General features: G+C 42.8%; 3 protein-coding genes and 1 non-coding gene across 9 annotated transcripts; 2 read left to right on the top strand and 2 right to left on the bottom strand.

Annotated features, from left to right (window-relative positions):
- Window positions 1–44931: 44931 nt before the first annotated feature.
- BTG4 (BTG anti-proliferation factor 4) lies at window positions 44932–60027 on the bottom strand. Its single transcript, XM_044929764.1, has 5 exons — window positions 59883–60027; window positions 59244–59442; window positions 58454–58591; window positions 48964–49162; window positions 44932–45432 (listed from the first exon to the last, which is right to left on the bottom strand). Exons 2-5 carry the CDS (start codon window positions 59414–59416, stop codon window positions 45253–45255), a joined length of 690 nt encoding a protein of 229 aa, XP_044785699.1. The 5' UTR covers window positions 59417–59442; window positions 59883–60027; the 3' UTR covers window positions 44932–45252.
- Window positions 60028–71158: 11131 nt separating this feature from the next.
- Window positions 71159–115904, top strand: HOATZ (HOATZ cilia and flagella associated protein). Of its 3 annotated transcripts, none has more exons than XM_006045580.3 (7): window positions 71159–71475; window positions 75866–76339; window positions 76811–76849; window positions 77350–77420; window positions 110275–110334; window positions 111337–111389; window positions 115724–115904. In XM_006045580.3, exons 2-7 carry the CDS (start codon window positions 76114–76116, stop codon window positions 115779–115781), a joined length of 507 nt encoding a protein of 168 aa, XP_006045642.1. In that variant the 5' UTR covers window positions 71159–71475; window positions 75866–76113; the 3' UTR covers window positions 115782–115904. The 3 variants fall into 3 exon arrangements, with proteins under 3 accessions (XP_006045642.1, XP_006045641.1, XP_044785698.1); XM_006045579.3 differs by having other exon boundaries at window positions 71160–71475; window positions 115721–115904; XM_044929763.1 differs by lacking the exon at window positions 71159–71475 and having other exon boundaries at window positions 75816–76339; window positions 115721–115904.
- Window positions 98295–98365, bottom strand: TRNAE-CUC. Its single transcript has one exon. It is a non-coding gene; the product is annotated as a tRNA-Glu (tRNA).
- Window positions 115905–119396: 3492 nt separating the features above from the next.
- LAYN (layilin) lies at window positions 119397–142996 on the top strand. Of its 4 annotated transcripts, none has more exons than XM_025266908.3 (8): window positions 119397–119864; window positions 123803–124100; window positions 133787–133944; window positions 135289–135390; window positions 138504–138536; window positions 139346–139429; window positions 140419–140521; window positions 142373–142996. In XM_025266908.3, the coding sequence occupies exons 1-8, from the start codon at window positions 119477–119479 to the stop codon at window positions 142734–142736; spliced, it is 1530 nt and encodes a 509-aa protein (XP_025122693.2). In that variant the 5' UTR covers window positions 119397–119476; the 3' UTR covers window positions 142737–142996. The 4 variants fall into 4 exon arrangements, with proteins under 4 accessions (XP_025122693.2, XP_006045646.3, XP_025122695.2 ...); XM_025266909.2 differs by lacking the exon at window positions 119397–119864 and adding an exon at window positions 120507–120788; XM_006045584.4 differs by lacking the exon at window positions 135289–135390 and having other exon boundaries at window positions 119399–119864.
- The last annotated feature ends 1183 nt before the right edge of the window (window positions 142997–144179 follow it).

The raw sequence follows: 144179 nt of genomic DNA, 5'->3' as shown, positions 1-144179 counted from the left end.
AAAAGGTAACTAAGTCAGGAAAAGTGAAGTGCAGTGAAAGTCGCTCAGTTGTGTCCGACTCTGCGACCTCATGGACTCGTCCATGGGATTTTCCAGGCCAGAATACTGGAGTGGGTAGCCTTTCCCTTCTCCAGGGGATCTTCCCAACCCAGGGACCAAATCCAGGTCCCCACCTTGCAGACGGATTCTTTTGGTTAATTAGCTTAACTGTAGTAATCATTTCACTATATGTGTGTATCAAATCATTTTGTACATCTTAATTACATACAATTTTATTTAAATATATATATAAATAAAAGAGAAATATGTAAGTAAATAAAAATTAAAATTTTAAGCAAATATAAAGATCACCCGATGATTGGTAGGGATAGTCAAGTTTAAGAAGAATTGTAAAGCACTGTACAGACATTAATCTTAATTTCCACCAAAATAATTAAAGTAGTGATGCTAATTTACATATACATATGCACACACACTCTCCCTTGCGACTGCATTTCTTCCACTTTCACCACTCCCCACTCCCCATCTCACACACATACACACACACACACACACACACAGTTTCCTGTGAGCTCATAGTGCCACCTTCTGGAAAGAAAAGGGCAGGAGGACTGTGCCATTCAGCAGAGAACAAAGCAGATGACAGAGGAATGTACTGGGCAAGGGTCCCTCACAGGCCTACAGAACCCCTGAGAGAAGTGACTTTGGAAGATGTCATCTTGCTCTGTTCACTTTGGCAACCACTAGCCCCATGAAGCCACTAAGCACTTGAACTTTTCCAGGTTGAGTGTGCAGTAAATATAAAATGGATTTCAAAGACTTAATACTAAAAAAAAAAATCAGAAATAACATATTATTTTTATACTGATTAAGTGCTGAAGTAACAGTTTAGATACATTAAGTAAAACATATTATGATTCAATTTATCTGTTACTTTTTCTTCATAATGTGGCTACTAGAAAACTGTAGAGTACTTGATTCCCATTGCATTTCTATTGCACAACATTGATGTAAGCTATGTTGCTTCAGAATACATGTTCCTAGGAATCTTAATTTCTTCCACCTTCAATATATCTGCAAAAGAGCCTTTGCTTCTGCACCCCAGTAATTCTCCTTCCAGCCCCAGCTCCACAAGCAGCATCCAACTATCCTTTGGAGTTTGCAACTCTTTCTGTTAGATACCAGGAGCCCAGGAGCCCCAGAAGAGAGTATGGAACACAGTTAAGACACAAGAAATATCTGTGGAATGAATAATGAATAATAAATAAGGGAGCAAGGAAGGCACTCCACCACACAGGGACACCTTGCCCTAGAAAACAGATCCCTTTTTAGAAGCAATCAAGCCAAAAGTCATTCAGGGGAAAATTTGCTGAATTATATCAGATACACAATTTACTATTTTCAGAACCAAGGCCTGCTTACAAATCCATGCAACAAGTTCTCTGAAGGCTCTCCCAGTGCAGCACTATTCAACCTTGAGATCAGGGATCTTATTTAACAATTTAAGTTCCGAGGACAAGTCGGGTGGCCTCGAAGCCCTGGAGCTTCAGTTAGTTCCCTGTCCCTGAAAAGCCACACCTCATCTTACAACTGACTTTCATTAGCACTTTATGACTTCCTAAGCATTTCCTCACCTGTTAGTTTGATGATTTTCACAACTGTAAGGAAGAAAGCCACAGAGTACTATTTATTTCCACGTTTTTTATAAGTCTTAAGTCAACTGATTATCTGATTTCCAAGGGTAATTAACTACAAGGCCAGGACTGGCCCTTTCTCTCCACCATATGTTGTGTGCTTTATCCATCACATCTCTTGGTTATTCCAAGGGCTCACCTGCTGTTTTATAGGTTTCAAGTGCTTCATGGATGCATATTCCTTAAGCACATGGTTTGACAGGTTGTGTAAATTTGTTCAAATTTTCCATCTTTCTGACCGCAGTCTTCTCATCTGTAAATTGGGAGGATAGAATGAAATGATCTGTAATGTTAAAATGGTATGTATCTCTGAAACTGAGCAGAAGCCGTGGGTTTCATTTCCTTGTCCTCTTGCAGGATTTTGCACATGGAGAGTGCTTAAATGAGGTTGACTGGCTTTGCCTTACTAAGGGAAGGAGCTGAAATGTTCCTCCCCAGCATAGAGCCCAGTTCTACACACACACACACACACACACATACACACACACGAGGCTGCTTTAGGAAGGAAAATTGGAGAGAAGAAAAAGAGGGTGGAAATATTTCAGTTGTCTGGGCCAAAGCCTCCCAGAGGACCGGTATCTCAGATTTCCTTTCATGAAATATTCAGTGAGCACTTCCCCCAGCTCCTGTGAGTGGCAGAGGCGACCCTCCGGGGCACTTCTCTCTGCCTCCCCGGTCCAGGCAGGTCTCTCTACGCCTCTCCTGTCCTGGGGAGGCTCTGTTACTGTGTCTTTGCCTTGCGCTCCCCCCTCTCTCCCTGTGTCCCCAGGGGTCTTCCTTGGTGTGTGTCCTCCCCCACCTCCATGTCTGCCTCCCTCCGTGCCACCATCTCCCTTGCCCAGAAGGTGAAGATTCTCCCCTTGCGGAGCATCCCAAGGACATGGACCTGCGTGCTTCTCTTTGGCGCCGCCCTCCAGAACTCCGTGTGCCTGAGCGGGGAGAATCCTCCTGACTGTGGGGACCAGATGCCTTGTGCAGAAGAGCCGGACCCACCAGGGTGCCCAGAGGGTAGGGGCTGGGGCTGCATCTGCGCCAAAGGAGTTGGGGCTAAAGTTGAGGAGCGTGATGAAAAATAGCCCTGAAGGAAGATGATGACTTCAAGAGACCCCTGGGCTGGGCGGGGGTCAGAAGCCCTTTAGTGGGGGAAGAGAGCCCCTGGGGGGAATCAGCAGGGGATCCCAGCCCTAGAAGCTTGGTCTCAGTCCTGACTCCTGTTTGCCCATCACTCCACAGGTGGACTCTGTCCTGATTCCCCACCTGCCCTCTGCCCCCCCGGAACGTTCTTTTCTGGAGTGAGTCCCCACAATGCCTCCTTCTGCCACCTCTGCCCTCGGGGATTCTTCAACCCCTGGCCTGGCCAGGATGCCTGCTTCCCCTGTGGCTCAGAGGCCACCCAGCCGGAGGAGGGCAAGGACACGTGTGTATGCCCGGGGCCTGGCCGAGTGTTCCAGGTATGTCCTCTGGCAGGGAGCCCAGGAACAGGCTGCATTGTCGTGACTGTTTTGTTCTTGAGTCACATGCAGCTCAGGAGTAACCCGATCAGGGTTGTTAGTTCAGGTTTCCAAGTGACAGGGTTGCCAGGTTAAATAGAGGATGTTCAGCAACACTTGAATTTCAAATAAATTATGGATACATTTTTAGTGTGTCTCAAACATTGAATGGCACACACTTATGCGAAATTCAAGTTTGAGAGCTCTATATTTTTATTTGCTAAATCTGACAACCCTACTTGGAGAAAAGGGCAGACTTTTTGTTGCTCAAATTTGCCCTATAAGCCAACAAATGCGCGTGTGAATTCTTCCTTTTCTAAACTTTCCATGTCTTATTGACTGAAATGATAACATCACTTGGACCCTAAGAAGCTTGTATCAGTAAACTTGCCTCTAATCCAACCCCCCTCCACCCTGGTGATCCCTTACTTCCCCTCCCCCTGCCGTTATTCTCTGGTCTATCTCACACAGGGTCACAGCCAAAGGGTCCTGTGTGGTCCCTTGGTTTCACAGCAACCAAGTACCACCAGCCAACCTGAAATTGCATCCCTTCCCACCCAACCCCCAGCCCAGTGACGGGAAGTGCCCCTGCCTCCCAGGCTACCAAGATGTTGGAGAGCCAAGGGGCTGTGTCCAGCGGGAATACAAGACTTGCAAGCATGGGGCCACCCGGAACCAGGAGGGGCTCTGTCTGACCAAGGATCAGTGGAATGACCACTGTGCCCATGAGGTAGGAGGCATCCATATAGGGCACCTCCCCTATTCCTGGACCTCTGCCCACCTGTCCACCTGCCCAAGCTCCTAGCCACTGGAGGCTTATTCCTCTAGTCCTCCCTCTGGGAAGCCAGAGACCTGTGCTCTGCACTCTGAAGCTGGAGAGAGTTGGGTGCAACTTCCCCCAGGGACATATCACCAAGAAGCTTAAGCCTTTCTGCAGGTTTGTGCCACTCCAGAGGACGCACGTGGCTATGACCGGGGCCTGGGGCTCTGTCTGTGCTGGGGACCTCACTCAAATGAGATGTGCGGTCCCCTGTGCCCCAAGAGACAGAGACAGGTCCTGCAGCTCAGCTGCCCCGAGGGCAACCCGCAGATTTCCATCACTGAAGACACCGGAAGCAAGGTACAACGTCCGGGTCTCATGTGGCTGATGACTGCAGACTCAGCCCGGCAGGCCCTGCCTCTTTCCTAGAAGGGGGTGGGTGACATGCTTGTGCACTGGGTCTAGGGTCTTGCCCATTGAGCCACATCCCTTACCCAGCCTCTGGTGCCAGAGAAAAGTCCCAATTGTTGATTTAATTTCATCCTAGAAGACGGCTTGGAAAAATCATTGGGAAAGTGTTATGGAAATCTTCCCACATGGAAGCAAGGGACCGTATTCAGAGTCATGACTCGAGGTTACCCCTGCCGCCCCCAGGGCTCAGAGTCTTATTTCCACTGCAGCCTCCCCTCCAACCCTCTCAGGACACTCGGACAAGGCTTGAGAAAGGACCTGTACTCTCCCAGCCTCCCTGCCAGGTGAGGGGGTTACTTGTCGGGTCTTAAGGGAAGAGCTGACATCGCACCTCCTTGTCTCCAGGGGTTTTTCCTTCCAAACGGGCCTTCTTCACCACGTGCTGTGGGCCACCCCTGCCACTTGGACCAAAGGCAGAATCTTGTCCCTCTGTACATGGTCAGGGTGGACGGTAAGAGAGCAGGATAGAAGGAGGCCCCAGGGAGGCCCACGTCGGCAAGTCTCACCCTTTCTACAGCATGAGCGTGGCCCTTGCATGTGGCAGCTGGGGGGCAGTGGGCAACTCCTACCCCAGAGAGGGCTCCCCAAGAAGTGCATGTGGATCCTGACATGCTTCCCCTGGTTTTATAGAAAGTCGACTCCTGCCTCGTGCGAGTCAAGGATGGACAGCTTCTGCTGTATCCACACACCAGGGCCAGCTCTCTCCCCAGCCCTGCAGGTTCAGGAAGATGCCCATCTTGTTCCAGGGATCGGCTTCCTAGGCCTGACCAGACCTGGCAGGGAACTACTGCGCTCTCTCAGCCAGCCCCTCGGAGACCTGGGGATCCTGGGCCAGGAGGCAGGTGAGCATCAAGGCTGATGCATGTTGCCTCTCCTTCCCCTCCTCCACCCCCCTCCAGGCCCCTGAATGATGACTGCCCTTCCTCACATTCTGAATCTTGCCCAGGAAAGTCAGGGGATGCACACCTGAGCTCTCCATCCCTAAGCCTCAACTCCTCGCACCCTGGGAATCTGTCATCCCCAGAAGCAGGCATCCGAAACCCCACGGTCTGCCTCCAAACCAGGGATACACTGGCCTTCCTGGTGACCCGTGAGCATTACCCTGAGTACGACCTGTGAGTGTCAGAGGGCCCGGCTCCACTCCCACCGGAAATGCTTCTTGTGTCTCCAGCCAGGAGACAACATGCCCCCTTCTTCCTCTACCCCAGGGGCCACTTCTACAACACGCTGGGGCAGTTTGACTGGGGGCGCTTTCGGGCCCTGGCTGAGGAGTCCCAGCTCCAAGATCAAAGCCCCCACCTCTTTCTGCAGCAGTTCCAGGAGCCTGGGGTCTATGTCTTTCGTCTGAACAGCAACTGGCATCGGAAGATGGTTTGTCTGTGATGGTTTGCCTTGTTTAAGACATTACCTGACATTTCCCCTCTCTCTCTTTCAAAAATACTGCCTCATAACTACCAATGGCAACCCACTCCAGTATTCTTGCCTGGAGAAGCCCATGGACAGAGGAGCTTGGTGGGCTTCCAGTCCATGGGGTTGCAAGAGTCAGACACAACTCAGCAACTAAACTGCTACTGCTAACCACCCCTAGACAGCACTCCAGGGAAGGAGGTGCCCCAAATGCCCGTACAAAGTCTCATGGTCTCATGGCCCTAACTGATAATTCTGGGGATGCCAAGATTCATCCCATGGCAACCCAACCTGTGTGTATAAGGAGGGGACGATTGTGAGGATGCTGAAAAGACAGTGTGTCTCAAAGGACATCAGAATGTCTAGCCATATCCCAGGCCAGTCTATGCAGGGTTGTATCTACATGACTTCTGCAAGATGCCACCACTGAGCCAGAACTGGCTACACACAAGATTTAGTATCTCAACCTATCAGTTCAGCTTCCAAGAGGTTGTGCTGATGTAGCCCCAGAACATGCAGACTGCTCCCCCAGACAGCTATCTGATATGAATTCATTTCCCAGGGAAAATGCAAGTATGCACAAAGATCTGGGCTATTTGGTGAATGTCCACAGGCTTGGGTTCCCACTCTGTCCCCCGGCCAGGCTCCAGCAGACAGTGGGACAAGGACTAAACAGATTTCTTTCCACCCAGTACGTCCGCACCCTCCCACCAGGTGGCCAGTGCTTTGGGGAAGGGCCCTTTGTCCCCACAACTCCCAGGTACCTCATCCAAACTGGTATCGCCAAGATCCCCAGGCCCCTGAAGAGGTCCAACTGGCCAGGAGTCCTAGGGGAGATTGTCCTGCTACTGGGGCTCTGCCTGCTTCTGTTGGTGAGTAAAGCTGGACAGATGCTCTTAACCGCTATGTGGGAATCCCTCTCTAATGCTGTGGAAATGGGTCTTCCACTTCCCATCTGCAGTAGGCATTATCCTAGTTGCTAAGATACCGAAGCGATAAAGGTCCAGCCTCTAGCCTCAAAGTTCAATAAGGAGAACATAGACAAGGAGACAAATAAGTGCCAGGGAGTGTTGTACAGCTCTGGTGAGGGTGTACCAAGGGGCCCTGGCTGCACAAAGGAGAGGCATGACCATTCCCCCTGGGTGGTAAAGACAGACTTTCCTAAGGAGGTGATCCCTGAAAGAGGCTTGAAACATGTTTGGATCCTTGATGGACAAAGGGGTTGGTGAGTTGGGGGTAGGAGAGTAATGAGCTTGGGAGGCGAGGTGGGGGTGAGGAAGGCAGCGTTATGAGTCAGGCAAAGTGGCATGAAACAACATTCGCCTGCTCAGGGAACCACACTTGGTCCCTGGGACTGCAGCTTCAGGTACAAGGACAGGGATGAGGCTGAAGCCGGGAGGGAGACCAGACTGTGGGTGATCTCATGCACTTTACCCTCTAGGCAGTGGGGATCAATTAAGAATTTTGAGCAAGGGAGAAAACCTGGTAACACTTTTATGCTTACTCTAGCAATATGGTGGAAGATAGAGATGGATTACGGAGAGAGGTGGATTAGAGAGAGAGACAGGCTGTTAGAATGGTCCAACAAGAGAAGATGGGGTGCTCCCTAAGCACACTGAGCAGGATCCTCCTCCTCTAAGAGTCCGAGGAAAGGACGCTTCTCCCTTCCCTTCACATCACCCATGATGCACCCTATAGATTCAGTGTCACAGCCTGAGCTGGGCCCGGAAGGCTGCTCCCCAGCCCATCTTCAGGAAGCATCAGCAGGGCTACAACCTGGATGCCTACACTTCACCAAGAACCAGGATAACATCAGTGAGGCGAGGCCAACCACGCCAAGACTCTGATGACCCCAGGGTTGAGGGAGGTCACGGTAAGTGAAAGGCTTGAGCTGGAAGCCCAGAGATGCCCCCACATTCAACTGGCCAGCTCCTGCTTCCTTTGTTCACGGTTCCATTCCCCTCCACTCATTCATTCATTCAACGAATAATGCAATGTTTACTGGGTAGCCAGTGTATGCCAGACACTGCCAGGTTCTAAGGGTGTACAGTGTAGAAGGGCACAGAGACACCTAAGCACAACTTGCCAAAAGAAATGTACAGTAACCACGTATAACACTTCGCTGGGAAATGACCAGTCCCTCTACAGATGGTGCTATGAGTCATGCAGAGGTGTTCCACCTTCTACTCTGGCTACTCCAAGCATGGGCCTCAAAAAGAAGCAGTTTGCCTTTCTCAACTTCAGGGTGATTATGAATTATGTGGGGAACTCCTGCTATCATAGGTCTGGGACTGCTGCTGCTGCTGCTAAGTCGCTTCAGTCGTGTCCGACTCTGTGCGACCCCATAGACGGCAGCCCACCAGGCTCCCCCATCCCTGGGATTCTCCAGGCAAGAATACAGGAGTGGGTTGCCATTGCCTTCTTCAATAGGTCTGGGACGGGGGCCTGTAATTCTATGTTTTTAGCAAGCTCTTCAGCAAAGTGCTCTCCGAATACCATAATTTTAGCAGTTAAGACCGTGAGGCAGGAGGCAGATACGCTGGGACTCTGTAGGGAAGGTGCTAATTGCATTTCAGGGGGAATAATCCTGCTCCCTGTCCCCTCCCATCCCCTGCCCATAGGTGGGAGCTGGGAGGCCAAGGACCAGGTGGATCTGGAGGGGTTTGACACAGAAACCTTCTTCAGGATCTTGCTCAGGCAGTCTCTGTCAGTGACGACCAAACTCAGCCAGACCAAAGAGGAGGTGAGTGGGGAAGCTGGGCAAGCCAGTGAATTTGTCTCTGGGAGAGTTGGTGATGGGACAGAGAGCCTAAAGAAATCCTTAGTGTATCCATAATGAACCGGGGGAGGGGTGGGGGCGGGGAATTATTCAGGGAGGAGAAATAGAAGATTTCAGACTAAATTTAGGGCTGAGCCCTAGGCCCTCACATCACCGGTAGGAATCTAACCAGGCCACTTCTTGAGTGTCTTAAGAGTCCCACTCGTGATCCAGGTAGCCCACCCGGGTGAGCTAATGCAGACCAGTAGGGGACAGGTATGGGAGCAAAATGATCACACTAGAGTCCAAGTTCCTAAGCTGGACCAAGGGTTCCCTAGGGGAAGGTGCGAATTGTGTCTTGCCCGGGGCGGGTCTTCACCACATCTCCCAGTGGAAGGGCACTTGGTCCCCTGCAGCCTCGCCACAACCTGGCAACAGGGGGCACTGCGACCACAGCCGGGAAAGCGGCTTGGCGCCTCGGAACGAATTCTGCGCTCTCTCGCACAGCTCAAACTCCTCTGCCTCCAACTGGGAAGCGAAGCGCGGTCTCTCCAGCAGCTGTGGGATCCTGAGCATCGCATCGCAGCCTCCGCGGGCCAGCTTCTGGGGAGCCCCCAGAGAGAACAACAGCAGGTCGGACCGTGTTCACGCTTCCCACCTCGTCCCTGTGCCCACATGCAACTCCCCCTCCTCACTGAGGCTAGAAGCCCCTCAACACCTGTTTCCCATCTCCCGGGCCCCCCGGGGTTTTAGCCCCTCCCGCTGAGCCCCCGGAGCCTCTGCTGCACGCCCACTCGCAGTGCTCCGCAGCGCTCAGGAGGAGCGCTCAGGGGGGAACCCCTGAGCCGCGGTCCCTGAGGCTGTGGTGCCTGCAGCCTTAAGCAGGCAAGGTGGTCTCTGACCCCAGGCTGCAGAGGCAGCCGCCAGGGCCGCAGAGGAGGAGGCCAGGCGGAGGGAGCGCCTGGCAGGCGAGTACGCAGCAAGCGTCGGTCACCAACTGGTGCTCCTTCGCCAAGACCTCCGTGCAAGGCAGGAACAGTGGGGCTCCTTCTGCTCGGCGCTGATGGCCGCTCGGCGGCTGCTGAAGGCACATTCAGGCTCCAGGCCCGCAAAGTCCTCCCAGGCTGGGCAGAACCCAGAAGGGTGTGTACCTGGTAACTCTGAGTCAGGTTGCGTAGGATCAGGGCTAGGGAGGGGCCGCGTGGCTTCGTGGGGTCCCAGGGCTGGCCACGCCAAAGTGTCCTTCTTCCATCCCTAGTTGTCCCTCCTTCTGATTTGGTCCTCCCCCACCCCCACCCCCACAGGGAAGTCCCCCAGCTGGACGCTCTTCTGGGCAGCCTGTCCCAGGTCGTGAAGCAGGAGGGCCACCGCCTGAAAGCCTGGGGCATCCTAGGCACAGGCACTGGAGCGGAGCTGCTGCGGCCAGGTGAGCCCTGCTGGACTCAGCCAGGACCACCCCCTACCCCAAAGAAACCTGGCCCTGTATCAGGTGGGAGGAAGGCTAAACCGAGAGGAAATCCCCAAGGTTGGGAGGGGCTTCCTGTGCAGCGTCCTGGGCAAACGGCTGTGTTACAGAAGAGGGAACCTCCGCAAGGGGAACAGCAGAAGAGGAGACAAACAAAACCGCCACAGAGCATAGCTTTACATATAAGGTAGCACTTCCTGAAAGCAAAAGCCTGACTATTGAATGCAAAAGGTCAGGTTTGGAAAATGCTGGACTTGCCAGGAAAGAAAGGTGGGGGGTAGGATCCTACAATTTGATGATGTCAGGCTCACATCCCAAATGTGAAGCCCTGACCTGGACTCGGAAAAAAAAAAAAAAAAAATGTCCTTCCCAAGCACCCTCCTACCAGGGTTGGTTTGGTTAGGGGGTCTCACCAGCTCCTTCCAGTCCACCCACCCAAGGGAGCCCCTGACCTCTCAGATGTGGCCTCAGACCCAGGGCTAAGCCGGTGTTTGCATTCCTGCAGCCTCAGCAAGCTCTCTGGGGGGTGCCAAAAACATCGGTGTGCATCCTGTCACCAAGATGATGGTCCCTGGCCCGGACTGTGTGATGATCCCAGCCAGTGGCCAGGCAGCGCCCATACCCCAAGGCTACTTCATCCACCCTGACACGGGGCGGGTGCTGCCCGAGGCTGGAAATCTGGGTTACGATGTGCAGGAAGCAACCCTGGTGCCCACCACTGACTGCAGTTCTGGTGAGACTCCTACCACTCTGTAACTCCACCCAGTGTGGGCTATCCGGAATGAACCCGCCCAGGGGCACAGCATGGGAAGCAGGGCTCTGGCCTTGGGCAGTGGGGCTTGGGGACACAGAGCAGTAAACACCTTCTCCCCCTCCCTCCCTTTAACATCCTTGCTACAAAGGTGCCGTGCTGGAGAGAGCAGTCAGATGAAAGAAACTCATGCCAGAGGCTCTCTGCCCCTGCCTTGCTGGGCTCGGGAGGGATGCAGACAGGCCGGCATGTGTTAACACCTCCCTGTCTCCCTGTCCAGGTGGCGTCCGAACCTCAGAAGCTGCCATCCTCCCCTACGTGCCCTACCCAACCTGTCTTGCCACAGGCTCCCTGCCAGCCACCTGCCTGCCTGTCCTGCAGCCGAGAAGGACGTCACAGTCAGGGGCTCTCATGACAGACCCCATAACGGGCATCGAGGTGCCCGTGCTGGCTGTGACTCTGCACCCGCAAACAAGGCAGTGGCTCACTCTTGGGGGGACATACCGCAATCCGCTCACCCAGACCCTGGCCCCTTTGGAGCTGGGGGGCCCCATGGAGGATCCGGTCACAGGAGGCATCTCGCCGATCCTGGGAGTCGGGTTGGATGAAAACACAGGTCTGCTGGCAGCCCTCGTGCCTTCCTTCTGCCCTTCCTCCCTCTGGTCTGGCTTCCCAAGCCCCTCCCCTCAGTAGCCCAGACCCTCCACATTTTGGTCCAGTCTGCAGCCTCCACCCCAAGCCCGCCCATATTTCCACCCTTCATGCTCTGGCCACCTTTCCTGTCCTTTCCGGTTTCCCTCACCCTCATCTTCAGCACAGTGCACCCGGCCCCGCCCAGGGTGGGAGGCAGAGACGAGAACTGAGCTGCTTCTGCAGTAAAGGCATATGGATGTTTTTCCATCAAGAAAGACATTCCTTCTCCCCGCTGCCCTCCCTCACCCCAGACTCTGCCCCACCCCTGACCTCCACCCCCATCCTGTCACTCACTGTCCTGGCCCCCCAGTTCTCTCTTTTGCCTCATCCACCCCCATCCCTTCCCGCATCCCCCTCTCTCTGGTTCCTACCTCCAGGTCAGGTGCTTGCACTGGGAGGACTGCGAGATGCCTCGGGGAACCTCCTGCTGCCTGGTGACAGCTTTGTGGAGCCACTGAGCAGGAAGCCAGTCCGGCTCCAGGGGGCTTCCCTACAGGAGGGCTGGACTGTGCCCCATACAGGAGGGCCCCAGAACCTGCTGGATGCCAATGTGCTGGCAGCCCAGAGGCGAGTGATTGCAGTGCTCCGGAGCTCCCAGGAGAGGCCAGGGCCGAGGGGACAGGGGCTCCTGGAGGCTGCCATCAAGGACATGAGACAGGCGCTGGCCCTGAGCCTGTACCACCTCCTGCAGCAGGCCCGGCGGCTGCAGAGACAGCGGGAGGCAGCAGAGAGCCTGGAGGCCAGCGGTGGCAGGATAGGTACGGCTCCCCGGCCTCAGAAGCCCAGAACCAGAACAACCTGGTGCTTTACTGCCCCTCAGCCCGTAAGCTCAGGGACAGGCCTGAAGCCCCACTGGCCAGTCACACATGGGATGGAGGGAAGAGAAAGAATTCAGTGACTTCATGCCGCGAGCTCATGAATGCTTGGCTTTCAATCTCAGTCTTTTAACCTCTGGCCAATTCCACTGAGTCTTACACTTGATGTTAGTAAAGTGGATATTCTCTGGTAATTTCATAGGACCCCCAAGCACCATAACATGTGATGATGCCCACTTTACATTGCAGTATCTGAAGCTGAGGGAGCTAAAAGACTCACCCACCAGGGTCCTGTAGCTAGTTCAGTTCAGTTCAGTTCAGTCGCTCAGTCGTGTCCGGCTCTTTGCGACCCCATGAATAGCAGCACGCCAGGCCTCCCTGTCCATCACCAACTCCCGGAGTTCACTCAGACTCACGTCCATCGAGTCAGTGATGCCATCCAGCCATCTCATCCTCTGTCATCCCCTTCTCCTCCTGCCACCAATCCCTCCCAGCATCAGAGTCTTTGCCAATGAGTCAACTCTTCGCATGAGGTGGCCAAAGTACTGGAGTTTCAGCTTTAGCATCATTCCTTCCAAAGAAATCCCGGGGCTGATCTCCTTCAGAATGGACTGGATCTCCTTGCAGTCCAAGGGACTCTCAAGAGTCTTCTCCAACACCACAGTTCAAAAGCATCAATTCTTTGGCGCTCAGCCTTCTTCACAGTCCAACTCTCACATCCATACATGACCACTGGAAAAACCATAGCCTTGACTAGACAGACCTTTGTTGGCAAAGTAATGTCTCTGCTTTTGAATATGCTATCTAGGTTGGTCATAACTTTCCTTCCAAGGAGTAAGCATCTTTTAATTTCATGGCTGCAGTCACCATCTGCAGTGATTTTGGAGCCCAAAAAAATAAAGTCTGACACTGTTTTCACTGTTTCCCCATCTATTTCCCATGAAGTGATGGGACCGTAGCTAGTTAGCTGGGCCTAAAGCCTGAGTCTCCAGAGTCCCCAGTCTCCTTGTCAACAGCCTTCAACTTCCTGTGAATAAACTCAGGAAAGGAGCCCACCCAACTCCTCTACCTCCCCTACAGCACCAGCACAAGGAAAGGCAGGGAAAGGAAGTAGCAGTGGCATCTTCCTGGAGCTTATCTCACACACTCCTTCTAGAAACTTCTGCCCAGGATGTGTCAGAAAAGAACCAGGCTTTGGGATCAGAACTGAATTGAGCTTGAAGACCTGCCCCACCGTTTATAACCTCTTTTACCTTGGGCAAGTTACTAAACCTCCCTCTGCCTCTGTTTACAGCATCTTTAAAATGAGGATTAAAATAGTACATCCTTTAGAGATTTAGTTGTAGTACCAAATAAAATACATTTTATATGGAGTTCTGAGCTTAGATTTTGGCACATGTAGGTGTTTCAAGAAAGTCTGTCCCCTGTCTTCCACCTTTTCAGCCTAGCCTAGAAATTGCTCTCAGCTCCTCCCAAAGACCTCCTGCCTTATTTTTAAGTACTCAGTCCTTCCTTGATGAATTCAAAATGCTAAGGTGGGCAAACAGAGGCAGTCTTAGCAGGGATGGACAGAGACACAGTCCCTCGAACCTCGGTGTGGCCCTCTGCCCTCACCTCCTGCCCCTGTGTCCCCCGCCTTGTTTTAGGGGTGATGCGCTATCCGGGGACAGCACTGTGGGTCCCTGCCCTGTATGGGATGGAGATCCCAGACCCTGAGGGCTCAGGGCTCATGGTGCCCATCCTGGGCATGGAGAGTGATGGGGATACTGGACATGCCACACCCGTGGCAGGTTCGATGGAAGATGCAGATGGCAAAGGTAGGAGGGAACCTAGGGGTCTCTGAAAGCCCTGGAGGGATGTGACTGAACACCCTGTAAATCTTGGGAGGGGTGCCTGCAGCCCACTCACTCATGAGCCAAGGAATGGGGTCATTCTGATGCTACCACCAGGGCTGCTGAGACCCAAAGTAGAGGAGCTCAGAGATTCTAGAACCCTGGGACCACAGATCACTTACCCCCCACTGTAAGATGAGCACTTCAGAAACCCCATTCTCCCATCACCCTCAGGGTCCCGGGGCTTCCAGAAAACCCTCTAATCCAGCTCAGAGCCCCTCGAAGGATCAGCATGTTTCTTGGGGCTCCTTTAGCTCCCTCACAGCCATATTTCCTTCTTCCCACTACTACCCCTGCCTTCTTTCCCCATCTCTGGTTCCAGAAACCAGGGGTGGGCTTGGCATCCCACAGGTCTGGTCCCAATTGCAATTGGGGCACAAGCCATAGACCCCTTGACTGGGGAACCCGGTCCCGTCATTGGCGTTCAAACGGACCCTTCCACTGGGGTTGTGGTGCCCGTTGTCCAGGTGCTGGAGGCCTTACCCCGGGGAGTGAGAGACCCTGGTCTGGTATGTAGGAGGCATTTACCCTATTTCTTCGTTCACTCAGCAAATACACATCAAGAACCTCCTGTGTCCCAGGCACTGTGTTAGGTGCTGAGAAGCAGGCAGCTAGAGGGGGCACTGGGCAGCCATAGGTGCCAGCCATGGTCATGGTTTATAAGGGTGTGAAGGGAGCACAGAGGAAGGACATCTAAATCACAGGTGAGAGTTCTAGGAAGGCTCCCCAAAGGGGCAGCCCTGCTGAAACCTGAAGAAGGACTCAGAGAAAGGCCTCAGGGACCAGCAAGGGCAAAGGCGGCAGGTGTGAGACCATGAGTGTTCCAGGAGAATGAGGAAGGCAGAGGGGCAAAGGCAGCAGGTGAGGCCAATGGGGAAGGCAGGAAAGGAAGCATAAGCAGCCTTGGGTGCTTGGCTAAAGCCAAGAAATGTGATTTATCATGAAAGCCATTGAAAGATTTGAAGTTGATATGATCAGAGTCCAAGTGAAATGATCAGACATGCATGTTTTCAAGGCCGTTAAATTTGGAAATTTGGGGACAACACAAAAAGAAAACAAATTACTCAGAAACCTACTATTAATACATTTTTAAAGTATCCAAATAAAGATGAAAGAGCTTCCTGCTCCCAGTTCCTCTCACTCCATCTGCCATCAACAACTCCCTCCCCTCAGTTTGCTCCTCTATCCAGACACTACACACTTCTCCTCCCGTCTCTCCCTCCAAATGCAGCCACTGTTAACAGGTTGGCACACCTCCTTCCAGACATTTTTATGCTTGATATGTGTATATATGGGGCTTCCCAGGTGGCATTAGTAGTAAAGAACCCGCCTGCCAATGCAGGAGATATAACAGATGTGGGTTCAGTCCCTGGGTTGGGAAGATCCCCTGGAAGAGGGCATGACAACCCACTCCAGTATTCTTGCCTGGAGATTCCCATGACAGAGGAGCCTGGCGGGCTATAGTCCATATGGTCACAAAGAGTCAGACACGACTGAGGTGACTTAGCATGCTCGCACATGTGTATGTATAGTCAGCATTCTAGAAAGTTCCCTCTGGCAGCAGTGCAGAGAACAGATGGGAGCAGGGCCAGACTAGAGCAGGAGGTCCCTGCAGTAATTCAGCCTTTGGCAGGTTCTCCACTGAAATGAAAATGATTTAGGGTCCTCCCATGCATTCTCAACCTAGTTACACTTTCAGAAACAAAGATGGACAAGTCATAAAAGATTCTGGTTAGAAGCCAAGAAATTTAATGCTAGCCCTGACTCCTAGGGTCACAGACGAGCATGAAGGGGCAATACAAGCATCCGAGAACAGTTTCCCGCTGCCTCCTGCCCATCCCTGGCTCCCCAGGAGACAGGTGGGCAGGGGACAGTGACCCGGGAGAGTCTAGGTGTTAGAAATAGGGAGGGAAGGCCTGGGAGCTTGCAGAAGGTTCATGGTGATTATTTTTCCATCTCCCACCGAGGCAACTGCCTCACCAAGCTTAGTCATGGATGCCCAGAGGAGGGGGGAAGGCCAAGGCTTAAGAGGCTTTGAGGGGTCTGAAGCCAGACCCAGGCTGGGAGGAGAGAAAGTGTCCGGGCCCTCAACAAGCTGAACGTTGTAGCTGGACACCCTGGAGAAGGAGCTGAGAGCGCGGGAGCAGTACTGGCTCTGCCAGGAGCAGGAAGAGGTTCGGCTGGCGGAACAGCTGGGCGCCGCAAGCCAGGGGCTGCTCTCCACGCCCGGTGAAAAGCCGGGGCTGCGGGTGAGCCCAGAGGCCCCTACTCCCGGCCCCAGACCATAAAGGTTTCTCCTAGAATCGGGGAGCCCTTTCCTCCAGCCAACTGCAGAAATGGAATCCATCTCAGGGCAGAAAATGTCCCCAGCTCCAAGCCCAGACTTTGAGGATTTTGGTGGCTCAGACGGTAAAGCGTCTGCCCTCAGTGCGGGAGACCGGGGTTGGATCCCTAGATCGGGAAGATCCCCTGGAGAAGGGAGTGGCAACCCACTCCAGTATTCTTGGCTGGAGAATCCCATGGATGGAGGAGCCTGGCGGGCTGCAGTCCATGGGGTTGCAAAGAGTCGGACAGACTGAGCGACTTCACTTTCACTTTTCTTTCCTAAGTGTCTCAGCAGGATGGGGGGTGGGGGGAGGAGCTGGCCCAGCCCCCAACTCCTGACTTCCCCTCCTGGACCCATTGCTCTGTGCCCCTCATCTCCCCTCTCTCAGCTGAGGGCCGCTGAGGAGGCCTGCGCAGCCTTGGAGGCCCGCTGCCTGCAGGAGACCCAGAGGAGAGCAGGAGCCCTGAGCGGCCAGAGAGGCCAGAGAGAGCGGGACCTGCTCGCTCAAGGTGGGGCGCTGATCCTTGGAGCAAAGCCTCCCGGGAGGGGTGCCACCAACCCCAGGTCCCCAGCCGGGGTCCCTCCGGCCCTCTCCACGTGCTTTTGGGCCTCCCAGGTATCCAGCCAGTCCCTGGCTCTGATCCGGCAGGTTCCTTCCCTGGGCTCCAATAAACCACCGTGTCTTTCCTTCTCCTCCCTCCCTCCAGAGGTAGGCGCTGCCACATGGCTCTTCTCTCTGCCCCTTGCAGCAGACAGAGAGGAGTGGGAGCAGGAGGCGCAGGTGATGCTGGGCCTGCAGCAAGTCCTGCAGAGTTTAGGGCAGGCGGCAGATAAGCTCAGGCAAGCGGCAGGCCGGCTGTGGGCCCAGGAGGAGGAGATGCGGCTACAGTGCAGCAGGGATCAAAGCCCACAGGTCTGGAGCCGCTCCAGGAAGGTGAGACTCAGAGGCTGACCAGGGGATCGCGTGAGACAGCACGTTCACCTGTGACATCAGATGTGGCTCTTCAGCGGTGGGCTGGGAGGGGAGCAGGGAGAAAGAGAAAGACTCTCCCTTCTACTCAGAGCACTTCACTTCCTGTGTCCTAGGTGGTCCAGCATCTCTCTGATGAGCTTCAGAAGGTGGTGAGGGAGCGGCAGAGCGCCCTGGATAGGGCCCTTGGTCAGCTGCAGTACCAGCGGGAGCTGAGTCGCCTCCAACTCTTGCACATCCAGGTACTGACCTCTGGCCTTGGCCAAGGAGATGTGTGTGTCCAACTTTTGTTGGAGGCTCCCCAACAGAGAGAAGCTCCAGAGAAACCACATGGAGCCAAGCACAGGACTCGCTTCTGACTGTTTCATCCTAGATTGTTGCCTCGGGGACCCCTGTATGTTTGGAGAATTACCCTGGAGACAGGTTTTATGGAACCATCACCACTTCTCCCAGGGACCAGGCTGCTGCCTGCCCCCTGCTGATTCCCTTCCTGAAGAGCCTCACTGCAGCGTTAGTGGGAGATCAAGGCCACGGCCTAGGACTGGAGGACAGGGGACCAGAAACAGGTGAAGTGGATCATGGGGCCAGCATTTCCTTTCGCCGCCAGTCCTGATCATGTGTCATAAAGCGCTAACACTACACTTAGAGCTTCAAGCTCCGTAGGAGTGTGGCGATGGCAGGTTCTTTAAGACCTAAAAGAAACTCAATGTATTATTTATACATTGCTGTGAAACAAACTGCCCCAAAGTTGTGTGGCTTGAAACAATGAACATTATCTCACAGTTTTTCTGTAGGTCAAGAAGCTTAGCTAGTGGCCTCTGGTTCAGGGTCTCATACCAGCTCCATCAAGAGATCAGGCCAGGCTGCCATCATCTCCAGGTTTGACTGCACAGTCCGAGTTCACTCTCATGGCTGTTGGCAGAACTCAAGTCCTCACTGACTTGTGTCCAGAGACATCAGTTCCTTGCCACAAGGACTTCATAAGGCATTCACAACATGGCCACTGGTTTCCTTCAGAGCAAGTGAGAGAGGCACCCCCCCAAATTGAAACAACAGCCTTTTTGCATCCAGATCTCATCACTTTTGCCATATTCTATTCACTAGGAGTAAATCAGTAAATCCAACCCACACTCAAGGGGAGGAGATAACCCAAGGGCATGGATACACATAGGGGTGCATGGAGGCCACTGTAGAGCCCCCTGTCACACCCGATGCTCTTCTTGACTTTGGCCACAGTCCTCTGCCCTTACTCACAACAGCTACTTTCTTCTCCTCTGTTCAGATAAAGTTGACTTCATACGGGCCTCGCCACTCTTCTCTGCCCTGAGGAAAGTAGACATCAGGTCCCAAGCTCACAAGGATGAAGCTGAACTGCAAGGACTGGTGCATCACAAACCAGGTGACCTCCTTCCCCTGGGGGCCCTGGTTTAGAATTACCATGACACACTGCAGGTGTTCCGTGGCGTAACCCGCAGGACCAGAAGTACCAGAATCGCAACTTACCAATCATCCCTTTCTCCCCACCCCCATCCTAAGATCCAAGGGATTTTCCATATGAGGAATAATGAATAGAAATCAAAAGTCCCACGGTAATTAAAAACTTGTCCATTTCCCCAAAGAGAATTCCTAAAGGCCCTCTGTGAAGTGAAGTCACTCAGTCGTGTCTGACTCTTTGTGACCCCATGGACTGTAGCTTAGACCCTCTATTTACCCACTAAGCACTGAATCTAAATCTTGAGATTCTGTCCCAGTCATGTGTTACAAGCAGTTAATGGAAGAGTGTGAGATACAGGGAGATGGAGGAGACAGAGAGAAAGAAGACCTTGCCCCAGAAAGGGACTCCAGATTACTTTACTAAAACCACCCCCTTGAAACTGGAAAGGGAACATGGCTGGCCTGCCTGAACTGAAGACTCGAGTCTGTTTCAACTCACCTACATCCCAGGTAGGAGAGGATTAACGGGAAATGAGTGCATTTCAGCTGACCGTGATGCAGTCCACTAGTACGCACAGTTCCAAAAACATCTTCGAATCTGACTTCACGTCAGCAAACCATTGCCCACAGACCAACTCCAGCTTGCTATCTGTTTTCATGTGGTCCATAAGCTTAGAATGGTTTTATATTTTTAAAGGATTAGAAAGTGAAAGTCCAAGTCGGACATGGCTCAGTCATGTCCGACTCTTTGCAACCCCATGGAGTATACTGTCCATGAAATTCTCTAGGCCAGAATACTGGAGTGGATAGCCTTTCCCTTCTCCAGGGGATCTTCCCAACCCAGGGATCGAACCCAGGTCTCCCGCATTGCAGGCGGATTCTTTACCAGCTGAGCCACAAGGGAAGCCCAAGAATACTGGAGTGGGTAGCCTATCCCTTCTCCAGGGATTAGGGAAAATGTCAAAAGCATAACATTTCTACAGAGTGCTTTACAATATACCCTGTGGTATTCTAAATCTTTGGTTCTGTTAGCTCATTAAATCTTTACAATAACCCAGCCAAGTACATGGTGCTAGCCATTTCATAGATAAGGAAACTGAAGCTTCTGAATAGGTCAAGTAAACAGTCAAAAATCATATTGCTAATGAGGAGTTCAGCTGGAATTCAAGCCCAGAGAGTCTCACCCCCGAGTCTGTGTTCTTAACCTCTTCCCCACATGAAAAATTATCCAACATTCTAAAGGCAGTGCGGCAAGGGAGATGAAGGCAGCAATTTCAGTGAGTGCTCAGGAGGGCAGATCTCCGTGTCAGAGAAGCAAGGGAAGGTTTTGTAAGGGAATAAAACCACACTTCTACCGTGATGATCGGGAACACTAAATGTGAACCCCAATCTTGTCTCTTGGTTGTAAAAGCCTAAAATATTCACTTTTTGACCCTTTACAGAATTTGCTGTCCCCAGAACTTGATCATTCTCAGTATTAATTCTGCCTCCCCTTGGGGTAAACTAAGAAGAATACAGGCAGAGAGTGAGCCTTCCTTTGAGGGGTCCCACCACTGCTTCAACATTCATTGTCTTTATAATGAAGTCTATATTGACTTTATAATGTAGAAAGCAATTTGTATACATTGTCTTGTTTACACATGGTAACCCAAATTCTGATTCTATGAGACAGTGGAATATTTTTTTAACAGTGGAATTTTTTTATAGATTAGATAACTGATACTCAAAGTGGTTAAGTGACTTTCCCAGAGTCTTACCAAACCTGGACCAGAAATCAGGTCCTCTGACTGCTCATTCAGCATTCTTTCCTATACCATGCTACTCGTCTTTTTTTTTTTAATTGTCCTCTCAAAAATAAAAAGAAAATAGAAAATGTTTAAAGACCCAAGGCACAATAGAGACAATTTTGTGGGGAAGTGAGACTGTTAATACAACTCACATTTACTGAGTGCTTACTGGGTACCAGACACTGTTCTGAGTACATTACACTTTAATGCTCCAAACAACACTATGAAGTAGAAGAAAATGTGTTGCCATCTGTTCTGGACCCTCATTCTGTTGTTCTGGTGCCTTTGTTCCTAATGACTGGGACTCAAGTTTCTTTTCCATGAAGACTGGCAGAGGGCCTGAGCCACAATGTACATATAGGAGGCTTTAGCACCGGAGGATGGATGGATGGATAGATCCAAATACACCTTTTCCTAAGTTGAATTGCGTCGTTGTTGTTTAATTAATGTATTGTTACTGCACAGAATAGTCAGTGAAGTCTTACGGTTTTCTCTGCAGCCCTCAAAAGCTCTTTGCAAGATCTCCCCAAACCTCAGATAACGCAGAAGGAAGAGCTGATACCTGTGCCGTCCACAGACCTCTCTGCCAGGGAGTTCGTGGTTTACCAACATGGCCTCTCCATCCTACACCTCCTCAGCCCCCAGCTTCAGGTGAGTCTGGTTCTGGTCTCTGTGGAGCAGTCATCCATGGAGTTTAGAAGGGCAGGGTCACCAGGAAGCAGGCTTTGAGGTAGTGGATATTCCTTAGGCTGAGGCACCGGGGACAGAGAACATTCTAAGTCTCTTTTCTGAGTGAATCATTTTGCCAATTGAGAGCCTAATCTCTCAAATGATAGGATAATGGGAAGAAGAATACAGGCAGAGAACAGACTCTCCTCTGATTTGAGAGATCCCACCACTGCTTCAACATTCATTGTCTTTAACATGAAGTCTGTATGGACTTTATAATGTAGAAAGCAACTTTGTATACTTTGTTTTGTTTACACCTAGTAACCTGAATTCTGATTCTATGAGACAGTGGCATGTTTTTTTGACAATGGAATATTTTTATAGGTGAAATAACTGATACTCAAAGTGAATGACTTACATGACACAAAATGTTCTATTGCACATGCATACGAATGCTCAGTCACGTCCAACTCTTCTGAGACTCCGCAGACTGTAGCCCACCAGACTCCTCTGTCCATGGGATTTCGCAGGCAAAAGTACTGGAGTTGGCTGCGATTTCACTGTTGTATTAATCTGTCTGAATTAACTCATTTAATCTTCACAAAATCCAAATGGTGTAGATACTATTTTTTTTTTCTCATTTTAAAGTTGGGGGAAGAAGATACAGAATGGGTGAGGAAACTTTTCCAAGAACACACAACCAAAAGGGTTAGAAGGCAGGCATCCTGGCCCAAGAGCCTTCATGCCTGATTGCTACTGAACCTCTGTTTAGAAAAGTGGCAAATCGAATCTTGTAGTTAGCATACATTTCCATCACCAAGTTAATAAATACTCCTTCCACTTTCCTGTAGTCTATACTGAATCCCCTTATCCTGTTATAATTTAAATTGATACCCCAGTTCATTTACTTCCCATTATTGGTTGGTGCTATGTAACTGAGCTGCATGAGAATTTTTTAGCAGAGGGATAGGTTTCGTTTTTATTTGTTTTTATTCTTTTCAGGCTCCAAAAATCACCCTGCAGATTGCTTCTCGTCTTCCTGCCATGGGAGCCTCAGACAATGCTTTCCAAGGTTCCTTCTTCTATCAGGTATTTCAAATTCCCAATCCCAGGTGTGAGGTTTGTCAAATTCTAGGTCTAGTAAAGGCAGGAGCAAAAAAGAGCAAATGTTATAGAATATTTTTCTCTCTAAGTCCTCAGATGTTTTACTCCCTCTAGGTAATAAGTCATCTGGCTAAGGCATAATAAATGTCCCCATGTAAGAGCTTTCTCTAATTAGTGAAATGGCTATGTCCTGGCTCGTGCCCAGAGAATCACAATGGCTTTGTGCCCATTAATGAATCTGTCCATATCAAAGCCAGTGGTTCCAGACTGGTGTTTCCCGTAAGAGGCGTGGTTCCAAGCTCAGGAAATCCTGCACAGTCAGCATCTTTCTATGGAGAAGGATCTAAATTGTTCCTGTCCTGGTAGCTCCTCAAACATGTAGACTGGCAGTGCCGTGGTGGTCCGCTCAGCTGGTGTATATGGACCTTAAACACTATGACAGAAAACAGTGATTGTGAGAGGGGACTGCTAACCAAGATTAGGGGACAAGCAAGTGGCTTATACTTGGCTAGAAAGTTGTTCAGTTCAGTTCAGTTCAGTTCAGTCACTCAGTCGTGGCCGACTCTTTGCAACCTCATGAATCGCAGCACACCAGGCCTCCCTGTCCATCACCAACTCCCAGAGTTCACTCAGACTCACGTCCATCAAGTCAGTGATGCCATCCAGCCATCTCATCCTCCGTCGTCCCCTTCTCCTCCTGTCCCCAATCCCTCCCAGCATCAGAGTCTTTTCCAATGAGTCAACTCTTCGCATGAGGTGGCCAAAGTACTGGAGTTTCAGCTTTAGCATCATTCCTTCCAAAGAAATCCCGGGGCTGATCTTCAGAATGGACTGGTTGGATCTCCTTGCAGTCCAAGGGACTCTCAAGAGTCTTCTCCAACACCACAGTTCAAAAGCATCAATTCTTTGGCTCTCAGCTTACTTCACAGTCCAACTCTCACATCCATACATGATCACTGGAAAAACCATAGCCTTGACTAGACGGACCTTTGTTGGCAAAGTAATGTCTCTGCTTTTCAATATGCTATCTAGGTTGGTCATAACTTTCTTTCCAAGGAGTAAGCATCTTTTAATTTCATGGCAAGTTGTTAGGGAATTTAATAAGACCAAAAATTACCCATGTATGATATTCTCCAGGTATTATTTCACTTGATCCTCAAAGCATCTATGAAGTAAGCAATCTTGACTCCTATCTTACTGATGGAGGTGCAAACTCAGGAGTCATGGAGTGTTATGTGCCAGGAACTTGGCCATATGTCTCACATGCATTATCTCATTTATAATTTATAGCCACCTAACCCCAAGGATTGGGGAAGGGTACTCCTATTGTTTCCAATTTACGCATTAGGAAATTGAGTCCCAGAGAGGCCAAGTTACTTGCCCAAGATCACAATGTGCCAAGAGTCAAAACTCAAGTCCAGATGAATTTTACACCAAACTCATTTTTTAACCATGCCTCTGTGCTGACACCTGCAGCTAATTCCAGAAACTGATCTCAGACTGTCTGATTCCAAATTATCTAAGGTTTCTCCATGCCAACCTATCACCTCTTAAGAAAATTAACAAGGAGTTATTTCAAATCAATTAGGCAAGACAAGAGATTTGAGAACTTGATTACAAAAAAGGCATGAAAGACAAAGAAAACCTGAGAGCCCCATAAGACAATGCTTCTCAAACTGTGGTCCTTGGACCCTCGTCTATCAACCACCTGGGGAGTTTGGTAAGATGGAAATGGCGAATCCACCTAAAGCCCACAGAACCAGAAATGCTGGGATGGGTCCCCAAAATAGAATCACGCCCAAATGATCCTCATTCACACTAAGTCTGAGAACCACTGAGTAAGGAAACAGTAATTGGAGTTCATGGATTAAAAATAGATAAACAGAGATACATGAATAGGTTTTCTCTGAATTTGCAAGTTTGTTTTCTGTATTTCTGTAAGCCAGGCATAGCAAAAAAAGAAAAGATGGGAAATGATGGAGAAAATGACTTATTCAGACAGTTAAGCTAAAACAATTTTCCCTTGCCCTCTGAATCTTCCCTTCAATAAGTTTCCACTTAACCCAGGGAATCTCTAACTTTATGATTCCCAAAGTTGTTTCAGATCAGATAAAACTAGAAAAAGAGAGAGGCAGTGGAAATATTCCCTGAGGTTGACATACCCATGTTTGGGTATTTTCTCCACTCAGAGAGCTGAAAACACACTGTTTGTTGGGAGAGAGTGTTTGGCGTCGGTGGGGAGCTTTGTTCTGCTGTTGATCCAATGCCTGGCCCACATCGCTGCCGATGACCTCCACCAGGACTCCAACCCCACCTTTCTGAGGTCATTTTACAAGGTACTTATAACATGCAGAGGGATATTTGCTTCTCTTACTTTATGACTCATGCCCATTCCCCAAGATAGTAAATGCTATAAGCTTTGAAATATTTCGGATCTACTTAAGTCCCACCGGTGGCCCTTGGTTCCTACTGCCTGGCTAAGATTTTCCCAAACAAATTTCCCATGGCAGCATATGAAAAATGCATACAGCTCTCTAAGAATTCTGGAGAGAAGTCGCCTTCCTCTGAGAACAGCATCACACTTTTCCTGTGGATATTTCATTGTCAGTATTTGAACCTCACCAGAATTACAAGCGGGCGTGTTAAAGATGGTCCATCTCAAGCCCCATTTCTCTTTCAACTGTAATTTTAAAGCTTCACCTGCCATTTCCTAGCGGCCAGACTGATCTGCCGCTCTCACTTTTCCCTACCAGGGGCTGAAGGCCTATTTCAGGGAAGCATTCTCTATCACTCTGCGAATGTCGACAGTTTCCCAGGACAGTAAACTTGGCCAAAGCATAAGTGCTCTTCTGCTGGGAGAGCAGCCCATCTCTGAAAGAGGAAGAGACCTTCTCTCTAAACTCATTGTAAGAGAGCATGAGCCCCACTTGGAGCCAGAGTCGTCGGAGGAGGTAACTGACTTTAACTTGTGTGGCCCGTGGTTTTGTTTTTGTTCGTGTTTTTACTTCACACTTTCTATTTTATATTGGAGCATAGCTGATTGACAATGTTGTGGTAGTTTCGGGTGCACACAGAGTGACTTGGCCATACATATACATGAATCCATTCTCCCCCAAGCTCCCTGCCCATCCAGGCTGCCACGTAACATTGAGCAAAGTTCCCTGGGTAGCACATGGTTTTAAAACTGACTCCTTCACAGATTAAATGCCTCCGTGAATGACCTATGCAGGTGTTTCTTGCCTCCCTAGATGGCACATTGCCCTGACATTCAGGCTGCTTCTCAAACCACATATGACAGTATTTTTTAAACCCTGTGTTCTACAGGGCAGACGGGGGGGACCTGGCTCATGGGGATTGCAAATATGGCTCCACAGTTCATTCATGTCTCATTAACGTATTATCAATGAATAAGCAGAATTCTATCTATAAAACTTACTGTGACTTAGAGACTACATTTAGATGCCCAAGTGGTAGCTTGTTTACCCAAACTTACTGTATGCTCTTTTCTGTGCAAGTTTGACAATGGCATTCTTAATACTTATTAAGTACTTTTATAACAATATTATCTCAGCTTTTTAACTATTAAAATATAAAATTTAAATCTATGATCTTAAAAAGACTATCTTCTATTCTTCCATTAAAGGTCAATTCATTTCCTCTTCAGTCTATTCTCAGCACAGTAGTCATAATCATCCTTTGAAAATAAAAGTTGGGATTGCTCAAAGCCCTGCTGTGTTCCTCAGTTCACTTGGGTAAAAACCTTAGAAGTCAAGTCCCCTTTGTGTCTCTCTCTGTCACTTTCTACTCTTCCCCTCACTCACTCACCTCCAACCACATTTTCCTCCTTGCTGTTCTTCAGACACTCCAGGGACAGTAATCTTACGAGTTCTACCTGCAATGCTCATTCCTCTAAGGCAGTAGCTCCCAACAGGAGCAATTTTATTCCTGACAGGACATTTGGCAACCTCTGAAGACACTTTTGATGGTCTGACTCAGAGGAGGTGGTGCTACTGTTAACTAGTGGCTAGAGGCCACGGATGCCCCTAAACAGCCTACAGTGCACAGGACAGCCCCACAACAAAAAGTCATCCATCCCCAAATGTCAGTAGCACTGAGTTTAAGAAACCCTGGTCTATGCCTGACTCCCTTGTCTTCTTCATGTCTTTGTTCAAATGTCACTTCAATGACTGTCCTGACAAGCCCGTCTTACTCTGCCACCCTCTTTACCTTGTTCATCAGCCTCTCTTTGCTCTACTTTTCTTTATCCTATATCATGTCCTAACATAGTACAGAATTTACTTTTGCCTGCGTGTGTGCTCAGTCGCTCAGTCATGTCCAACTCTTTGCAACCCCACAAACTGCAGTCCGCCAGGCTCCTCTGTCCGTGGGATTCTCCAGGCAGGAATACTAGAGTAGGTTGTCATTTCCTCCTCCAGGAGATCTTCCCGACCCAGGGACTGAACCCGCATCTCCTTTGTCTCCTACGTTGGCAGGCATATTCTTTACCACTGCACCACCTGGCGAGCCCCTCAGGATTTACTTACATTTGCTTATTCCATTTTTCCCCTGCTAGATAGAATATAAGCTCCATGAGGGCAGAGTTGTTTGCTTTATCTGATGCAACCCACATTCCAGCCTCAGAGCAGACTTTTAATATGTTTACTGTGCTAAAGAATAGATTTATGTGGACACTGATGCTATGTCACAAAACTTTTCAATCTAGGAGGCAGATACTAGCAAACATTACACATTTGCCATGTATCAGGCGTTCTGTTGAAAGTTTTACATACATTATCTCATTTAACCTTCCCCATGCGACTTCACTTTCACTTTTCACTTTCCTGCTTTGGAGAAGGAAATGGCAACCCACTCCAGTGTTCTTGCCTGGAGAATCCCAGGGACGGGGGAGCCTGGTGGGCTGCCGTCTATGGGGTCACACAGAGTCGGACACGACTGAAGTGACATAGCAGCATGCTCTTATAGGGTAGATGTTACTTTTATTCTTAACTTACATATGAGAAATCTGAAGCTTAGAAGTACTAAAAGCCTCTTTTCCAAGACAGAGATAGTTGTGGAGCTTGTATTAATTAGTACTCTGCCAACCACCATTTATGAAGAGATCTCATTTTATTTTAAGAAAGCAGAACTGTATATAGTACTCTGAGGTACTGGCAAAGAAGATTCAAGAGTACTTAGAATAAATGAGAGCAAAGATCTTAAGTTTATTATAATTTATCTTTCATACTGTCTACAGTATATTAAGAAAAACAAAGATCTTCTCCTTTTTACCAACATGGAACACTTCCTAAAAAGCATCCTTGCTGCAGAGCAAAAACTCCCAAAAGAAGCAAGAGATCAGCTTGTGGATGAAGATAAGGTGAGATGTTCAGATGACCTACAGCACTGAGACCATACTTTGCTATATACTTTGCAACATTCTTGTTTTTTGTTTGGGACCATGTTTATCATTGAACATATCAGCAGAACACAAGATTGGAAATGAATGGTGGTATGAACAGGTAATATCATCAGTCACTTATTTAAAAACTTTATCAACAGATGGTGGATCTTAGGTCCCAGAGTTAATCCCTCTGCTTTCGGGCAGGTCAGGTATTAATCTTAAAGAACTGGAGCTGAGACTTGGACTTGCCCCAGTTCACCCAGCTGGAAGAGAACAGACAGTCACCAGATCTACTGCCTTCTCATTTGGGATTCTCCCATTGTTCCATAATGATACCTACTACTGTTTTGCTTTTAATCTGAAGCATTTAAAACATTGTTATATCTTTAAAAATCACCTAATACTTTGGTTCCAAGGAACAAACATTAATATTTTGTCACATATAATTCACAAAGAGAAAAATTCCCAAGCATTATTATACTCATTATTCTCATGCAGAACAATGACCTAAACATGTTGAAATGAAGATCAGCAACTACCTAGAGACGTAGCTGAGCACCAACTCTAATCCTGGGCTCCAGTCTATTGCAAAGTTATCACCAATATCTGGGGTGAAAGGTACATTTTTATTACATTATTTTATTACACTGTTTCAATATCATACAACTTTACAAGTGCACATATCATTAATGGACACTTCATGAAACCATCCAAATGAGCATTCCCATGTAAGCGTCCAGACCAAGAAATAGAACATTACAACTCCCAGCAGCACCCACGTCTCCCCTGCCAGTCACCCATCCCCTGACAGTGGCCACCATCCTGACTCCAAACGTCATAAATTGTTTTTGCTTATTCATGAATTTTACATCAATAGAATCATAAAATATGAATTCTTTGTTCTTCAAGTTTGTGAGATTTATCCATATTGTTGTAGGTAGTTGTAGTTTGTTGCTTCTCTTTGTTGTATTCTGTGGTACAGACATATCTTAATTTATTCACCATATAGTGATCTACAGGTGGGTATTTTCCACCTTGGGGTTATGTAAATAGTTCTGTGCACCTTTTGATGACTATACCTGGTCAGGTATTAACTTAGGACAAGTCCTGCCTCTGAGGATATGGATATGCTCAACGTTAGTACCTATCAACCGAAGTTCCAAAGTGATCACACATGGCCACCAGCCATGGATCAAAGTTCTAACTGCTCTCTATCCTTATAAGAACTAGCATTTCCCATCTTTTTTACTTTATCCATTCTCCTGGGTGTGTGTTTTTAATTTGCATTTTCCTAATGGCCAGTGGAATTGAGCATCTTTCATGTATTTATGCAGCATTTGAAAATGCTCTCTCTAAAGATGCCTATTCAAGTCTTTTGCTGATTTGTCATTGGATCAACTCTTTTTAATTGATTTGCAGGAATTTTTTATTTTGCAACTATTTTTCCTCATTCTGTAGACTGCTTTTTTATAGAAATAACTACATGTTTCTTTTACTGTTTTGTTTTTATATCTAGAAAAATAAAAAATAAAAGTCTGCATTTTAAAAGTTGTTAAATATGTCAGTATACCATCCAATGGAGTTGATAAGAGAACATGAATGTAAAAATCACGTAAATATATATTATAATTTGGGGTACATATATAACATAATGGGCTAGTTCTTGACACAGAAGAAAAACATGCTATTTTCACTGTGACTAAAAGATTAAATCATGTATATTATTATTATATTCACTTAAAGATATAGGCTAAACCTCTTTATAAAATGTAAAATTTGTATATATCATCAATTTTCAGGCTGACTAACTTACTTAAAATTGTTTGTTACCAAGTCACACAAAAGGAGATGGATGTATTTGTAAAATATTTGGTGATATGTACTGAGAATACATAAAATATAGCCTTTGTGGCATGTGCAAAATTCACTTTGGAGGCCCTGACTGGAAAATTTCAAAGAGATAAGCAGTTATCCAAAACTGAAGCTTCAGGGTAGATTTGAATACTAATTAGGAGATATACAACCATGACGAATTCAATGGAAGCCAAAAAAATTTTTATACAGACTCCAAACCTCAGATTACAAATCCGATGTCTGCAATTCAAGCTGTTTCTCACATGGATAAATTTCTCATTGTATTTCAAGATGAGTAGCAAAAGGGTTGTTTTGTTTGTTTTTTTTTTTTAATCTAAACTGTTACTGAGTCTCTGAAGCAATGTAAGGAAGGCAGACAAGTGCAGAATGAAGAGTCTAATTTAAACAAGCATTATATGGGTGGATTATTTAATTCAGTGACTATCTTATAGTCAATATTTTTAGTCCTACAGGTCTTTGTCCTAATTACAACATGTTCAGATATGGCTAAGGATTTAGCTCTAAATCTAACCAATCAAAACACTAATAGTAAATTACTTTAGAGAAAAATCAAATCACAGACAACATGACAAGAAAATTTATAATTAAGTTCTAAATCAAGCCATAAGGAACATCTGCTCAGAATCAACTCACTGTATGTAGCTTCTCCATTTCTTCCACCTTACACTATCATTGAGTTCTCATTATTGGTTGCTAGAGACTGGTCACTTAGGCTTCCTAAATGATTTTGTTTAAATCATTAGATTAATCATCAGGCAAAGTAAGTACAAAATTTGTGAGCCTTTGAAACTGTTTCATTAGTTACAATCTCAATTAAAATTCCGTGCTCCCTTCATAGATCAGATAGCGATAAAATGATAGTCACCCTTAATAACGGACTATGTGGCAACTTTCCTGTCTCTTTCATGAACTGGGGATTCTTATGTAAAGCATACTCCCCAAATCATTGCATAGTAACTTCATAAGATTAAAGACTTCCCCAATACTTTGAGAAGGTAAATCTTATTTTGATATGATAAATATTCAGTATGTGTCAAGAATGTCATCTACTCACATAAATTATGAAATGTATTTCCCAGAAAACACAGTAAACATTAATTAAGTCAGACATGTAAGACTATTTAGAATAGTTAGGCTAAAAGTCCAAGTCTTCAGAGAGGTGGCAAAGAAAAAAGTCGTGAAGAAATTAAAGATCTTTTTTCTATGTTCTTCATTCTTTGCTGAACAAAGCACCTACTAAAACATGATTCTATTAGCTTCCTGGCTGACTTCTTGGGTCCTCCATTTGATTCTATTAGTATACTAACAGCTGGGGGTTTTACTAAGCACATGCTTTTTAATGGAAATGCCACAGATTATAAGGCAGGGATCATGTTCTCCTTCCTGCTGCATTATGCGTTTATTGCTGAATAAAATCAATAGTACATTTTTGAAGTTTTGAGACTCTAATTATCTTTAAGGAATTAGTTTGTGTGCACGCACATACACACACATGCACAGCCCACTGATGAGAAAGAGAATAAGAAAACCTCAGTAGATGGAAAAGCCATATTTTACCAACTACCAACAAAAAGAATAGTCCCCCAAAAATACAATGCTTAAAATAATTCTTTTTAAAACAATTTTTATTTCAAAAGTGGTACACAGACTTCTGTTTCCAGAAGGATGAAACAGATAAACTTTTCCCTACTCCTCCCACCAAGAACAACTAAAGCCTCTGGACATTATTTATTAAAACAAACAAGCGGATTCTGAAATGTGTAGAGAAGAAAATAGACCAGCTAGGGACTTCATAACTCAAGGTAGGATATGGTGGTGAACTTCACAGTTTCCCTTTTCCCTTAATATTCCAGACTTGTAAATAAAGAAGTCAGCAACCCATAAATACTAATAAGCACAGACCAAAAACCCCCCCAAAAACCTGCTCTCTCCAGCCAAAAGACTACAGAAGGGACAGCTTAGCAACACAGAAAACTTTGAGACAGTAACTGCTTTACTCCAGTTAAATATCAGAAAAAAACTGACTCCACCCATGCCAGCAAAAGTTGAGTGGGGAGTCCAGACTTCCACTCTTGCTAGGCTGTAATGAAGTTCCCCAGTCTCCTTCTGGGATAGTGCCAGAGAAAACAAAGCAGATAACTAGGAGGTTTTTTCATCGCCTCAAGGCAGTAACAAGCCCCTCTATACCCTATGTTATCAGTGGTGACCACATGGGGAATCTACATCTACCAACATATGGCACCACCTCCCTGCTGGAGTAGCATTGGTGGAGGCCAACTGGAGGCCTGGAGACTCAGGACTTTTACCATTACACATTACTGATGGGATCACCCTCATTAAAGTATTAATGGATACCGCATGAGGAGCTGGAATTTATGAGAAACCCCTTCCTTGCATATTAGTGGAGACAAAATGGGGAACCTGGATCTCTGTCTCTCTAATCAGGCAGGAACAAGGCATCATCTTCTACCCATCCCCCACAGTGGGTGGAATGGTGTCAAAGGAAATCAGGTAAAACCAAGCTTAAATAAGCTCTCAAACCTTGTAATATCAAAAATGTACAGGTTTCAGTCAGAGAACCAGAAAGACATAAAACTGAGTGAAAAAAAGACAACAGATGCCAAGACCAAAAGGGCAAAATATTAGCATTATATTTCAAAGAGTTTAAAGGAGCCATCATAAAAATTCTTTAACAAGCAATTATGAACATTCTTGAAACAAATGAAAAAAAAAATGGAAGTCTCAGCAAGGAACTATAAAGTTAGCAAAAGAAATAGAAGATGGAGAGGAATCAAATGAAAATTTTAGAACTGAAAAATAAAAGCCAATGAAAACCTCAATGGATAGGTTCAACAGTAAAGTGAAAGGGATAGAGGAAAAAATGTGAATTTTTAGAAAAATAATAGAAATGACCAAATGTGAACAACAGAGAGAAAAAAACTGAACAAATGAATTTGTCAGTGCCTCAGGGACCTATGTTACCATAACAAATAATCTAGCATTCAAGTCATCAAAGTCTCACAAGGAGAAGAGAAAGAAGATAGACTATAAAAGTATTCAAAGAAATAATGGCTAAAACTCCTCAAATCTGGAAAGAGATAGAAATCTACAGATCCAAACAGCTGAGTGAATTCCAAACAAGATAAATCCAAATATATCCATACCAAGATGCACCATAATTAGACTTCTGAAAATTAAAAGCAGAGAAAGACTTGTGAAAGCAGCCAGAGAAAAATAATACCTTACCTATAGAGGGAAAAAAAATTTATATGACATTAGACTTCTCATTAAAACCATAAAAGCCAGGAAGAAGTGACACATTTTTCTAGCACTGAAATAAAAGAACTATCAACCCAGAGTTCAATACTTGGTGAACATATTCTTTAGGAAAGAAGAGAAAAAATCAATACATTCAAGGGTAAAGAAAAACCACCTTAAAAGAAAAGCTAAAGGAAATTCTCTAAAAATAAAGGAAACAAGAGAAAAGACCTTGGAACAGCAGGGAGAAAGAACACAGTAAGCAAAAATAAGGATAAAAGCAATCTTTCTTTCCTTCTCCTTTGAGTTTTCTAAAATTATATTTGACAACAGGATAATGAGAAATGAAGGGCGTTCAGATTTCTATGCTTCGTTTGAGTTGATAAAATAACAATGATAGACTATGACAAGTTATATACTTATAAATGCAATACCTAAAGCAGCAAACGAAAAAAGAAAGCAAGACGACAAATGAAAACAGAAAAAACAGAAAATAAAAATTAAACGGCAGACTTAAGAACTATTTATAATTACAATAATGTAAACAGTCACTCAGTCATGTCTCACTCTTTGGGACCCCATGGACTGTAGCCCTCCAGGCTCCTCTGTCCATGGGATTCTCCAGGCAAGAGTACTAGAGTGGGTTGCCATGTCCTCCTCCATGGGATCTTCCCCAACAGAGGGATCAAACCCAGGTCTCCAGCATTCCAGATGGATTATCTACTTTCTGAGCCACCAGAAAAGCCCCATACTACTGGAGTGTTGCCAGGCCCTCCTCCAGGGGATCTTCCCAACCAAGGGACGGAACCCAGGATTCCCACATTGCAGACAGATTCTTTACTGACTGAGTCACCAGGGATGCCCAAGAATATTGGAGTGGGTAGCCTATCCCTTCTCCAGGGGATCCTCCTGACCCAGGAATTGAACCAGGGTCTTCTGCATTGCAGGAGGATTCTTTACTAGCTAAGCTACCAAGGAAGCCCAAGATATTAAAGATGTGGCAAGAATACACAGAGTTCAGTTCAGTTCAGTCACTCAGTCATGTCTGACTCTTTGCCACCCCATGAATCGCAGCATGCCAGGCCTCCCTGTCCATCACCAACTCCCGGAGTTCACTCAGACTCACATCCATCGAGTCAGTGATGCCATCCAGCCATCTCATCCTCTGTCTTCCCCTTCTCCTCCTGCCCCTAATCCCTCCCAGCATCAGAGTCTTTTCCAATGAGTCAACTCTTCGCATGAGGTGGCCAAAGTACTGGAGTTTCAGCTTTAGCATCATTCCTTCCAAAGAAATCCCAGGGCTGATCTCCTTCAGAATGGACTGATTGGATCTCCTTGCAGTCCAAGGGACTCTCAAGAGTCTTTTCCAACACCGCAGTTCAAAAGCATCAATTCTTCGGCGCTCAGCCTTCTTCACAGTCCAACTCTCACACACATGACCAGAGGAAAAACCATAGCCTTGACCAGATGGACCTTTGTTGGCAAAGTAATGTCTCTGCTTTTGAATATGCTATCTAGGTTGGTCATAACTTTCCTTCCAAGGAGTAAGCGTCTTTTAATTTCATGACTGCAGTCACCATCTGCAGTGATTTTGGAGCCCCAAAAAATAAAGTCTGACACTATTTCCACTGTTTCCCCATCTATTTCCCATGAAGTGATGGGACCAGATGCCATGATCTTCGTTTTCTGAATGTTGAGCTTTAAGCCAACTTTTTCACTCTCCACTTTCACTTTCATCAAGAGGCTTTTTAGTTTCTCTTCACTTTCTGCCATAAAGGTGGTGTCATCTGCATATCTGAGGTTATTGATATTTCTCCCGGCAATCTTGGTTCCAGCTTGTGTTTCTTCCAGTCCAGTGTTTCTCATGATGTACTCTGCATATAAGTTAAATAAACAGGGTGACAATATACAGCCTTGACGTACTCCCTTTCCTATTTGGAACCAGTCTGTTGTTCCATGTCCAGTTCTAACTGTTGCTTCCTGACCTGCATACAGATTTCTCAAGAGGCAGGTCAGGTGGTCTGGTATTCCCATCTCTTTCAGAATTTTCCACAGTTTATTGTGATCCACACAGTCAAAGGCTTTGGCATAGTCAATAAAGCAGAAATAGATGTTTTTCTGGAACTCGCTTGCTTTTTCCATGATCCAGCAGATGTTGGCAATTTGATCTCTGGTTCCTCTGCCTTTTCTAAAACCAGCTTGAACATCTGGAAGTTCACGGTTCATGTATTGCTGAAGCCTGGCTTGGAGAATTTTGAGCATTACTTTACTAGCGTGTGAGATGAGTGCAATTGTGCGGTAATTTGAGCATTCTTTGGCATTGCCTTTCTTTGGGATTGGAATGAAAACTGACCTTTTCCAGTCCTGTGGCCACTGCTGAGTTTTCCAAATTTGCTGGCATATTGAGTGCAGCACTTTCACAGCATCATCTTTCAGGATTTGAAATAGCTCAATTGGAATGCCATCACCTCCACTAGCTTTGTTCATAGTGATGCTTTCTAAGGCCCACTTGACTTCACATTCCAGGATGTCTGGCTCTAGGTCAGTGATCATACAATCATGATTATCTGGGTCATGAAGATCTTTTTTGTAAAGTTCTTCTGTGTATTCTTGCCACCTCTTCTTAATATATTCTGCTTCTGTTAGGTCCATACCATTTCAGTCCTTTATTGAGCCCATCTTTGCATGACATGTTCCCTTGGTATCTCTGATTTTCTTGAAGAGATCTCTAGTCTTTCCCATTCTGTTGTTTTCCTCTATTTCTTTGCATTGATCTCTGAGGAAGGCTTTCTTATCTCTTCTTGCTATTCTTTGGAACTATGCATTCAGATGCTTATATCTTTCCTTTTCTCCTTTGCTTTTCACTTCTCTTCTTTTCACAGCTATTTGTAAGGCCTCCCAAAACAGCCATTTTGCTTTTTGCATTTCTTTTCCATGGGGATGGTCTTGATCCCTGTCTCCTGTACAATGTCACGAACCTCATTCCATAGTTCATCAGGCACTCTGTCTATCAGATCTAGGCCCTTAAATCTATTTCTCACTTCCACTGTATAATCATAAGGGATTTGATTTAGGTCATACCTGAATGGTCTAGTGGTTTTCCCTACTTTCTTCAAGAATAACCATACAAAAAAGATCTTAATGACCAGATAACCACAATGGAGTGATCACCTACCTAGAGCCAGACATCTTGGAGTATGAAGTCAAGTGAGACTTAGGAAATATCAATATGAACAAAGCTAGCAGAGATGGTGGAATTCCAGTTGAGCTATTTCAAATCCTAAAAGATGAAGCTAGAAAATGCTGCACTCAATATGCCAGCAAATTTGGAAAACTCAGCAGTGGCCACAGGACTGGAAAAGGTCTGTTTTCATTCCAATCCCAAACAAGGGCAATGCCAAAGAATGTTCAAACTATCACACAACTGTACTCATCTCACACACTAGCAAAGTAATGCTCAAAATTCTCCAAGCTAGGCTTCAAGAGTACATGAACTAAGAACTCCCAGATGTTCAACTGGATTTAGAAAAGGCAGAGGAACCACAGATCAAATTGCTGACATCTGCTAAATCGTAGAAAAAGCAAGAGAATTCCAGAAACACATCTGCTTCATTAACTACGCTAAAGCCTTTGACTGTGTGGATCACAACAAACTGAAAAATTCTTAAAGAGATGGGAATACCAGACCAGCTTACCTACCTCCTGTGAAACCTATAATGCAAGTCAAGAAGCAACAGTTAGAACAGGACATGGAAAAATGTCCTGTTGGACTAATTCCAAATTGGGAAAGGAGTAGATCAAGGCTGTATATCATCACCCTGCTTATTTAACTTATATGCAGAGTCAGTTCAGTTCAGTTCAATCATTCAGTCATGTTCAACTCTTTGTGACCCCATGGACTGAACCACACCAGGCTTCCTATCCATCACCAACTCCCAAGACTTGCTCAAACTCACGTCCATTCTTCACATCAGTTGACCAAAATATTGAAGCTTTAGCTTCATCATCAGTCCTTCCAATGAATATTCAGGACTGTTTTCCTTTAGGATTGACTGGTTTGATCTCCTTGCTGTCCATGGGACTCTCAAGAGTCTTCTCCAACACCATAGTTCAAAAGCATCAATTCTTTAGCACTCAGCTTTCTTTATGGTCCAAATCTCACACCCATACGTGACTACTGGAAAAACAATAGCTTTGACTAGATGGACCTTTGTCACTAACGTAAAGTCTCTTCTTTTTAATATGCTGTCTAGGTTGGTCATTGGAGAAGGCAATGGCACCCCACTCCAGTACTCTTGCCTGGAAAATCCCATGGATGGAGGAGCCTGGTAGGCTGCAGTCCATGGGGTCGAGAAGAGTCGGACATGACTGGGCTACTTCACTTTCAGGTTTCATTTTCATGCATTGGAGGAGGAAATGGCAACCCACTCCAGTGTTCTTGCCTGGAGAATCCCAGGGACAGTGGGGCTTGGTGGGCTGCCGTCTATGGGGTCGCACAGAGTCGGACACGACTGAAGCGACTTAGCAGCAGCAGTAGCAGTAGGTTGGTCATAGCTTTTCTCCCAAAGAGCAAGCATCTTTTAATTTCATGACTGCAGTCACCATCTGCAGTGACTTTGAAGCCCAAGAAAATAAAGTCTGTCACTGTTTCCATTGTTTCCCCATCTATTTGCCCTGAAGAGATGGGACTGGATGCCATGATCTTCATTTTTTAAATGTTGAGCTTTAAGCCAACTTTTTTACTCTCCTCTTTAATTTTCATCAAGAGGCTCTTACATCCTCTTCACTTTCTGCCATAAGGGTGGTGTCATCTGCATATCTGAGGATATTGATATTTCTCCCAGAAAGCTTGATTCCAGCTTGTGCTTCATCCAGTCTGGCATTTCACATGATCTACTCTGCATAGAAGTTAAATAAGCAAGGTGACAATATACAGCCTTGACCTACTCCTTTCCCAATTTAGAAACCAATCCATTGTTCCATGTCCTGTTCTAACTGTTGCTTCTTGACTTGCATACAGATTTCTCAGAAGGCAGGTATGGTGGTCTGGTATTCCCCTTTAAGAATATTCCAGTTTGTTGTGATCCACACAGTCAAAGGCTTTATTGTAGTCAATGAAGCTGAAGTACATATTTTTCTGGAATTTTCTTGCTTTTTCTATGATCCAACAGATGTTGGCAATTTGATCTCTGGTTCCTCTGCCTTTTCTAAATCCAGTTGAACATCTGGGAGTTCTTAGTTCATGTCCTCTTGAAGCCTAGCTTGGAGAATTTTGAGCATTACTTTGCTAGTGTGTGAGATGAGTGCAATTGTGTGATAGTTTGAACATTCTTTGGCATTGCCCTTGTTTGGGACTGGAATGAAAACAGACCTTTTCCAGTCCTGTGGCCACTGCTGAGTTTTCCAAATTTGCTGGCATATTGAGTGCAGCACTTTAATAGCATCATCTTTTAGGATTTGAAATAGCTCAGCTGGAATTCCATCACCTCCACTAGCTTTGTTTGTAGTGATGCTTGCTAAGGCCTGCTTGACTTCGCACTCCAAAATATCTGGCTCTAAGTAAGTGATCACTCCATTGTGGTTATCTGGGTCATTAAGATCTTTTTTGTATAGTTCTTCTGTGTATTCTTGCCCCTTCTTAATATCGTCTGCTTCTGTTAGGTCCATACCGTTTCTGTCCTTTATTGTGCCCATCTTTGCATGAAATATTTCCTTGGTATCTCTAATTTTCTTGAAGAGATCTCTAGTCTTGCCCATTCTATTGTTTTCCTCTTTCTTTGATCACTTAGAAAGGCTTTCTTATCTCTCCTTCCTTTTCTTTGGAACTCTGCATTCAGATGGATATATCTTTCCTTTTCTCCTTTGCCTTTTACTTCTCTTTTCTCACTATTTGTAAGGCCTCTTCAGACACCCATTTTGCCTTTTTGCATGTCTTCTTCTTGAAGATAGTTTTGTTCACCCCCTCCTGTACAGTGTTACAAACCTCCATCCATAGTTCTTCAGGCAATCTGTCAGATCTAATCCCTTGAATCTATTTGTCACTTTCACTATATAATCATAAGGGATTTGATTTAGGTCATATCTGAATAGTCTAGTGGTTTCCCCTACTTTCTTCAATATAAGTCTAAATTTTGCAATAAGGAGTTCATGATCTGAGCCACAGTCATCTCCCGGTCTTGTTTTTACTGACTGTATAGAGCTTCTCCATCTTTGGCTGCAAAGAATATATCAATCTGATTTTGGTATTGACTGTCTGGTGATGTCCATGTGTAGAGTCTTCTCTTGTATTGTTGGAAGAGGGTGTTTGCTGTGACCAGTGCGTTCTCTTGGCAAAACTGTTAGCCTTTGCCCTGCTTCATTTTGTACTCCAAGGCCAAACTTGTCTGTTACTCCAGGTATCTCTTGACTTCCTACTTTTGCATCCCAGTCCCCTATGGTGAAAAGGAAATCTTTTTTGGTGTTAGTTCTAGGTCTTGTAGGTCTTCATAGAACCATTCAACTTCAGTTTCTTCTGCATTAGTGGTTGGGGCATAGACTTGGATTACTGTGATATTGAATGGTTTGCCTTCTAAACAAACAGAAATCATTCTGAAAAACCTAGACAGCATATTAAAAGGCCAAGACATCACTTTGCCATCAAAGGTCCATATAATCAAAGCCATGGTTTTTCCAGTAGTCATGTATGGATGTGAGAGTTGGACCATAAAGAAGGCTGAGCACCAAAGAATTGATGCTTTTGAACTGTGGTGTTGGAGAAGACTCTTGAGGGTCCTTTGGACTGCAAGGAGATCAAACCAATCAATCCTAAAGGAAATCAACCCTGACTATTCATTGGAAGGACTGATGATGAAGCTGAAGCTCCAGTACTTTGGCCACCTGATGCAAACAGCTGACTCATTAGAAAAGACCCTGATGCTGGGAAAGATTGAAGGCAAAAGGAGAAGAGGGCAGGAGAGGAGGAGATGGTTGGATGGCATTACCTACCCGATGGACACGAATTTGAACCAACTCCAGGAAATAGGAAGGACAGAGAAGCCTGGTGTGCTGAAGTTCATGGGGTCACAAAGAGTTGAACATGACTTAGCAACTGAACAACATAGTGTCTATACATGTAATTATATATTTCTGTTACATTTATATATATATATATCATTATTATTATTATTATTACCCTGATACCAAAACCAAAGACAGCACAAAAAAGAAAAACTGCAGACCAATATCCTTTATAGTATAGATGTAAAAATTCTAAAGATACTGTTAATATCTAGAATACACAGCATCTAGGAAATATAAATAACTCTCAAACTCAATAACTAAAAATTTAAAAAGCAACAATCCAATTAAAAATAGAAAATATGCACAGACATTTCACCAAAATGAAGATACAGATGCAAATAAGCACATGAAAATAATTGTTCAACATTGCTAGCCATCAGGGAAATGTAAATTAAAATTACAATGAGATACCTTTTTAAAGCCATTCTGATATGTGTAGTGACAATACCACAGACTGGCACAGATGTGTGGAAAAACTGGTCATTCATGCATTGCTGGCATGAATATAAAACGGTACAGCCACTCTATAAACGGTAATTGCACTGACACATTTATAAAAGAGAAATAAAAACTTAGGTTACACATTATGTACACAAATGTTTATAGCAACTTTATTCATAATCCTCAAAACTAGAAACAACCCAATTGTCATCCTTCAGAGGTAAATGGTTATACAAATTATAGTACATCCATACCATGGAGTATGACTCAGCAATAACAAAGAATGAAGTACTGCTACACACAACAATCTGGATGAATTTCCAGAGAACTAAGCATAGTGAAAAACAGCTAGTTCCAAAATGTTACAGTGTGATTCCATTTATAATATTTTTGAGACGACAAAATTATAGAAAGGAAGAACAAACTAGTGATGGCCAGGGGATAAGGAAGGGATGAATGTGGGAGGAAGGTGGGTGTGATGGTTATGGTGATGGAAATGTTCTGCATCTTGACCACATCAATGTCAATATCTGCTTGTGATGTTATAGTACAGTTTCATGAAATGGTATCATTGATGGAAATGGGTAAAGGACACACAGGCTCTATTTCTAACAGCAAGTGAATCTACAGTTCTCAAGAATTTTAATTTTTTAAGAGAAAAATACAGTACATACTCAGTTCAGTTCAGTCGCTCAGTCATGTCCAGCTCTTTGTGACCCCATGGACTGTACCACACCAGGCCTCCCTGTCCATCACCAACTCCCAGAGTTTACTCAAACTCATGTCCACTGAGTCGATGATGCCATCCAACCATATCTGTTGTCCCCTTCTCCTCCCGCCTTCAATCTTTCCCAGCATCAGGGTCTTTTCAAACGAGTCAGTTCTTCACATCAGGTGGCCAAAGTGCTGGAGTTTCAGCTTCAACATCAGTCCTTCCAATGAACATTCAGGACTGATTTCCTTTAGGATGAACTGGTTAGATCTCCTTGCAATCCAAGGGACTCTCAAGAGTCTTCTCCAACACCACAGTTCAAAAGCATCCATTCTTCGGCACTCAGCTTTCTTTATAGTCCAACTCTCACATGCATACATGACTACTGGAAAAACCATAGCCTTGACTAGATAGACCTTTGTCGGCAAAGTAATGTCTCTGCTTTTTAATATGCTGTCCAGGTCCATATTCAGAGAAATTCAAAATGCAGATTAGAAAGACCCAATCTGGTTACTGATATACTGATATCAGTACCAAATTGGTACTGATATACCAATAGATGTATTCACTTATTTGGGGACTTGAACTATACTGACTACTTTTAATCACAGAAAAATATATGTTCCTTTTATTTTCCCCTATACATTTGCTTCAGGGCCACATGAGAAACTCTAGAGAATTTTATAGGGCTGGAAAGCTCACAGATGGCTCATTCTGGGTCAAGTCCTAAAGTAGTGATGGGATTGATTTCTTCTTGAAGACTGACTTGGAACAATGCATTCAGAGGCTGTCTCTGGTACTGTGTTACACAGAACTGTGAGACAACCTCTGTAACCAAACTAGAACACTGTGGTTGATTAGCACATCTATCATGGGCAAGAGGTACAGGAGCAGCAATACATGTGATGGTAAATACAGAGATTTACCATCTCTGTTCACTACAAGAAGTTCTTTCAAAACAACCTCACAAATTTCAAGAGACACTTTGCTAGTAAAATTCTCTGTGTAAAGGTTCTTAGAAACCTATTCTCTGTCACAGCCACGTATTATGTTTTAAATAGAGTAACTTTTACACAGTTTTCTTTCACTTATCAGTCCAACAAATTTTACATGTGAATAAAACCTACAGAAAAAATTGTTACGTGAAATCCAAAATAACATCATTATGGAATATATAAGGTAGAAACAAAAAAGACTAGACAGGACTGAGAATCAGATTAGTAGTAAGAAAGCTTAAAAAATCATGATTTATGAAACATGTAAAATATCATGTATGAAACGAGTTGCCAGTCCAGGTTCGATGCACGATACTGGATGCTTGGGGCTAATGCACTGGGACGACCCAGAGGGATGGTATGGGGAGGGAGGAGGGAGGAGGGTTCAGGGTCGGGAACACATGTATACCTGTGGCGGATTCATTTTGATATTTGGCAAAACTAATACAATTATGTAAAGTTTAAAAATAAAATCAAATTTAAAAAAAAAAAGGAAAGATATGAAATCAAATAATGGTTATGACAAAGCAAGTGATCCAGCATAAAGAGTTGGTATCCCCGAAATGGACAAAGAAAGCATTCAAATATAGTATTGCAAAAGATTGCTTAAGAAAAATTAAAATCTACAAATCAGGAAGAGGCACAATGCTTCAGGAAAAGAACGATACAGAATGAATGACTGAGACATAGACTCCAAGTACAGAAAAAGAATTTTTCAGACAATCAGGCAAAGGGAGTCACCTACAAAAATGAATGCACATGTTTCTGTGAGCGGTGGGGAGTTGAAGAAATCAGGCAGCTCTCAGGTTTCTCCATGGCGGTGTCTAATGCCACAATCATTAGATTAGAGTGATGGCTATGAAGCTACAAGGGAATGAAAACATGACCTAAGATTTTTTTTTAATTATGTATTTATATTTTGGTTGCACTGGGCCTTCATTCCTGCACGTGGGCTTTCTTTAGTTGTGCCAAGTGGGAGCTATTCTTCCTTGCACTTCATGGGCTTCTCATTGTGGTAACTTTTTTTGCAGAGCACAGGCTCTAGACACACGGCTTCAGTAGCCGTAGCACACGGGCTCCAGAGCACAGGCTCAGTGATGGTGGCGCAGACTTAGTTGGTCTGCAGCATGTGGGGTCTTCCGGGACCAGGGATCAAATCCATGCCCCATGCATTGGCGGTGGACTCCTATCCACTGTACCATCAAGGAAGTCCATGACCTAAGATTTTAATACTCAGACAAGTTGTCCTTCAAGTATAAAAGAATAAAGAACCTCAGGCATAAATAACCCCCAAATAGAACACCTATGAGTCATCTGTGAAAAAGTTGCTTAACAACACAATGCAGCTGCTGCTGCTGCTAAGTCGCTTCAGTCGTGTCCGACTCGGTGCGACCCCGTAGACGGCAGCCCACCAGGCTCCCCTGTCCCTGGGATTCTCCAGGCAAGAACACTGGAGTGGGTTGCCATTTCCTTCTCCAATGCATGAAAGTGAAAAGTGAAAGTGAAGTCGCTCTGTCATGTCCGACTCTTCGCGACCCCATGGGCTGCAGCCTACCAGGCTCCTCTGTCCACGGGATTTTCCAGGCAACAGTACTGGAGTGGATTGCTATTGCCTTCTCCAATAAAATGCAGCTAATCAAAGACAAATCAAAAGAGATTTCACATATAGAAAAGACTGATGAGCATTTATTTAATCAGTTGAAATATACAACTAAGCAAAAACACCTGTGGAGAATAATTATTCCAGGAGAGAACATAAATGTTAAACCTTGACATTAAAAAGTTTCATATTTGAAAGTTGCCAAGAGAGTAAAAAAAGTTCCCATCACAAGAAAAAAAAAGTACTTAGGCTGACAGTTAACTAGACTTATTGTAGTAGTTATTTCACAATGTATAAGTAGGAAATCATGTTGTACAACTGAAACTAATAATATTATATGTCAATTATACCTCAATTTTTAAAGTGACATGGACAATAAGGGGCAAGTAAAAAATGAAGAATGCTAATTTCTGCAGGTTTCATAGCAACAAGTAAGCAATACAATATTTTTTTTTCGAAGTTTTAAAGACTCTTCTGGCCTTCTGGCATTTCTTTCTTTAAAACCATAATAGAAATCTTTCAAAAAATAAAATACTTTGTGGTAGACAATCATATAAATATTTCAACAGCTTCAGTTTCACTTTAGGTTTCTTCATTTTTCTAAGATCAAGTAAAATTAAATTCAAATATATAACAAATAGTTCATGTAGTATAGTTTTCTTGTTAAATTGTCTGTATATTAATTCTTACATTTATATGTATATTAAGAATGACTGGAAAGATGGGCATCATTGAATGTTAACAATGGTAATTTCTGGATGGTGGGAGGGATTTTTATTTCCTTGGTATTTGTATTTCCTGCTTCACTTGAATTCTTCATAATGAGAGCACTCTTTTATAGCACTCATAAAATGTCATAACTAAGGCTACTAAGAGGCTTAGTAACAAACCAAACATTTTAAAGGGAATTTTGTATTTTAAAATGTAATTTTCAAAGATGCTCTAATTGACCTTATGAAACAGAAGAGTTATGGCAGATAAAAGAGTAAACCACATATATTGTGAGGATCACTCTTCCCTAAATGAAGGTCTACTTTTTTTTTAAATGGCTAATGAAAAACAAGAACTTTTAAAACTTTCTTGCAACAGACTCAACTAGGAAGGTATTAAAAACACAGCACATTTATTTAAACTGTTACTTTTGATAATTCATTGACTCTTATGACAGGTCAGTATCTTCATTCTATTACCTTATAGGGTACATTCATTAGTGTTACATAAAATTTCAAGTAAAATTAAACAATTAAAAGTACAGTTAAGAACATAGTCGATCTGCATGAGAGGATTCACCATCATGTACCCTAGTCCCTAATGCAGTTATTTTTTCTGTTTCCTGGGCCTCTCCAGCTTAGACTCATTTTCATTTCAGAGAATATAAAAGTGGCTCCACTGAGCTCTCGCCCATGAGGGCCCAGCCGCTGCATATCAGCGTGTGTTGACCCAGTGGTACCTGTCCACCCGGTGCCCGGCAGCAAGCCTGTGACCTTTAGGGGTCTTATGCAATGCATGATAAGCATTTCCTAGGAGGCCCATCCGGCCATCCCTCATATTCTTTTTTCGGGGAATTTGGAACCAAGATTGAAAGGGCTGTTTCAAGTTTTCAACCTGGGGAGAAAATAAAAAGGACCATGATGATTTTCTAATCATCTAATAAGCCAGCTTTAAGGATTAACTATAAATGCATAACTCATAGGTATTAAAACTTTTAAAAGCATAGCAAATACAAACATATAGAAATCAAGTTAATTATCATCTTTGGAAAATTGACTTGATGGAGGTTATGAAATAAGTCACTTCATGTCTTTTAACAAAATTCTTTACTCCAACTAAAACTTTTAAAAACACATTTATTCAAATTAGTATATATTCTGTATTCTCACCTATCCAACCCCCACCTCACTCAATCCAAAACTGTTTAATCACAATCTCTGGGGCTGAGGTGTAGAAACACCCATCTTAAACATTCCAGATGGCCAGTACAAATGTTTTGCAGACCACACTTTGGAAGGACATTGCTCTGAAAGAATATAGCTGACTACAGATCTGATCCTTAGATGAAGATGATCTTTCTAAGGATCAGAATAGAATTAAGGGCAAATATTTCACTACATCATTTAAAACTTTTATATAGAGAGAGGCTTCCAACCTAGCTCAGTAGGTAAAGAATTTGCCTGCAACGCAGGAGACCCTGGTTCAATTCCTGGCTTGGGAAGATTCCCTAGAGAAGGGATAGGCTAACCACTTCAGTATTCCTGGACTTCCCTTGTAGCTTAGCTGGTAAAGAATCCACCTGCAATGCAGGAGACCTGGGTTCGATCCCTGGGTTGGGAAGATCCCCTGGAGAAGGGAAAGGCTACCCACTCCAGTATTCTGGCCTGGATAATTCCATGGACTATGGAGTTGCAAAGAGCCAGACACAACTGAAAGACTTTCACTTTCATATGTAGAACTAAATGCTATGCTATGCTAAGTCACTTCAGTCGTGTCCAACTCTGTGTGACCCCATAAACGGCAGCCCACCAGGCTCCCCGTCCCTGGGATTCTCCAGGCAAGAACACTGGAGTGGGTTGCCATTTCCTTCTCCAGTGCATGAAAGTGAAAAGTCAAAGTGAAGTAGCTCAGCCATGTCCGATTTCTAGCGACCCCATGGACTGCAGCCTACCAGGCTCCTCCGTCCTGGGATTTTCCAGGCAAGATTACTGGAGTGGGGTGCCATTGCCTTCTTCGATAGAACTAAATACAAACAATATATATAATTTAGAAAACTAAACAAGCTAGGGGAAAAAAAATTGCCAGTAATATGACCAGGGGTTAGAGGGGTTGAACCTGTGTCTCTTATGTCCCCTGCATTAGCACTTTCTTATGTCTCCTTAATTAGCAGTTGGGTTCTTTACCACTAGCGCCAGCTGGGAAGCCCCAAAAATATTCCTAACCCTTGAAAAGCCTATAACAACACATTAGGGCCTCAAATGATAAATGGGTGAAGAAAAAATTCATTAGATAGATAGTACCTACAACATTTAGGTACATGGAGTTTTTGTTTTAATGTTTAATTTAATTAGTAATATAATCAATATTATAATAGTCAAAGCTATGTTTTTTTTCATGTAGTCATGTATGGATGTGAGAGCTGGACAATAAAAACAACTGAGCGCCAAAGAATTGATGCCTTCAAATGGTGGTGCTGGAGAAGACTCTTGAGAGTCCCTTGGACTGCGGGGAGATCCAACCAGTCAATCCTAAAGGAAATCAACCCTGAATATTCACTGGAAGGACAGATGCTGAAGCTAAAGCTCCAATACTTTGGCCACCTAATGCAAAGAACTGACTCATTGGAAAAGACCCTGATGCTGGGAAAGATTGAAGACAGGAGGAGAAGGGGACAACAGAAGATGAGATGGTTGGATGGCATCACCGACTCAATAGACATGAGTTTGACCAAACTCAGGGAGATACTGAAGGACAGGGAAGGTTGGCATGCTGCAGTCCATGGGGTTGCAAAGAATCAGACGCGACTGAGCGACAGAACAACATAATTAATAAAATGCTATTGTTCAAGGAGAATATCCAGTCTTAGGGAAAATGATAAAACAAACACTTTCACATAGAGTTGGTGAGACTACAAATAAAGACATCTTTTTAGAAAGTACTTTGCCATGGGTTAACTTGTAAAATGCTCATACTCAATGACCTAATAATTCCATGTCTGAGAACCAAATCAAGAAACAACTTAAGATTCAGACATCTCTGTAAAAATTAGCTTTTTTAATACCACAACAATGTGAAAGCAACCTAGATGTCTGCCAATAATTTGTTAGCTAAATAAACTATAAGGGAGGGAAGCAAGCGGTTTAAAGTGTTAAATAGTTAAATTGCTTTAACATGTCCATACATAAGTGGTTAAGAAAACAAATTACATACAAAGTGTCAGAGATTCTCCCTAAATCAGTGTTTTTTCAACTGTAAGTTGTCACCATTAGTGGGTCATAAAATCAATTTAAATGGTTGATATTAATTTAATTTATCAAAGATTTGAGGCATTGTGCCTAGTAAGGATAAGTATGTCATGAAACCTATTTCCAATATATAGATATGCATATCCTCCTATGATCATGATTGTGACTTAAAAAATAAAAAATGTTTGTTGTGTTTTTTTTTTTTTTGAAAACTGCTCTGGTGGTGGAGTCACAGCTCTTTGATCATCACTTAATATTCCAAATGTTCTACAGGTGGTATGTTATTTTCCGTTGTCAAAAACTACTAATTTTAATATCTAATTCTGAAAGAATTTAGGTGAAAGGAAATTTGTGTTGTGTTGTGCTTAGTTGCTCAGTCATGTCTGACACTTTGCAACCTATGACTATAGCCCGCCAGGCTCCTCTGTCCGTGGGGATTCTCCAGGCAAGAATTCTGGAGTGGGTTGCCATGCCCTCCTCCAGGGTATCCTCCCAACCCAGGGACTGAAACCAGGTCTCCTTCATTGCAGGCAGATCCTTTACCGTCTGAGCCACGAGTGAAGCCCGAAAGAAAATTTACATATGTTCAAATACTATACAGAGAAATTCGACTAGAAAAGATGGTGTATATCCTGAGCACTCAGCCAAGTTGAGGAAATAAAAAGAGAGAAGGAAGAAAAAAATAGAAAAGTTTTGCCAGAATATCATTATTGTGATTTAAATCTTCATAATTTGTTTTTCCGTGTTTTCCAATTATTTGTTTCTTTGCTTTTACAGTGAGCCTACTCTTTTTAGAATTAAAATTGAAAAAAAAAAAAAGTGGGCTTCCCTGGTGGCTCAGGGATGAAGAATCTGTCTGCAGTGCAGGAGACACCCATATGATCCCTGGTCTAAGATCCCAGGTGCCTGGGGGCAGCTAAGCCCCGGCACCACAACTACTGAGCCTGTGCTCTAGAGCCTGGGAGCCGCAACTACGGAGCCCATGTGCTGCAACTACTGAAGCCCGAACACTCGAGACTGTGCTCCAAAACAAGAGGAGTCACCGCAACGAGAAGCCCGCACACCACTCCCAGCACTAGAGAAAAACCTTCGAGGCAACAAAGACCCGACACAAATAAATAAATACAATTATATTTTAAAAAGAAGGAAAAACTACAGAGGAGAAATGCAAACACTTTACCTGATAAATACTTTTTGGATTGCTGACTTTAGGAATTATCTGAGGTTCTTTGTTACAACTTTCTTCATCAGAGGAAGTGCCGGAGGAGTAGTCTAATGTGGCTCTATTAACAGCATCACTGATTTGTTGGGATAATTCCCATTCCTCCCATCTGCCTTTGAAAGAAGCAATTGTAAATGGATGATTTTTCTCACCATACCTAAGAAAAAAAGGAAAATAATGCATTCATTAGGGACTCAAATTCTCACAGGTTTTTATTTCTAATCTTTTCTGGAAACAGCTCAGTAACTTACAAGAAGAGTTACTTGAAAACAACAACAACAAATTGTGAGAATTAGGCCAAGATGGTAGAGTAGCAAGACCCTGAGCTTACCTTCTCTCATGAGCACACCAAGGCTACAACTATTTAGACAGCAGTTATTGATGAGAGACTGAAATCTAGCAGAAAAGATCTTCTACAATTAACGTGATAAAGAAGGAACCACAAAGAGACAGGTAAGAGGAGTGGAGTACAGTCCAGACGCGTACCTGCAGGTGGGCAACACACAAACAGGGGGATAATGACAGCAGCTCCCCCAAAGAGCATTCAGTGGGTGGGCCCCACATCACACTCCCCAGGCCAGAGCGCCGACCCCAGGAAGACGAGCCCCCAGAATGTTTGGCTTTGAAGGCCAGGGCCTTACTTTCTGGAGAGCCAGATGGCTGTGGGAAACAGAGACACCACTCTCAAAAGGCCCGCACAAAATTTCACATGCTCTGGGACCCAGGGCAGAGGCAGCAGTTTGAAAGGAACCTGTGTCAGACCCACCTGCTGATCTTGGAGAGCCTCCCGCAGAAGCAGGAGGCTGTGGAGCTCACCCTGGGGCCACAGAAACTGGCAGCGGCCATTCCGAGGCGCTTGTGCCACCATACGAACACTGGTGCTGGCGAGGGCCGCTTTGAAGTCCTCCCTCTAGCTGACTAGATCTAGGACCCAGACCCGCCACTAGCCCATCAGCACCAGTGCTGAGCCTCAGCCCAAACACCTGGCCAGGTGGGGAAACAGTCCCACTTACTGTCAGGCATAATGCCCGAAGACACGAGCCCATAGCGGCCCCAGAATACTACACTGTCCACCAGAGGGCGCAGCACCCGGCCCCACACACCAGGGCACCAGCACTAGCCCCAGGACCCCCAGGGCCCTGCAAGCAGAGACCTAGGACCCAGCTCTGCCTACCAGTGTTCTGGAACCAACCTCAAGAACTTCTGACCCCTGGGCCCACCTGACAATGAACCAGCACTAACCTGAGGGCCAAGTTCACACGCCAGTGGCCATCAAGACCTCTGGGCCCTGGCCTCACCCACCAATGGGCAGACACCAGCTCTAGGACCACCACAGGCCCACAGCCTACCATGACAGGACCAAGCGCACCCACCAGCAGGCTAACACCAGCTCCAGGATCTCCTGGGCCCAGGCCCCACCCTGGCTCTGAGACACCTTGGATCCCTCAGTCAGCCAATCAGATATCTACCCCACCCACCAATGGGCCAAATCAAGCTCTGGAACACCCTGGACCCTGTAGCTGGCTATCTCAGGGTGCTGCCCCACCCACCAGCAGACCTGCAGCAGCTAAATCCAGGACCCCCAGGGTCCTGCACCCAGAAATCTCAAGACATAGCTCCACCCACCAAATGAGCTAGCACTAGCCCCAGGGCACCCTGGGACCCTGGGCCCCCATCCCCACCTCCTAAACCCCCATCAACAGCCTGCCACCAGTTCTGAGTCCCTTGTAGCAAGAGAACTCAGGCCCTGGTTCTGCCTGACAGTAGGTCAGCACCAGCCCTAGGATCTGGCTACACTCCAGATGGTGGGCACCAGCCCCAGGATCCCTTGGGCCTTAATCCTGCCCACCAGCAGGTGGACACCATTTCTGGCATACCTTGGGACCCTCATCCAGCAGCCCCAAGACACAATCCCACCCCCAGTGGGCTAACACTAGCTTTGTGACCCCCAGGCCCTGCAGCCCGAGATCCCACGACACAACTCTGCCCGCCAGTGAGCCAACACTAAGCCCCAGCCCCCTCTCAACCATCCCCCACCCACCAGCAGGCCAATACCAGCTCTAGGACATCTTGAGCCCCCTCAGCCAGCCACTGTGGGATCCAGCCTTACTCACCAATGAGCCAGCACCAGCTGTGGGACACTCCAGAACCCACAACCAGTTGTATGAGAAAGCAACCCCACCCACCAGCAGGCTGACATTAAGATTAGAAACCTCAGCCCTGCACCTCCACCACCTCCACGCCAGCCCCAGAGCCCAGCTCCGCCCACCAGTGAGCCAGCACTAGCCCCGGGAGCCCCTCCTCGGGTTCCACAGACAACTGCCTCAACCCAGCCCTGCAAACCACCAGCTGGCAGCCTCCATACAAGGCAGGCAACCAACCAGACCAGGGGCCAACCACACCTACCAGACCACCCACAGTCGTCATCCCACCACAGCATAAGGGCCCACATAGGGGGCACCCCTAGAGCATACAGCGTTGGTGACCAGAGCAGAGAGCACTGCTGGAATGCCCTGGATGTCTCCTACAAAAGGCTACTTCTCCAAAGTCAGGAAATACTACCAACCAACCAGGTACATAGAAATAAAAACAAATTAGGCCACAAATGAGGGAACAAAGAAACATGTTCCAAATGAAGGAACAGGATAAAACCCCAGAAGGTAAGTGGAAAAAGGCAATCTACCCAATAAAAAGTTTAAGGTAAAGATCATAAGGATAAACAAAGAACTTGGGACAAGAATGGAGGAAAATAGTGAGCAGTTGAGAGAAGAATGGAGGAAAATAGTGGAAAGTTGAGTTAGAAGATATACAGAAGAATCAAACTGAGCAGGAGAATACAGTAACTGAAATGAAAATACACTAGAGGGACTCAACAGTAGGTTGGGTGATACAGAGGAACAGATCAGTAAGCTGAAAGACAGAGTAATAGAAATCACTGAACCTGAACAAAAAAAAAGGAATAAAAAGAAATTAGGATACTTTAAGAGATCTCTGGAACACCACCAAGCACACTAACATTTGCATTAGAGAAGAAAAGGGTCAGAGAACATATTTGAAGACATAATAGCTGAAAACTTCCCTACCTGGGAGACGAAACAGACATCCAGGTCCAGGAAGCATAGCGAGTCTCAAATAGAATCAACCCAAGGAGGACCACACCAAGATCCATTGTTATTAAAATGGAAAAGACAGAAAATATTAAAAGCAAGGGAAACACAACAAGTTGCATGTCAGGGAATCCCCGTAAGGCTATCAGCAGACTTTTCAGCAGAAACTGCAGGCCAGAAGAGTATCATGTAATATATTTAAAGTGATGAAATGGAGAAATTATGGCCAAGAATACACCGCATGGCAAAGTTTACTATCAGATTTGAAAAAGAGATCAAAAGTTTTACCGACAAGCAAAAGCTGAAAGAGTTCAGCACCACCAAACCAGTTTTGCAAGAAATGTTAAAAGGGATTCTCTAAGTGAAAAAGGAAAACCACAACTAGAAACATGAAAATTACAAAAGGAAAAAGCTTATTGGTTAAAGGAAAATATACACTAAAAGCAGCAAGATGAACCACATACAAACCTAATAGGAAGACTAAAAGACAAAAGTAGTAAAATTGCCTAGACCTGCAGTAAGTAAGTAAAGGATACATGAAACAATTAGATGTAAAATATGATGTCAAAAACAGTCAGCATAGAGAGGAGGAGTAAAAGTGAAGGATTGTTAAAATGCATTTAAAATTAATGAGATCAGCAACTTAAATAATCACATTTATACACACACACACTTTTTTAAAAAGCAATGGAATTCCAGAAAAACATCTACTTCTGTTTCATTGACTATGCTAAAGTCTTTGTGTGGATCACAACAAACTGTGGAATATTCTTAAAGAGATGGGAATACCAGACCAACTTACCTGTATCCTGAGAAACCTGTTGCAGGTCAAGAAGCAACAGTTAGAACCTTACATGGAACAACTGACTGGTTCAAAATTGGGAAAGGAGTATGACAAGGCTGTATATTGTCACCCTGTTTATTTAAATTATATGCAGGGTACATCATGTGAAATGCTGGGCTGGATGAGTTACAAGCTGGAATCAAGATTGCTGGGAGAAATATCAATAACCTCAGATATGCAGATGATACCACCCTAACAGCAGAAAGTGAAGAGGATCTAGAGAGGCTCTTGATGAGGGTGAGGAGGAGAGTGAAAAAGCTGGCTTAAAATTCAACATTAAAAAACAAAGAGTATGGCATCTGGTCCCATCACTTCATGGCATATAGAAGGGGAAAAAGTGGGAGCAGTGATGGATTTTCTCTTCTTGGGTTCCAAAATCACTGCAGATGGTGACTGTAGCCATGAAAACAGAAGATGCTTGCTTCTTGGAAGCAATCCTATGCTAAGTCACTTCAGTCGTGTCCAACTCTGTGCAACCCCATAGATGGCAGCCCACTAGGCTCCCCCGTCCCTGGGATTCTCCAGGCAAGAACACTGGAGTGGGTTGCCATTTCCTTCTCCAATGCATGAAAGTGAAAAGTGAAAGTGAAGTTGCTCAGTCGTGTCCGACTCTTAGCGACCCCATGGACGGTAGCCTACCAGGCTCCTCTGTCCATGGGATTTTCCAAGCAAGATTACTGGAGTGGGGTGCCATTGCCTTCTCTGTCTTGGAAGCAAGGCTAAGACAAATCTAAACAGCATATTAAAAATCAAAGACATCACTTTGCCAACAAAGTTCTGTATAATCAAATCTATGGTTTTTCCAGTAGTCATGTATGGATGTGAGAGCTGGACCATAGGAAGGCTGAGCACCAAAGAATTGATGCTTTTGAACTGTGGTGTTGGAGAAGACTCTTTGAGAATCCCTTGGACACCAAGGAGATCAAACTAGTCAATCCTAAAGGAAACCAATCCTGACTATTCATTGGAAGGACTGATGATGAAGCTGAAGCTCCAATACTTTTTGGCCACCTGATGCAAACAGCCGACTCATTGGAAAATACTCTGATGCTGGGAAAAATTGAAAACTAAAGGAGAAGAGGGTGGCAGAGGATGAGATGGTTGGATAGCAGCACCAAATCACAAACATGAACTTGGGCAAATTCCAGGAGATAGTGAGGGAAACAAGGAGGCCTGGTTTGCAGCAGTCCATAGGGTCACAAAGAAACAGACACGACTCAGAGACTAAACAACAAAAATACATATAAAATACATATTGCTATATAAAACCTCATGGTAACCAGAAATCAAAATATATCATAGATACACACACAAAAAGAGAATGAAGTGTAAACATCATCCAACATAATTTGAAGATAGTTAAATAACAAGGAAAGAGAGCAAAAGAACAAAATGAATTACAAAAACACCAAAACAATTGATAAAATGACTGTAAGTACATACCAATCAATAATTACTTTGAATGTAACAGGAGTAAGTATTCTAAAGACAGAATGAAGATACAAAAATAATACCCAAATATATGCTATCTATAAGAAACTCACTTTAGATCTAAAGACATATAGACTGAAAGTGAGAGGATATAAAGAAATATACCATGTAAATAGAAATGAAAAGAAAGCCACGGTGGCAATATTTACACCAGAAAAAGTAGACTCTAAGACAAAGTAGACTTTAAACAAAGATTGTAACAACAGACAAAGGAGGACATTATGTAATGATCAAGGATCAATCCAAGAAACTGTAACAATTATAAATATATATGCACCCAACATAGGAGTATCTAAATATGTAAGCTAATATTAACAGAGATAAAGGGAGAAATTGACAGTAACACAATAATAGTAGGAGACTTTAACACCCCACTTTATCAATGAACAGATCATACAGACAGAAAAATCAAGAAAGAAACACTAGCCTTAACTGACATAATAGACCAAATGGACTTAATAGATACCTACAGGCCTTCCATCCAAAAGCCACAGAATATATATTCAAGCGCATGTGGAACATTCTCTGGGACAGACCACATGCTAGGCCACAAATCAGTTCTCAGTACATTTAAGAAGATTGAAATCATATTGAGCATCTCTTCTGATCACAATGCTATGAAACTAGAAGTTGCTATAAGAAAACTGCAAAAAACACAAATACATGAAGGCTAAACAATATACTTCTAAACAACCAATGGATCACTGAAGAAATCAAAGAGAAAATTCAAAAAATACCTATAGACAAATGAAAACAAAAACACAATGATCCAAAAATCTATGTGATGCAGCAAAAGTAGTCCTAAGGGAGAAATTTATAGTGATACAAGCCTGCCTCAGAAAATAGGAAAAATCTCAAGCAACATAACCTTACACCTAAAGGAACTTTAAGAAAAACAAAGCCCAAAGTTAGTAGAAGGAAAGAAATATAAATATCAGAACAGAAATGAAACAGAAACAAAAACAGTTTTTAAAAAAAAATGAAACTAAGAGCTGGTTCCTTGAAAAAATAAATAAAATTGATAAACCTTTAGCCAAATTCATCAACAGAAAAGAAGACAGCCTAAATCTATAAAATCAGAAATAAAAAGTGAGCAACAGTACCAAATTACAAAGATTGTAAAGAGAGATTACCATGACTATAGTAATCTATATGCAAATAAAACGGACAACCTAGAAGAAACAAATTCATAGAAACGTACAGTCTCCCAATACTGAACCAGAAGGAAATAGAAAATATGAACAGATCAATTACAAGTAATGAAATTGAATCACTAATGCAAAAAAATACTCCCAAGAAACAAAATTCCAGAACCAGACAGCTTTACAGGTGAGTTCTAACAAACATTTAGAGAAGAGTGAACATCTATTCTTCTCAAATTATTTCCAAAAATTTTCAGAGGAAGGAACACTTCCAAACTCATTTTATGAGGCCACATCACCCTGATACTAAAATCAGACAAAGATATCACAGGAAAAAAATCACAGGGTCAGTATCATTGAAGGAAAGTTATGACCAACCTAGATAGCTATAAGAAAACTGCAAAAAACACAAATACATGAAGGCTAAACAATATACTTCTATTAAAACAATATACTTCATATTAAAAAGCAGAGATATTACTTTGCCAACAAAGATCCATCTAGTCAAGGCTATGGTTTTTCCAGTGGTCATGTATGGATGTGAGAATTGGACTGTGAAGAAAGCTGAGCATCGAAGAATTGATGCTTTTGAACTGTGGTGTTGGAGAAGACTCTTGAGAGTCCCTTGGACTGCAAGGAGATCCAACCAGTCCATCCTGAAGGAGACCAGTCCTGGGTGTTCATTGAAAGGACTGATGCTGAGGCTGAAACTCCAATACTTTGGCCACCTCATGTGAAGAGCTGACTCATTGGAAAAGACTCTGATGCTGGGAGGGATTGGGGGCAGGAGGAGAAGGGGACGACAGAGGATGAGATGACTGGATGGCGTCACCGACTCGATGGACATGAGTTTGGGTGAACTCCGGGAGTTGGTGATGGACAGGGAGGCCTGGCATGCTGCAATTCAAGGGGTTGCAAAGAGTCAGACATGACTGAGTGACTGAACTGATCTTTGATGAACAGAGATGCAAATCAAAGAAAGAATAGAGAGCCCAGAAATAAACCCATGAATCTATGGCTAATTAATCTATAACAAGGAGGCATGAATATCCAATAGGGAAAAGAGAGTCTTCAATAAGCGGTGCTGGGAAAATACAGCAGCTACTTGTAAAGAATGAAATTAGAAGGAGTTTCTCATGCTATTACAGAAATAAACTCAAAATGGATCATAAACCTATATGTAAGACTGCAAACCATAAAAACTCTTCAGAACATAGCATAGGCAGAACTCTGATATAAATTGTAGCAATATTTTCTGGATGTCTCCTAAGGCAAAGAAAACAAAAACAAATTAATGTTAAAAGCTTTTGCACAGCAATGGAAACCATTAACAAAAAGATTACCTACTGAATGGAAGAAAATATTTGCAAGTATAACTGATAAGGGGTTACTATCCACAATATATAGACAGCTCATACAACTTAATATCAAAATTTTTTCATTTCAAATTTTAATTCAAAATTGATTTCAAATTTTAATATCAAAAAAATTTAATTTCCAACCTAAAAATGGATCTGAATAGACATTTTTCCAAATAAGACATACAAATAGCTCACAGGCACATAAAGAGATGCTCAATATTTTATATTATTTAAAGAAATGCAAATCAAAACAATGAGACATTACCTCACACTTGTCAGAATGGCTATCATTAAAATGTCTACAAGTATCAAATGTTAGTGAGAACATGGAGAAAAAGGACCCCTTGTACACTATTGGTGGGAATATAAATTGGTGCAGCCACTATGGAATATGGAGATTCCTCAAACTAAAAGTAGGATTACCATATGATCCAGCAACTCAACTCCTGGGTATATATCCAGAAAAAATAAAATCATTAATTTGAAAAGATACATGTACCCCAGTATTCAGAGAAGCACTATTTACAATAGCCAAGACTTGGAAGTAACACAAATGTCCATCAATAGATGAATGGATAAAGATGTGGTATATGTATGTACACACTAGAGTACTACTCAGCCATAAAAAAGAATGAAATTCTGCCATTTGCAGCAACATGGATAGACCCAGAGAATATTGTGGTTAGTGAAATAAATCAGAGAAAAGTCAAATATTGCATGATGTTATTTATAGGTAGAATCTAAAAAAATAAAATATATGTATATAGCAAAAAAACTGACTAAACAGATAAGAAAACTATTGGTTACCAGTAGAAAAGAGGGAAGTGAGAAGGGGCAAGGTAGGGGTAGGTACAGACTACTATGTATAAAATATAAGAATATATTGTACAACACAGGGAATATAGCCAAGGTTTTACAATAACTTTAAATGGGGGTATAATCTGTAAAAAAAAAAAAAAAAAACTTTGAATTACTATGATGTATACCTGAAACTAATATAATTTTGTAAATCAAATATAGCTTAAGAAAACAAATTGAAATGGCTTGTCAGCAAAGCAAATTGAGAGACATTATGACCTTCTGCTACTATACTGTCATAATTGGTGGAGGTCAAGGATTCTATAAAAGCTTTCTAGGAATTAGCTAAGGAAAAGACAAACTTTTTTTGATTCAACTAATGGACTGATTTGCTGGTGACAGATAATTCCTCTTTCCCCTTGATACTGCCTAAAATGCTTGGACTTTATGCAATTGGAAATAGGATGCCATGTTTAACGTCAAATTTCAAATACTATGGAAAAATCTTTGTGCTTCCCACCCCATCCACCCTAAAATGAAGTCTGTGTTGTCTGATATAGCTTGCATCTAGTCTTAATGGGCTTGTGCTCTCACTGCTAATCCAGGGATTGGTAGCATCACCTTTCACAAAGATGCATAGACTAAATAACCTAAGGTTCCCAAGGGTCACAGACCACACAAACTGGCTCCAATAAGATTACTCACCGGCAGCACACTTCAAAGGGGTCTACCCATATGGTCATCTCCTTTGGAAGTCCCAGGTGAGAAAAATCCACGTTACTTTCAGCACAAGCCCTTTCTAGAATAGGATCTTTATTCTGATTATTGTTTATCCTGATACACCTTTAGAAACAAGAAAAGGGAAACGACGTGGTGATAGTTGGAGAATCATGCAGCTGGCAAGGGTCTCCAATACACACAGCTCCCACCTCACTCCCGTCTTCCCTCAACTCCTTCACCACCCCTCAGAAGTTCTACAGTAAGAGTGAAATATCAAATTTTTACACAATATGGATTCCATTACTAAATCACACAATTAGTTCACCAAATGTGCTCACTCATGTTCAACTCTTTGCGGCTCCATGGATTGTAGCCACCATGCTCCTCTGTTCATGGGATTTCCCAGGCAAGAATACTGGAGTGGGTTGACATTTCCTACTCCAGGGGATCTTCCTGACCCAGGGATCAAACCCTCATCTCTTGTGTCTCCTGCACTGGCAGGTGGATTCTTTACCACTAGAGCCACCTGGGAAGACTAAAGGTTCTCTGTATATCCTTCACAGTAAACACAAGTTAGAAACTGTTTAATCCACCTCGCACAAGGAGGTTTGCTCTATAGTTTTCAAATTGTGCTATAATCTACTACTCTCCTTTTTTCAAGCCCAAGTTCAAACAAATAAATTTTCATTATTTATAGGCGGCCAACAGTCACTGCAGGCGGTAGCTGCTGGCTTGTTACTGCCCTCTGCTATGCCTACCGCATCCTAGCTCTCACCTGAAGGCTTGCCCTTTAGAAGGGTGATCAGAGTGCCAGTGACTTCTGTATGTTTCAAACAAGATTGTCATCAGCTTTTCTGCAAAGTCTTCTATTTGCTCTTTATTCAGTTTATCATGTTTTTTCACTAATCTTGTCACAAAGAAGACTGTTGTTGCTATTTCATCTCTCATGATTCAAGAAGAGCCTACAAGGAGGTCTGAAACCGTTGAAAGGAAGCAAGAAGAAATTAAACAGAAACAAGGGTCTAACTTACTATCAACATGTAATTACCATTTGGAAATTTTATATATGTACCTTAAATTTAAAACAGAAGTCACTTGCTAATCCTTAATGAACTTAAAAAAGCACATCAATAGTATCAACAAAACAGCCAAGCAAACCAATTCCTCAACTAACCTTTAATGATTCTCAAAGAAAAAAAAATTTTAAATACTGTAATATACTTAACAAATGATTATGCAAATTAAATGTTTTTAAAGTCCAGATCCAGGAGAGTAAGTTACACCAAGCACTACTGTTTGAAAACATAGTTACAAAGAGCAAAAACATTTCAGGATATAGTCGTCCCTAAAATTGTGGCTCTCAGGTTGCACATTCAAAAGTTAAGATTAATCAAATATATATTATTATACTTGCCAGCAAAAGATCTTTAGCCCAACAGGAAGGGGGCCAGAGTCAGAAGCCTCTCTCACCACACCTGGTTTGTCAGTTCCAGGCTGCAGTTTATATAAACCTGGGTCCCGAGGCCGGATAGGTTTTTTGCCTTACACAGGTGCTGCCCTTTAGGATAATTGACAGCTCTTTCCAGGTCCCCATCAAATTGCTCCTTGGCATATGTAGAGGATATTCGTTATGTAAAGTGTTTAAAGATTTTCAACGTGGATTTCTATCTTCTGTTTTGCTATTTAAGTCCTATCTTTTATGACATAAATAAGAATCAATCCTTCTCCTTCCAAATCCTAAGAGCCTACATTCCAGTATTTTTGTCTCTCATTTTATCTCTCAAAACTGTCAACATATTAAAGCATTTTGTCTTGGATCTTTTCTAAAATTAAACACAACTTTCTTTGAACAGTCATTGTGTTGACTCCACATATTTTTCACTGTAAAATAAATGGAAAAGACCTCAAAGTATATCTAGTCTTACTAGTTCTCAAAGGGTAGGTCACTGATCACCTGATTTGGATCCACTGAGCTGCTTGTTAAAAATGCAGATTCCAGGACTTTATCCCAGATCCACTGAATCAATACCTCTAAAGGCAGGTCTGGGAATCAATATTTAACAAGTTCCCCTGGATGATTCTTATACCCCACTAAATTTAAGAACCATTACACCCAGAATATGTCTTTAACACCCATGGTAAGTGGTCATTCAGGTTCTTTGTCAGTGAAAAAGAAGTTTTCTCTTATAAGGAAGCCCATTTCTTTTCTAAAAAGCCCCAAAGGCCAGGCAGTCCCTCTCCTTGAGAAGCTACAGCCAACTCTTTACTCTATCTGAAAAGCCTAGTTTTTCCCTCCGGAACCGTACAGATTTTATCGAATTCTCCACCACAGGAAGACACTTCAAATACTAGCTATTGAGCCTTCCCTGAGCCTCCTCTTTAGGAAGAGAGCTAACCATTCTTAGCTTTTCAGTAGTTCTTCCCACAGACATGTTACTCAGACATGTCATCACTCACATCTGGATGCGTTTCAGGTGCGTCAGTAATCCTCTCTTAAAGGCTGGAGCCCAGACTCCCACGCAATGCTCCAAGTGTGCTCTGCCATGATGGAATAGCGTGGACTGTTACTTTGCTCTGAAACTGTGTATCCGGAACACAGCCTCAGGTGGCATTTGCCTTAGTTGTAGCGCCATCACGTCTCTGCTTCACGCTGAACTATTAACAGCCAAGCAGTCTTTTTCACTAATGCTATTGTTTTGTCACATCTTTCCCTCCTACACAACATAATGTTTAAGAATATGAGCTTTGAGAAGAACTGAGTAGAAATTTCTGCTTTGAGTAGAAATTTTTTCAAAGAGAGAATACAGATGGCCAACAAAAGATGTTCAACATAGCTCATCGTCAGGGAAATGCAAATCAAAACTACGTGAGTTATCATTTCACACCTATCAGAATGGCTATCATCAAAAAGAACACAAATAAATGTTGACAAGGATGTGGAAAAAAGGGAACGCTTGTACACTGTTGGTGGGAACGTAAATTGATACAGCCACTGTGGAAAACAATATGGAGGTTTCTCAAAAAACTAAAAATACAACTACCATATGACCCAAAAATTCTGCTCCTGGCTATATTCAAAAAAAAAATCAAGAACATTAATTTGAAGAGATAACATGCACCCCAATATTCAAAGCAGCATTATTTACAATTGCCAAGATATGGAAGCCACTTAAGTGTCCATCAACTGACAAACAGATAAAGAAGATGTGACACACACACACATACACACACACACACACACACACACTGGAATATTACTCAGTTATTAAAAAAAAAGAAGCAGAACTTTGCTACTTGCAGCAACATGGGTAGACTTGGAGGGCAGAAAAAGACAAGCACGTATGATGTAAGTTATATGTGGAACCTGAAAAATACAACAAACTAGTGAATACACACAAAAAAAGCAGCAGACTAGTGAGGTGGGGGGAAGAGGCAATATAAGGGTGGGGGAGTTGGGGGGCACAAACCATTGGGTGTAAGACAGGCTCAAGGATGTATTGTACAACACACGGAATCTAGCCAATGTTTTGTAATAACTATAAATGGAAGGTAATCTTTTTTAAATGTATTAAAATATTTTTTAATTTTTTAAAAATAAATTAAAAAAAAAAAAATAATAGGCTTTGGAGCCAGACCTGGGTGTAAACTGCAACTTTACAACTCACTATGCACGTAACCTTGGGCAACTGGTTTAGCGTCTCAAACTTTCAGTTTCCTGAAAGGAACAATAGCGACCTCATAGGGTTGTTAGTGAGATCACAATTAATAATCTTTTGTTTTAAAGCATCTTGTCCAGGGCCTACCCAGCAGTTGTTAGACGAAGGCAGTGCAGTAGAGTAGTTAAGAAATAAGCGATGAAATTAAGCGTCATGAGATTGACTCCCAGCCCTCTAGCTGACTAGAAACCTGCAGCAGTTTCTCAACTTCTCTAATTTAAAAAAATCTTTATCTATAAAAAGGTGGGTAAGATGTGTACCTAAGGCCTTGGAATCAGACTGCCAGATGTGGATCCTAGCTGAATTTACTGGATATAGTAAGTGCTCAAAAATGCCTTTCTTATCATTAAATATGTTGATTTATTTATTAAATCATGTTAATCAACTCTATTTTTAAAAAGTTATTCCTTGCCCAAAGGGTGGCCTGCAATCATTGACTGGCTGGTGTGAAGGAAAAAAACCTGGCCCTCCTGCCTCAATGAGCAACAACTCTGAAGAGCCATCTCATCTCCAGAGCTCCCGTAAGATGGGCAGAGGCCTCAGCAACAACCAGATCACTGGCCCTCCTCTCCCTCTCCCCAATCCTCTTTCTCACTCCCTTATGGGTGTATCTCTCAACAAAACTCCCCAGTAAACCTTCTGCATGAAACTCCCTATCGCAGACTCTAAGAAGCTCAGTCTAAGACAGTTTGTATCAGGAATGTTTAAGGAAGCAGACTCTAAAATGGGATTTGGGGAGTAGGTTACAAACCTACTGGCTGGAATAAAAATCTTATCCCTGGTGGTAGCAGAATATGGATATATTTGGCTCCAGGCATGCTGGAGTGGTATGATTATTACAAACCTCACCAGTGATGAACTGAGATGGAATACAAATAATAGGAGGTGCGTTGGCTATTGTAATATCTTTGATGCTGAAGAGGTATGTGAAATGATAATACAAGGACTGTGGAAACAGATGGTTAAACACCTTGATGTCTAGTAACAACATGATTTAATAAGACTAGTTCAGTTCAATTCAGTGAGTATTTAAGTGGTGCTAGTGGTAAAGAACCCACCTGCCAATGCAGGAGACATAAGAGACGTGGGTTCAATCCCTGGGTCGGGAAGTTCCCCTGGAGAAGAGAATGGCAACCCACTCCAGTATTCTTGCCTGGAGAATCCCACTGATACAGGAGCCTGGTGGGCTACAGTCATGGGGTCGCAAAGAGTCGAATACAACTGAGTGACTAACACTTCATTTCAGTATAAACTCAGAACATACAAAGGTGAGACTAGTCCTTCCATTTCTACAGTATATGACTTATTTCAGCTGCCATGATGTGTTACTCATTCCCCTTACTCAATGGCAGGAGTTTTCAACCTGCTGTACTTGGAATCACCTGAATATCTTTTTAAAAATGCAGATGCTAAATCGCTTCAGTCATGTCCAACTCTGTGCGACCCCATAGACGGCAGCCCACCAGGCTCCCCTGTCCCTGGGATTCTCCAGGCAAGAACACTGGAGTGGGTTGCCATTTCCTTCTCCAATGCATGAAAGTGAAAAGTGAAAGTGACGTCACTCAGTCGTGTCCAACTCTTAGCGACCCCATGGACTGCAGCCCACCAGGCTCCTCGGTCCATGGGATTTTCCAGGCAAGAGTACTGGAGTGGGGTGCCATTGCCTTCTCTGTCCTACCCCTAGATATTCTGATTTAATTGATATGGAGTGCAGCCTGGGGCTTCGGGATTCTTTAAAAATCTCCAAGTGATTTTAACGGGCAGCCAAGTTGGAATATCATTAAGATAGATCTCCCCTAGCTATCAAGGAGATTTTAGCTTTATTTTACACTTTTGAATGCTTAGTAATGCCTTAAGTTTAACAAAGATTATTATGCCAAATTTGCATCATTTATTCTCATCTTTTCTAGCTTTGGCTGAGATAATTTTTGCAAAGTTTTTAGTTTTTTTAACTTAGAGGTGACAGAATTGAATATCAGGATGGTTATTCATACATATATTGCTGAAATAAAATTTGCTTCAGAACCAAAGGTAACCTATGTATTAGCACATACTCAAATTTTTCCTTTTCAAATGGTTTGGTTTACATTTACAATATTAAAATGGTATTGAATAATTCTTCCATTATTTCACCTTCCCGGATGACAAGCCATTCTACTGCATGCTGAGTTGGGGAAACACATTAGCTGATGAAGTTTTGAACCCTTTCCTTGCATTATTTTCTGCAACAGGTCCAGGCAGGCCTTGGAAGTTATGAATAGAACAGTAGAACAACAATGTACTTAGATTTCAGGAAAGAACAATCAAATAGAAACTAAACATCACACAAGACTTCCTTCAGTTACTTATTTATGATGATCTTAAACACCATATTTAAATCACCTCCTACGCATTAATGACAATTATCCTTTCTGTTATAACTAACATTTACTCTGTGTTTTCAGTGACTATCTACTGACCATCCACTACATATTAGCACTGCTACACTGCTGTGGGCTTAAAAAAATTTCAACTTTCAACAGGTTTGTTTTCTAGAGAAAGAAATCACCCAAGACCATTTGGATGCAGAGCTTGGAATACTCAAAAATTACTTCAAGTTTCAAGCATTAGTGACCAAAACAATAATGTTATCATTGAAATAACTGAGTTCAGCAGAATAGCCCAGAAAAAAAGAACAATGGTTGTTTCAGACTGAGGTCTCCTGAGTTTCTTTACAGCAATTAAATACACAAATAGTAACATCCATTCAAATCGTACTATAATTTAGTGAAAGGTTCAGCCTGGGCAAGCCTAAGTCAACTTCATATTTAAGTGGAATAGAAAATAGCTATTGAGTTTTGAAGACAAAAAAATTCAGCTGTCTCATTATTTTCGTGTAATGTATAAAATTCCCACTATCAGACGTTCATTCCTTTGATTTAGATACTGTCTTTCCAGGATTTCCAGATGGGTTACCCATAGTAGAGGGGGCTTCCCAGGAAGCTCAAATGGTAAAGAATTTGCCTGCAATGCCGGAGACCTGGGTTCGATCCCTGGGTCAGGAAGATCCCCTGGAGAAGGGCATGGCAACCCACTCCAGTATTCTTGCCTGGAGAATCCCATGGACAGAGGAGCCTGGTGGGCTACAGTCCATGGGTTCACAAAGAGTCGGACACAACTGAGCAACAGACATACATTCATAGCAAAACAGAAGAATTGTGTTCCACCTGGTAAAGTTTGGGAGAGCAGAAAAAGCCTAGAGGAGGCACCACAGAAAATGGCAGCTACATGAGGTTTCTGGTCATACAGGATAAGGATGAAGAACAGAAGAAAAGAGAGCATCAAAGACAGATTTTACCTTATTAAACCTGAAACACAGATTCAAATAGTTTAAAACATGAAAATAACCCAAAAGATCTTCTAGAATAACAGTTTCCAGAATCACATTTCTTCATTTTAACGAGGGAATTCAACTCACTTGCTACAGTATCTTCAAGCCCCAAGGTTCACCAACAAAGATTTATTTTGAAATCTGTCTTCCTAATTTTAGCTGAACTTCAGCTATAAAATAAAACTATTTGTGCATATAAGTTTTCAAATAGGCAAAATAATTTTAAAATATCATCTAAATTGGACATAACATTGATTGGACTTTTGATGTCATAGATAGTAGCCTTTTTAATCAGACCTCTGATTTCATTAGCTTCCCTTCCTTAAATTGAAAATTACATTCATAGACTCATCCAACTGTTTGCAAAGGCACATCATTGCTAACAAGGGAAAAAATACAGATGCTTTACCAAAACTCCCACTCAAGTAGAAAGTATATTTTTGATAAAGGCAACTAAATAGCACCATTTTTTAAAGCAGTGAACTAGCCTAGAAACCCACACAGCAAGTCACTCCTGTTATATTTGAATTACATACAAGGGAAGTCACATTAATTGTGGAAACGAAATTGCATATGCTAAAACGTTATCTAATAAAAATCTGCAGTCATGTAATGTTCATTTGAATCTCAAAGAAATTAAGTTTAGAGCTGCCTAATCCACTAATAAGTGAAACTCATTTACTGATCAACTAAATGAATCTTAAACTATATGCTGCTTCTTTTTGATAAAGTTACCTGCAAGTGTTTTATTTACCACAAGCCTTTTTCCTACTTTATTTGTATTTTCCATGTGCATGATCAAGCACATGTAATGGTTAAGTGGCATTGTCCTGGAGAGCACAAAAATGTCTGTAGCCCACCAGGCTTCTCTGTCCATGAGATTCTCTGTATCATGCATCAAGGTGGAAACCAAGTCAGCCCACTAAAAATAATTCAGGGTGTAAGAAATTATACAGACAAGATTTTGTGCTAATATAATAAATGTGTGTTATACAGAACAGCATTCTCTAATACTACGTCAACCAAAAAGTTCCTTTGGGTTTTTTCATAAGATATTACAATAAACTGCTGCATTTCATTGCAATATTAATTGCAACATTATAATTACAGACTGATTTCAAAACTGAATTTGAGTATTGAATAATAATATTATCTTACTAATGGAAGATACAAATCATAGAGTGAATATATTAAGTGCAAAGAGACAGAAAAGGGAAATACCAAAATTAGCTAAAAGCACCAGGAAAGATTTTACCCAGGAAGTAGAAGCTGAGCTTGAGATTTAAACCAGCAGTAGATGAGCTAAGCGGAGAAGGCAATGGCACCCCACTCCAATACTTTTGCCTGGAGAATCCCATGGACGGAGGAGCCTGGAAGGCTGCAGTCCATGGGGTCACTAAGAGTTGGACACGACTGAGCGACTTAACTTTCACTTTTCACTTTCATGTATTGGAGAAGGCAATGGCACCCCACTCCAGTACTTTTGCCTGGAAAATCCCAGGGACGGAGGAGCCTGGTGGGCTGCTGTCTATGGGGTCGCACAGAGTCGGATACGACTGACATGACTTAGCAGCAGCAGATGAGCTAAGAGAAGGACAATATGAACTTTACTAAATGTAAGCAAGATGAAATCCTTACGATATATTCCATGTTTGCAGAGGAAATAAAGATAATAAATGTTATGTAATTCTTAAAAACTAAAGGATATAAATTCTGCCTAGAAAAAAGACTTAAGTACCAAATGTAGGGAGTAGAAACAAAAATAAGAATAAGTCAACATAGAGTGATGCTTAAGAGAATTATACTTTAAAGTATTTTCCTTCTTGTAAACCAATTAACAAGATAGCCAATTTCCTCCTTTTGGTTTCATAGAGCTCTTAAAGAGAATAGACTTTCTTCACCTGTGCACTCTGTTTACTTGTTGGCTATACTGAATCCCTAGAATTGTCAAGTTATTTCTAAAAATCTTGAAAATCTACCTGAGGTTTTTTTGTTTGTTTGTTTTTTAAGAGTTGACAGAGATCAATCAGTGGTGAAAAGCAGTCAGGAAAGTTAATCTGTTTAGTAATAGCCTAGAGAAGTTCATTGCCCCTTGAAAGTCCCACTGAATCAAGCCCTGAAGCAACCTTCTGGTAGAGCCAGTGAGGTCACCCTCTGCCCTCTGGCTAATTCCACTGATAAACTTTATGATGCGGTGGTGTCAAGGCAGCAGTTTCCTTTGAATTCATTTGTGTCTATCAGTTCAGTTCAGTCGCTCAGTCGTGTCTGACTCTTTGCAACCCCATGAATCGCAGCACGCCAGGCCTCCCTGTCCATCACCAACTCCCGGAGTTCACTCAGATTCACGTCCATCGAGTCAGTGATGCCATCCAGCCATCTCATCCTCTGTCGTCCCCTTCTCCTCCTGCCCCCAATCCTTCCCAGCATCAGAGTCTTTTCCAATGAGTCAACTCTTCGCATGAGGTAGCCAAAGTACTGGAGTTTCAGCTTTAACATCATTCCTTCCAAAGAAATCCCAGGGCTTATCTCCTTCAGAATGGACTGGTTGGATCTCCTTGCAGTCCAAGGGACTCTCAAGAGTCTTCTCTAACACCACAGTTCAAAAGCATCAATTCTTCAGCGCTCAGCCTTCTTCACAGTCCAACTCTCACATCCATACATGACCACAGGAAAAACCATAGCCTTGACTAGACGGACCTTTGTTGGCAAAGTAATGTCTCTGCTTTTGAATATGCTATCTAGGTTGGTCATAACTTTCCTTCCAAGGAGTAAGCGTCTTTTAATTTCATGACTGCAGTCACCATCTGCAGTGATTTTGGAGCCCCAAAAAATAAAGTCTGACACTATTTCCACTGTTTCCCCATCTATTTCCCATGAAGTGATGGGACCAGATGCCATGATCTTCGTTTTCTGAATGTTGAGCTTTAAGCCAACTTTTTCACTCTCCACTTTCACTTTGTGTCTATGACCCCGTCTAAAATGGTTTGACTTTTGTTGAGACTCCGCTCTTCTGCTTCTCTTGTGGACCAACCCTCCTCAAGGTTTATTTCCACCTTCCAGCCCCTTAATAGGAAATAGATGCTCTCAAAGTTGGTCCTGAGCCTTTCACTTTTCTCACTCTATTTTCTCTATTCAAGAAAAGCACATTACTGGAACTTTTCAGGGGTCCAGTGGCAAGACTCTGCACTCCCAATAACTGGCACAGCCAAGTTAAAAAAAGAAGAAAACAATTTTAGCAAATTAAAAGAAAAAAAAAAAGCACACTGCTGAAGTCACCTACTCCTGAGTGAACCACAGCATGTGCTGGAGGTTCAGTGAAAAATAAGACAACATACCTCTCTTGGCAATCTAATTTAGCCTCATGACTTCAACTACTACAGCTTCAGAAAAACTACTAAATTTCTCCTTTCAGTTCTGGTCTTTTTCCAGAGTTCCACCTCCAAATACCCAACTCCATCACAATGCCCTTCCATTACTTACAACTATATACACCTAAACCTAAAATACCTCATAATTCTCCTCTAAGTAGATCTGCCTGCCAACATCTCTACTTGTCATGGAAACCTGGAGGTTAATTCTGTCCTCTAACTAGTTACCAAAGCCCCGTGAAGCTCCCTTCACAAAGCCTCTCTCATTCAGACCGTACATTCTATGTGACTCTATGCCGGGGCTATTAAAATAATCTCCTAAATGGACCTTCAGTCTCCTCTGTCTCTCCCTCTTCTAATCTATGTCACTTTATTAATCTCCATAAAACAACATGTCATGTAAGTCATAGGTCCCTCAAACAGAAGAATAACATTAAAATCCCCTGGCCTGATACCTAGAGTCCTCCAAGATCTATCTCCTACTTCACTGCCTCTCTGATCTTATTACTATTTCCCCAATGGGGATACATTTACTGCTCTCCCATCCACCATGTGTATTACAGTCTCCGTGAATTTGCTTGTGTTTTTTCTTCATAAGTTGTCCTACTACCAAGAGCATCCTCTCCATCTTCTCCCTTTATCTATATCCTACTTTTCCTTCTCAGACCCATATTTTCCACATAGCCTTCTCTGTGTGCCAATCGTTGGTGTTTTTCTTCTTTCCTTTTTCCTAAATGCTTGACAACAACAAAGCTCACATTAGTATTCAGGAGTCTTGAAACACTTATTAATCTAACTATCTTAGTACTTAAGATAATTATATAAGTATATAAATAATACACAACTTATTATATTGTATATATTAATAAAATTAATATACTATCACTACCTTAATTATATATTGTAGAAATTGTCTATCTTTCTATTAATAGACCATAGATCCCTAGATTGTGTTCTCTAAAGATGATAAATATGCAACAAGCTTGCTCCTGCTGCTAAGTCATAACCAAGAGTTCAAGCAACTCTAATTATAAAGCTTATATTTTAGATTGTTTGATTTACTAAAAGATAAATCAATTTAACATTTTCATATAGAAGGCAACACTATTGATTAATCAATAAATAGAAACTGAAGATAATCAAGAATCTGGTGCACTCTTACTAATGAGAGTACAATGAAATGGAATCAGAAGTATAAAATTAGAAAAGTTGCTGGCAGTTCATTTTAGCTCAAAAGAAAATCTCCTCTCATAATTAAACAGATTCATTGATTTTTAGTTCTTCAAAGGCACCATGCTGACTTCAATCTAGTCTTGCTTCAACAAATAAACTAGTTCTTATTTATAGTATCATGAATATTAATAAAATATTCTAATAGTTATTGATCTACATAAAAATCAAAACATGGTTTTATATTTCTTAAAAGAAAATGTACCCTTTAAAAAAACAGGTTTAAAAAGAAACTGCTTAATTCCAATCATTTCTCCTCAGTCTGATTGTTCACGTCTTCCTCCCTGACAAAAGCTATGGAGGACTTCCTTGGTGGTCCAGTAGTTAAGAATCCACCTGCCAAGGCAGGGAACCCTGGTTCAATCCCTGGTCCAGGGAGATTCCACATGCCACGGGGCTACTGGCCGTTGAGCCACAGATACTGAAGCCCACATGCCGTAAAGCCCATGCTCTGCAACAGGAGAAGCCATCATCGCACTGCAACCTGAGAGCAGACCCCTGCTCACCATAGCTAGAGGAAACCTGAGTGCTGCAATGACAACCCAGCACAGCCAAACATTTTTTAAAAATTAAATGAAAAAAAAAAAAGCTATGGAAGTTAGAAAATGTCCAGACAGCAATTTGTGTATGTTGAAAGCAATGAATAAGCTTTCACCATCTTTTGTAATTCCCAACTCTCATCACTCTAGTTTTTATTTAGGAGTTGTAAGTTTAGCCAATATAATAAATTTGCTAAAGCAGGACGTATTTGTTTTCTACACTCTTCTTGCTTTCCTCCTAACAACCAATCTCACCTCCTTTCCTTAGTACACCATCCCCATCTCCCTAATCACCAAACGCCCAGAAATCAAATACAACAGTAAACAAGCCGCTGAATGGTACCTTCCTGGTGCTGTATAAAACAAACGCAATCTTCTGTTTGGGCATTTAAAAACACCACAAGCATTCTTACTTAGATTAAATCATGGATCTCCCTGGTCTCCAGGCATGTCTAGACATGAACCATAAAGGGAATGAGATCCTTGGAGTTTCTCTAGTAACTGCAGGCCAAACCAACAGCAACCCTAAGAACAAGCATTCTTTATTTTTTTAGGCAAAACTATCCCACACACATTTTGTCTCGTTATTTTAATTTTTTAGTTGCACTACCTACAAAATAAACTGCATTTTAAATGTTTGATTTCAGTAGGCAATGCATATTGATGACTTTTATATATGAATTTTCTTTTGTTTTTTAATCATCTTTGAAGAAAAGTTTTTAAAATCTAAATTTCAAGGCATCTACCTGCAACCACTGCCTTGGATGGCAGCAATTCAGCTCAGGTAAGACATGTAAAATGCAGCTAATAATCATAAAATATCAATCAGGAGGAAGTATTAAATATTGTATTGGGTAAAAATGACTAACAATTTGAAAGAATTGCCTTTGTAACCACATCCTAACCAAGACTTATAAGATTGCATATGGTTAATGGAAGCTATTTTATTTATACATGTATATTTATATACATGTATATTTAACTAGAAAGTACAAATTGAACTCTACAGTTATCTCTAGAGAGTTTAGAGGTTAGCTAACTCTGATTACAGCATGTTGCCTGATAATGGCTTGGTATACTGTACATGTTAAAGGTTTATGAAGGATTTATGTAATGTATTCAACAACATCATGCTCTCCCAAAGATATGATGAATACAAATCACTGTTAGTTGTAAATAACCTGCCTTTTGCAATTTAACAAGTTAATTTTTACAATTAACATTTTCTGTATTGTACATTTTATACCTTGGTTTCTTACTCTTCACTTTGGTGTATACAGAGCAAATGATGCATTTAACAAAAAAAAGTACTGTTTTTCATATTCAAAGATAATGCTATAACTTCTCAAATTCATCCTTGAGAAGATGTTCTGGTGTTTTAAGAATGTGAGTTTGGAATGTGTGTTGAATGATCTAGATCATCTGGGCCTATGCATGTTGAGTGGCATCTGTGGGACCACTTGCTGGGTTTAGGGAATCAGCCTATAGCTGGGGAGTTTTCCTTTGCGGACAATCATTTAGAATTAAGATATTTGGGTCAATAATGAGTACTCCATCCTGGGTGCATAAAGATCAAAGGGAGGGCTACTTCCAGTTGAGCCCTAGAAGGTGTGTAATCAAACAATGTTCTTTATTCTCTCCTGATTCGTGCACTGAAGAAAACAAAGGGAAGGAGTAACTAAGGGAAAGAATTATTAGTAGAGGTCTCCCAGAAATCCTCACTCTCCTCTTTGCTCAACCTACTCCAAATGCACACATAAACACATCTACATCCTCAAATGTGGAACTGAGAGAATAAGACAATGCAACTGGTCACAAAACACTGTCTTTCTTCCACAGCCCTCACGGTGAACGTCCAAAACGACGCTTGCTTCAAGGACCTACTTATAGTTCTCCTCCATGCCCCACCCGGCTCACTTCTATTTCTACCCGCCTTGGACATTTACTAGGCACTGTCTTGTAGAGTAAATACTGTGTGTTCATTTTGTGTTACCATCTAGGTTGTACATAGAGAGGGTGGAACGACCCTAGGGGCTAAACATACAGCAGGGATTGAAATAAACAATGTACCAGAAGTAGGAATAGTTTTGCCTAAAGTTGACCCGGGCTCGATTCCTGGGCTGGGAAGATCCCCTGGAGAAGGAAATGGCAACCCACTCCAGTATTCTTGCCCGGAGAATCGCATGGACTGTAGCCTGTCAGGCTCCTCTGTCCATGAGGTCGCAAGAGTTGGACGCAACTTAGCGACTAAAGCACCAAAGCTGACCTAGAGGGTGCGAAACTTTGGCCTCGACCTTAAGAGGCCCACACTCCCATCTAACTAACGAGCTGGCCGGCTCCCTCTCTTGACTAAAAGAAGATCTGGCTCCCACCCCCACTGAATGGCCCTCCGACAAAGGGAGAGCACCCAACGGGAACACAAGAGGGCAGACGGGACCTCAGGGGCACTCCTCCGGCATGTTACAGAAAACTGAAGCCAACCAGCTGATACTCCAGCGAGCTGTTTTCCCTGACGGGGATGGGTTTTGAAAACTGGCGGGAGGGCCTGGGGTTTTTTGGAGAGGGGGTCGGAGAGAAGGAGCTCTTCGTCCCTCCCGATGGATGAAGAAAAACAGCTTCCCAAGATCCTTGCCTCCTCGTCCCGGGCCTCGTCCCGACCGGCGCCCGCCCCCCGCCCCTTCAGGCGGCGTCCTCCCCGCCCCCACCCCGCCCCTCCCCCACCGCCCCTACCCGCCCCTCCCCCACCCGGCCCCCTCGCGCCCGCCCCGCCCCCTCCACCCCCGGGGTTCTGAGGGCGGTTGGTCGGCCACGGCCACGGTCACTTGGCCACTCGGAGCGGCGGGGCGCACGGGGTCGAAAGAGCCGGCTCGAAGGGTTGGGGCCCAGACCTGAAGAGAAGTTTCCTGGGGCTGACCGGGCCCGGCTGAGGGAGGTGGGAGCCGGCCCGAGGAGAGCGGAGGGGAAAAGGAAGGGAAGGAAGGGAACCTGAGAGGCAGAGCCCCGGGAGGCGGGGAGACCGCTGGCCGGGGACGCGGGGTCGGGGGCTCGGTGGCCCAGGTGGGGCCAGCCGGCCGGGCACCCCCGGGAGTCACCTGGGCCTGGGGTGGGGGCCGAACCCTCGGGCGGCAGGTTCCCGCTGGAGCGCCACCCGCCGGCCTCGCCAAGCGTGCTCGGCACGTCCGGCGGGGGGCCCGCGCAGCCCCACGGGCCGAGCTAGAGTCGCTGGGGGGCGGCCCAGAGGCATCCTCTGGGGACCCGCATCCTGGGCCTCGCGCCCCGGCACTGTCGGGTGTCGCCCCCGGGGAAATGTGGGGTCGCGGCGGGCCTGATCCCTCCCGCCCGCCTGCTCTGGGACACCGCGTCGGCGCTGCGAACCGTCTGAGAGCTTCGAGCCCGCGGGCGCCCGGTGCTCGGTTTGTAGGCAGTGTAATTAGCTGATTGTACTCTCATGCTTACAATCACTAGTTCCACTGCCATCAAAACAAGGCACAGCATCACCCGCCGCCCTGCCGGCAGGAAGACGCCACCCTCGGCGGCTAACCGCCGACCTCAAGCGTTCGAGAAGAGTGCCCAGGGCTTCGAGATCTGATGCGTCAGCGTTTAGCGCTGCTGGCGGAGCACGTTGTCAGCTTGCTAGTAACCCCCTTGCAAACTCCTTCAAGCTGCTGCTTCTAGATACTGTTAAAGAGTTAGCCGTCTCTAGGACTAAAAGCAAAACGGTGCAATCCCATGTAAACAAAGCGAAATCCGTGGTGTTGAATGGCCTTAAGACTTTTTAACTGCTGGGTGGAGCCCCCACGTAGCATTTAGTACTGTTAGCTGTGATTCGTTGTGCCTGTTTTTCATTATTTAGTAGTTCAGTCGCTCAGTCGTGTCGGACTCTTTGTGACCCCATGGACTGCTGGCATGCCAGGCTTCCCTGTCCATCACCAACTCCCAGAGCTTTCTCAAACATGTCCGTCGAGTCGGTGATGCCATCCAACCAGCTCATCCTGTCATTATTTAGTAGGGTATTCACCAAGACACCAAGTGAGCTACTACTGAACTAGTACCTTGCCTATTACAACGTATGGAGCACCAACCTGAGACGCCGGTTGTAATAAAAGTAAACCTTTTTCCTTTGAGTCTAGTTACTAGGCAGTGTAGTTAGCTGATTGCTAATAATACCAATCACTAACCACACGGCCAGGTAAAAAGATTTGGGAATTCATCCAAATGAGTTGCATGTATATATCAATGTGGGGGGCTTGGCGAGGAGGATTGGAATTTGCTGCTATTGCCCATTGGTTATTTATCAATAGCTTAACCAAGAGAGAAGTCAACATTTTAGGTGCTAAATATACGATGTATGTTTTATATGTATATATATATGATTTTTCAATATTCCTTCAGTCTCTGAACCAAAAAATGTTCAGATATATTGGAGAATATAATTTTTTTCCTTAGCTGTCATTGTATAGATTTGTAATTATCTACTTTTGAACTGTATTTTTGTGAGAGACTGTATTAATATCTTGAAAGAATAAAGTGTCATAAGGAAACGAAATTGTGGTTATTACCAATACGTTCATGTCCTTTCCTTAATTGGTTTTATGATTTCCATCTCAATTCCTCCCACAGTAATTACAACTTTCCTATCGCTGAGTTAAATTGTTCCTAGATTAACCAGATCGCCGGGGAAAGCTACACACATAACATTTGTAAACATTTTTGTAGAAACATATTAACAAATGTTTATAGTGTATTTTTCATCACACTTATCCGATATATTTAAGTAATCATTTACAACTCTTGCCGTAAAAGCAGCTTTAGTGGGACTGACAATCTAAATCAAGCTTCTTTCCGTAAGATTGGCCTTACAGATTCAGTGGGAAATGTGTAAAAAAGTATACACATGGGTACCTATCAGCCCCCTTCCGACCTCTAGCTACCATAGGCTATGATGTTAGCTGTCCTGTTGAATTCATCAACCAATGCAGGCCCAGAACCTCCCCATAGAGGGTGCTGCGCTACAGCAATCTGGTGTGGAAAAGGGTTTGGGGCGGTGGAACTAAGGAACTGAAAGCTTTATTTGGGGTAAAGGAAGCTGGTGTGGCGGGGATACGAGGAAGGAGGGTGGGGGGAAGGAGGCTGAGGATGAAAAAGCTGAAGTGCTCCCCCACTGACTCCAACAGGACAAGACGCCCGAAAGTGGACGCTTTGACTCCTATTTGCACCCCAAGACTTGGACAGGTCCCGAAGCCTGTGATCACTGCAGAAATGGGATTCAGGTGACCCACAAGCGCGCGCCAGACCCCAACATCTACCGAGCAAACCAAGGGCTTCCGGCCGTGGCGCTTGCCAACTTGGCGGGTTTCCGCGGTGAGGGCGGGGCGGGGCTGAGAGACAGGCAAAGGAGCTTGGAGAAGCGTCCTGAGTTGCCATGGAAACGAGGCCCAGCAGCAGTCTTAGCAGCCCAGAGGAGTCCTGTGAAGCTTTTCCCCAAGGATTGCTAGTGTTCACCGGCTCTTCGGATCGCGATGCCAACTTGGCCAAGCAGTTCTGGATCGGGGCGTCAATGTACCCCCCCAACGAATCTCAGCTGGTGCTGTCCAGAGGTAGCAGCCAGCGTCTGCCGGTGGCGCGGCCTTCCAGGAGCAGTGCACCGGGTGAGTAGCTCCTGTGTAACCCATAGGGAAGATACTAGAGCCCCGCCCAGGAGAAACTGCTGAACCTAGTTCTAAAGAACCTTTCATTCAAATATCTAAACCTCTATACAAATAATTTTAAAATCGTCTCTGCAATTTTTCCACTCCAAAATGATCGGTGGTGTCTTTGTTATATCTAAAAGCACATCTGAAAATATCACCTGGGTTATGACATCTATTTGTCTAAACAGTGTAGAATAGTCTAGGCAAATGTTGGCTGAAAGGATATGAAAGACAGTCGTTTACGTAATTGAGTTCAAACATGAAAGCCCTAGAGAAGGTTGAAGGCAGAGTCAATATTAGGAAACAAGTTCCCTGACATGTAAGGCTTAAGATGGGGAAACTGCAATTTTTATAGGTATAGAAAACTTAAATACCTTTAATGCTATGGGTTTTCCAGTTATCTCTTTACTTCCCTTTTGTATTTTTTAGAGAAAACTTACTTCCAGCCTTTTTTCCTTGAGGAAAGCAGTAAGTACAAAGTTTTATGCCTTTCAACATCCTGATTCCTAGATTCTTTAAAAAAATCTAAGAATTTTTTAAAAAAAATTTTTAAATATAGATAATAAGTATAAGGATACAACTTCATACTTTGGCATAACTTTCTGAAAGCATACCAGGACCCTGCCTCAGAGACCAGTTCATTTATCCAGAGGAAAATGCCTAAATTCCTGTAACACTTTGAATAGGAATTACAATATCTGATACTACAAGTTTGTTCTGTTTAGAGACCTTTTCTTATCTCTGGACTCAGGCTACTCCTCTTCTAAAGAGATTAAAGGTTCCTTGCGGTCAGAGCTAATTAATTCAGTCTCCAGTTATTTATGAATCTGGTTCATAAAGTTTCAAGACAGTACATATTTATGTTACCTTCCTACTCTATGTATTACCTTTTAACCTTTAATTTTTATCAACATTATTGTAAAATCATGATAAAATTATTTCAGATTGAATTTGACTGTTTTCTTTAGAGAGTAGAGATGTCACTGCTGAAACCCTAAAGATTCAGGAATCCGAGGAGAAAAAAAAGTATCTCCAAAAGGTAGGCCAATATTTCAGAAAATTATTTGATTTTCATTAAAATTTCATTATTATTTTCTGTGTGTGTTTTAGTTGCTCAGTCATGTCTGACTCTTTTCGACCCCATGGACTATAGCCTGCCAGGCTCCTCTATACATGGAGTTCTCCAGGCAAGAGTACTGGAGTGTGTTGCCATGCCCTTCTCCATTGTTTTCTAAATCATCCCAATATATTTTTTTAATATACATATATAGAAATTTTCCGCTTCTGGTATATCAGCTTGGGCATTGAAGAACCTTTATTAGAACTTTAATTGAAGATTAAGAAATTCTTTTAAACTTGGGAAGTTCTCAGTCTCTGCAAAAGTCCAAGGATGTATAAGAACAATGCAATCAGAGGGAAGTGGGGAAAAATGGATTCACATACTTTACATCCAATAAGGTCCTAAATCATATACAAAGTTGTAAGAAGAGAAATAGTGTAAGAACAGGAAAAAGTGAAGAGAATTGACTGTCTTGCTGTGCTGTGCTGTGTCACTCAGTCGTGTCTGACTCTTTGATGAACCGACTGTCTTAATAGGTCAAAATTAAATGATCAGAGGAATGAGTCTGTCATCTAGAACCATTTTGATTGAAGGCCACAATTCAACACATTGGTGTTGTCAAATCAACTGAACTTGTCTCTTCTTGGCAACCTCCCTTGTTGCTTTTCTTGTTGTAGGCACAGACTTTAACTCAATAATTAGTACAGTGATTTATAGAAACATTTTGTTTGGTTAATGGGGAGATTCCATTCCTGTAACTGTTCCTGTACTATAAAAGCAAAGATAGAGCATTTGTCTGACCTAATGTCTTTAATCACCAGATCTATTGGCAAACTCCAAAAGACTTATTGGGAATTCTACATAAATTACAGAACAATCATTTGAGTTTGCTGATCACATTAGTTCCCTTTGTGGACTCTTGGTGATTCCTCCAAACAAATTAAGTGATTAGAAATAGTCAGCATTTTCTTCTCTCCTGGGGATACTATATACATATATTTATACCAGGACTTAATGAGGGGGAAGAGAACTTAATTTTCAGTGAGGCGAAAATCATTAAAATTCTACCTCTTCAGCATATTTTAGTTTCATTTTTGGAAGAGATTAGAAGTAAAAGATTAAAGGCAAACTATTTCCAATTTTTATCATTTTTTTGTCAAACAATTTAAGACAATTTGAGGAGTTACACGTGACTTTTCTGTTAACGGACTATTAGTAGTCTTAGAACTGATTTCCTTGCCTCAGGTTCTTCTATTATTTATTAATTAATACCCAGATATCTACTGAGAACCTGTCACGTGCCAAGTACTATTGTAGATGCCGGGAATATAAAGATGTATTCCCTGACTTCCAGGAGTTTATAATCTGGTGTGGGAGAATACCAATTAAATAATGCATTATTATGATAGATTATGCACATAATACATTATTATGATAGAGATACACACGTAGAACTATGGGAACACATTGAAGGACATCAAAGTCAAGCTTAAGGATTCAAGAACTCTTCCCAAAGGAACTGCGTTTCAAAGAATGTATCGAGTTGATCAATCAAGTAATATCCTCCATGCTAAACTAGTTATCTTCCTAAAACCCAAGTCCTGTTATGCTGCTTTCTTACTGTATTCGTCTGCCAGGGTTGCCATAACAAAATACCACAGAACAGGTGGCTTAAATAACAGAATTTTATTTTCTTGCAGTTGTGGAGGCTGGAAGCCTGAGATCAGGATGCCTCCAGAGTTGGTTTCTGATGAGGCCTCATTCCCAGGCTTCTGCAATAGATGGTCACTTTCTCAGTGCATTCTCACATGGTAGCAGGAGCTCTGGTGTCGCTTCATTCTCTTATAAGGACATCAGTCCTGTTATATTAGAACCCCACCATTATGACCTCATTTAACTTGAACCACCTTCCTAAAAGATCTGTTTCCAAATAGAGTTACACTGAGAGTTAGGGCTTCAACATAGAAATTGCAGGAGTGGGGATGGGAATGATATATTTCAGTCTATATATCTGGTTTCATTTTTCTCCCTGGCTTTTCTGCAGCATGGAGACCAAACTCTCCAGTGTGGTATTCAAGTTCTTTCCCAGTCTGACCATGACCTGACTGTCTTCTACCACTCTCCTTCCTTCCCCTATTCAGCACCCCCTACCCCAAAAGCAGCGTCCTCTGTCCAGCTGGTGCTCAGCCACTAGGCTAGGGCACCCTGTGTACCCTTTGCCATATGTGCTGCGATGGTAAATGGGTAAATATTAATGTATTTTTGCTAAACCTAAACACACACATTATTCTGTGATATCTGCCAAATTGTACATTAAGTCAAATGGGTTCTGCAAGGCAGTATAAACAAGACTCTATCTGTTGAGAGTAGAAGAGGCCTAACCAAGCAGCAAACGAGCAGGACAGAAAGAGAATATTAATGAAACTGCCTTGTGAGGATATAGGAGAGCTGAGTCAGTATGGTGCAATACAATTAAGAGAATCGTGTAATAATTGAATGCTCTTATAGATATCCTCTTTACCATCTGAGCCACTGGAGAGGCCAGTGGATGTGAACTTGGACAAACTCCAGGAGATGGTGAGGGACAGGGAGGCCTGGCATGCTGCACTGCAGCATGGGGTCGTGAGGAGTTGGACATGACTTGGCAACTGAACAACAGCAATAGATGTCCTCAGATACCATTGTGATATAGTACTCATAACACCCAATTCAGTGAGTGCATACCATGTCCTATGTTTACTAAGCTAAGCAGTGTATATGCATCAACTCATACTCTCCTTAAAATAACCTGATGATGATTATTCCCACTTAATCAAACAACGCTTAAATGATCTTCCAAAGTTCCCACAACTGGAAAGTGGCTGAGTCTAAACTGAAAGCCTGTATCCTAATTGCAAAGCCCGTGAGTCTCCTTTTGTTGTACTGATTGATGGCCACGGTATTGTTCAAGTATGCTGCTGAAGATTCTAAAATTCAAGACTGTGGTATGAATACAAGTGTGAGAAACTGTTTCCAGCCCTGTGGAACGGTACACTGTCTCTTCAACCTGCAGTGCACTTTTGTGTGTCTTCCTAAAATGCCATCCCGCATTTACCTTCAAGTTTCAAATCAAATACAGCTTCTCTCTGAAGCCTTCCCAGAGGTGACTTGGACACTACAGAATAAATAGCTCCCTTCTCTGTGCTCCCAGAGCAAGTCATGATCTGTGTTATAGCTGCATGGATATTTCTGTCTCTCCTGCTGGATTCCAGGCACCATAGTGTAGTGGACTTCGGAGACAAGCTGGGTTTGGAAGTCTGACCCTGCCACTTACTATCTCAATGACCTTTAGAAGCCTACTTAACCCCTGTAAGGCTCAGCTTCCTCAGACAGAGAAGCAGCAGTGATAAAAATATCCCCCTCATCCAGCTGGTATAAGACATGTAAAACACCTGGCCATCGTTTGCTCTCAACAAATGCCAGTTCTCTTTTCCTCCAAGAGGGCAGAGGTCATTTCCTATGTGCTTGACCCTGGTGCTCATCTACCTATTGAAACTCAATAAATATTTGTTGATAGAATAATTGCATAAGTGAGTTAATGAATGAATGGATATATGCTCTATACAGTGATAATGTCATTTTGGTTAGCCTTTTGCACGTGTATACACCTGACAAATTTTTCTAGGCTGACAGTTTTTGTAAGAATATTCTCCAAAGTTAGTCTATTTGCAAGTCTACTTTAGGATCAATTTAGTACATGCCCTCGCTTCTCAGTTTTGCTTTATACAGTGCATTGTATACCTCATGCGTCTGTATATGATGGGAGGAAATATACAGTGCATTGTATACCCTCATGGGTCTGTACATGATGGGAGGAAATATGACTCCTTGTAATTACTAAAACTTAGACTCTATTTTTGGATGACTGTGTTTTTTTAAGATTGTAGTACTCTCTCTATATTGCCGCCACCACCATTCTAGAATTTTCAGCTTGATGGCAGAAAATAAATGGGTTCTATTTAACACTAGTTAAATAGAACATTTATAATGATCTATTTAATTTGCAGATCTTCTACATATTTTGAACATATACGTTTGTAAGTAAATTCCTGGTATAATTTTCATTCTAAAATGGTAAAAAATATTCCCCATCAAGTCACTTAAAGTTTTTTTTTTCTTTCACAGTCTCCTTAAAATTAATGAAAATCTAAAAATTTATCTCTCTCTCTCCTAAAAATACCTTTATAGCTTTTATCCCCAACTGATATTGATTGATTTTTTCAGTTGTTGAACTTTTTAAAAATTTTAATGTTATCCTCCATCTTGGAATATCTTCCAGATATACATTATAAATACTTTAGTTAGTAGAAAAAAATGCTATTAATCACAAGTACTATTTCTGTGAGGGATAGCCATGGCAGAAAATCAAGAACAATTTGAGTCCATCAAGATTAAATGGCTTACTCTGTCCATAAAGGAAACCTTATAGCTCTGTCCTGGCCCATTATTCTTCCTCTGAGAGTTCTAAAGTAGTCTGAAAACATTATAGTAAATGAATAGTCAGCTAATTCTTTGAAATCATAAAACTAATTTGCTTTTTAGTTTTGCCACCTTTAAGAAAGCTCTTTACCTGATTATCTCTTTATGAAAATGATTATAAATAATTCATTTTCTGGGAGGGGAAGTAAAGATCAGAGCAGTACTTTAAGGCATGTATATAGACAACATATTCATAAACATCCATCTGGAATTGGAGTTTAATGTGAGTAAATATAAACTAAAGGTTTTTAGAAGGAAAAGATCCCATCTGCAAATCAGCAATAAAGATATGCTCTTTATCAGGCTTCCCTGGTGGCTCAGGCAGTAAAGAGTGTGCCTCCAATGCAGGAGACCTGGGTTCAATCCCTGGGTCAGGAAGATCCCCTGAAGAAAGAAATGGCAACCCTCTCCAGTATTCTCACCTGGAGAACTCCATGGACGAAGGAGCCTGGTGGGCTACAGTCCATAGGGTTGCAGAGTCAGACGTGACTGAGCGACTAACATTTTATCAGGAATGGGGTTTAAATCTGTTCAGTCTCACAACCTGTACAACCAATGCTAAATATGGGGGTAAGTCTTCCTCAAAAGTCAATTTGCAGGCTTCTCTGGTGGCTCAGTGGTAAAGAATCTGCCTGCCAAGGCAGGAGACACAGGTTCAGTTCCTGATCCAGGAAAATCCCACACGTCACAGAGCAACTAAGCCTCTGCACCACAGCTATTGAGTCTGTGCACTAGAGCCTGGGAGCCCCAAGTACAGAAGCCTGAGTACCCTAGAGCCTGTACAGCCACAGGAAAAGCCACTGCAGTGGAAAGCCCGCCCAGCAGCAGAGACCCAGCACAGCCAAAAATAAATAAATAAATTTTAATGTTTTTTAAGAAAAAAGAAATTCCTATTTCTTAAACAAAAAAAGTCAGCTTGCTATATGACACTTCAGTGAACCAGAAGCAAATCATTCTATGATGAGATCATGCTTAGAAGAAGAATCTAAGAAATTTCACAAAGATGCGTTTTTAGATACCAAATCACAAAATTGGAAACATTTAACATTATCTTCCATTATCTTATACTTTGAAGGGACGCTCAGAATCATTGTTAATCAGTTTTGTAGAGCCAAACCAAAGATGTAAGGAATTTCCTCAGTGTCATTGACCAGGATGTCCAGTTAAAAGAAAATCCTTTTTGGTATCAAATTGCCAGGAATGACTACCCAGACAAATCAAAATTTTCTCAGTCTCAGTGTTACCTGGCTTTGTTTTAATTTTGCTTTCCTGCCCTTCAATTCAGTTCAGTTCAGTCACTCCATCATGTCTGACTCTGCAACCCCATGAATCGCAGCACACCAGGCCTCCCTGTCCATCACCAACTCCTGGAGTTCACGCAAACTCATGTGCATTGAGTTGGTGATGCCATCCAGCCATCTCATCCTCTGTCGTCCCCTTCTCCTCCTGCCCCTAATACCTCCCAGCATCAGAGTCTTTTCCAATTAGTCAACTCTTCGCATGAGGTGGCCAAAGTATTGGAGTTTCAGCCTCAGCATCAGTTCTTCCAATGAACACCCGGGACTGGTCTCCTACAGGAAGGACTGGTTGGATCTCCTTGCAGTCCAAAGGACTCTCAAGAGTCTTCTCCAACACCACAGTTCAAAAGCATCAATTCTTTGGTGCTCAGCTTTCTTCACAGTCCAACTCTCACATCCATACATGACCACTGGAAAAACCATAGCCTTGACTAGACGGACCTTTGTGCCCTTATGTAGTAATAAAATTCCTTTTCCTCCATTAGGAAGTGGTGGGTTTCTCCTTCACCAACAAGATACTTATTTAAATTCTTGTTGTTGCAAATTTGTCAAAGAATTCAAGTGGAAGAATAATAAAAACAGACTGTGTATTCACCATAGCAAGCAAATATTTTGGTAGCAAATGATAATTAAAAGATTGCATAAATATGAATTACTCTTTTATATCCTCTGTTGTACCACTTTGTCTTCAAACATTATTCAATCTTGGGAAACATTTAAGGTTGACAGATAAGGTTTCCCTCTTAATCTTCTTTAGTAACATCTACAGTCCACCAAAGGCTTCCCAGGTGGTGCTAGTGGCAAAGAACCTGCCTGCCTGCCAATGCAGGAGACAGACATGGGTTTGATCCCTGAGTTGAGAAGATCCCCTGGAGGAGGGCATGGCAGTCCACTCCAGTATTCTTGCCTGGAGAACCCCATGGACAGAGGAGTCTGGTGGGCTATAGTCCACAGGGTCACAAAGAATCAGACACAACTAAAGGGACTTAACACACTACACACACACACACACACACACACACACACACACATACACACACTCCACCAAAAGATGCCTGGGGTGAGAAATGATATTTGAGATCAAATAGTTGAATTCATTACCTCAGACAGACCTATCCCCAGAGTTGGATAGGGTCATGCCCCAAATGCATCTCATCTTTTTTTCCAAAGATCTGTATATCTTGTCTTCTGTATATATTCACTTTAAGAACAAAATAAAAGCATTTTAAGCCCTATAGTACAATTAGGCAAGGACCCATACTATTGCCTGGTAAAACATGATTAAATGAAACTATTGAACACAGAACAAAGCAAAGAAGATCATGTATTTTTAAAAATTTAGTCAGAACTATTTGATTCCAGCTACATGAAGCCTTATTGTTCAAATTAGTAAACACCTTATAAGCAGTGAAAGTGAAGTCACTCAGTCGTGTCCGACTCTTTGCAACCCTGTGGACTGTAGCCTACCATGCTGCTCTGTCCATTGCATTTTTCAGGCAAGAGTACTGGAGTGGGTTGCCATTTCCTTCTCCAGAGGATCTTCCCGACCCAGGGATAGAACCTGGGTCTCCCGTATTGTAGGCAGACGCTTTACCATCTGAGCCACCAGTAGGGTTAATCAAATAGAATTTTTTGAAGAACTGGGTAATTCTGTGGATCAGGTCACTCAGAAAATAATCACAACATACCTGAAATCAAAACCATAGTCTATCTTTTCCCTTTGCCTCTGCTAAAGGCAAGATAAAAAGAGCTGTAGGTAAAATATGTTGGAGCCAGATAAGAAAGTTTAAATTTTTCTGTATCTATATTTACTTCCTCATTTTATCATTTTCTGTGCTAAGGTGTTTTAGTCCCAGGAGGTGTGGTCACGCATACTCTCAGAGCCTGATACAGCCGTTTGCCTATTTGGCTTCTGAGATTTTGCAGCTCCCCAAGCCACTGTGTTGGTGATGTAGTCAATCCTTCTTATTCACGATCCCACATTTGCAAATTCACTTACTATGCAACAGTTTATTTGTAACCCCAAAATCAATACTAGTAGCATCTTCATGGCCGTTGGAGGTAATTCACAGAGCAGTGAAAATTTTGAGTTGCCCAACACACGTTCCTAGCTGAGGCTAAACAAGACAATGTTCTGCCTTCTTGTTTCATCTCATACTGTAAACAGGTGTCCTTTTTCAGTTTATTAAGTGCCATGTTTTTCACTTTTTTCAATGATTTCACTGATTTAAATAGCCTCCAAATGCTGAAGGACTGCATAGTGTTCCTAAGTGCAAGAAGGTTGTGACGTGCCTTACAGAAAAAATACATGCTTTAGATAAGCTTGAATCAGATATGAGTTACAAGTGCTATTAGCTATGAGTTCAATGTTGGTGAATCAACAAGCTATTTTAAATAAGGTGTCTGTAAAGAGAAACACATAAAACAAAGTTGTATATTGATGAAATGTGGTGAAACATTTCACATTGCTGAAATGTTGAGATCAAAGGCGGGCAGGAACCTAGAAGACATGGTCACCTCTGTGCTGAGTCAACAGTTTCTTCTGCTTGGAAATTCCTTTCTCCGATTTCTCCCTTTAGCCAATGCCTACTTGTATTTTAAAACACTTCAAAGATAATCACAAGCAAGTCTTTCCTTACACTTGCTATTCCCCAAGTTGATACAAATGCCCTTTCCTTTGTGCTTCCCTCAACCCTGTACGTTCCCTGGTCATAGTTCCTGACACATAGTAGTATGGTGGAGTTGAGCTGTTTCTCCTGCGGGCTCTAAATTCCTTAAGGAAAAAGATCATGACTTCCTTGACTTTATAACCACAGGAACTGACAAATATAAGAACATCTCCTAACCTACCAAATAAATGCTTATGAGTGAACAAATAGATTATTTAACTTGTCTGAACCAGACACCTGCATGATAGCCCAGTTCCTTGAGCTAGATAGCTTATGAGGTATTCATTTCATCAGAGGATGGCCCAAAATAGAATTGACCAAGACTCAGAGCCTCACAGGCTCAGAAATACAGAATAAACATGTAGGCAGTTGCAAAAAAGGATGTCCAAGCAACAGACAAGAGTGGAAATACAGTCTGTAAGCCACAAAATAAAGTCACAGTCAATGAGCATTATCTGCTCTCTGAAGGAACTGACACCAGGAAAAGGCAGTAGATAAAAATTTAAGGTCCTGGTGCCAACAGCATGTAAGAGAAACCTTGATATGGGAATTAGAATGCAGCATCAAGACTAGAAAATAAGTCAAGGCCACTGTCCCCAACTGTCTGAGGGCAAAGACACAAGACAAAAACTTGAACACATGGGACATGACAATATATACTAGAACTTTGATACAGAGATAGACTTGGCTATAAAAATAGAAAGCAAATTCCTAGAAGCATGTATCTTTCACCCAAACTCCGATCACATTCCTAAACGTTTGTGTCGTTCCCCACTGCCATACCCAGATAGCTACTTCAGAACCATCGCTGCATGAGACAAACAAACTCACCTAATTATAGTAATTCTTTCTTACAAAACCAAAAAAATATTGCTCAAAAGTCAGTTTACCAACAATTGATTTTATTGTTGAGATAAAAATCTGTTAAATAGCTTTTAAAAAAGGCAGTGGCATATTTTCATTGTAGCACTAATTCAGTAATTTATTTGAAAAAACTTACAATTTATCTAAACTTTGAAACTTGTATTATAAAGGATAAATTTTTAGAACAATGAATAAGTAAAAACATAAAGAAAAAAGAGAACGTATAAAATACATTTAAAAGGTGATAGGAAACAGTAGGGAATTCCCTGGCAGTCCCGATAGTTAGGACTTTACATTTTCATTGCTGTGGCCCAGTTGAAGAACTGAGTTGCTGCAAGCCACATGGTACCGCCAAAAGAAAACAAAACAAAACAAAACACTGTTGGCTATAAGTGTTCCAAACAGATATGATGTAGTTGTTGGTGTAGCTATAGACGTTAGTCTTTATGTGTGAAGTTGAATTGGACATTATATGCATCTCGATTCATACATTAATACAGGTGAGGGCCATACAGTGAAATGTGGGGTCATGGGGCCAAGCTGAAATTTACAGAATGTTTGCCAAAAGCAGCTGAAAACTTTGTACCCTTATAAAAAGATGTCGGCAAGGTAAGGGTCAAAACTTAAGAGGCAGTGTACAGCTCAGGCATGAAAGATCAGACAAAGCCGTCAACAGGAGGATGAGTTCCAGAGTCAAAAGGTAGGAGAATCCAATTTGGAAAAGGTAGGAGGATGCAATTTGGAAAAAATTGTGCAAGATTCATTTGACAAATATTTGTTGAGAATCTCTGTTAGTCTGGCCTTGTGCTAGACACAGGAGTACAATGATGAACAACAACAAAAAAACAAGCATTAAAGTTACAAACTCTGCCCTTATCTGAAACTTACAATCTAATCAACGAGAGAAAAACTTATGAAAGAATTACATGTGATGTTAGGAGAACATCTAATCAGGCAGTATTGATCCAATCAATGGAGTCAGGGAGAATTTCTGCAAAGATTCAGCTGAGATTTGAAGGAAGAATGGGCTTTAATTAGGCCAGAGATGGGGTGGAGGGAACATTAAGGGAACATTCTGGACAGCAGAAACAACTTAGTGCCTGTCTGAAGCTAATGGCCAGTGTGGTGATGGAAAACTTAGGCCACAGTACTTAAACAACAAGAAGCCATTGTAGGGTTTTAATTTGGGGGAGGATAATAACAGATTTATTTGAAAAAATTTAGGAGAATAGGTTGAAAGTGGCCAGAAGTAAGGAAACCAGAGTGAAGGCCAGTGCAATCATTCAGTTGGGAGGTTATGATAGCTTGGATTAGGAAAAAGTAGATTGATTTAAGAGATATACTTAGGAAGAAAAATAATTAGGACTTGAATTGTATATTGAATATGGACAGTGAGGCATAGCAAGGTATAAAAGATAGTATCATGGTATCCTGGCTTGCAGAACATGATAGATGGTGCCATTCAATGAAACAAGGAACATTAAATAAAGATCAGGTTGTTGGGGTTTTGCAGGGAGGGGGAAAGGGTTGTGGTTTAGTCGTTAAGTCATGTCTGACTCTTTGTGACCCCATGGACTGCAGCACACCAGGCTTCCCTGTCCTTCACTATCCCCAGGAGTTTGCTCAAATTCTTGTTCTTTGAGTCAATGATGCTATGTAACCATCTCATCCTCTGCCACCCTCTTCTTTTGCTTTCAATCTTTTTCAGCAACAGGGTCTTTTCCAATGGCTGTTCACATCAGGTAGCCAAAGTATTGGAGCTTCAGCTTTAGCATCAATCCTTCCAATGAGTACTCAGGATTAATTTCCTGTAGGATTGACTGGTTTGATCTCCTTGCAGACCAAGGTATCTCAAGAGTCTTCTCCAGCACCACAGTTTGAAAGCATCAGTTCTTTGGCACTCAGCTTCTTTATGGTCCAAATCATGCATCTATACATGACTACTGGAGAAACCATTTCTTTGACTATACAGACCTTAGTCGGCAAAGTGATATCTCTGTCTTTTAATATGTTGTCTATATTTGTCATAGCTTTCCTTCCAGGGAGCAAATGACTTTTATTTTATTTTTTTGAACATCTTTCAGAATGTTTTTTTTTATTTTATTTTTAAACTTTACATAATTGTATTAGTTTTGCCAAATATCAAAATGAATCCGCCACAGGTATACATGTGTTCCCCATCCTGAACCCTCCTCCCTCCTCCCTCCCCATTCCATCCCTCTGGGTCGTCCCAGTGCACCAGCCCCAAGCATCCAGTATCGTGCATCGAACCTGGACTGGCAACTCGTGTCATACATGATATTTTACAAGTTTCAATACCATTCTCCCAAATCTTCCCACCCTCTCCCTCTCTCACAGAGTCCATAAGACTGTTCTATACATCAGTGTCTCTTTTGCTGTCTTGTACACAGGGTTATTGTTACCATCTTTCTAAATTCCATATATATGCGTTAGTATACTGTATTGGTGTTTTTCTTTCTGGCTTACTTCACTCTGTATAATAGGCTCCAGTTTCATCCACCTCATTAGAACTGATTCAAATGTATTCTTTTTAATGGTTGAGTAATACTCCATTGTGTATATGTACCACAGCTTTCTTATCCATTCATCTGCTGATGGACATCTAGGTTGCTCCCATGTCCTGGCTATTATAAACAGTGCTGCGATGAACATTGGGGTACACGTGTCTCTTTCCCTTCTGGTTTCCTCAGTGTGTATGCCCAGCAGTGGGATTGCTGGGTCATAAGGCAGTTCTATTTCCAGTTTTTTAAGGAATCTCCACACTGTTCTCCATAGTGGCTGTACTAGTTTGCATTCCCACCAACAGTGTAAGAGGGTTCCCTTTTCTCCACACCCTGTCCAGCATTTATTACTTGTAGACTTTTGGATCGCAGCCATTCTGACTGGTGTGAAATGGTACCTCATAGTGGTTTTGATTTGCATTTCTCTGATAATGAGTGATGTTGAGCATCTTTTCATGTGTTTGTTAGCCATCTGTATGTCTTCTTTGGAGAAATGTCTATTTAGTTCTTTGGCCCATTTTTTGATTGGGTCTTTTATTTTTCTGGAGTTGAGCTGTAGGAGTTGCTTGTATATTCTCGAGATTAGTTGTTTGTCAGTTGCTTCATTTGCTATTATCTTCTCCCATTCTGAAGGCTGTCTTTTCACCTTGCTAATAGTTTCCTTTGATGTGCAGAATCTTTTAAGGTTAATTAGGTCCCATTTGTTTATTTTTGCTTTTATTTCCAATATTCTGGGAGGTGGGTCATAGAGGATCCTGCTGTGATGTATGTCAGAGAGTGTTTTGCCTATGTTCTCCTCTAGGAGTTTTATAGTTTCTGGTCTTACGTTTAGATCTTTAATCCATTTTGAGTTTATTTTTGTGTATGGTGTTAGAAAGTGTTCTAGTTTCATTCTTTTACAAGTGGTTGACCAGATTTCCCAGCACCACTTGTTAAAGAAATTGTCTTTAATCCATTGTATATTCTTGCCTCCTTTGTCAAAGATAAGGTGTCCATATGTGCGTGGATTTATCTCTGGGCTTTCTATTTTGTTCCATTGATCTATATTTCTGTCTTTGTGCCAGTACCATACTGTCTTGATAACTGTGGCTTTGTAGTAGAGCCTGAAGTCAGGTAGGTTGATTCCTCCAGTTCCCTTCTTCTTTCTCAAGATCGTTTTGGCTATTCGAGGTTTTTTGTATTTCCATACAAATTGTGAAATTATTTGTTCTAGCTCTGTGAAGAATGCTGTTGGTAGCTTGATAGGGATTGCATTGAATCTATAGATTGCTTTGGGTAGTATACTCATTTTCACTATATTGATTCTTCCAATCCATGAACATGGTATATTTCTCCATCTGTTAGTGTCCTCTTTGATTTCTTTCACCAGTGTTTTATAGTTTTCTATATATAGGCCTTTAGTTTCTTTAGGTAGATATATTCCTAAGTTTTTTATTCTTTCCGTTGCAATGGTGAATGGAATTGTTTCCTTAATTTCTCTTTCTGTTTTCTTATTATTAGTGTATAGGAATGCAAGGGATTTCTGTGTGTTGATTTTATATCCTGCAACTTTACTATAGTCATTGATTAGTTCTAGTAATTTTCTGGTGGAGTCTTTAGGGTTTTCTATGTAGAGGATCATGTCATCTGCAAACAGTGAGAGCTTTACTTCTTCTTTTCCAATTTGGATTCCTTTTATTTCTTTTTCTGCTCTGATTGCTGTGGCCAAAACTTCCAAAACTATGTTGAATAGTAATGGTGAAAGTGGGCACCCTTGTCTTGTTCCTGACTTTAGAGGAAATGCTTTCAATTTTTCACCATTGAGGATAATGTTTGCTGTGGGTTTGTCATATATAGCTTTTATTATGTTGAGGTATGTTCCTTCTATTCCTGCTTTCTGGAGAGTTTTTATCATAAATGGATGTTGAATTTTGTCAAAGGCTTTCTCTGCATCTATTGAGATAATCATATGGTTTTTATTTTTCAATTTGTTAATGTAGTGTATTACATTGATTGATTTGCAGATATTGAAGAATCCTTGCATCCCTGGGATAAAGCCCACTTGGTCATGGTGTATGATCTTTTTAATGTGTTGTTGGATTCTGATTGCTAGAATTTTGTTAAGGATTTTTGCATCTATGTTCATCAGTGATATTGGCCTGTAGTTTTCTTTTTTTGTAGGATCTTTGTCAGGTTTTGGTATTAGGGTGATGGTGGCCTCATAGAATGAGTTTGGAAGTTTACCATCCTCTGCAATTTTCTGGAAGAGTTTGAGCAGGATAGGTGTTAGCTCTTCTCTAAATTTTTGGTAGAATTCAGCTGTGAAACCGTCTGGACCTGGGCTTTTGTTTGCTGGAAGATTTTTGATTACAGTTTCAATTTCCGTGCTTGTGATGGGTCTGTTAAGATTTTCTATTTCTTCCTGATCGAGTTTTGGAAAGTTGTACTTTTCTAAGAATTTGTCCATTTCTTCCACGTTGTCCATTTTATTGGCATATAATTGTTGATAGTAGTCTCTTATGATCCTTTGTATTTCTGTGTTGTCTGTTGTGATCTCTCCATTTTCATTTCTAATTTTATTGATTTGATTTTTCTCCCTTTGTTTCTTGATGAGTCTGGCTAATGGTTTGTCAATTTTATTTATCCTTTCAAAAAACCAGCTTTTGGTTTTGTTGATTTTTGCTATGATCTCTTTTGTTTCTTTTGCATTTATTTCCGCCCTAATTTTTAAGATTTCTTTCCTTCTACTAACCCTGGGGTTCTTCATTTCTTCCTTTTCTAGTTGCTTTAGGTGTAGAGTTAGGTTATTTATTTGACTTGTTTCTTGTTTCTTGAGGTGTGCCTGTATTGCTATGAACTTTCCCCTTAGGACTGCTTTTACCGTGTCCCACAGGTTTTGGGTTGTTGTGTTTTCATTTTCATTCGTTTCTATGCAAATTTTGATTTCTTTTTTGATTTCTTCTGTGATTTGTTGGTTATTCAGCAGCTTGTTGTTCAGCCTCCATATGTTGGAATTTTTAATAGTTTTTCTCTTGTAATTGAGATCTAATCTTACTGCATTGTGGTCAGAAAAGATGCTTGGAATGATTTCTATTTTTTTTGAATTTACCAAGGCTAGCTTTATGGCCCAGGATGTGATCTATCCTGGAGAAGGTTCCATGTGCGCTTGAGAAAAAGGTGAAATTCATTGTTTTGGGATGAAATGTCCTATAGATATCAATTAGGTCTAACTGGTCTATTGTATCGTTTAAAGTTTGTGTTTCCTTGTTAATTTTCTGTTTAGTTGATCTATCCATAGGTGTGAGTGGGGTATTAAAATCTCCCACTATTATTGTGTTATTGTTAATTTCTCCTTTCATACTTGTTAGCATTTGTCTTACATACTGCGGTGCTCCCGTGTTGGGTGCATATATATTTATAATTGTTATATCTTCTTCTTGGATTGATCCTTTGATCATTATGTAGTGACCATCTTTGTCTCTTTTCACAGTCTTTGTTTTAAAGTCTATTTTATCTGATATGAGTATTGCTACTCCTGCTTTCTTTTGGTCCCTATTTGCATGGAAAATCTTTTTCCAGCCCTTCACTTTCAGTCTGTATGTGTCCCCTGTTTTGAGGTGGGTCTCTTGTAGACAACATATGCAGGGGTCTTGTTTTTGTATCCATTCAGCCAGTCTTTGTCTTTTGGTTGGGGCATTCAACCCATTTACGTTTAAGGTAATTACTGATAAGTATGACCCCGTTGCCATTTACTTTATTGTTTTGGGTTCGAATTTATACACCGTTTTTGTGTTTCCTGTCTAGAGAATATCCTTTAGTATTTGTTGGAGAGCTGGTTTGGTGGTGCAGAATTCTCTCAGCTTTTGCTTGTCTGAAAAGCTTTTGATTTCTCCTTCATACTTGAATGAGATCCTTGCTGGGTACAATAATCTGGGCTGTAGGTTATTTTCTTTCATCATTTTAAGTATGTCTTGCCATTCCCTCCTGGCTTGAAGAGTTTCTATTGAAAGATCAGCTGTTATCCTTATGGGTATTCCCTTGTGTGTTATTTGTTGTTTTTCCCTTGCTGCTTTTAATATTTGTTCTTTGTGTTTGATCTTTGTTAATTTGATTAATATGTGTCTTGGGGTGTTTCACCTTGGGTTTATCCTGTTTGGGACTCTCTGGGTTTCTTGGACTTGGGTGATTATTTCCTTCCCCATTTTAGGGAAGTTTTCAACTATTATCTCCTCAAGTATTTTCTCACGGTCTTTCTTTTTGTCTTCTTCTTCTGGGACCCCTATGATTCGAATGTTGTAGCGTTTAATATTGTCCTGGAGGTCTCTGAGATTGTCCTCATTTCTTTTAATTCGTTTTTCTTTTATCCTCTCTGATTCATTTATTTCTACCATTCTATCTTCTAATTCACTAATCCTATCTTCTGCCTCTGTTATTCTACTATTTGTTGCCTCCAGAGTGTTTTTAATTTCACTTATTGCATTATTCATTATATATTGACTCTTTTTTATTTCTTCTAAGTCCTTGTTAAACCTTTCTTGCATCTTCTCAATCCTTGCCTCCAGGCTATTTATCTGTGATTCCATTTTAATTTCAAGATTTTGGATCAATTTCACTATCATTATTCGGAATTCTTTATCAGGTAGATTCCCTATCTCTTCCTCTTTTGTTTGGTTTGGTGGGCATTTATCCTGTTCCTTTATCTGCTGGCTATTCCTCTGTCTCTTCATCTTGTTTAAATTGCTGAGTTTGGGGTGTCCTTTCTGTATTCTGGCAGTTTGTGGAGTTCTCTTTATTGTGGTGTTTCCTCACTGTGTGTGGGTTTGTACAGGTGGCTTGTCAAGGTTTCCTGGTTAGGGAAGCTTGTGTCGATGTTCTGGTGGATGGAGCTGTATTTCTTCTCTCTGGAGTGTAATGAAATGTCCAGTAATGAGTTATGAGATGTCTATGGATTTGGGGTGACTTTGGGCAGCCTGTATCTTGAAGCTCAGGGCTGTGTTCCTTTGTTGCTGGAGAATTTGCTTGGTATGTCTTGCCCTGGAACTTGTTGGCCCTTGTGTGGTGCTTGGTTTCAGTGTCGGTATGGAGGCGTTTGATGAGCTCCTGTCAATTAATGTTCCTTGGAGTCAGGAGTTCCTTGGAGTCAGGGTTTGGACTTAAGCCTCCTACTTCCAGTTATCGGTCTTATTTTTACAGTAGTTTCAAAACTTCTCCTTCTATACAGCACCATTGATAAAACATCTACATTAAAGATGAAAAGTTTCTTTACTGTGAGGGTCACTCTGAGAGGTTCACAGCGTTACCTTCTTTCGAAGAGTTGGGTTGCTTTTCTGGGTGCCTGATGTCCTCTGCCGGCATTCAGAAGTTGTTTTGTGGAATTTACTCGACGTTTAAATGCTCTTTTGATGAATTTGTGGGGGAGAAAGTGTTCTCCCCGTCCTACTCCTCCGCCATCTTGGCTCCTCCCCGAATTCAGCAAATGACTTTTAATTTCATGTCTGTAGTCACTGTCCACAGTGATTTTGGAGCCCAAGATAATAAATTCTATCACTGTTTCCACTTTTCCCCTTCTATTTACCATGAAGTGATAGGACCAGATGCCATGATCTTAGTTTTCAAATGTTGAGTTTTAAGCCAGTGTTTTCACTTTCCTCTTTCACTCTCATCAAGAGGTTCTTTAGTTCCTATTCACTTTCTGCCATTACAGTGGTATCATCTGCATATCTGAGGTTATTAATATTTCCCCTGGCAATCTGGATTCCAGCTTGTGATTTATCCAGCCCAGCATTTCTCATGATGTACTCTGCATAGAAGTTAAATAAGCAGGGTAACAATATGCAGCCTTGATGTACTCCTTTCCTAATTTTTAACCAGTCCATTGTTCCATGCCTGATTCTGACTATTACTTCTTGACCTGCATACACATTTCTCAAGAGACAGATAAGGTGGCTTGGTATTCCCATCACTTTAAGTAAAGTTAAAAAATAAAATAAAATAAAAAAAAAAATTTTTTCCACAGCTTGTGATCCACATAGTCAAAGACTTTAGCATGGACAATGAAGCAGAAGTAGATGTTTTTCTGGAATTCTCTTGCTTTTTCTATGCATCAACTAATGTTGGGGATTTGATCTCTAGTTACTCTGCCACTTCTAACCTAGCTTATACATCTGAAAGTTCTTGGTTCACTTACTACCGAAACTTAGTTTGAAGGATTTTAAGCATAACCTTGCTAGCATGTGAAATGACAGCAATTGTATAGTAGTTGGAACCTTCTTTGGCATCGCCCTTCTTTGGGATTGGAATGAAAACTGACGTTTTTCCAGTCCTGTGGCCACTGCTGAGTTTTCCAAATTTGGTAGCATATTGAGTGCAGCTCTCTAACAGCATCATCTTTTAGGATTTGAAACAGTTCAACTGGAATTTTGTCACTTCCACTAGGTTTGTTTGTAGTAATACTTCCTAAGGCCCACTTGACCTCATACTCCAGAATGTCTGGTTCTAGGTCCATGACTATACCATCATCATTATCCAGGTCATTAAGACCATTTTTGTATAGTTCTCTGTGTCCTTGCCACCTCTTCGTATCTCTTCTGTTTCTGTTAGGTTATTACTATTTCTGTCCTTTATTGTGCCCATCCTTACATGAAATGTTCCCTTGATATCTCCAGTTTTCTTGAAGACATCGTTAGTCTTTCCCACTCTATTGTTTTCTTCTATTTCTTTGCATTGTTTATTTAAGAAGGCTTTCTTATCTCTCCTTGCCATTCTCTGGAACCCTGTACTCAGTTGGGTATATCTTTCCTTTTCTCCTTTGCCTTTCACTTCTCTTTTTTTCTCAGCTATTGTAAAGCCTCCTCAGGAAACTACGTTGCCTTCATGCATTTCTCTTTCTTTGGGATGGTTTTGGTCACCACATCCTGTACAGTGTTATGAACTTCTGCCCATAGTTCTTCAGACACTCTGTCTACCAGATCTAATAATCCCTTGAATCTATTCATCACCTCCACTGTATAATCAAAAGGGATTTTATTTAGGTCATACCTGAGTGGCCTAGTGGTTTTCCCTATTTTCTTCTATTTAAGCCTGAATTTTGCAAGAAGGAGCTCATGATCTGAGCCACAGTCAGCTCCTGGTCTTGTTTTTGCTGACTGTACAGAGCTTCTCCATCTTCAGCTATAAAGAATATAATCAATCTGATTCAGTATTGACCATCTGGTGATGTCCATGTGTAGAGTTGTCTTGTGTTGTTGGAAGAGGGTGTTTGCTATAAGTGTGTTTTCTTGTCAAAACTCTGGTAGCCTTATGCTATGCTAAGTCACTTCAGTCGTGTCCGACTCTGTGTGACCCCATAGATGGCAGCCCACCAGGCTCCCCCATCCCTGGGATTCTCCAGGCAAGAACACTGGAGTGGGTTGCCATTTCCTTCTCCAATGCATGAAAGTGAAAAGTGAAAGTCAAGTCGCTCAGTCGTGTCCAACTCTTAGCGACCCCATGCACTGCAGCCTCCCAGGCTCCTCTGTCCATGGGATTTTCCGGGCAAGAGTACTGGAGTGGGGTGCCATTGCCTTGCCTTAGCTCTGCTTTATTTTGCACTCCAAAGACAAACTTGCCTGTTCCTCCAGGTATCTCTTGACTTCCTACTTTTGCATTCCAATCCCCAATGATGAAAAGGATGTCTCTTTTTGGTGTTAGTTCTAGAAGATCTTCTAGGTCTTCATAAAATCATTCAGCTTCTTCAGCATTAGTGATTGGGGTATAGACTTGGATTGCAGTGATGTTGAATGGTTTGCCTTGGAAAAGAACCAAAATCATTTTGTCATTTTTGAGATTACATCCAAGTACTGCATTTCAGACTCTTCTGTTGACTATGAGAGCTACTCTATTTCTTCTAAGGGATTCTTACCCACAGTAGTAGATATAATGGTCATCTGAATTAAATTCACCCATTCTCATTCGCATTTTAGTTCACTGGTTCCTAAAATGTTGATGTTCACACTTGCCATCTCCTCCTTGACCACATTCAGTTTGCCTTGCTTCGCAGACCTAACATTCCAGGTTCCTATGCAATATTGTTCTTCACAGCATTGAGCTTTACTTTCACCACCAAACACATCCACAATTGAGTGTCATTTCCTGTTTGGACTATCCTCTTCATTCTTTCTGGAGCTGTTACTAATTGCCCTCTGTTCTTCTCTGGTAGCACATGGGACACCTTCTGACCTGGGGGCTCATCTTCTGGTGTCATATCTTTTTGCCTTTTCATACTGTTCATGGGGTTCTGGAGGCAAAAGTACTGGAGTAGTTTGCCATTCCCCCTTCCAGTGGACCACATTTTGTCAGAACTCTCCACCATGACCTGTCAGTCTTGGGTGGCCCTTCACGGCATGGCCCATAGCTTCACTGAGTTATGAAAGTCCATTCAGTTTAGACTCATGGAGTTTGAGGTGCCTTTGAGATAAGCAATGATAAGTCTATCTGAGTGTCAAATAGGCCTGTAAATATGTGAGCTACAGAAGTATGGGCCAGAGATGAGATAGAATCATCTAGATGGGGAATCCCCCACCTGCTCCTTGTTAGAACATAGTGGACAGGACAGACATGCCTGAATGATGAGGTCAGTCCCATTCATCCATTCATCATATCTGTATAACCAGCAACATGATAAAAAACCTTGAGGATTCAGTAGTTATTTGTTTGCTAAGGACAAGTCTTGGTGATTATTGTGGACCCAGTCAGCAATAATATATAATTCAATCACATATAGAAGTATCTTTAAAATTGTTGTTGTTGTTTAGTTGTTAATTCATGCTCTACTCTTTGCAACCCCAATAACTGTAGCCCGCCAGGTTCCTCTGTTCATGGGATTTCCCAGGCAAGAATATTGGAATGGGTTGCCATTTCCTTCTCCAGGGGATCTTCCCAACCCAGCGATGGAACCAGAGCCTCCTGCATTGGCAGGTGGATTCTTTACTGATGAGCAACCAGGGAAGCCCATAGAAGAGAGGTTTCCCTGACCAGGAATCGAACCTGGGCTGCAGTGGTGAGAGCACTGAATCCTACCACTAGACCACCAAGGAACATCAGGTTGTCTTTAATATATCTATATTGAATTTTAAGGGCTTCCCTGATAGCTCAATTGGTAAAGAATCTGCCTGCAATGCAGGAGACCCCGGTTCAATTCCTGGATCGGGGATTTGCTGGAGGAGGGATAGGCTACCCACTCCAGTATTTTTGGGCTTCCCTTGTGGCTCAGCTGGTGAAGAATCCTCCTGCAATGCGAAGTTTGATCCCTAGGTTGGGAAGATCTCCTGGAGAAGGGAAAGGCTACCCACTCCAGTATTCTGGCCTAGAGAATTCCATGGACTATATAGCCCATGGGGTCACAAGGAGTCGGACACGACTGAGCCACTTTCACTTATTGAATTTAAAAATGTAATATTCATTTTATGATCATATTTTCCTCAACATTAAGATTCAAGTCTCACTTATTGCTTTTTAAAAAAATAAGTGCCTTTTAAAGCAATATTAAAGCAGTTTTTCACTTTGCTGTACACGTGAAACTAACATTATAAATCAACTATACTCCAATAAAAATCTTTTAAAATAGAAATAAAAAATAAAGTAAGCTGGGGAAATTTTTAAAAAATAAATAAATAAAGCAGTTTTAAAAATCATTTATGCTTATTTTTTCCTGCATTTGTTTTGTGTGACACTTAAAACAAGAGCTATGCTCTTCAGATAATTACTATTGGTTTTCCATTAAAATATATATAACAAAATTAAGAAAAAATATGTAACAGAACCAAGAAAATACACATTTTCCTTCTTTAAAACAGATAAATTCATATTTTACCAAAATCTACATTTAAGAAAAATTGTGTTGACTCCTTTTTATGTAATGACTGATATGTTTTTCTCATTTTAGTAAGCCATTATTTTTCAAATGAAAATTATATATGCCAGAGCTGGGAATTGAGCCAGGATCAGGCAATTTCCAGGAGGTATGAAAAGGTGCTTAGACATGCATTTTTTTTCTACAAGTCAGCATTCTTCCTCCCTCCAATTAATAATCGTCTAGCACCTTCCATCCACTCCCATAGATGCCTGCCTTTAGGTCTACCTTCTAAATATCAGATTAAAGCTGGAGAAAGCCTTTTCACTGATTATTCAGGCTATCTTTTAAAGTGCATAGTAGACCATTTGAGGTCCAACATTTCTGTATCTTATTATAGTAGATGTAAATTTACTGTATGAAATTTGGAGAATCTACATAGCAGGTTTCACTTAATAGACACAAGGGATGGTAGTAAATTAATAGTTGAAGCATTTTGTTATCAAAATCAAGAGGCACATACTGCCTTTTGAAATCAAGCCCAAGTGTGACACATAGTTTTACCTTAAACCAATAGTAATTTTAACCTTCCTTAATAGCATTTTGTAACAGAATAGAAATGGAACCTATTCAAGATTAAGACCATTTGACTAAGAACTAAGATTCCCTAGTGATCCCTTTGGGCATTTAACTTGAAATTCTTGGCATAAAAATAAAAATTAAATTCTAGAGCTGCAAGAAAAAAATTTGATAATGTTCTCTAATCTCTGTAAAACCACAGAACCTTGGTTCTGCTTAGATAGTATTCTAAAACTGGAATGTAATTCTCCTTGTATACTTAACATATCAAAAGTCCTATCATAAATATTTGCATGCGTGCTCAGTCACTCAGTCATGTCTCACTCTTTTTGACCCCATGGATATAGCCCAGCAGGCTCATGTCCATGGGATTATCCTAGCAAGAATACTGGAGTGGGTTGCCATTTTCTCCACCAGGGGATCTTACTGATTCTGGGATCAAACCTGAGTCTCCTGCTTGACAGGTGGATTCTTTACCACTGAGCCAGCTGGGAAGCCCTATCATAACTATTTAAAGTACATTAAATAAAATGTTAGAAAATTCATCAGTTTATAAGTACCCATACAGTTCAACTATTCTTTCCCTTGGATCACTTTTTGCAAAGTGCTACATGATCCTATAAAATAAGTAAATTAGCTTTTTATTGGAATATAATTGTTTTACAATGTTGTGTTAACTTCTGCTGTATAATGAAGTGAATCAGCCATATTCATACATAATTCCCCTCCCTCTTGAGCCTCCCTTCCACCCCTCCCATCCCATCTCTCTAAGTCATCAGAGAGGGCTGAGCTGAGCTCCCTGTGCTGTATAGCAGCTTCCCACTAGCTACCTATTTTACACATGACAGTGTCTATATGTCAATCCCAATCTCCCAATTCAAGTCACTCTCTCCTTCCCCTCCTGTGTCCACATGTCCATTCTCTGTATCTGCATCTCTATTTCTCCCTTGAAAATAGATTCATCAGTACCATTTTTCTAAACTCCACATATATGCATTAACATGCAATATTTTTCTCTTTCTGACTTACTTTGCTCTGTATGACAGACTCTAGATCCATCCACACCTCTTCAAATGATCCTATTTCACTCCTTTTAGTGGCTGAGTAATATTCCATTGTATATTTGTACCACATCTTCTTTATTCATTCACCTGTCATTGGACATTTAGATTGTTTCTATGTCCTGGTTATTGTAAACAGTGCTGCAATGAACATTGGGGTACATGTGTCCTTTTGAGTTATGGTTTTCTCAGAGTATATGCCCAGTAGTGGGATTGCTGGGTCATATGGTAGTTCAATGTTTAGTTTTTTGAAAAATCCCACCATTGGTGGGATTGTATGTAGCAAACAGTATGGAGTAAGACACCTTTGATCAAGCAGACCTCACTCTGGATTAGCTCCCCTGCTGTGTATTCTCATAGCCCACATTTTCCACTAGAATGTAAATTGTTCTGTTAGAGCAGACTGTATTTGTCTCCTTCACCATGGTTAATCCTAATTAATTCTACATTTTCATAATCAAGATTGATTAAAGAAACTCTTCTGTTACTGCATGTGTGTGTGTGTGTTTAAATGTACCACAGTCTCTAGTGTGTGTTTTAAGTATTAATAGTTCAGCAAAAGAAGCCTGGAGGCAAACAACTGAGAATGAGTTTGAATCCTTTGCTCTGACAGTTACTAGTTACCTAATTAATGAATTACCTAATTTGAACTGAGGTATTGGAGAAGACTCTTGAAAGTCCCTTGGACTGCAAGGAGATCCAACCAGTCCATTCTGAAGGAGATCAGCCCTGGGATTTCTTTGGAAGGAATGATGTTAAAGCTGAAACTCCAGTACTTTGGCCACCTCATGCGAAGAGTTGACTCATTGGAAAAGACTCTGATGCTGGGAGGGATTGGGGGCAAGAGGAGAAGGGGACGACAGAGGATGAGATGGCTGGATGGCATCACCGACTCGATGGACGTGAGTCTGAGTGAACTCCGGGAGTTGGTGATGGACAGGGAGGCCTGGCGTGCTGCAGTTCATGGGGTCGCAAAGAGTCAGACACGACTGAGCGACTGAACTGAACTGAACTGAATTAATTAGTTAAGTGACCCTGAGAAAAGTTGTTAATTTTATGTTGATTGAGTTCCTTCTCTCTGTTAAAAGATAGTAATACCATCTACTTCAAGATTTAGATGAATTACATAAAGCCTGACATCCAGTAGACGCCCAATGAAAGTTGTTTTTATCTTTTCTGCTTCCCCTCTTTTTTAAACCCGTAATTGAAAAATAAAATTTTAGGAGGTACAAAATAAGCTTTAGCATTAAGTGAAATGGTTTGACCAAAGTGGTAAATCTCAGAAGATGAAGAGTAGATTATGAAAGGCATGGTCACCCAGGTATCCACATCCTAATTAAAAGACACAGTCAAGATTGACTTGCTCATACTGTTCAAGACAGCCTCATGTATTTCTCTTAATCCTGTCTTTATTTATAATCTGCAAAAGGACAAATTACCACCAAAGATATATTTTGAAATTTCAATATGGGGCAAACTGTGTGGGCAAAGTTAATTTAAATATCACAGATAAATAAAATATAATTAAATTTATCTTAATGCCTCTCTCTACAAATACAGATTAAAAGGTAAATGTAATGATAATTCTGAAGATCTGGATCAGTGGTTCTCAATCAGAACCCTGTCAAAAGCCAAGTAAGAAAAGAATATTACTATATTCCAACTATATACACCCTTTGCAACAGTTCTTGGAAACCTAGAAAGAGACTCTAGTGTAGAAGAAAAAGCCAAGGCTATTAGAAATGGTGGGCAGTACAGCAAGCAGATCCAACTCAATCCAAGGCAAACCAAACTATCAGCTAAATATTGACTAAAATAATTACTTGAAATGATAAATATGACCTTAATATGCATATGTACTATAGGTTTAATTGGGTTGTTTTGTTTTGTTTTTGAGTAAATAAGGCTTTTTTCCCTTGAAATAATTTGGTAAATTTTTTTTTTTGGAAATCATGCATTTCATCTACATTTTCAAATTTATTGATATAAGGATTCACAGTGGTTTTAATAATCTTTGTAATCTCTGCTGTAGCTCTAGTTATTACTGCTTTTCATTTCTAATCATTCATATCTTTCTTTGTCAGTAATTATACCAAAGGATTATCTGTTTTAATAGTCTTTTCTAAAAACATTTGGCTTTATTATCCTCTGTACAGTATTTTTGTTTCCTATGTTATCAGTTCTTGATTTTTATTATTTCTCCCTTCAGTTTTGAGTTAGTTCTTATTTTCATTCTAACTTCCTTCCCTTCTCACTTTGTTTCTTAATTTTCCACCTTATCTCTTTTCTAATACTAGTATTTACAGTTGTAAATATTCCTCAAAGTACTATTTTAGCTGCAACTCACAAGCTATATAGGGTTTTCATTATTACTCCATTTTAAGTATTTTTAAATTTTTATTTTGATTTATAATTTGTCTCATGAATTATTTAGAAGTATGCCTTTTAATTTCCAAATCTATGAAGTCTTATCTGTTTTTTATTTCTAACTTAGTAATATTGAGGTCAGAAACATAGTTCCTGTCTTCTACTAAGTAAATTTAAACAGAGCTATCTTTATGTCAAGGTCCTCAGCGTGATGCCATTCAACTATCCCACCCTATGTACCTCTACTCCCCAAAACACACATCTTGACCCTGTCAGGCCAGGGTTATTAAGCAACTTTATGCTCATTGCAGCCTCCATGTCTCCATTTATTTTTAATTGGGTGAACTGATATCCTCTTTTCATCGGTGAGCGTGTTTTTTGTATCATGATCATTAAGCTGCTTCCCTAGTTGCCTTTCTCCCTTTGATGTATTATTTTTAAATCCTTAGATTGTTTATTTTGGAGCTCCCTCAGGGTTCTTCTAAAATTTTTACATGTTTTAAAATTTTAAACTTATGTTAAGATTTTAGATTCAGCAATGGATTTATGTAAATATAATTTTCCTCTATGTCTTTTTTTTCACATACTTTGATGTTTGTGTCATATTGCATTGATAGTCAATGGAAAGAATAAGTGTTTTTTTAAATCTGTATTTGAATGAATATATTTCCCCCAGTGCTTCCTAAGCCTATTTTCTTCATGTTTTTTCCTTTTCCAACTATCTGCTCCTTTCACCAGAGAATAGTAATATTTTTGAGAACTAACTACATAGCATATACACACTAAGTTGTTTACTCACATTCTTATTTAATCATCAGAAAAGCTCTGTCTGAGAAGCATTATAATTACCCCTATTGCAGATGAGGAAGCTGAAGCAGAAACCTGTAAGTGACTTTTTCAAGGTCACACAGTTAAAATATAGTAAAGACAGTTTGAACCTGGACCCATCTGACGATGTAGCCAAAGTGCTTAAGTACTACCCCACACTGATTTCAAGACTTTCTGGATTCTCTAAGCATTGGGATGGTTGCCAGGTAACTAAGCAAAAAGCATATTGAATTGGAACCAGTTCAGTACTCTTCTAAGATATTCTTAAGATTAAATTCAGTAATTAGGCTCTTATACAATGGTAGTCAAGAGAAAATTTCTTTTGGCAATGTAGATAGGTAATCAGTGAGATAAGCACTGCCATATGCTATCTTTGATGAATGTTTCAGTCAAAATGTTTAAGCATAGTACAAGGAAGAAATGCATTCTTCATATGAGAACAAGTTCTTGAGAAGAAAGGATTTTTCTTTTAGAGTTTAGTGCTTATTAAGATCTTCTTTATAACTGAAATTTAACTAAGAAGCAAGTTTATAATATACTGGAGACTTTGTAACAGAGGGAGTTCTACTGCATAAAAGACAAATAATACCTTAGATGTCCCTTCTTGTTTCTCCCTTCTTCCTTCCAACACTATTCACTAACTCACCTGAGGTTGAGTCATCAGGAATCTTTCATGCCTGTACAGAGAAAGTGGTACACATCCTTCCCCTCTTTTTCCCACTTTTCACATTTTAAAAGCATTGAAAAATGTTTTTCTATACTAATAATAGCTGCCATTTAATAAACATCCACTATATGCCATGCGTTGTTAAGCAATGTTTGTATTATCTCCAGTTTTCACACCTTTCCTTACAGATAAGAAATCAATACCCAGAGAAATGGTTCTTTGATTTACCCAAGGTAACAAACCTCTAACCAAATGGGATAGTAATTATAGTTAAAAGGATGATTAGTTAAGATATTAAAATCACACAGAATTGGGATTCACACCCAAATGTGTTTGGCAACTAATATATGTTGCCACCCAAACTGTTTGGCTCTGAAAAGCCAAAAATAGGAACTCAGCAACTTAATTCTTGAAGTGACACTAAAATTCATTAACCTTCTATGAGATATTAAATTTATATATTGTCAAATCCTAATTTCCTAAAATTTACTTTTTATTCTGTAATTTATTTTCTCAGGAGTAGTATATAAATATAAGTAATATAACTAAACTTTATATTATAAGAAAACATCCAGTATTAAAATATTATGAATATAAGATATAAAGCCCTGGGGATGTAATATACAACATTATGGCTGTAGTTTAAAAAAAATACTGTATTGATACATTTGAAAGTTGCTAAGTGAGTCAATCTAAAAGTTTTCATTAAAAGGAAAAAAATTTGTAATTATATAAGATGATGGTTGGTAACTAAACTCATGTGGTAATCATATCACAATATATATATCAAGTAATTCTGCTGTACACCTTGAACTTATACAGTGTTGTATGTCAGTTATATTGCAACAAACCTGAAAAAAAGAAAAAATATTGCAAATATAAATTCTGACCCCCTCATGCTATCATTTTAAGAATTAATAAATTAAATTATTTAAATGCCTTATAAAATTCCATTTATGAACACAACAAAAGCACCGTGGTTAGAAATGAGAGTTCTTTTGTTATGAAATTAACAAGTAAATTATTTATTCCAACTAATACAGTAAACTGTAAGAATTTTCTCTTACCACTGAATTTATTTAGTTATCCTGGCTGAGAGTTCTTAGAGTAGTTGGAAATGTTTTTGTTCTGATGACACAGTTGCCTACAATAGTTTTGCTATTTATTCCCAGGAAACATATCCAGGAAGCAAAAATCAAATCATATTTGAAAACTTTGTTTCTGGTGCATATTATATTATAAAACTGATTAAATATTAAAATCTATTATAATTAAAAAGGACATGAAATCAAAATTTAAATGAATGAATTTTACCTTACTATTATTTAGAATCTTATAACTAAATATTTGACCATTTATACTAGAAGCATTATGACAATATATTAATATCTTGCCTGTGACTAACCAATATTTTCTATTACACAGAAAATAATCATATTAGTTTTGTTTATAGGGGATTTTAAGAACTAAACTTCCTACTGTTTAATTTCAATCTCTAAGACTTTTTTTTTTGCTTAGACTAGTAATTGTGTATTAGACAATGTAATGGTTTCATTCATTCATATTTCATGACTCAATCAATTCAGCAGAAATTCATTGAGTATTATTGACAAGGCACTGCTAAGCTTGAAGGAAGGATAAAAGGATGAGTAAGACTTTGAAAGAGACATGGTAGCAGCTATGAGATAAAGCAGGCAAAGTAAGATCAATACTGTAATAAAAGTATAAAGTGCTATGTAATCACAGTATGGGAGCATTTAATTCCCACTGGTTACATGTGTAATGGAAAAGTTAGAAAAGAAAGTTAATATTGAATGTGCTCAGTCATTCAGTCATGTCTGACTCTTTTCAGCCCCCTGGAATGTAGCCTGCCAGGCTCCTCTGTCCATGGAATTTTCCAGGCAAGAATACTGGAGTGGGGTGTCATTTCCTACTCCAGGGGATCTTCCTGACCCAGGGATTGAACCCACATCTCTCACCTCCCCTGCATTGGCCAGTGGATTCTTTATCACTAGTAAGTGCCACCTAATACCTACATTGAAAGTATCCCAGGTCTTTTTCTATAAATGCTATTTTATTCAATCCTTAGCAAATTGACAGACACTTTTAAATTATCTTAGTTTGTCAGAAACAGACTCACAGACTTAGAAAATAAAACTTATGGTTACCAAAGGGGAAAGGTGTTTGGGAATGACATATGCACACTTAAAATAGATAACTAGCAAGGGCTTCCCAGGTGGCGCAGTGGTAAAGAACGAGGGAGATGAGGGTTCAATCCCTGAATGGGGATGATCCCCTGGAGGAAATGGCACCCCACTCCAGTATTCTTGCCTGGGAAATCCCACGGACAGAGGAGCCTGGTGGGCTGCAATCCATAGGGTCACAAAGAGTGGGACACGACTGAGCGACTAAGCATGTTAAGAGTGCAAGCAAGGGAATAGATAATAGCACAGGGATAATAGATAATAGCACAGTGCTCAATATTCTGTAGTAACCTAAATGGGAAAAGAATATGAAAAAGAATAGATACATGTATATGTATAGCTGAAAAAAATTAGCTTAGTTTTTGAAGGACTCTGAATTTTTTTCTTTTATTATCTGTCATATATGATTCCTTTTCTTCTTTCAATATCTGTGATATATGATGCCTTAAATTCAAGTGAAAAATAGAAATCTTGTCCCAAAATAAATAAAACTAAAACTTTGTAGGTTCTTAGAAAGCAAGATTAATATGACTTGAATGGAATGAAGCAGAGCCAAAGCAGCAATGTGCCCCGCTGATTACTCAGGCCCAGCACCCCTCCTCCCTTCCACGTCTGGGTGGAGTGTGCCTAAATTTTGCAGCTTCTCTTGCATCTGGACTGAAGAACCATCTTGAGGAATTACTTAGCAATACACAGTTTCTAGGGCTTTGCACACCTGTCTCCTCTGTCGGAGAAGGCAATGGCACCCCACTCCAGTACTCTTGCCTGGAAAATCCCATGGACGGAGGAGCCTGGTGGGCTGCAGTCCATGGGGTCGCGAAGAGTCGGACACAACTGAGCGACTTCCCTTTCACTTTTCACTTTCCTGCATTGGAGAAGGAAATGGCAACCCACTCCAGTGTTCTTGCCCGGAGAGTCCCAGGGATGGCAGAGCCTGGTGGGCTGCCGTCTATGGGGTCGCACAGAGTCAGACACAACTGAAGCGACTTAGCAGCAGCAGCAGCAGCTCCTCTGCCTAGAAGCTTTCTTCCCCATCCTGTCTGTTATTATCTGGTGACTATGCTTTCATGTCTAATCTTGGACATCACCTCCTCTGAGTCTCAGCCATAGATACACACCCTTGTCTGAATTAAGGGTCCCTCTTCAGTTCTCTATCTGCATCCTGTTCTAACCTCACTGTAGTCCTTTTCTCTACAAGTCTGCCACCACCTGGCAGGCAGGAATGGTATTTTATTTGGCCCAGCCCCTGTAACTGTAACTGTAAGTCACTTCAGTCGTGTCCGACTCTGTGCGATCCCATAGACGGCAGCCCACTAGGCTCCCCCATTCCTGGGATTCTCAAGGCAAGAACACTGGAGTGGGTTGCCATTTCCTTCTCCAATGCATAAAAGTGAAAAGTGAAAGTGAAGTCGCTCAGTCGTGCCCGACTCTTAGCGACCCCATGGACTGTAGCCTACCAGGCTCCTCGGTCCATGGGATTTTCCAGGCAAGAGTACTGGAGTGGGGTGCCATTGCACAGTAATATTATATCATAGGTGCTTATTATAGACTGAAGTGTTGTTCAGTTGCTAAATGTGTCCAATTCTTTGTGACCAATTCTTAGCAACGGATTGAAGTGTGACCCACTGAAACAAGAGATGTGTGGAAGTCCTAATCCCCAGTACCATCGAAATGTGACCTTATTTGGAAATAGAATCAAGGAGAAAAAGCAATGTGACAATGAAAGCAGAGATTAGAGTTACACAGCTGCAAGCCAAGGGATGCCACAGATTTCCAGCAAATGATCAGAAGCTAGGAAGAGGCAAAGAAGGATTCCCCTACAGGTTTCAGAGGGAGCATGGCCCTGCTACAGTTTGATTTTGGCCTTCTAGCCTTCAGAACTGTGTGACAATAAATATCTGTTGTTTTAAGCCACCTGATTTTTGATACTTTGTTACTGAGTCCTAAGAAAGCAGTGCAACACCTTTGAATGGATGAGCTAGAATTTTACCTGGCTGTGACAAATCTGTCCATTCTCAGTTTTATTTTCCTTCTAGCTTTGATCTAAGCTCCTCTCACTGTACTTGGCCATTTGAAGCTATGAGTTTCATTTGTCAGATTCTCAGGTTTCTTCTCTTGTTCTCAAGTATTCCAGATGCAATTTTCTGCCTGGCCATCTCCAACACTGAACATACGTGGATTCTATGGGGAAAAAAATGTGTACCTATATTTGTCTCTTTGAATACAGTCTGAAAAAAGTGAAGTGAAAGTGCTAGTTGCTCAGTCGTGTCTTTGTGACCCCATGGACTATAGCCCATCAGACTCCTGTCCATGGGATTTCCCAGGCAAGAATACTAGAATGGGTTGCCATTTCCTTCTCCAGGGCATCTTCCCAACCCAGGGATCAAACCTGCGTCTCCTGCATGGCAGGTGGATTCTTTACCGCCTGAGCCACCAGGGAAGCACTGTATCCTGTCTATATCTTGGTAAATCTTTGTGCCTGCACTGATTTTTTTTTCTTTTTACTTTTAAGAAAACTTACTTGAGTATATGCATGTCTCAATATCTAAGACAGAGGAGCGATGGGGTGTGAGGCTCTGTTCTGTATACAAGCTGCTCAAGAAAGCCTTCATGCCATCGCAACACATGCTGGCATGCTGTTTGAACTGGCTGATGTGTCTTGCTACCTTTTAAATGGCAATTTAGTGTAATGACCGATACCTTGGGTTTTGTTGTCAAGTAGAGTGGGTATCAAATCCAATCCTGCCACTTTAAAGCTTGCAGCTGCTACTGCTGCTAAGTCGCTTCAGTCATGTCCAACTCTGTGCGACCCCATAGACGGCAGCCCACCAGGCTCCCCCGTCCCTGGGATTCTCCAGGCAAGAACACAGGAGTGGGTTGCCATTTCCTTCTCCAATGCATGAAAGTGAAGAGTGAAAGTGAAGTCGCTCAGTCATGTCCAACTCTTAGCGACCCCATGGACTGCAGCCCACCAGGCTCCTCCGTCCATGGGATTTTCCAGGCAAGAGTACTGGAGTGGGGTGCCATTGCCTTCTCCACTTTAAAGCTTAGGTAAATTATTTAACCTCAGTACTCTTCACATTCCTCATATGTAAAATGGATGACAGTGGTGTCAAACTTCAAACTTATCATAAGAAAATGATATAATACATATATCAAGCTTTTAGCATGGTTCATGTAATAAAATCAGTGAAAGCTATTGTTATATGGGCAAGAAAAATTCCTTCCATTTGCGATCGAAATCGAATTTATTTTGTAAAGCAGCACCTCTGGAATAAAACTGAATTGTACAGATGAAAAGTATAAATCTATCATGGAAAACAACTGTTTATTTCTGCCCCAAAACACAAGAAGGAAAATGGAAAAACATCCATCCCTCCTCCCATGGACACAAAGCTTTATTATGAAGTCAAAAGACTCACCCACTTCTTTTTCTCTCTTTAAACAGGCTAAAAAGAGAGATGAAATTATCCAACTCTTAAGAAAACAAAGAGAAGAAAGGATCTTGGTGAGACTGATAGTGAGGCATTCAGATAAATCTTTGGGGGGGGGGGCGGCAAATTCTGAGAGGTTTTATAGCTTTATCCTTTGAATCTTGATGCCCATGGTCCAGAGTCTTCTATATGCTGGAGGTGGGGCAGGGCATAGACATCAGATAATTTGAGAATCCTTGATAAACCAAAGATATCTCCAGAGTGTGCAACTCTGCTGGCATGGAAATGGTGCTGTTGTCACTGGGCTTATTGTCGCCTGTTATAAAGCTGTCAGATATTAACATGGGCTACTTCATTGCTAGTACGTACAAACAAGTTCTATTCTGAGAGCACGTTTGTAAGTCCAGTTTGTTTGTAAGTCCAACAAAGTTAGCCTAGGTACCCAGTTAACACAATCAGCTATATAATACAGTACTGTAATGGGTGTATAAGACTTTTCACACAAATAATACATTAAAAAAGCAAAAATTAAGCATTTTTAATCCTACAGTACAGTTACCTTGAAAAGCACAGTAGTATAGTACAGCAGCTGGCCTAAGGGGCTAGAGTTACTGACTAGAGGAAGGAGAGGAGGTGGGAGATGGTAGAGCTAAAGGATCGTCAGCAACAGGAGATGCAGGGCGAGCTGCACTTTCACTCACACCTTCTGACTGAACATGCAAACACACATTTGTATCTTTGAAAGTTTGCAACTTGAAGGTTCACATGTAGGGGACTTACTGTATTTGTTTTATAATGATCCTGCTTAGATCATACAAAAACAAATGCTAAATAAACAATATAAACAAACAATAAAAGCAATAGCATTCCATAGTCTTATGGATGTACAAACATACTCTCCTGAATGAACCCCAAATGCCTTAATCTGGACCATTTCTAACACCATAGTCTCCAGGTTTAGGAAGATAGTGATTATAAACTCTGTGATAATTTTACTTCAGATTTTTCTTAAGTAAGTAAATTTCAGTCATTGCAAGAAGTAAAAATTTTCCTTTTTGATGTTTGTTTTGTTTTAGAAAGAACTGATTTCCCTTCCGCATAAACCAAAAGGCAAAGTACACAAAGCAAAGTAAGTTTACCTCTGTCAAAAATAGTCTGATTCTGTTGTTGTTGTTCAGTTGCTAAGTTGTGTCTGACTCTTTGTGACCCTGTGAATTGGAGCACAGCAGGCTTCTCTGTCCATCACTGCTTCCCTGAGTTTGCTCAAACTTCTGTCCATTGAGTCAGTGATACCATCCAACCATCACATCCTCTGTCGCCCCCTTCTCCCCTCTCCCTCAATTTTTCCCAGCATCAGGGCCTTTTCCAATAAGTCAGGTAGCCAAAGTATTGGAGCTTCAGTTTCAGCATCAGTCTTTCTAATAAATATTCAGGGTTGGTTTCTTTTAGGATTAACTGGTTTGATCTCCTTGCTGTTCAAGGGATTGTCAAGAACCTTCTCCAACACCACAGCTGGAAAGCATCAGTTCTTCAGCACTCAGTCTTCTTTATGGTCCAACTCTCACCTCCATACGTGACTGCTGGATAACCATAGCTTTGACTATACGGATCTTTGTTGGCAAAGTAATGTCTCTGCTCTTTTAAACACTGTCTAGGTTTGACATCGGAGAAGGCAATGGCACTCCACTCTAGTACTCTTGCCTGGAAAATCCCATGGACGGAGGAGCCTGGTGGGCTGCAGTCCATGGGGTCACTAAGAGTCGGACACAACTGAGCAACTTCACTTTCACTTTTCACTTTCCTGCATTGGAGAAGGAAATGGCAACCCACTCCAGTGTTCTTTCCTGGAGAATCCCAGGGACGGGGGAGCCTGGTGGGCTGCCGTCTGTGGGGTTGCACAGAGTCGGACACGACTGAAGCGACTTAGCAGCAGCAGCAGCAGGTTTGACATAGCTTTTCTTCCAAGGAGCAAGCATCTTTTAATTTTGTGCCTGCAGTCACTGTCCACATTGATTTTGGAGCCCAAGAAAATGAAATCTGACACTGTTTCCACATTTTCCCCATCTATTTGCCATGAAGTGATAGGACTGGATGCCATGACCTTAGTTTTTTGAATGTTGAGTTTTAAGCCAGCTTTTTCACTCTCCTCTTTCACCTTTGTCAAAAGGCTCTTTAGTTCCTCCTCACTTTCTGCCATTAAAGTGGTATCATCTGCATATCTGAGGTTGTTGATATTTCTCCCAGCAATATTGATTTCAGCTTGTAATTCATCTAACCCGGCATTTTGCATGGTGTACTCTGCTTAGAAATTAAATAAACAGGGTTACAATATACAGCCTTGATATACTCCTGTCCCAGTCTTGAACCAGTCATGTCTGGTTCTAACTGTTGCTTCTTGTCCTGCATACAGGTTTATCAGGAGGCAGGTCAGGTGGTCTGGTATTCCCATCTCTTTAAGAATATTCCAGTTTGTTGTCATCCTCACAGTCAAAGGCTCTAGCATTGTCAATGAAGCAGAAGTAGATTTTTTTTTTTAATTCCCTTGCTTTTTCTATGATCCAGCATTTGTTAGTAATTTGCTCTCTGATTCCTCTGCCTTTTCTAAATCCAGCTTGTATATCTGGAGGTTCCTGGTTCACGAACTGCTAAAGCCTAGCTTGAAGGATTTTGAGCAAAATCTTGCTGGCATGTGAAATGAGTGCAATTGAATAGTAATTTGAACATTCTTTGGCATTGCTCTTCCTTGGGATTGGAATGAAAACTGACATTTTCCAGTCCTGTGGCCACTGCTGAGTTTTCCAAATTTGCTGGCATAATGAGTGCAGCATTTTAACAGCATCATCTTTTAAGATTTGAAATAGCTCAACTGAAATTCCATCACCTTTCTGGTTTCCCTGTGAAGAAGTGCTTCTTTTTTCCTTACTCAGTTTTCTCCCTAACTTCAAATCTTCTTTATAAAAACCCGCTCACCGTTTTAGAGATTTCTTGCTTTGAGAAAACTTTCTTCTTCTCATCTACATAGAAGTGTGTGTCCGCTTATCTGTGCAATACAAAAGCATAAGTAGATGCAAACAGGGGAATAGATCAGCCTTGAGCCTCTGTACACATTCCATTGCCCTCCCTTCTCACCCCAGGGAACTGTATCCACCTGCCCTCACACCCTCTCAGCTCCCCTCTCTCCCACCAACACTGAGCCCTCTCATTTTTGGCAAAACACCATGTCTTCTAGATTTTCAACTCTGATACAACCAAAGGCATACCTAAAATTGCTAAATCTTAATCCATGTAGCAAGGGCTAGCCTCACAGTTCAGGGTTAATCGCCTTATTCCCAGAATACTGCTGCAGGAGCACCAGGCACAGGGGCCAGAAGAGTTTAAAGGACAACTGGCTATCACCTGTTAATGACTAAAGAATCCCTAATAAAAAATGTCTCCATCTTTGTATTATGACTGAAACGCAATGTGTTTAACTCAACATTAACTTGACAGATGTTTATTTGCATACTACATTCATGGATTAACAAGAAGTAATAGAATTTTTATTCTGATTATTGGTACTGAGGCCAACTTCCATTAATGTTATCAGATGTTATTAAAGAAAACATGAATATGTCTACCCTGATTTTTTTAAAGTTCTGAAAAAAAAATTGGAAAAGTCACTTAATAACCTAATATTGTCTACACAATGTTTAGCAACTTAATTTCTTGCTTTTCAGTCAGATGATTTGATTTAATTTATAAGGGTGGAGCAAAGTTAGTTCAGTGAAAATTTCGTTTACCTGATTCAAATAATAAAGATTGCTACTTGAATTGTATCAGCAGATCTGTCTGGGTACCGCAGAGAAAGTAAAAGTGTTAGTTGCTCAGTCGTGTCTGACTCTTTGCCACCCCATGGACTATAGCCCGCCAGGCTCCGCTGTCCATGGGATTCTCCAGGCAAGAATACTGGAGTGGGTTGCCATTTCCTTCTCCAATGCATGCATGCATGCTAAGTCGCTTCAGTTGTGTCGACTCTGCGATCCTATGGACAGCAGCCTACCAGACTCCTCTGTCCACGGGATACTCCAGGCAAGAATACTGGAGTGGGTAACCATTCCCTTCTCCAGAGGACCTTCCCAACCCAGGGATGGAACTCAGGTCTCCTGCGTTGCAGGCAGATTCTTTACCGTCTGAGCCACCAGGCAAGCCCCGGGTACCTTAGATTTCTGTGCATATTTTTATAGGGATAATCAGAACAGTCCTGTTACTACACATGTGGATTCACCTAAGAGTAAAACATTATTCCACAACTTGGACAGATAATTCCCTTAATGATATAAGTGCTAACCTAATTCCTTCTGTATACCTTCTTGGCCTCTCTCCTCTGTTCTAAAGCCTTGAATTTCAATCTGTTTCACTGCGACATCTTCTTCCTCTGAGCTTCTTACACAGAAGAATCTGTGTCTGCACTGTTCTTTTGGCAATTAGTCATGCACTACTTTGTGCCCATATTTTATAATTATTCAACTCTTCTCTACTATGTTGTTACTTAACTTTTCACCTATTTTTTGCTTGTCTGAGACTGTATTGTATGCTCCAAAAGAAATTGGGTCTAGCACAAAATGCCTAACACACTGCCACCCTGTAGGAATTCAGAAAATATTTGTAAAAAACTAAAAAAAAATTTGGCCACACTACGTGGCTTTTGGGATCTTAATTCCCCAACCAGGGATTGAACCCGGACCCAGGCAGTGAAAAATGCCAAGTCCTAACCACTGGACCACCAAGGAATTCCATGTAACAAAAAGTTTTAGCTAAAAAAATGTCATGTTGTTCAGCATTAGCTAATTTAGAAAGTAGTATTTCTATACTGTACATTAGTTTGTGAACAATTTTAAATTTGTGAAATACCTTAAAATTTTATTGCAATTTAAAGTTTAATTTTATTTTAATTTTACCTCCTTTCCTCTCCCTCCATCCTTTCTTGTCTACCCAAAACTTCCCTACATAAGCAGATCTGCCTTTACCATCACTCCTTCACCAGATCTTAGAATACTCCAGGTCCCATTCCGTCAGAAAGAAAGAACTAAAAAAGTGTGTACACAGTAAGGTTTTAGTGGCATTATGTTTTTTATCCACCCAGGAATATTTTCATTTTAAAAGAGGGCTGAGTAGAAGGAATACTGGGTAATCCAAAGAAATCAGTCACCAGTGATAAAATCTCAGCAGTTTGACTCTTAGGTGAGCACATTATATTTACCTTTAGGAGGTCCACTCCCAAACCTTTCAAGTCACCTCACAGTGGAATGACTGTTCCTCCCACACAGAAATTTATACTTGGTTGCAAAATCTAACCCATAGTTAGAATCCAACACAGTAAATTTTTATTGGAGAAACTCTCAAAAGTTGTTTTCATGCTACATTGTGTTCACAACTAGAGAGTTCTGTACAGAGTTCTGAACTGATCCGTGTTACTGCCAGCAGGAAAGTGATTTCAGAATCAGATAAAGAAGACCAGGAAGAAGTCAAAGCCTTGGACTAATTTGATTGACACCTGGGAGAGGATGGCTCACTTAGACCTTCACTTTGGAAACAACTGGCTCTTACATCAGGATCACTGGAATCAATTAAATTAGACCAAGAAATAAAAGTTAAATATACAGCGCTTCTAGGAGTACCAGCTATTGAGTACTTGTGTCTGTTTTACTTACTTAAAACCACTGCATTTGATACCACACAGTTATCATCTGTCTCATTTTATATATTCTCAAGCTCCAACTTATCTTGCTTTCGTTTGAAGGGTATTTCCATAACTGCTGTATTTGATCTATATTATGAATATCAGATAAACAAGAAACAGGGACTTTGTGTGCCTCAACTTGCAGACCACCATAAAAACAAGGGCTTCCCAGGTGGTGCTAGTGGTAAAGAATCCACCTGCCAATGCAGCAGACGTGGGTTCTATCTCTGGGTCAGGAAGATCTCCTGGAGGAGGAAATGGCAACCTGCTCCAGTATTCTTGCCTGGGAAATCCCATGGGCAGAGGAGCCTGGCAGGCTACAGTCTATGAGGTTGCAAAGAGTCAGACACGACTGAGCGACAGCACAAAAGCACTACATATTCCACAAAAGTAAAAACAATAAGGAAATAGAGATGAAAGATCAGTCCTGAAAACTTTAAAGTTCTTCTTGCTATTAAAAAAAAAAATCCATTATCCAAAACTTGGTTTATTCAGCTTCTGGGACATGTCTGAAGTCAGAAGTGAATTACTTCCAGTTTTGTGACTAGCTGGCTCAACATCCCCATGTCTTATACACATGTCCATAATCCCAGTGCTAACCTACCAAACTTACAAAGGTGGGATACACTGGAAAAGAGAAGGTTAAGACTTTGTCCCTTCTGCATTGCCCAACTGGCAGGCCTACTCAGGATTGTACATGAGATTCCAGAGCTCACAGCTCTATTTAGAAGCACCATGCACTTTGCTGCTAGCCTCCACCTGCAACTCCTGAACATAAACTTCGCACAGTGCGTCTTCCATCCACAGGGCCAGCAGCAGAGGGGGTGACCCACTGGTCAGAACTTAATCATTAACGGCACACCAGACTGCAAGGGAGGCTGGGAAACAGTCTTTAATGGGGGTGGATGAGGGGATACCTGCCTAGTTGGAGTTCAAGGACTCTATCACTAAAAGAAGTGGAGAATGGATATTAGCATTTCTGCTGTGACACTATTTGGAGAAAAACGTTTTAAACAAAAAGAAAGGGAATCAGACCTAGAGAAGGGAAATTTAGAAAGTTACAAGATGGCAATCTCATCTCAGCATTATCAAGATTAAAAATGACCCTGTCAGGATGATGTGTTTGTCTGCCGGACAGCTCTCTTATCGCGAAGATGGACATAGCTGGATATCAAAGCCTAAATTTCAAATCGTATAGCTGATTCCCTTTGTTCTGATGCCACACTCACTGAGAAATCTTTTCCCCCCAGAGGGTGAGTATGTGCTCAAAAGACTGTTTCTCAATGGGTGAATATATTATTCTCTTAGATTGGGCTTGAGCTTGTCAAACTAAGGATTGGAGCCTGGACCAAGACAATTTTACCAAGAAAAATTCCATTTTATGAGCTTTTTCAGCAACCAGCAGCATCGCTCTGTATTACCAGGTGTAATGGTCAGGTATTGCTGCAACAGAATTGCATAACAAAGTGATCTGAAACATTTATTATTGCTTATATATCTGGAGGTCAGCTGAGGATTTGACTAAGTCTGGCCAGATAGCTCAGCTTCTGGCTGCAGGGCAGCTCTGCTTCTCACTATATGTCTGTTGATTGACAGAGGCCGTCTGCCCCAGGTGTCTTCTTTGGGTTCTACCTGGACAAGTGGGATATCTGAGCTCTCAGAGGGTGGCAGAGAAGCAAGAGAACAAACAAAACTATGTGAGGCCTTTTCCAGTCTAAGCTCATTCTGTTGGTCGAACACAAGGACAAGGGAGGGGGCAATGTACTCTGCTCCTTTAGTAATGCTAATGCTAAGTCACTTCAGTCGTGTCCAACTCTGTGCAACCCCATAGACGGCAGCCCACCAGGCTCCCCGATCCCTGGGATTCTCCAGGCAAGAACACTGGAGTGGGTTGCCATTTCCTTCTCCAATGCACAAAAGTGAAAAGTGAAAGTGAAGTCGCTCAGTCGGGTCTGACTCTTAGTGACCCCACGGATTGCAGCCTAACAGGCTCCTCCGTCCATGGGATTTTCCAAGCAAGAGTACTGGAGTGGGGTGCCATTGCCTTCTCCAGCTCCTTTAGTAAGAAGAACTGCAAATTCACCTAGTTAAAGGGTGTGGATATAAGGTGGGGTGAAGAACTGGGGTCACTGTTGTAATCTACATTAGATTGACTGCATACCTCAACAATGTCCATCTGGACCAAGGGCCAGGGTATCCAAGGGAGAACTCAAGGCACAATTCAATTATTTGGGCCAAGGTTAAACAGCTTCTTTAAGCTGTAATACATGCTGTAAGATTGGAAATAAATCCTTTGTAATTGCCATTAAGTGTCCAGCTATCTGCACACTTACATACCCAGTTGCCTTATCAAAACTTCACAAGTTAAAGTGATTTTTATTGTTACCAAGAGTTAAATGTAGGCAAAGAAACTTGCTGGAGTCCACAGAGACATTAAGTGAAAAAAAGCAGAACCAGAAACAATTTCAAATGTTGACTTGCCAAATCAAGTGCTTCTACTCACCATATCAGCCCACTCTTTGGATGTTTTGATAATTGGGAATTTCTAGAAAGAATGTGTGCTGGACATGAAATATTCTAAATCAGGCATAAGGACAGGCTGTAAATGAACTTGCCTTACAGGTCAGCCCTCCTCCTGCCAATGCTGTCCTTTCTGCAGTAGCAGAGCTTCCCGAAAGGTCAGCTGATACTGAAAACAGATGCCCCAGCCTGTGATCAATCTGGCTTGTTTGTCTCAAACTGCAATTGGCTCCATCTGAGACCAAAACTCAGAAGTCAGTGGACCAGATAGGGCTGGCGGTGGGGGGCGGGGGGGGGGGGGGGGTATGCAAATCAGACCCACCTTCCAGCACTTAGCACTTTAGTTTTTGGACAGGAGTCTTACTTTTATTATTTGAATATATTTGAAGACATTTTGTTTACAACAAGGTGCAAATGTAAAACAGGACTATTGTGAGAGTTTGGAAGAAGGAGCACACGTTGAGGCTGGGTTCCTGAGGAAAGCTTTGCCACAGGAAACGAGGGTCACTCTTTCCTGGGAGGATGGGGAGAGAGGGTCGCCTCCTTTCTACCACTAGGCGGAACCATGAGCCACACCCATGTGCTCTGCAGAAAGCGGTATTATTTCCTCGCTGGTCTCAAGGACGCTCTGGGAGAGCCACTTTTCTCTCAACCAGAACTCCAACTTAGCCTCCGCTGGACGGTATCCACGCTGCAGCATAACTTGCCTGGCCAGTGGGCACCCCGCCTAGGTGCGAGTCTGTTCGATACGTCCATCGCTTCTTTCTTAGACGTAGCCCCGAAGGCGGACAGCAGCCTCCTGAGTCCCGGCAGGTCTCGGAGTTTGCTTCTCCCGCTGGCCCGAAGGCGAAGCCGAGGACGCTGGGAGGAGGAGTTGGGGCGAGACACGGTCGGTTTTTAGCCAGTGCCGTCTTCATTGGATTTCGGAGAAGCCAGACCGGGATTTTCCTCGGCTCTGCGCCCCGGGCAAACGCAGGATGTCCCTGGGAAGCTCCGAGTGGGGCGGGCCGGGTGTCTGGCGCCGAGCGTGCTGGAGGAGGCTCTGGGGGGGGGGGGGGCGGGCCCGCCGGCGGAGCTGCCCTCTCCGCAGTGACGTCCCCGGAGGCGGAGGGGCGACAGGCTGGCTCCTCGCCCTCCCCGCCTACTCCGGGTGCCGGGTCCGTCGGTGTTGGGGAGATGCTGCAGCTGCCAGCCGTTGGCGTTGCGGAGCGCGCCGCTGCCGGTACGCCCGCTCCACCGCCGTAGCGCCCGGGGGTCCGAAGGCGCACCCGAGCCGGGCCATGCCGCGGGGAGCGGCGCCGCAGGCCGTGCTGCTGGCCGCGCTGCTGGCGGGGCTCCGGGGCGCGACGGGTCGCCTGCTCAGCGGTGAGTGCGCGCGCTGGGGCGGGGGCTGGTTCCCAGGCGCGCTCGGCTGCGGCACCCACGGCACCCCTGGTGCGGCTGACCGTCTTCAGGGCCACGGCGCCTCTTCTCTGGCCCTCGGAGGAGAGGGCGGAGGGGTGGCGCCCCCGCCCCACCAGTGGACTCAGCCCCACCGGCTCCCGCTGCTTCTAGAGGAGCAATTGCCGGGCGGCTGAGCCCAGCGCCGGTTCCCTGCGTGTCCTGGACAGCTCGACGTCCACTCCCCGCCCAGGGTTACCAGATTCCGGGAGACGGAGGCTAGATGGAACAGTGAGCAAACTGCTCCAGGAGGCGCCCCTCGGTCCGCTCCATTGAGCGAGTCTCAGTAGTGCCCGGGACCCCCACACAGCGCTTGTCCTGCCCACCGAGGAGGTCTCCTGTCCCCGGGGACGGGGTGGGGGAGTGAGGGGTGCGTACAGTAGCGATTCTAGCTCAGCTGTGCCGTGGGAACCCAGCCTGTTACTCCTGGTCTCTTCTGATGGGGGATAGGGAGGGCGGCGGAGAAGGCAATGGCACCCCACTCCAGTACTCTTGCCTGGAGAATCCCATGGATGGAGGAGCCTGGTAGGCTACAGTCCATGGGGTCGCTAAGAGTCGGACGCGACTGAGCGACTTCACTTTCACTTTTCACTTTCATGGATTGGAGAAGGAAATGGCAACCCACTCCAATATTCTTGCCTGGAGACTCCCATGGATGGAGGAGCCTGGTAGACTGACGCGACTTACCAGCCCCAGCAGCAGGGAGGGCGGCTGGATCCCTCGCCTGGAATAAGAGCGCTTAGAAAAAGCAGCCTAGTTAGCGCGGGACAAGCCCCGCCTTACTCGGGGGGATGACTCTAGGCTTCCTTCCTCCTGTGACTGCAGCCGCGGACTTGGACTTCAGAGGAGGTACAGTGCTCTGGCTTCTTGCCTCTTGCATTTGTTCCACATGTCGTGGCAGGGGCCAGCGGGAGGGCAATGTCCATATCCCTTCTCGGGTTTCCTTCATGGCCTTTTTCAGGCAACAGATGGGCCATGAGGGATGGAGGAGAAAGAAAACCGCCGCTCAGTTATCTTTGCCTCGGAAGTTGATTGAGAGACTCTAAAGTTGGTTTCAGGATGGGGTGGGGTGCCGAGCGGCAAAATGGGAGGGTAACCGAATTCAGCTGTTTGGGTGACCAATTCCCCGGGCTCTGTCCTCCATGGAGAGGAACAGAAGTCCCTCCCGCCCTTCCCTTTCCTGCAAGTGAGAGATGAGAGACACTTCCTGAAGGCAAGGGGACCAGATGAGCCCTGGGCCTTCTTCCAGCTCTGGGTCACTCTGGCATTCACTGGCTGACTGGGGATGTGTGGCCAGGCTGGGCCATACAGTAAACTCGTTTAGGGTGTTATGATGATCACCTTGATGATCCAACGATGGAAAAATGGAGGCTGCCAGTAAATTCACCTCCAGATTTGGGGTTCCTGGGACTCATTTGTTTTTCCTCTGCTTCCTCATCTGGAGCCGCCTTTAAGGACCCATAGAAGCTGAGCTGGCCTAGCCTTCTCTCAGGTCTCCAGAATACCTCCTCAGTGAGAATGTTCCTCTTAGGAGGCCTCCTAATTTTCTGATGGAGCAGTCCTGCTAGAGTTTCTCTATTCAGCAACAGGAGAAAAATGGCAGAGAAAGGGAGAAGATGGAAAATGAAAAACCAACGTTTTTTATTTAAGAATTTAGTTACAAAAGCAATGAAAGAAGAAATTGAAAATAAGAATTCACAAGAGCTCTCTGGATTATCTGTATGGGCTCTGTTCCCATTTAAGCACTGAAAATGCAGTTCACTGTTTGCGGCCTTTTGCCCGGTACTCTGGGCAGTTTGGGGAATAACGAATGCTATCTGGCTCCCTGAACAGATGCAAAACAAGTTAGGAAAATGAGAACATTCTATGAGAGCTGGAAAGAGTTTTCCAAACACAAATCCTCAACTCCTCGCTCTGTGGCAGCAATTGACATCCAGAGTCCAAGAACCGGCTCTTCATCGCAAGGGATTCTCCTTGTTGAAGTCCGGTGTTCACTGTACAGCTGGATCCAGAAACACATGCTGTGTCTTCCTGTGGGCTCGGAAGCATATGTGTTTCTGTATTCCTAGCACCTAGCACAGCACCAGGCACCACGTGTACACTCAGTACATACTGACTGGACAAAGGAGTGATGAGGCTAATGTTTTGGGTGCAGAATTGCAATCGTGAAATTAAAAGACTCTTGCTCCTTGGAAGAAAAGTTATGACAAACTTAGTATATTGAAAAGCACAGACATTACTTTGCCAACAAAGGTCCGTATAGTCAAAGCTATGGTTTTTCCATTAGTCATATACAGGTGTGAGAGTTGGACCATAAGGAAGGCTGACCACTGAAGGATTGATGCTTTTGAATTGTGGTGTTGGAGAAGACTCTAGAGAGTCCATCCTAAAGGAAATCAACCCTGAATATTCATTGGAAGGACTGATGCTGAAGCTGAATCTCCAGTACTTTTGCCACCTGATGCAACGAGCTGACTCATTGGAAAAGACTCTGATACTGGGAAAGATTGAAGGCAGGAGAAGGAGATGACAGAGGATGAGATGGCTGGATGGCATCATCAACTCGATGGACATGAGCTTGAGCAACTCATGCTTCAGGAGATGGTGATGAACAGGGAAGCCTGGCGTGCTGCAGTCCATGGGGTTGCAAAGAGTCCAACCTGAGTTAGTGACTGAACAGAACAGATCAGAAATGGCTTCAGGAGCCCAGACACAAGCTAGGGTGGTGTGTACTGGTGAAGGATTTGTAATCTGTCCTCAGTAGAGTCCCATCCATTTGTCTTTGTCTTCAGCCTTTCAGGTGTCAGTCAGATGAGACATATTACATAGGCTTCTGGTGCAACCTGAGCTTTCGTTGGCAAGGGGGATGTCTCTTATGTCTCCTGCATTGGCAGGCGGGTTCTTTATGGCTAGTACCACCTGGGAAGCCATATGTGACCTTAGCCAAGCAACTTTCTCTGAGCCTCAGTTTTCTCATCTGTAAAATGAGGCATAAACAACATCTACAGCAGAGGATTACTATGAGTGTTCAGTGAGATAAGGTGTGCATGTAAATGTAAAAGCCCTTTGCGTAATGCATGACACATAGAAAGAGTTCACTAAACCTTAGCTGTTGTCTTTAAGCAAGACCAGTAGCAGAAATCCCCTTGGATCTGATGCTCATAGCTTCTGCTTATACCATAGACTGGGTGAATTCTCAGTCCTGCAACTTAGGCAGAGGGCTGCAGCGTTAAGAAGCCCACACCTGAGTTCAGAATGCCTCTTTTACCTGAAGGAAACGCCAAACAGAGGCAACTCACTTTAAACCACACTATCTCCTGAGACTCCCAAATGGCATGAAAGTGTTTGTGTGCCTTTAAGTGAAACAATAAATCTTCATCCACCACTCTTATAAAGATTAATTTTAAATGTCTGCTTTTCAATCATCTGTAATGGAATAAACAAAGCATGGAGGTCCTACACAATTTAGCCATCAGAGTCTAAATCACTGCATCTCCGCACTGGAAGGGGTATTAATTTGCTCTGAGAGCCTAAATGACACTAAAACAGTCCACTGATGAGTAATCAGAATTCCTGCCCAGTTCCATTCAGATGTCTCCAAGAGTCTCTGCTCTGGTATATTTTAAGTGTTAGTTGCTCAGTCGGGTCCGACTCTTTGTGACCCCATGGACTGGAGCCCGCCAGGCTCCTCTGTCCATGGAATTCTCCTGGTAAGAATACTGGAGTGGGTAGCCATTTCCTTCTCTAGGTCATCTTCCCTGTCCAGGAATTGAACCCAGGTCTCCTGCATTGCAGGCAGATTCTTTACCATCTGAGCGTGTGTTGGGGGGCACTAAAATAGGTAGGCTTCTTTTCTTCTCCAGGTCAGCCAGTCTGCCGGTTAGGAACCCAGAAGCCTTGTTATGAAGTCATTTACTTCCGTGATGCTTCTCGAAGACTGAACTTTGAGGAAGCCAGAGCAGCCTGCAGGAGGAATGGGGGCCAGCTAGTCAGCATTGAGTCTGAAGATGAACAGAGACTGATAGAAAAGTTCATTGAAAACCTCCTGGCTTCTGATGGCGATTTCTGGATTGGGCTCAGGAGGCGTGAGGACCAAAAAAGCAATGGCACAGCCTGCCAGGACCTTTATGCCTGGATCGATGGAAGCACAGCAGCATTTAGGTAAGTGTGCGGAACTCACAGCGGCTAACTCACTGGACATAGCTCAAGAAAGAGGCAGGCTAGATCCCCGGTGCCAGTCAGGAAGGAAGAGAAGCCCAGCTGGGCAGAGCCCCAAGGGGATAGCAGCACTGGCACAGCCACAGACCGAAGCAGTGTGGCAAGGGTGATAAATCAGCCTTAACTTGGGCCCAGCTCACGTCCAGAGAGCTCTGCCCAGGAGGGTGGCCCAGAAGCATTGCTTCAATAGGGCACAATGCATGATGTCAGCAGTTCTGGCTACCCGGCCTTTTGGACTAGAACCCTAATGAGAGATTTTTTCATTTTTATTAGAGTGTAGTTGATTTCCATTGTGTTACTACAGCAAAGTGAATGTATACATATACATATATCCACCCTTTTTTAAGACCTTTCCCTTACAAGCCATTACAGAGTACCGAGTAGATTCCCTGTGCTATACTGTAGGTCCCTGTTAGCTATCTATTTTATATATAGTAGTGTGTATATGTTGGAGAAGGCAATGGCACCCCACTCCAGTACTCTTGCCTGGAAAATTCCATGGACGGAGGAGCCTGGAAGGCTGTAGTCCATGGGGTCGCTAGGAGTCGGACACGACTGAGCGACTTCCCTTTCACTTTTCACTTTCATGCACTGGAGAAGGAAATGGCAACCCACTCCAGTGTTCTTGCCTGGAGAATCCCAGGGATGGCAGAGCCTGGCGGGCTGCCGTCTCTGGGGTCGCACAGAGTCGGACACGACTGAAGCGACTTAGCAGCAGCAGCAGTGTGTATATGTTAATCCCAATCTCCCAATTTATCCCTCCCTCCACCCTCTTACACCTTGGTAACCATAAGTTTGTTTTCTACATCTGTGACTCTATTTATGTTTTGTAAATGAGTCCATTTGTACCATTTTTTTAGATTCCACATATAAATGATATCATATGATATTTGTTTTTCCCTGTCTGACTGAGTTCACTCAGTGTGACAATCTCTACGTTCATCCATGTTGCTGCAAATGACATTATTTTGTTCTTTTTATGGCTGAGTAATATTCCATTGCATATATGTACCACATCACATATCCATTCCTCTGTTGATGGACATTTAGGCTGCTTCCATGTCTTGGCTACTGTGAACACTGCTGCGGTGAATATTGGGGTGCATGTATACTTTTGAATTATGGTTTTGTCTGAGTATATGCCCAAGAGTGTGATTGCAGGCCCAGTGAGAGACTAAAGGCCTAGGGGGCTGAAGGGCTTTAGACAACAAGGAATTATGCTGCTGCTGCTGCTGCTAAGTCACTTCAGTTGTGTCCGACTCTGTGCAACCCCATAGATGGCAGCCCACCAGGCTCCCCCATCCCTGGGATTCTCCAGGCAAGAACACTGGAGTGGGTTGCCATTTCCTTCTCCAGTGCATGAAAGTGAAAAGTGAAAGTGAAGTCGCTCAGTCATGTCCGACTCTTTGCAACCCCATGGACTGCAGCCTACCAGGCTGTTCCGTCCATGGGATTTTCCAGGCAGGAGTGCTGGAGTGGGGTGCCATTGCCTTCTCCGGAATTATGATGACAGGCAAGAAATTAGAGCCAGATCTAATTCTCTGGATTGGCCAAGAGGGGACACAAAGAAGCCTGTAGTTTGCAGACCCCTTCTAAACCCCCAGTATTGGTCTCACTTCACACACCCGCCCTGGCACCATGGCACTGCCATTATCTCTCCCTGAGGAAAGCAGCGACATGGAAAAACGTCAACAAATATCAAAATTGAAAGGCAGACTTAAGACGGGAAACGTACTTTAACAAATTTAACAGTTACTATCTTTTTATAATAAATAGTATATATAAATCAGTAAAACACTAAATGTTTAAATGTCAATAAAACCCATGAGCAAAAGACGTGAGCAAACAGTTCACAAAATAGACACTCTAACTGGTAAACAATCGTATGGGGAAAAAGTTTAACCTCAGTTTCAATCAAAAGAATGAAGATAAGAATATCTCTTTTTACCTACTCCATTTAAGACAGCGTGTCGGCATTTATCAAAGCCCACCCATTTGGCTATTCTGATCCTCACCTTCGTTTAATCCAGGAGTATCTCCTCCAAGATTCTCATGGGCCTCTCCTCCCAGGAGAAACTTTCTTTTTTTGTCTGCTCTGGGTCTTCACTGCGGCACTCAGGCTTCCCTAGTTGTGGCACACAGGCTTTCTAGTTGCCAGGGGCAAGCTTACCTGCCCATGGCATGTGGGGTCTTAGTTCCCCAACCAGGGATTGAACCTATGTCCCCTGCATTGGAAGGCATGATTCTTCACCACTGGGCTGCCAGGGAAGTACTCCTGGGAGAAATTTTAAAAAAGAAGATTAGCAGGAGGAACTACCCTCTCCACCAGTGCAGCTGGTCCCCAGAGCCACGACTTATACTTACTGAGCCCCCCTCACCTCCTCCATCCTGTCTAGGTTCCCCTCCCCTCTTCTCAGGGAGCCTTAGTGGCTTGCTTACCTTGTGGGAAGACCCAGACCCTTATCCCTGAGGAGTGTGAAGCCCTAGTCAACTTGAATTTCTCAGTCTGGAGTTTTCATTTTTCTATTTACCATCAAAATGGAGCTCATGAGTACCAACAGGTACCCAAATAGATACCTGAGTGCCAAACATATCCCCCTGCCTATAACAGCAGAGATACCTTCATGATTAGGGTCAGTACCTCCTACAAAGACAATGACTCCTCCTCTTGCCTACTCGTTCCTGGACACAAGGATCCCGTGGTGTCCAAGTGGCAGCCATTGGTTCAACAACATTCGTGGTATATCTTCTGGTGGAAGGATTTCTCCTCTGGGTACCAGGCCCTCTAAACCCGCAGGCCTCAATATTGCAGAGACAAGAAGCACAAATTCCCCAAGTGGGTACTGCCAGGGATGGTAAGCAAGGGTTGTCCTCCTTTTGCAAGCTATAGCCTTGAGAAATGTATTTCTTAAAGAATAAAGCTTGAACATCAAAATTACTTCTTTATCCATGGACTGCAGAATGGATGTTGTGTTACCAGGCATGAAAATGACAATGATCTCATTGTACATCCATCAGAGCGCTTGGGTGACTAGGTGCATCGTCAAGGAGCAGTAATACTTGGAAAGGAATCGTTTTTCTGATAGTAGGTCTCAACAAGGGACTTAAAATAGTCAGTAAATCATGCTGTGAACAGTTGTGCTGTCATCCAGGCTTTGTCATCCCATTTATACAGCAAAGGCCAAGTAGATTTAGCATATTTCTTAAGGGTCCTAGAATTTTCAAAATGATCGGTGAAAACTAGCTTCAACTTAAAGTCACTGGCTGTGTCAGCTTTTTTTTTTTTTTTACTATTTATTTTTTATTGAAGGATAATTGCTTTACAGAATTTTGCTGTTTTCTGTCAAACCTCAACATGAATCACTTTCACTTTCATGCATTGGAGAAGGAAATGGCAACCCACTCCAGTGTTCTTGCCTGGAGAATCCCGGGGATGGGGGAGCCTGGTGGGCTGCCGTCTATGGTGTCACACAGAGTCGGACACGACTGAAGTGACTTAGCAGCAGCAGCAGGTGCCATCAGTAGTAAAGAATCTGCCTGCCAATGCAGGAGATGCAAGAGAGTCAGGTTCGATCCATGGGTTGTAGAAAATGGGAACCCACCCTGTATTCTTGGTTAGAAAATTCCACGGACAGAGGAGCCTGAGCAGATATGCACGCATACATCCCCTCCAGTCATCCTGCTCTTTGAAGCTTTGAAGCCAAACATTGACTTCTCCTGTCTAAATTATGAAAGTCCTAGATGGTATCTTCCAATAAAAGGCTGTTTATTCTACTCTGAAAATCTGTTTAGTGAGGCCACCTTTGTGAGTTATCTTTAGCTAGATCTGGATAACTTGCCTCAGCCTCTAAGCAGCATCTACTGCTTCAGCATGCACTTTTATGTTATGGAGACAGTTTCTTTCCTTAACTTCATGAATCAACCTCTGTTAGCTTCCGATTTTTCTTCTACACCCCTTGGCTTCCAGACCCCAGAATACCCTTGCATGACACAAAGGTCGATGATTCAAAGTCTGTACTGCATCTGGGAGGATGTTGCCTTCTCCTCACAAGTATTGCCACTCAGTCAGTGCTTCAGGTGGATTTTCAACAAGCTCATTCATCCTTCTGTCAGACTGGCAGCTTTAGGAGAGCGAAGTGTGTGGTCCGACTAGTAAATCCCCTGCCTACTCCCTCATCTCCTTTACTAGAAACTTGGTTTTTTGGTCTAATTAGATCTTATTTAGAATCCTGAGCTGGTAGATCAAAGACTGTGTAAGTATTTGGATAGTGATGCTAAGGCCCTGGGGTAGAAGAGGCAAACAATGCCCAGATTATCTCTTCCTATCAACATGAATCATTGCCCCTTCCAGGGTGAAAGGAGTCCAGTGGGGTCTAGTTGCCACCAAATGCTAGGCCAGTCTCTGTTTCTGGCAGGTTGGATTTGGCAGTAGCTGGATCAGCCTTGGCTAGTGGGAACAGCTACTGCTGAGCCCATGCATGGCCTCCCTCCTGCCACCACGGCCACTCTAGTATACGCCTGTTACATCAGCACAGGGGCAGCTGCCCACAGGTTGAGCTGTTTTGTCTCCCTGGTTAGTCAGTGCCTCTTCTGTGCTAGAGGCTTCTTGCTGGGCTTTAACATATGGTAGATTTTCATACTTTATACCTACTCCCATATGTCTGTTCACGTCACTCTACCAAGGGCTCCTTGTCCTCAGCCTCCCACTCTTTCTCCTTTTAGACTCCTGATCAGCTGACCAAGCTCTTTGCCTTAGTCTAATGTCCAATAACTTCTCTTTCCATACCAAGTGGTTAAGTAGGCACATCAACAAAGCTCTGGCCATTGGGAGGTTGCCTCTTCACCACTAGACCTTTCAAAACCACCTCTGAGTAGGGCCGTAGTACAGCTGCTGCCCATTGGGAGTTGTCCCCCCATGCTTGGCGACCTAAGGCTACCTTTATCAGCTGGTCATAAGGGATTCCCTTATGCAGCTGTAGGTATAAGCTGAGGGATAGGCTCTGGTACAATAGAGGAAGATATCATGGTGGTCTGCTCTGTTTGTACATGCCCTTTGGTCCTAAATATACCTTTTCCATCTTATAATGAGTTGATTCCTGCCAAATCTTTTGACTATGTGTGTCTGACAATATCTCACTTTGACCGAGCAAGTTGGATTGTATGGTCTCTTGGTACTCCTTGCCTAGTGGCAACCCAGAGTTCCTTGCAAAAGGTGGTTTTTTCCCTCAGCTACAGGTGATATGGCCTTGCTACAGAATCTCAAGGGTTTGCATTGTGATTCTCTCATTGGAGCTTGTACGGATGCTACATGGCATTGTTTTTCTCACCACCGATGCCTTTAACAATAGGGTGTGATGGATCATATGGCCCAGGTGGGAAATCTGCTTCCATCACAGCCTAGAACCACTTCAGAGTCCTTTTTGGCTCTGGATCCCACTCAAAGACAGCTGCCTTTCATGTCAACAGGTATATAGACCAGAACAGTATTCCCAGGTATGAAATATGCCACCTCTAGAGCCCAAAGGGACCTACCACATGCTAGGCTTCCTTCTTCAAATGATTGCAAGATGCTTCAATTTATTGTGAGATGAAATAATTTAACCTTAACTTGAAAGAGGTATTGTGGCATTCCCTAGACTACAAAACACCTACACATTTTCATGAAGTAGCAGGCCCCTGTATCTTCACAGCATTTATCTCCAACCTTGGGGCTTCCCTGATAGCTCAGTTGGTAAAGAATCCATCTGCAATGCAGTAGACCCCAGTTCAACTCCTGGATCAGGAAGATTCCCTGGAGGATGGATAGGCTACCCACTCCAGTATTCTTGGGCTTCCCTTGTGTCTCAGCTGGTAAAGAATCTGCCTGCAATGTGGAAGACCTGAGTTCAATCCCTGGGTTGGGAAGATCCCCTGGAGAAGGAATAGGCTACCCACTCCAGTACTCTGGCCTGGAAAATTCCATGAACTGTATAGTCATGGGGTCACAAAGAGTGGGACTTGACTGGGAGACTTTTCACTTTCACTTTCAACAATATGGTAGACCAGGATGATTTTCTGCAAGATATCCAGGAAGTCTCTCTTTGTGTCATATTATGACAGAGGGTAGGAAAAGTAGTATAGTCCTGGGGCAAGACCATAAATATATACTGATGTCCATCCCAAATGAAGGCAGACTGTTTCTGATTCTCTTTCTGATACAGATGAAAAGGAATGTACTCACCAAATCTTCATACTAGGTACCCAAGGACATGTTAACCAGCTCTAGCAAAGATGCCATGTATGGCATAGCAGCTGCAATGGAGGCTTCTACTTGGTTGAGTCTGTGCTCCTCCAGTTTCATCCTTCAGAATCTGCCTGATTTTTGCAGGGGCCAGACTAGTGAATTATATAGAGATGTGGCGGGGAATACCGTCCTGGCATTTTCTAGGTCTTTGGAGGGGCACTACTTTCTGTCATGTTTGCCTGGATAAGGTATTGTTTTCTGTTTACTATCTTGAAGAGGACAGGGAAGAATGCAGTTTTCAAGGCTTCCACTTGACCTTCTCCACTATTATAACTCTTACCCCATAAGTTTTCAATTCATATATTTTGAAACTGGAGAATGACCACTGGATGGGTCCCACTGTGAGCTGGTCCTTATCTCAGAGAGACAGCACTGAGCAGTCCTGAAGAGAGATCTTAGTTCTCTACCCAGGAATAGGACCTGCATAGCCTGGATGAAAACCAGGAATCCTAGCCACTAGTCCACCAGGGATTAGAGGCTAAAAGCAAAGTTCCCCTGACCCATTGAAAAATACATTTCTCACAGAGGCAAAAACATAAAAACAGGTACAAAGTTTATTATTAGAAACACAGCAGTGGGAGAGCATATGGGTGCATGCTCAGTCACTCAGTCGTGTCCGACTCTTCGTGACCCTATGGACTATAGATCACCAGGCTCCTCTGTCCATGGCATTCTCCAGGCAAGAATATTGGAGTGGGTTGCCGTTTCCTCCTCCAGGGGATCTTCCCAACCCAGGGATCCAACCCAGATCTCCTGCATCTCCTGCCTTGCAGGCAGATTCTTTACCGCTGAGCTACCACGGAAGCGTGGGTAAACACACAGAGAAGCAATTTGTTTATTTAAGTCAGCAGTTAGGCAGAAATACACACCCAGAGAGAAAAGATATGGGAGTCCTCTCTAAGGAGGAGGGGTGAAGTAAAGAGGTGATTTAAATCACTGATATAGGATAAACCTTCTGGGTCTTCATTTACCTTTGGGCAGTTATCTTGTTTCTTTTTTCATAACTGACAGGTCCAAGGACCTTCCCCAAGATGCATGCACAACTTTTTGTTAAGACAGATCTTACCACAGATGCCTGTAGGTGCATGTGGTCCCCAATGCACCTACTTATTATGCTCCCCCTCCCTTTTCGATCCCCCCAAAAAGCCTTCCATGGGCAGACAGGGAACTTTTCCTTGACCTCGAGTGGTCATCTTATCTCTTTATTCCAGCAGAGCGCAGCTTCTGCCACTAGCTTTGTGCTTGGAGTGTCTGGGTGAAAACACAGCCTCAAGCAAGCACAACTTTGCTTGACAAACACCAGCTGTTCAGCCTGGGGGCCCATCTCCTACCTCAGTCCTGAAACAGAACTCAATTTAATACTTGGCCTCAATATGCTCCCACTCAAATGGGTAACCTTAATGACACTTCAAGTCTTTGGGTAGCAGTGTTAACTTGCACACTCTGTCCAACAGCCTTTGTAATATCAGGGTATTCTTCTTTCCCCAGTGTATGGTTCCTTGAATAAATGGCCATAGGTCCCTTGGGGAGAATAGAGGAACATGCCATGTGCACCTGGGGCCTCCCAGGTGGTGCTGCTGCTTCTGCTGCTGCTGCTGCTGTTAAGTCGCATCAGTCGTGTCCAACTCTGCGCAACCCCATAGATGGCAGCCCACCAGGTTCCTCCATCCCTGGGATTCTGCAGGCAAGAACACTGGAGTGGGTTGTCATTTCCTTCTCCAATGCACAAAAGTGAAAAGTGAAAGTGAAGTCGCTTAGTCGTGTCCGACTCTTAGCGACCCCATGGACTGCAGCCTACCAGGCTCCTCCGTGGTAAAGAACCCACCTGCCAGTGTAGGAAATGTAAGAGACTCAGGTTCAATCCCTGGGTTGGGAAGATCCCCTGGAGGAGGTCACGGCAACCCACTGCAATCCGCTCCAGCATTCTTGCCTGGAGAATCCCATGGACAGAGGAGCCTGGCGGGCTACCGTCCATAGGGTCAAGAGTCGGACATGACTGAGGCAACTTAGCTCACATGCACGCACCATGGGCATCTACTGGGGTGTCACAGGGTCCTTCCTCTTTCTAGCAGTGAGTTCCAAGCCTAAAAGCTGGCTCAAGTCCAGAAACTAGATTCCAGGCATCATATTGGATGCCAGGCATCCATTCCATTATCTGTGAAATAAATTAACATGAAGCCATAAGGCCAGTGGGGAGGAGAACAGACAAGTGGGAGGCCCATCAACAAGGTTGGAAAATTGCCTGGAGGTGACTGGTGAGGTGACTGGTGAGGTGCAGAGCCCAGCCCCGGTCAGGAACCCCAGCTGTCCAGACAGTGTCCAAGCCGCGTTGCAAGCTCAGCTATCGTCCAAGCAAATTCAACCCAATGAGTTCAGCAGAGAATTTTCCTTCTGCTGACCTGCAGCACCAGACTCAAGCAGAGCTCTCCTGGGGTAGTACACGGAGAGCTGTCTCTTAGGTAGGTGCCCATAATGAGGGGCTGTGACAAGAGCTAGGCAGAGCAGCAGGGCTCATCTAAACAGTCTGAGCATCGGGGCAGAGCGCGGGCCCTGGAAGCAACCTGCTTGGGTAAGTAACCAGGCAGAGTACAAAGCCCAGCCCTGAGTCAGCACACGGCCTGGGTGCTCACAGCATCTAAACTATGGAATCCAAGGCTTTAACCCGGCACCCACAGATCTAACTGGGCAGCCGCACCATTTAATTCCAAGTACCACTGGGGCTGCAGTGCACCCCATCCAGGAGACTGGGAGACAAAGACAAGAAATCAGGCAGCGGAGGCTAACAAAAGGTCTCATCAGCCTGATGAAGTAGAAACAACTTAAACACTGAAAAAGACTAGCTGGGCCTCCTGCTTTTTCCCAAACTCTGGCTCCTGCTTTGAAGCCTCAGATGCTTGAATATTCTATCCACTCCTCAGAGTTCAGAAGGCAGCTGTGGCTACTGAAAAACATGGGGAGATGGAAGCAGGGTGAGCCCTGGATGCAATAAGCCATGCCTCTCCCGGTACATCTGATTTCTTAAAAAAGAGAAACAAAACCCAGTTACCCAAAAGCAAAAAAAAAAAATAATAAGATTGTCCAGACTGGCCCTGCTGGCTGCTTTTTCTCATAATAACTTTGCAGACATCATATGGTAATATATTCCTCCCTGCAAAGAGGCTGTGGCAAATGTCAGATGATTGATTGTGATGTCCATATTCGAAAGCATGGTTCTCCTTATTGGCAGCACTTCAATTCCTCCCTCTCTTAAGTTCCTGGCTCGGTGGAATTTGATAGGAAAGCAAAGGCTTTGAAGTCTTGCGGGATCCTTCTCCAGTTGCCTCCACTGTTGACCCCTTTCCTACAGGAACTGGTATGTGGATGAGCCTTCCTGCGGCAGCGAGGTCTGCGTGGTCATGTACCATCAGCCGTCGGCCCCCGCCGGCATCGGGGGCCCTTACATGTTCCAGTGGAATGACGACCGATGTACCATGAAGAACAATTTCATCTGCAAATATTCTGATGGTAATGAATCCTCTCCCAAGTTATGTGGCTGCATTCTCAGCCTCCTCTCTCCTTTCATAATTAGCTGCTGGTTCTAAGAATTTGTCACGTAGTCTCTGAGAAAGCTTGTTGCAAATGCCAGCAGTGTTAAACTTTGGGAATTCTTGTAAAGGGAGATGACCTGATACCTCCTCACTGAGGAGTAATTCTAGCAAAGGAGAGGGTATTAGATGCTAAGAGATGAAGAAATGAAAGGGTCTAATTTATGGATGATAAGGCAAGAATTATGAGAACTTCAAGAAATAAAAAGCCTTCCAGGTGGACAGTTAAAGTTCTTATTCCTTCCATATGTGAGGTTGTACACTGTAGGAGCTTCGAATAAGGAAGAAATATAAAAGGAAGCTGGCCATTTTTCTTGCCTGTCTCCTGCCAGCCATTTTCTGGGGCATTAAGGAAACAGGATAATGACCACAGGAGGTAGATGATAAAATATGCCAATTTTACGGACACTGGGCAGATAGCAGTCACTTTGATGAGCAGGCTTAAACTCCTTAGGCCACCGTCTATATATATGCCTTGCAAATTTAACTAGCTTTTTCTTCTAGATCTATTAAGGGTTTTGAATTGGCTACAAGCCCATAATCTCACTGTGCTGGGCTTTCCCAAATTCCTCCATTTGATGGACTTCAATCTAAACATGAAGTGATTTTCTGTTACTGAAGCGTTTCACCACCCTGAAGCCAACTGCTTGATCTCAATTCAGCATCTTTTCCTGACAGGAGTAGAATGACTTGTTAGTCACATCTAGCTGGGGACTAAACAATCCTGTCATTTAAAAATTGCTGGAACTTGACTGTGCCTTTGCTGCTAAAGTTGTTTTTCCTCCCTCTTCACCCCTTCAGATGAATTCTTCTCTCCAGAGACCTGGTCTTCCCCACCATAGAGTTGTCTCAGGCAGGGAGGTTGCAAGGATCAAGGCTGACTTGCAGGGCACTTTTTTAGAGCAGTTAAAGCAATGCACTTATGACAAACTGGCTGCCCATCACTTTTGTTCATTATATCTTATTATCACCATGATTTAAAATTTTGTACCTTAAACATTTTTTGAAATGTGAGATTTGGGCACTTGTTTTCATAGCCTTTTATTTTGGGGTTAGAACCAGTTAGTTTTTAAAAAAATAATTTTGTTTATTAATTGTGCTGTTGCCTGTATTAGACTGAGTCCTGGCAGGGGAAAGATGGCACACTCAAAGGATTTAATGGGAGGAGTATAATAAAATGATATTTACCAAAGTGTGGACACAGAGCATGAGATGGTGACGTGCCCAGGGACCAGCTGCAACAGGAAACTATTACTACCCCTAGGCTTCAAGGAGCGAAGGGAGGGTATGGTTTTAGCAGAACCCAGAGAAATCTTGGAGTCATGCAAGAGGAGCCACCCAACAGGAGCTATAACCAGACAACACGGTACTGTCGAACCACCATGATGTGGGAGAGAGGTCTGGGAAATAATACTAGGACCTGTCTCTTCTCCTACCCTCTAATCTCCTGCTTCTGCCTCCTATTAGTTAAGTCCAATCAAGAACCAAAGGACAGGGGAGCCCCGGGACACATCCCCAGAGGTCAGCCTCCCAGGACACAGAGAAGGACCAAGAATAGATTGAGCGGAGGGATGTGGGCACATGGAAGAAAACTAACACGTTGCCTTTCTGTAGACCACCCCCTCCTTCTCAGGATAAGTTCACGTACCTCAGCACACCACGAAAGGATTGGCTTGATCAGACCCTTGCCTCTCTGCAGCCCCTGTTCTCACCACTTTTATTCCCTCCCCCATACAGTTCCCTTCTGCGTTTTGTGAAGTTCTCCATGATCTCTTAACTGCTGTTTCCAGTGCTTGGAACATCCTTCCCTCTTCCCCAGTCAACTCATTCTCAGCCTTCAGGTTCAGGTTAAGCATCACCTTCTCTCATAACAACAATAGATGGTCCTGGATTGTATCTTTGATGATGACAATGGTAATTTTCCATAAAGGGCATTTTTAGGACAATTGGCATAACTTGAATAAGATCTGTAGATTGGATGATACCATACATATCAATGTTGATATTTTGGTTTCGATAATTGTACTATGGTTATGATAGAGTATGCCCCTCCCAGTCCTGTTTTAAATACACACTGAGGTATTTAGGGAGTAAAGGGTAACTATGGCTACAACTTATTCTCTGAAAAAAAGTTATGCATGTGCCTGTATGTGAATATATATATGTATCTGTGTATATATAGAGATTTAGATATAGATACATAGATATAAATATATGGAGATATATATATAAAGAAAGACAGAGAGAATAGTTACATAAATAAAATGTGATACAATGATAACATTTGGGTGAAGGAAACATGGGAATTCTTCGCAGTAGTCTTGCAAATTTTCATAAATTTTAAATTATTTCCAAATAAGTTTTTTTAAAAAATCACCTCCTCTGGGAAGCATTCCAGGGCTTAACCTCAAAACTAGGTTAAGTGTTCCTCCTATGAGGCTCATAACACCTCACACACACAGTACGTATACTGCCTGTTGGCAAGTTTGTCCACTTTACTATATGGTTGGCATGAGGTCTGGAAATACACATGTTTGACCCCGCACTTGATGGACTAGGGGAAGGTCACCCGGTATGGCTCCAACATTATGGCACAATATCGTTTTATACCAGAGGGCAAGGGACCAGTTGAAAGACAGCATCTAAAACTAAATTTGACGACATGACCACTTAGAGTAGGCAGCATGCCAGCCAGATCTGAACACTTAATTCCTTCCAGGGTGCTTCTGGATTCCTTCCGGAAGCATAGACACATTCAGTGGAAATCAGAGACAAATCATCTGAGCAATGTCACAGGCCATTGCAGCTGCGATGGAAATGCTGCATTAATTCGCCATGTTCACTGCAGTTTTGCCCAGTGGATCAAACTATGGAGGGACAACAAAATGACTGCATGGTTTTCTGTAATGTCACTGAATATCCGATGTGTTGTGATATAACATCACAAAATGAATATGTGTGAATATTCTATAATTCTATATTTTATTGCCATCCTGTAGAGTGTAAGTTCCTTAGACAGCTGGGATGGCTTTTTATTTGCTAGTGTCTCTCTAATACCTAGCATGGAGTTTGTCTCCTTGGGATCTTAAATTTTCATTTGAATTTTTAAAATTCAAATCCCAGTTCAGCTACTTATTAGCCATGAGATTTGAGTAAGTTGCTTAATTTCCCTATACCCGAGTCTCCTTGTGAACAAATTCAGAATAGCACTTACTCACAAGGCTGTCATCAGGATAAATTGTGTTTGTTTTTATAAAAACATTTAGAACATGATGGTGTTTCTATCATATAGCAGACATTTTTAATAAATAAATGGATTTGCATCACCTCTATACACACACACACACACACACACATGATTAAAAGTTTCCCTTCTGAATAAAACTTCAGAATAACTTTGACATCCTGGCCTTGTGTGTGCTTGTTACTCGCTCATGTCTGACTCTTTGCAACCCCACAGACTGTAGCCCGCCAGGCTCCTCTCTCTGTAAGATTCTTCAGGCAAGAATACTGGAATGGGTTGCCATTTCCTTCTCCAGGGGATCTTCCCAACCCAGGGATTGAACCCAGGTCACCTGCATTGCAGGCAGATTCTTTACCATCTTAGCCACCAGGGAAGCCCATCCCAGCCTTAGGACTATGAATTCTAAAATTTTGACCTTAAAGACTCTGACTGTATGATCCCAGAGTATCTGATCAGCGTAAGAGTCCCTGCCAGTAGAAAAGACTGATACAATTTCTGCCAGAAGTAAAAACATTACTGTAGGTTGTCTGTGGAGCCTGACTATCCTGAGGCTCTTAGAATTATTTTAAATAGCTCAGGTTCTAGATCACAGCTCTGCTTTGGGGCGGGCCATAGTCTACTTAGTCCCCAGCCACCTCCACTGCTTGGAGATTGGTGCTCATTGCTGTAAAACATCCCCAGTAGGAACTGAAAAAATGTCTTGGATTGCTTTAAAATCATTCAGGGGACCTCCCTGGTTGTCCAGTGGCTAAGACTTCATGCTCCCAATGCAGAGGGCCTGGGTTTCATCTCTGGTCAGGGAAACTAGATCCCACATGCCACAACTAAGACCCAGTGCAGCCTAATAGAATAGAATAGAATATTCAGGCCTGGGTGTAGCCAGGGAGGAATAGGGATTATTGTTGAAACCAGATTAGCCATATGTTGATAAGCATTGACACAGCATAAGGGCTCATTATACCAATCTTTCCACTTTTGTGTATATTTGGAAGTTCTCATATTTAAAAGTTTTAATGCTTTTTTTAAAAGTGTCCAAGCAAAGCTGGGGAAAGGCTAGTCTTTGTGCAGAAGGGATTCTTTGGACTTACTAACCAGGTTCTGGAGTCTGATAGCATGAAATGAAGTTTGTTGGAAGACTGAATAAGCAACTAAATGGAAGCTGTGCCCTGGCCAGTTTCACTCAGATGGTATGGCAATTTACGTATTACTCTCATTCTTATCCCTTTCTGCTGCAGAGAAGCCAACAGTTCCTTCTACAAGGACTGGAGGTAAGACTGTCATTGGACATTCGAGTTCATTTGGGCTGTTTCACACAGGTTTAGAACCTCTGCATAGGTTTAGAGTCACATGCTCTTTAGACCAGATTATTCGATGGAAAGACACCAACTCTTTGGATGGGTATATGTCACACCGAGACACCACATGTGATTCATTAATCTCACTTTCTGCTGCTGCTGCTAAGTCGCTTCAGTCATGTCCGACTCTGTGCGACCCCATAGACGGCAGCCCACCAGGCTCCGCCATCCCTAGGATTCTCCAGGCAAGAACACTGGAGTGGGTTGCCATTTCCCTCTCCAATGCATGAAAGTGAAAAGTGAAAGTGAAGTTGCTCAGTTGTGTCTGACTCTTCACGACAAGAATCTCACTCTCTAGGGTCGCCTTTCAACTATGTGAAAAGGAACAATTACAAATCAGTTTGGGATGTTACGTATCCTTATTGACAATATGAAAGGAGTGATTCAATCTAACGAGACAAGTGAGTCAAACTGATCGTTCTGATCCTAAAAGTGAGTCGTCGGCTCTTCCTCTGTGCTCTGCAGTGCTCTATGGGCCTTGATGTCAGCTGCCTGCTGGACGTGTTCCTACTTGATTCTTGGCAGCAAGAGTTATACCAGAAAGATCACGACAAGTAGACCTCTCGGCCAGCAAATCCAGTTTTTCACTTTCTGTGATTATAAACTGCCCTGGTCACTTTGCTAGTGCTTTTTGACATCCCCCCCAAAGCTGATAGGACCTCAGAGAATATCTGGATGTTAATGCTTTTCTCCAGGTTCTAAGTACATGTGTCTCTCTCCAGGTGAAGAGACAGAGCCAGCAATACCCATCCTTCCAGAAGACACAGAGAAAGCAGATGCCACAGAAATACTGAAAGAAAGCAAAGGTATACACAAAACTCTCCCAGGGAAAAATAGATAGTGGGACTCTCCTGATTATAAATTCCCCATGGTTACATACCCTGCTTTGTTCGTCCCACGGCTGCTTAAAAATGAAAACAGACAGGGCACTCGGGCTTTGCAAAAATTGTATTAAATGTTAGATTTTGTCAGTGAAATATACAAAGGGAGTTTTCCTAAGACAATTGGGGTGAGTAGATGAGACAGGAGGTAAAAAGTCTTCAGGAAGACAGTCAGAGACTTGAGAACCTCCCAGAAGTTGTTTGGGTCGGGGTCGGGGGAAGGGGTGGGAATTGAGAATGAATGTTGAGAAATAAGAGCAGAAAGACCCAGGCCATGATTAATATTTCTTTACAAGACAAATAGAGAAAATGGACATAAAAGATAAAAGAAAATGGGGTGATAAACTGGAGTGCTAATGGACTTTCAACCTCAACTCTCACCTTGAGTTTCAAGAGGAAGATCTGGGCTGGTAGCTAGACTTAATAATGTGTGTAAATGTCAAATCAATATAGGATACATCTGAAACTAACATGATATTGTACGTCAACTATATTTCAATTAAAAGAAAAAAGAGAAAGATCTGAGTTTTTGTCACTGGGTAACTTTAAGAAAACAAACACTTCATTTTTCAGTTTAGTTATTTACATAATAGAAGTAACAGTATTTTTCTCACCTACCTAAGAGCATCTACTGTGTCCATATAATGAAATAGGATATTGAAGTACTGCAATTCAGCCGTGACACTAGCCACCCCAAATTAACACAGACCCTACAGGTTAAGGGCTCAGTCCCCACACAGACTGCCCTTGCTTCAGGTATCAGCCACAAGATCGGGGGTCCCCAGGCCACCCGCACTTCTAATCGACTGACTGCAATTCCAGGGAGTCACATTCAGTAATTCACTAGAACAACTTATAGAACTCAGAAAAACACCATACCCATAACTACATTTTATCTGCGCTTTTCTTTTCAGAAGCTGCCTTGAGCCTTGCCTACATCCTAATCCCCAGCACTCTCGTTCTCCTCCTCCTTGTGGTCACCACAGCTGCCTGTTGGGTTTGCATCTGTAGAAGGAGGCAAGTAAAACGTTGATCCTGTAAACCTTTGTGTTTTCTGAACTTGGACTTCATTAAAAAGCAAGGCAGCTCCAAGAGAATCTCTTCTGCAGATTTGAGAATAAATCTTCTGATGGGTTCGGAAGCATTTGTACTTAGTTGTAACTAACAGAGTGATCTTACATTCTTTAATGTTTTAGTGTGGAAGATTTTAAATGACTTGAGGGGTGAGACTGCGTTATTCACCTGTGTATCCACACATCACTCAGCAAAGTTTTCTCACACATGCACATTCTCACTCCAGAAATGTTTTTTGGGTGAGTAAAGGAGTAAATAGTGAGCCATATGAAAATGACTGTCCCAAAGCCTCCTGGCAAACATCTGAAACTAAACCACGTCATTCAAAATAAAATAGCCATATTCTTTTAATTGACTTTTACTTGAATACACAAGTATAGATGGCTACAAAATAGCTACCTTAAGTAGCTTAGAGCACCTCTGTAAGTGGACCATGGAGCCACCATTTTGGAGGTACCCAGAGCTCTTCTCAGCTACCTTTTTATTCCCCATCATCATGGTCTATATAGAAGAAGGTGGACTTCACAACAGGAAAGCAAAGGTACATTTTAAGACTTGACTCCCTTTGATGACCAATTTCAGATAAACTGATAAGATTTCAATGTAGAACCTACTTCATTTAATAATAATTCCTTAGGGACTTCCCTGGTGGTCCAGCAGTTAAGACTCTGTGCTGTCAGTACAGAGGGTAGGGGTTCAATCCCTGGTCAGGAAACTAAGATCCCACATGCCATGCAGCGTGGCCAAAAGATTTAAAAAATAATAACTTCCTTATAGAATTATTAGAATTAAAGTAGTTAATACATGGAGAGTGAGTATATTATAAGCACTCAGGAATATCTCTTCCTATAATCATTTTATTAGTTAATTCCTTTTAATCTGAAATATCGACAGAATTCAGTTCATAGGAGGTGGTAGGGAGGTTCAAGAAGGAGGGGACATAGGTATACCTGACTGATTCATGTTGATTTATGGCAGGAACCAATACAATATTGTAATGCAATTATCTTCCAATTAAAAATAAATAATAAATTTTTAAAATGTTGGTATGGCAAAAAAACCAGAATTCAGTTTAAAAAATTGCTAATATGTTTTCTAACTGCTTACTCTGTGCTTGGTTCTTGATTTCCCTTCCTTATCTACCCATTGAGCAGCTCACCCCAATCTGGGAATTGTAACTTTAAACTGGAGCCTACTCACAGTTTTAATCATTTTGTGCCACAGACACAAAAATACTAGCAAAATATTTCCAAAAATGTATGTGAAACAGTAATACATGAGCTTCTTTATTAATGCTTCTTTAGGTATAATTATTGAATTATAATTCAACATCATAATATTGAAGCAGAGATGAGCATAAAATATTTTAAGGCATCTTAAACAATAACTGTGATATGAAAATATCTATGATTTCCGTTGATGAACACGTCAAAGATATTACTAATTCTACTCAGCTTGATTGCCCACATTCAGAATTGAAGGACAGTTTCCCTTAGAGATGGATTTGTTTTAATGCGGCATTTTTTCCCCCATGCAGTTCTCTCCATAGACCCTCTGGGGGCTCTGGGGACCCTAGGATCACCCGTTCTGCTCTGTGCTCAGGCCATGGTGAATGACAGATAGAACACTTTCCTCGTTCATTCCTGCCCCACCCAAAACCCTGCCCTGTAGGTTAACACAGATGAGAAGTGCAGCGTAGTGACCGCTCAGGGATGACCCTCTCCTGCCTGGACAGGGGCCCGGGGACATTCTCAGGCCCCTTGTCTGCTCAGCCCTGGTTCTCCCTCTTCCTAGGAAACGGGGGCAGCCGGACCCCAGCACTAAGGAGCAGCGCCCCACCTGGCCGGCTCCTCAGCCCGGGAACAGCCCGGACCTGGAGGTTTACAACGTCATACGAAAGCAGAGCGAAGCTGATCTGGCCGAGACCCGCCCGGACCTAAAGAACATCTCGTTCCGAGCGCGCTCGGGAGAGGCCTCGCCGGACGCCGTGTCTTGTGACTACGAAAACGTGGCGGTGAACCCGTCTGAGAGCGGGTTCGTGACGCTGGTGAGCATGGAGAGTGGCTTCGTCACCAACGACGTCTACGAGTTCTCCCCGGGCCGAGCGGGGAGGAGCAAGGAGTCCGGATGGGTGGAAAATGAAATCTACGGTTATTAGGAGGCTCGAAGGAACCCTGAACTGACAAGAATGGGAAGGGAGAGAGAAGCAATTTTCCTATCAGGGAAACACGCGGAAGGTCTCCGAAGGGGCTCAGATCAGGTCCTGGGGGTGAGCATGAGACGGTTTGCGCCCCCGCTGGAGCCCTGGTTTGGGCTGTGTACCTTAACCCAGCCCCTCACCCGGCTGGCATCTCTAAGAAGCACCTTGCCCAGGGGCTGGCACATGGTAGAAAATAAATACCTGATTGTTATAACTGACTTTCAAGAGAGAGTGCTTTCCTTGGTGGGCGTGCTGTGGAGCTTGGGAAACCAACATCTGGGTTCTGTCCCTCTTCTTCAGTACAGCGGCAAACATCATTACAACCAGACAGAAATCCCAGAAGCTTTTCAAAGCCGGCATATGCTAGCATCAGGCTGGCCTACACATAGCAATTCTTATATCTGTTTTTTATTTTGTTTTGTTTTTCCCAGAGAATCAAATCAAACCAAAAGCAGGAAGCAGAATGTTAGTCAGTTTGTGTCTACAATCCCTCCTCTGCGTGTGGCCTCGGGGGACCTTTTTTCTTTCTCCTGACATCCAAACTTGGAAATATGTAACTTGGAAACAATTCAGAAACTAAAAATGAAGTTTGAATCTAGGCTTCTCCGCTTAACTGTGTTCCCGATCCTGATTGCACACTGTCCTGTTTGTGTGTTTGTCTCACTGTAGCCTCAACATTAATATTAGAAATAATGCTAATGATTTTACCTTTTTTCGTTTGGGGGAGCTGACTATCTCAAACACTTTAAGACTCAAATGCAGAGAAATGTGGCCTAACACCAGTCATTTACCATATGAAATTCTGAAGGCCATTATTTAAAACACCAGCAACATCCTGCTGCTGCTACTGCTGCTAAGTCACTTCAGTCGTGTCCGACTCTGTGCGACCCCATAGACGGTAGTCCACCAGGCTCCCCCGTCCCTGGGATTCTCCAGGCAAGAACACTGGAGTGGGTTGCCATTTCCTTCTCCGATGCATGAAAGTGAAAAGTGAAAGGGAAGTCGCTTAGTCGTGTCCGACTCCTAGCGACCCCATGGACTGCAGCCTTCCTACCATCAGCTTAATGATTTTAGTATTTTTACCATTCCTCGTATATCTTGTTTCTGAATGGTTTGTAACTTTGCTTAACACATGGAGCCCCAAACTAGACAGAGTAAACTCATCTGGATCAGACTGGTATCGAAGGTAGTGGATTTTAATTATGGCCAATTGCCTGACTTACCAAGGCAGAGAGCAGGGTGGATAACAAAACATCATTCATGCCTGCTTCAGGGAAGTGTGTTCAGTGCAGTTAACACTATTTCAAGCAAAAAGAGTGGCCATATCTTAACATTTTTAACCAGCTATACTGCAATATAAAGTAAAAAGTTTAAAAAAAAAGAAACAGTGACCATATGGTC

This window comes from Bubalus bubalis, chromosome 16, assembly GCF_019923935.1.
Source record: "Bubalus bubalis isolate 160015118507 breed Murrah chromosome 16, NDDB_SH_1, whole genome shotgun sequence".
Lineage (NCBI taxonomy): Eukaryota > Metazoa > Chordata > Mammalia > Artiodactyla > Bovidae > Bubalus > Bubalus bubalis.
This window is presented reverse-complemented; position numbering and strand designations above follow the sequence as displayed.

Coding starts and splice junctions, on each gene's coding strand:
- BTG4 (XM_044929764.1), bottom strand. CDS start 59,416: ATGAGAGATGAAATAGCAACAACAGTCTTCTTTGTGACAAGATTAGTG. Junction 58,592..59,243: donor TCTAAAGGGCAAGCCTTCAG/GTGAGAGCTAGG, acceptor TTGTTTCTAAAG/GTGTATCAGGATAAACAATA. Junction 49,163..58,453: donor CCCTTTGAAGTGTGCTGCCG/GTGAGTAATCTT, acceptor TTTTTTTCTTAG/GTATGGTGAGAAAAATCATC.
- HOATZ (XM_006045579.3), top strand. CDS start 76,114: ATGGAAACGAGGCCCAGCAGCAGTCTTAGCAGCCCAGAGGAGTCCTGT. Junction 76,850..77,349: donor TTTTTTCCTTGAGGAAAGCA/GTAAGTACAAAG, acceptor TGTTTTCTTTAG/AGAGTAGAGATGTCACTGCT. Junction 77,421..110,274: donor AAAAAAAGTATCTCCAAAAG/GTAGGCCAATAT, acceptor CTCTTTAAACAG/GCTAAAAAGAGAGATGAAAT.
- LAYN (XM_025266908.3), top strand. CDS start 119,477: ATGTCCCTGGGAAGCTCCGAGTGGGGCGGGCCGGGTGTCTGGCGCCGA. Junction 139,430..140,418: donor AATACTGAAAGAAAGCAAAG/GTATACACAAAA, acceptor TTTTCTTTTCAG/AAGCTGCCTTGAGCCTTGCC. Junction 140,522..142,372: donor GTTTGCATCTGTAGAAGGAG/GCAAGTAAAACG, acceptor CCCTCTTCCTAG/GAAACGGGGGCAGCCGGACC.